The sequence below is a fragment of the Hippoglossus hippoglossus genome, chromosome 8, assembly GCF_009819705.1.
Source record: "Hippoglossus hippoglossus isolate fHipHip1 chromosome 8, fHipHip1.pri, whole genome shotgun sequence".
NCBI lineage: Eukaryota > Metazoa > Chordata > Actinopteri > Pleuronectiformes > Pleuronectidae > Hippoglossus > Hippoglossus hippoglossus.
The window spans coordinates 7,019,645-7,163,823 of NC_047158.1; the positions used below are offsets into that span (position 1 = coordinate 7,019,645).

Below are 144,179 nucleotides of genomic sequence, written 5' to 3' on the forward strand. Positions count from 1 at the left end.
GGTCCACGGGGCCGCTCGCTCCGTGCTGCTCCGGCCAGAGCCTCGCTTTAATGCCTTGGGAGAAGTGAGCCTCGGCAGCTCCGTGGAGGACGTTTTAAGCCGGGACTGACTACCGAAGCACAAGTTGTGGAAAGGGCAAATGGATGTCATCAGCAGAGACACTTCTCCGCTGATAGATCATTAGCGGAAGATGATTTTTTTGGGGGCAGCTCTAAGAGAAACCCATCCCAGACATTGCCCCTTTTGCCTGCGACGCTGCCTCTGATAGAACATTTTCACCACTGATCTAATTGTACCCCGTTATTTGGCTGTGGGCTGACATGTTTAGAGAAAAAGGCACAGCAGGCCAAGTGTTGCATCAGTCTAACATCAACACCCTAAAGATAGAACACTGGCACAAAGGGAGGATGAGTAGAAAGAGAGAGAATTTGATCAAAACGCACGAGTAAACAATACGAGGAAAAAAGGAGAAAAACATCAAATCCTCAGCAAAGTATTTGATTAGACATTAAAAATAAAAAGTCATGAACGCAGTCCTCATCGACAGTATTACTAATATTTACAGTGATATTCAGGGTCACATTTAAATAGATGCAAGAGGCAAAACAAATCAGGTAGAGAGCTTGTGTTCTTTTAGATATTCATGATGTAAAGTACTGCCATAGCATAAGGTGTTATAGTTTGACACTAAGCCAAAATTGGAAAAGAGATTCAGCTCCAAAAGAGATTTTGCTCATTTTGCTTTTGTTGGAAAAAAACTAATTTAGCTTTCTGCCCTCGTGACGACAAAGAATTTTTCTATAAACCTGATTCACACATAAAAAAAATCCAGGCATCTTTGTCATTATTCCGACAGTGAGAAAGTCTGCGTTTAATGTATTCTGCAGTTACCGTGTTATAGGGCGTTCGAGTGGCCTCTCACTGATCCTATGGGGAAAACCTGATCCATGTGCACTCCGAGGCCGCCTTGATTTACACCGTCTTCATTTTCCCTCCAGTAATGGTCGACTGGTCCTCGTGTCCTCATATGATGCTATTGAGCATGTGACCCATTCATGGGGGTTATTGGATTCTCTGGCACTTCAAACTCCAGTCGGTATAATTTGTCCCTTTTCTCGCAGCAAAGCCATTGTGAATTATCCAGGAGCAAATTTGTGAAATCTCATTATGTCAAGTTTTGAAACGAGGATCAATAGGGATTCATGCTTTGTTTTATTCATATAGGTGGAACATGGAAATCCTATTCATCTATCTATCTATCTATCTATCTATCTATCTATCTATCTATCTCTCTCTTTTTAGAGAATCAATGCAACACAGTCCAATCGCTGTATCACAAACATCCCACAAATTGATATAACTGCATCCACGTACAATAAAGTTAGGATCCAAAAGGTCAGCTGGAAATAGGACAAAGCCCAAAGGAGTTCTCTTAAGGGCCGACCGAATTTAATACACATCCATCACTTTTTATCATCTAATTAGTCCGCAGTCTGGCAGCCTGGTCAACATTGTAGGGAAGCAGATTTATTGATCAGGTAAGGGATAGTATCTATCATTTCACCTCAGCATCGACGGCACCGCTTGAAACCAGGCTGGGACGATGCAGTCACAGCCAAGAGCGATGAGAACCATGAATGCCACTCGAATTATAGAGGGCCGCTTGTTTGTTCCCCTCGGTTAGGCCATCGGCTAATAGACTCGTTCTGCTGGGATAATTAACACGACAAGAAGATGGAAAATTGTCTCCTAAAGTGTCGTCTTAGTTTGAAACAACAATCTGCGTTAAAATCTGAACGTGGCCGTAACGGTTGAATTGTCCTGTCGGTACCTGAAGAGAAACACTTCAAGAAATGTGCAAAGAAATGTGGGATCGTGGTCGAATCAGATCACAGTCCTAAACATTAAAAGTCTTTTATAACTACCATCTATAGAGAACTTATAAACATTGTCCTTTGTAGAGCACAAAATAAAGGACATTTCTTTATTTGATCTCATGCAGGTTATTATTTTGGGAAAGATTGAGGAGCATAACTTCAGGACAAAACACCTACATCCAGCATTTTATTATGTACTAGTGCAGTGTCTGTTCTAAACATGCCTGTTTGGATGATGATGGTGGTTACAACCTTCTTTCTGACACTGTAAAAGTGACCTGCAGTAATTTCAGTGACAGCGAGTAAAGACCGGCTGCAGGACTCAGTCCAACAGAAACCTGAAGCTGCACCCCCGCTGCTGCACAAAGAGCTGCTCACCTGGTTATTCAAAGTTCAGTGAAGCTCCGCTCACTGCACATAACCTCAAACTAGAGAGAACTGTCGTTGCTGTTATCAATACGTATATTTTTACTTGCATTGTTTTTCCTTATTCATGTTTGTAGAGCACTTTGGCTTAACCGGTGCAGCTTCCATCGACGAGTCCCACCCAGGTAGGTAGGCTTTATGACAAGTGTAAATCCTGCTTCAACCCAGAGGGACTGCTCAGAAAACTAAAGCCAAGATGCAACAAGGAAACAAATGCGCGAACATGATACCATAAATTTTGTCTTTAAGATAAGGCCAACGATTCAACCAGGAGGATCAAGAGCAAATTCCATACTGCCAAAGAGGATGTGACATGATAAAGTGTTTCCAAAGGTAAGCTTGAAAGACGTTTCCTTCAGAGAGATGAAGGTTGTGGGTTAAATCTGTGTTTCTAGTGTTGGGGACACATCCATGTGCTGTTTCCAGACTTTCCAAGGATTGCATCAACGCAACTGTAAAAAGATTGGCCAGGGTACAATTGATTGATTGATCCTCAAGATGTGTCCTCCACATGCAGCTGGACAAGGCTGCCCCTCTTGGCCACATCTGGAGCAGTGTTTGAAATAAGACAGGGCTTGTCGACCTGTTCTGATGTAGTTGGTTTTGGGAACGCAAATTGTCAAGGTAGCTCCTGAATTGGGACACGGCCCCTATCATCTCTACTGAGATCAGAAAAAAAGATAGAAAATTATACTGTCAATCCCAGCATCAATAAGTCATCCTGACAGTTGACCCTGGCGAGCTGTGCTGGCAACTTCAGAGATTCAAAAACAGCTTTGGAGCAATAATAGGCGAACATGACAGATAACTTATTGGGCTTTAAACAGCCCACTCAGGAAGTTTTTGCATCGACGCAGCAATCACATCAAGAAGAGAGCGGACAGTGTAACTATCCAGTGTGGAACATGTGCATGTTCTGCTTGATAAGCTCCTACACAGTTTTTTTTAATTAAATGCAGGGTTAGTGGAATTTTCATTGCATGAATATTTACATAGAATGTGACCACGGATCAAACTCTAATTTACAAAATGATCTCATCAGTGCAAACGATTGTTGTTACGACTCACAATCACATATAACTGTACATTACATTAGAGCAAGCTTAACACCTAATGAAATAAATATCCCCAACAATTAGCATGACAATGGTATTACTTTTAATGCCCCAGTTTTTACCCAGGTTGGGTTTTAATGTCTCCGAGAGAAAACACGTACAACAGCAACCCCACACCATTCAAATCTCTGTTTACTGTGAAGCAAGTTATTTGTGAAGCAAATTTGGGCCTTTGCACAAAAAACTTGTTCAGTCTTAAAAGTATGTTTGTCAAAGACTGATAATACATTTGAAGAGCAACCACGACCAAAAACCAGTCTAAATTCCACTTTCTTGTCAAACTCTGCAATTTCCCCACAGCTGTCACTGCACCTTGTTGCACATAAATATAAAATTATGACAGTTACTCAGTGAGGGAACAGATATTACGACTTCATTATTGTGGTAAAGCCGTTATTTTGGATAACACGTGTCCAGGGCGTGACTGAATTTTCTTTTCCAGTTTCATTCCACTGGCTTTTTTTCATTTCTGTTGGGATAAAACTCATATCAAGCGACCGCATCCAAATTATTCAGAGCAATATGAGCTCAAGTCAAATGGATGGTGTCACGGTGTCAAAATCCTTTAGATCAGGGGATAATTAAATGTGAAACAGGGTGAGGACCTGAGCATATATGTTTAAATCCGGGGTTGTAGCTCATTGTTATGGGCTCAAAGCGCAGTGTATCCCCAACTCCCTCACTGCCATTACTCATGACTCGCTAAATTATTTACAACAAACATGTTGTATCCCACAATTCAAACACTCCTCCACGTTTGGCAACCAAATTAATAACTGCACAACAAATCACTCCGCAACCTGAGCAGTCCGTTGGAAATCTATTTAGATATGACAAATATTTAGGAATGTGAATAGGAAAAAGTGAAACATGAAATAGATTTTCTCTATTTGTCTCAGAACAATGTTTGTATGCATGTGTGTTGGTTAGGGCATTAACTACTCAGGACATTTCACCTTACTACTTTATGTCTGAAAATGAAGTGGTTACATAGAGTTTTATTGCACAGTAAATATAAAACTTGAAATTCCCTTCATTAGCTGAGGTCTTTTTTGTCATCAGAGGCGTCCGAGCACTCATTAAAATGTAGAGTACACACCCGTGATGTACAGCTGCGGAGCGGCAGACATATTTGCACACTGTGTTTGTGTTTATACATCTCAGGTTTTGTTTATATCCAGGGCCTCGGGCTACAAGTCTCTGGATGCATGGAATTCATGTCTCTGCTGGGCCCATTTTGTTGTTCAGTTTGCCTTCACATATGCATTAACCAGATTTCTGTTTATATTTGGTTTGCTAACAAAAGCCAAATGCCTTCCAAAGACGTCCGTGTGATTCTGATCCAAACGCACTTGCCAGGTCCAGAAATAAAGCATGGGAGTAATTGGGCTGGTGGATGTAAAGGTAGTTTTGCTGCCATGAATATGCAGCTCCTGTTTGGGTTTTTTATAGAAATACTTATTTTTTTTTCTCTCACGAGATCCCTGTGCTCTGTGATCTTGGTTTGCCTTACATATTTAAAAAATAAATCTGTTAGCACTCCTTCTACTTGTGGCCGAATGTAAGAAATATTCTTCCCTTGTCTTCCTGCTGAAATTCTTCAAAGAAATTCATGAGGAAAATGCCTTCAAGTATCACTCGGAGGGATTTTTCTCATGAATTCTGTTATCTTCATTGAATGCAGACAACAAAACTGTAGACTCAACTGAACCCGGTCCAGCCCTATATGATGTTGCCCAGATTCATGGATCCAAACAGTTGCATTATTATCATTTATCTATTACTGTAAATATGACTTGTCTCAGCTGCTTTTTTATGACTAGAGGTTGCAGTATTTAAATTGATGCAATAAAACCACTGAAATACTGATCATTCTTACTTTGTGTGCTGATTGCTGTATTTGCTCCTAAAGGAATCTCCTTCATATATTGCATTTTGTCCCATTTCTAATTGTCCGTGGTCCCTCGACTGATGCAGCGACGGTCGCTTGCATCCATTCTGCCACCTTCTGTTAAATTACAGCCTGATATACAATCTCTGTCGTCTGCCCCAGTGGAGCAGCAGTACTGGCCGCCGCACTGTGACTCAAATTACACTGTTACAGTCCAGACGGCTGTACCTGCCAAAACCTCCCCACAATGTCCGTTCGTCTTAGCTCCGGCAGACAGTTTCAGACTGTGGCAGGGTTCAGAATCAGGTCAGTTCATATTAGAAGACCCAAATCTCAAGGTGATGAAGCGGCTCCAGAGCTGGAACTATTATGAGACACTTCCTGGGGCTTGATGTACAGAATGGAGTATTTTCTTTTTTTTTGCACTGATACCACAGTAGCTTTATGTGCTGTGCATTTTAGAAAATGGAATAAGTATGCAGATATATTTTATATTTCTCAGTGTTTTAGTGTAAAACAGACTTCTGCATCCTTTGTGTTGCATCTTATAATGCCGTTGAAAGAGCTCTGTAATTCTATAGTCACCTCCACTGAGGAGATTATGTTTCTGTCTGTGTTTTTCCAGCAGGATTATGCAAAAACCATTGGTGCAGATCTGGATCAGGGGCCAGATCCAGGAACATTTTCATTGATTTTCCAGAGAATAGCTAATCGATCTCGAAGAAAACAAAAATCAGACATGTTTAGGGCACTGATATTCAGAGTGTGTGACTGTTGTAATTCCGTCTGTTTTAAAGTGTAGAAATTCCTGAAAAACTCACGTTATCTAAGATCCACATAATGGTATACGCATGTTTCTGATGTGATATTGTTTTTGCAAATGTATTAGAATCTGTTGATCGAATTTGACTTATCTTTGTAATAGTCTATTTCTTAAATAGGAACAGGGGAGAAAGTAAATGGCATTTGTGTGCATTGAAACATTGCAGTCCACATATGTCGTGAGAGTATAAAAGACAAACACAATGTCCGGCATCACAATACAGTGGGCTTGATATTTAATACCAGTTAGATGAATAATGTTGCATCAACAGAGAGTGGATTTTGTCAGGATTGAAAATCATAATTGCAGTGGAAGTGCAGACGCATTGGATAGCTGAGACACATTTTTAATTCCAGGTGTAATATGGATAATTCATATCAGAATAGGATCTCGACGCGCGGTGAATGTTAATGCGAGCTGCAAAGAGGGCCGGCTCTGCCGCGTGTGGCTCCGAGTCTCATCCTGATGAACACTGAATATGTGTTGGCAGACTGTGACTGGAGTGGTTAGCTTGCACCATGGTTACGTGAAACAAGTAGATGGGAGACTAATCTTTAACCTCCTGCAGTGAGTGTATTAGTGTTGGCTTACTTGGCCTGAGAGACCTTGTCATTTTGGATTCTTCATCTTGACTTTAATCCTATGAAAACCTGTTGCCCGCAGGTAGGACGGAAAATACCTTTTGATTTTGGCCTCTTTGACACACGCAGCGGATTGTCTGTTTAACGCCGCAGCTGTCTGGACTCACACTAAACCTCAGCAAAGTCAATTTCCCTGAGTGACTTCTCATTTGTAAATGCAAATAGACACATTCTGAGCACTCAGCTTCCAGAGGGACGGACAATATCTGGGCAATTTATGAACGACTCAGATAACACACACAACAAAGGGGAGATAAAAACGGGTCAATACATTTGCTCTGTTGCTGTTATATTAGTTTATCATCAGCTTTGTGCCACAGCAGCCGTCTGAATACCACTTCACTCGCGTTGTTAGCAGAGAAACATTCTGCTGCGACCGCTCCGTGGCTGCAGCGTCTGAGCCTGCACAGGCATCTCTTGCAGGGTGACTCTTAGACAGGCAGGCAGGAAGTCCAGCAACACTGGGAAATTTACAAACGGGGCAGTTTGCGTTGGAGAGCTCTCCGCTTCTCCGAGTGGCAATTTACGAACACAATTTCAACAAAGCCATCGAGCTCTCCTACGCTCTCTTGACTGCCAAACACCCGGCAACCATTGTGCTCCAAGCACTTGTCCACACTCTCCTCCCCCTCACCCAGTCACCTGCGACGCATACGTGGAGGTCTGGATTTCCAATGACTCGATATTTCAGATTGATTGAGAAATAAAGTCGGAACAAAAATCAGGACTAAATACTAAATAAACAAATGCAGGTATGTAAACTGGGTTGTGGATGGAGTTTTTACCGAAGAAGATTTACATGGACATAATGCATACTGTCGATTAGACATATCACTTTTAAAAACACATCTCATATTAGGCTGTAAGATTGACAGGAAGGTTTGATTTGTTTGTGTTGTGAATAAGGCAGTACAAAATAATTTTATATCCACTACGTTACAAAAAAATCTTGATGTAATAAAAATCTGCAGTTGGAAGATGTATATGTTCTCATTGTATTTGTATCTCTCATTGAAAGACAGATTTTCTAAAGTGTTGGCAATGCACTGGTTGAATGCAGAAGAGCCACCTCGCTGTGTTGTTTTCATTTAGTCGCATTCAAACACTCTAAAGATGAGATGTGTTTTAGAAAAGACAGATTTGGTCGAATAGCATCTATTTGGGGTCCAAAAATATAAGACCACTTCTGAGTAGGAAGTAGCCATACATGGGCAGTGAATGGAAGAGTGGTCTCGGGCATTCACACACAAATGTTTGCTATATTTCAAAGACACAACTTGAAATACACAACAGTGGCTCGCTGTTCTGAGAGCGAGCAACGGCAAATTATTTGTGACCCAGTACTTAGTGGGACGCCGGCTCTCTGGCGTGTTGGAGGTGTGTGATGAATGAGATTCTGTAATACGGGGAGACATTTCGATGGCGTGCAATTTCAAATTCCTCATATTGCGGCAACAAAGTGTACAAGTTAAGGTCTAGTGAATATTCTCATCAGTAATTACAGTCTGCACCCATGTATAATAAATTCAGTGTATAATACGCCCCATCCTCAGCATATTGCCGGAACACAGGATTGTTTTCTGGATGTGCTCTCTTGCGTTCCGACCCTTAACCAACATGACCCTTTATTTTAGTTTTCCTTTAAAACCCCCGCTGCTCATTATCCGGTTCAATTATTTTTTAATTTAATCTCGATAAAACTTATTTTTGTGTGTTTTTCATAAAAATGAACTTATGTAATGCTCCACAGAAAACCAGCAGGGTGCAGACATGAGCTTTCTGCAAAAAATATCATCTCCATCAAAATAATCTTGGAGATGGAGTTTTTGTAGTGAACTTTACGCAGTAAGAAACATTCCACAATGAGATCAGCTCTTATACATTCAAGCTGTGTGATCCCCAGTCTGCGTAATAGTCACAGGGATGAGAGGGAGAAGCAGCTTTCTCACTCTCTCATACACACACACACACACACACACACACACACACACACGAGCATCTGAGATTTGGAAATCTGACGTTCATAGCCCTTACTCGTGCACACATAGAGGGGGGAAGTGGGTGTACACACTAGTTGTACTGTGTGGCTCTACAGTGCTTCAGTTGAGATGAGCTCACCCAGCCGATGCGCACGTCGTAGCACCCTGCCAATGTGAGAAAGGCGCAAGGACGGCGAGCAGCAGCCCCGGGAGGCATCGGGAAGAGTGGATGCTTTTGTGCGAAGGCTGCTGTGGGGTTTTTTTTACGCACAAACTCAACAGAGAGACGCGTAAAGGATCGTGCGTATCGTTGGGGAGATTCGGTGGATTTGTAGCCTGTGTGAATGGATGAGAATCACCGACTGGACTGGACTGGACTTCGGAGCTGAGCGGCTAATGAGAGGAAGCCCACTTTGAATAAAACGCTCTTCTTTTCTTCTTTGTTCCTCTTCTTCGTAAAATGTCAGGATTTCGTCCATCACCCTCTGTCCACTTCAAGCCATGGGCTGCTCATTTGGAAGGACGCCAGACCTCCAGCCTCTCAAATCTGCAAGTTCAGTCCAATAAATTGTGACATTGTCTGTCAGCTTTTGGAATAAGAAATCGATACTGGAGAAAAGGAACGCGGCATTCTTCCCGGAATCTTAACGATCTATTTATCCCCCGTCGCCATATCCTTATAAATATGCGATTCGCTTGGATTTGCTTTGGTCCAGCTTCACGCGTTCGTAGCTGGACCGGCGCTGATAGTGACTGATTATTGCCGTTGAATTTTTTGTCAATGCAAGACTCGGGGTGGAAACATGTCTGGCCACTTCTTTGAGAGGATCACTGCTATCAGAGATGGCATTTTGGTCCAGCACTTCGGTTTTCACCTCTAAAGTGCCCCGGAAAATCTTATTCATGTTCACCCTCTCCCTCTCTGTCACCTACTTGTTCTACAGCTTGATGAGCTGCTACAACTCGCTGCAGTTCCCCCTGCAAGAGAACTACGCGTACCAGGGGCGGCTGGTGACGGAGGAGACAACTTTTGTGACATTGAGGGAGAAACTTTACTCCGCTTCCCAGGGCTTGGCCGAGTTCACCGGGGCCGAGGGGACCACCGCGGTCTCCGCCGTGCGGGACCATGCCGAGGCCGAGCAGAGGACGGTGGAGTGGATTAGGACGCAGGCGGCTCCGACTAAATCTGCGGCGGCGGCGGCGGCGGCGGCTGCTGCTGCGTATCACACCACCGCGCTGGAGAGGGAGCACCAGGAATTCAGCACCACGGACAGCGAACTCAGGGTGAACTGCACCTCGGATTACGGGGAGAAGAAACTTCCCCAGGCCATCATCATCGGGGTGAAGAAGGGGGGGACCCGAGCCCTGCTGGAGGCGCTCCGGGTGCACCCGGACGTCAGAGCCGTGGGGAACGAGCCACACTTCTTTGACAGGAACTACGAGAGGGGGCTGGACTGGTACAAGTGAGTTCACCGTTCCTCTCTGATCTCGTTGTTCAAGGACGACTGCTGCTTTTTACGCGCAAGTGTCATGCGCATGTTTTTGTTGTTTGCAAGATTTACCACCAATCACGTGCACTTTACTCTCCTGGTTAAATATTTTCCAAAGTATGCCCTTGTGTTTTTGGATTTTTTACTAGACATAATGAATCTAAAACCAAGGGTAGGAAATCAGCTTCCAAGATGGATTTGAGTCCCCTGTGAGATGAGATAATCAATCAGAGTCAGCATCAGTCCTTCTCTCAAGGTTGTCAAAGTTAATGCGTAATGTTGCCATGCAAACTCTCCAAGTCAGTCTGCAGCTGCATAAGTAAAAAACGAAACCAAGCTGCAACAACAACAACAACATCAAATCTGAATCTCCCTGATGCAAGACATTTTCAGTCTCTGCAAGTTGATTTTCAAACACAAATATGAGGTAATGACAGAATCAAACGGGGGCAACAATAATAATAATAAAAAAGTGTATAATAACAGTGTTAGAAAGTGGTTACAGTTGCAAAAATGCAAACAGAATTGACAGTGACTCTCCAAATCATTATATAACTCTGATCTGACCCTGTGATCGTTTTAATTCTCCTGCAAAACAGTTGAGTAAAATGAGTAGAATTAAAATGTTGTGTCCAACATTTTTTTGTGATTTATTATATAGTTGAGCAGCTTAATTCGAAATCCAACTTTCCAATATTATAAGGTGTATATTTATTATACATTGTACCCCATGTGAAGATGCACTTTTGTGTTAAACAGTATTTCTTCTTTGAGGGAAAATCACACTTTCCTTCAGGAGTGTTTCTCAGGTCGCGTGTACCGGAGAAACACACACAGACGAGAGTAACGAAACTAGTTTTAAGCATTTTGACTCACAATTTGACACTTCAGGCTTGTTCTTGCTTTTAATGGTAAAAATGAAAATAGACGACACATTGTGAGACAATACTTATTGGTCATTGTTGGTCATTTTTAGATGTTTCTTTGGCTTATTATTCAGTTTATTATTCCTCTGTATCTTTTACACATTCATACACACATGCATATCCATATATCACAGGAAAAGCATTCTTACATAAGAATACTGTTTGTGTCCATGTGAAACAGATTGGACTTCATACATTATGTTACACATGTAAGTGCCTAAAGAAGAACTAGTAAAGTCTTTTTTTCCCTGGTGTTAGCTCTTTCTCCTAACAGTGACGTTTTGTACTCTGTTTTCTGAGAAGTTTTATCTAAGCTTTGCAACTGGCTCTCAGGGGAGGTTGAATTGTTGACACTGATTCTCATGTGTGTGACTTGACTTTCACTTTGAGTCCAGGTTTATTAGCCAGAGAAGAACCTGTTTATCATTGCCCTGTTTACGGGAGGAAAAAAAAAATCAATTTGAGGGTTCATTCATGGTCAGTTGGTCATGGCTCAGTTGGGCGTTGTTCTCACATAATGATGTTTGACCAGGGGAATTCAGGATTTTCTAATGGAGTCAATGAGCTGATGAGAATGACTGACTGGCTGATTCAAAGTCCCCTTCTGTTTCTCCGCAGAACCGGGTCTGCTACGCCCCGTGTTTGGGTTGCGGAGCATCTGCTTTCATCTTGCTGCATAGACATGGGAGCTCTCGGCTGTTAATTTAGCCTGTGTTAATGCAAGCTGTTTCATTACGCTCACGGTGAAAGGCTCATTAGACAGGAGTATGACATGCTTACATAAATAATAGTAAGTGTGCTTGTGTGTTTTAGGGCCCCCGAGCCAAACAAATCCCTAAAAGAGCCTTAATTTTACATCTGTCTTTGTCCTGTGTGCAGTGTTCACCTCAGAATGGTGCGTTCAGGGAGGAAACAGAGATACAGGCAACATTTGTCACCAGTGGGGAGGATACACCAGGCTGAGATCTGTGCTTGTTTTCATTGTCGAAAGTGAAAAGTGAAATGGTTAAAACCAAGTTGAATCACCGTTTCTGATGAACTGATATAAAGATTCGCTTATTTGTTTGTGTCTAAATGACGCATTTTACAGTATCACTCCCCTCGGTCTGCGATGCTCTGTCTAATGTGCACTTAATGGATGTGAAAGCGTTCAACCGTTTGACATTGTAGTTGAATGGGACCAGTAATCTAATACAACGTGATTCATGGATTCTTAGTAACACCATGCGAGTGCTGGTGTTATTGCACCGTACAAATCATTTACTATCTATTCCTCACATATTCAGGCCTACTGATCTTTAGGAAGACAGTTTTGAGTTTTGGGAATTGCTATATCATTTTTTTATGATAACTCTGGAAGAAAGGAAACATCATAAAGGAAGCTCCATTTGAGTCTGATGTGATGAAGTGAGAATTTCCAAATACATGTACAGTCTACATGTTTTCCAGCTCGCCCGGAGCCTTCGCTGCTGCAGTGCACTGTGAGGTTCAGTGAAGGTCAGAGGTAGTGGCCTCACTAGCTTTCCCTGGGGAGTTGTACAGTAGATGGCCCTTGCTGACACATATCATAAAGGATCAGGTCCTCCAAGGATGCTGCCATTATCCTGGCAAATGTTTGAAATGGTCAAATGCCGGTGACAGTAAAGAAAATATGTGCTGTTCTAGGTAGGCAACACGCACCCCCACATGTGAGGTAAAGCAGCCACCAGACTGCTGCTGAAGTCTATACAGGTGGGAACTTGTAGGTTTTTCTATATGCAATCCTGAAAGATTAATCCTAATAGCACTTCATCAAGTAAAACATTTAAAAAAAAAAGATAATAATAACTTGAAATGTAATATACATATTACTCGGAGGTTTACATCTCTAATGTGTGATTTTGCTGTTCTACCTACTCTGTTGGTTGGACATAAGTGATACCTTCATAAAATACCTTCATAAAAATGATACACTGCAAATTAAATGCGTTCTTATTAGTAGACTGAAACTAATTACTTTTATTAGCAATTAATCTGCCAATGATTTTTCATTAAGTAAAAGTCAAACAAAAAAGATGTAAAGCAAAAAAAAAACGAAGCCTCATTTTTTCCAAAGATTATTTTCTCCTTGATTATTGTGTAATTATAGTTGTATCTTTTTCCTTTCAAATGACCGATCAATTAAATAATAATTTCATATGTGGTTATTAGAGAAATTCTTCTGATCCACTCTTTTGCAGCTGTCATTCAATACATCACTTTACAACAAAATTTACATATCCTTTCTTGTGACTATTTGCATGTAATTGTGTAAAGAATAGCACGATGCTGTATTTACAGTTACAGTAGGTTGATCTTCATGCTAAAAAATAAGTAAATGCTCATTTTAGCATAGTCCGAGCAAACATAGATCGACCTACTAACATTAAATTAGGAAATCCGTGATTTATGCACAGTGAAGTCCAAGATCTACGACCACTGGGAAAATGGTGCCAGACGTTTGGATCCTACAATTTTCCCATTCCCAAAGAGGAAGGATACTTACAGAGTTTTTGCTTTTTTCTGTAGAGTATGAGCTACGTGTTTCCTTTTTTTAAGGATGTGGCTTGAAGATTTTAGCTTCCTGTATAGACGCAGAAATCCACATCCATAAACATATTTTCCTAAATCCGCCACACATCTAATATTCACATCAGCGCTGCAGGTTGAATGTGGGTCTGGTGTGAGCCCCCAAAGACGGGCCCCAAATGGGTGATTGGTGCTCTCTTCCTGTTTTTAGCACTCTTGGACAGTTTCTCCAGTGTGTTTTGGGCTTACTTGAACAAGCAATTAGCAATGTAGTGCCATCATTACCATGCACAGAGGACTTTCATCAGCCAATTGGCGCTTCTAATGTTGCCTCCATTTCTGAGCAAAGAGGATGAGCCACCACCGCAAGGATTTAACTCATCTGTTCTCTTGAGCCCGTCTCAACCCGGTGCAAATGCCCGTCCTGGAATAGGAAACATTTGATGCATGATGACCAATACAGCAACTCCAGCTCCCTGCCAGTGTTCAGATACTTTCGAGGGAAGATAGCTGGCCCCATTAACTGAGCTAAAGAATGTCATTGATTGTCAGTCATATATGAAGATTTACGCTTTCTGTGGGTGAGCGTTGTCAGCAGGAATTCACGCTAGTTAGGGACTGGCCCTAATGAGGGCTTATTAGTGAGGATGACTACTTGGTATTTTCAGCATCTCTGCAGAATGCCACACAAATGATGTTTACGTTAGCGCTAACAAATAGGGTTTTAACAGAGTGACCTCCAGAGCAAGAATCTAGAAAAAAAGAGACGTCTGAAAACCCTTGTCGGGGTCATGTAGAAAACATGGCGTGATTGATTACAGTTGAATCTTCTTGGCAGAGCTGTTATTTTCGGATTTAGAAACGGTTAAACTATTAATTACAAAATAGGAAAATAAAAAAGGTATTTTCCGAGCACTTTGAAGTTTGAGTTGACTGGAAGATTAACAGTGGCAGTATCTGCCTTCTACCTTGTTAAAAATAACACCATTTTGAAAAGTGTCAGACTGTCCGTTTTAGATTAATTCGAGTTGAAAAGCGTGTGTGACGAGTTCAAATAATACAGCAGGAGGCTTGAGGGTTCTCATCTATTGAGGCTCAATGGAATTCTGCTCTGCATTGATGTGTGAACTGGCCAGTCAGTAAAGTGGGAACAGTTATATCTGTCTTTTCACAAGGAATGAGAATGGGTTCTTTCACACCGAGAGAACCTGGATTTGTAATGAGGAATGTTCTATGTTATAAAGGAATTAGTTAAATACGTCATTAAGTTATTTTAAATATAGTGGATATGTCCTAAAACATCTTAAGATTATATCAGTAAAAGCTACAATTCAAGGTAAAGAACAATGCATTTGGGGTTAGATGTATAAATATTCTAACATTAGGATTTCAGTATCCATATCTGCGAGGGTGCAAAGTTGAGATGATTCAAGAGTTAGAGATACAGTTGCATCAACACAGAACAGAATTTCATCAAGAGCCTATGTGGCAGTGAATCACAGATCTTAAAATTTCTAGCAACTCTTCCTCTGGGTTGTTGTCACTGGGGTGTGTGTAGGGGGGTACACTCAGCTCACTGCCTTGATTTTACAAGCCCTTGTGACACCCTGTGACTACAATATTGCTTAATAATTAAATTATTGGACACACTAACCTATCTGATGCAATGGCTGGAACAGGTTGTCTTTGGCTTGTCTACTGATGTCAGATGATGATGATGATGATGCTACTCACAGCGGATTTTGGCGAAAAAAACACCTCGTGCAATGTCGTGCTTGGCAATAAAACCGAACACAGCAGTGACCCCATGATCAGCTCGTTGTACAGAAAAAAAATGATCTCTCAGTTGCTTTTTTGTATTCATGAATGTTCTCGTAGGCCATGTTGGGCCCAGAAGTGGGATTTTCCCCACCCCTGTTGTAGATGCATATTAAAAACACTGGTAGCTGTCCTGAACAATGTATGGCTCCGTCAGCCTGTTGCTTACACCCAGCAGCTGCCACCTTTCGTAAAACCAAGGTTCATCACAGACTGCATGGATCCGACCCAGTGTAAAAGGATTTGTTGCCAAGCTCACCTGTTTATGAGGTGATACATCATTTACCAAAATCATAGCCCCACAGTCGGTGCTTGGCCAAATTACATTAAAAGCACATTTTGTGAAGAAAAATACAACACAAAAGCAAATCCTGATCCAAACACATTTAGTTTTAGTTGTTTAACTTTCATCAGACAAAATCCTGAACTTGACTTGCCTGATTTACAAATTGCAATAAAAACTAATCCAGCGAGGCTTCCATGTGCATACCGTTTCTTTCTCTATCCCCCCGAAAGGCCATTTGAACATAAATCAGCTAACGGTGAACCAGAACCAAAGTATTCCTGAGGTTTGCAAGCTCTAATATCTCTGTGTTATTAAAATGACACTTTAACCCCCTACGCAATAAAAGCTGAGGAGATGTGCCTATAAATCTTTGGGAACAGGGTTCTTACTCTTTTCAAGGCTGCAGAGAAACGAATCGGCGATAGCTTCCAGCTCCATGGTGATTAGTCCCAGCAGACTTTGTTTTTATCCTAGCATACACGGAAATTCGTTTTGTTTTGTTACTAGCTGCTTTTCTATCATCTGTTCCTGATGCTTCATAAGACGTGGCATTTTCAAAGGATGTCCCGTAATGAGCTTTGCCATTTTCAAGGACTTTTCTCTTTGTGTTAGTCTGATCTCATCAATAGATCCTAAATGGCTTCAGAACTTTTCCCTCCGCCGAGGCCACGCAAGAATGTCAGTTCACAACTCACGTCACCTCATCAAAAAGCTCCTTTTTGTAGTGGCAAAAAAAAAATCTCAGCTCCTTTTTTTCCAACATATTAAAGTCTACTCATGGAGGCAGTGCCAGTGTATCATGTCTGATTTAGCTGCTGTCGGACACTGAAGGAACAGTGTGTGCTGCTGCACAGTCTCCACTAACTGCAACCTCCAGTCGTACGACAGGACCTGGTGACAGGAGGTGGGTGATGTAGACATGGATCCACTGCCGGGCCCAGCAGCAGAAAGTCTAAATCCAGCGCTTATCCCTTGTTTAGCCCTGCTTTCCCACTCTCAGCTGCTCCATGGGCAGCTTAGCCCCTGACTCTTGCCACCTGACTGGGAGCCTGTGACTCCACTCAGTGGGGAGATGGAAAAGACCAAGGTGGGCCAGATCCCTATGTAGGCAGGATGCCATCCCTTCCAGCTGGGCCTGTGTGCTGCTGCAGTGCCTCCCTGTCCTGCACCTTCCCAACATGGCAGAATCTGCCTACGCCTGATAAGAATGTGCCAAGACTCACAAGGACGCACCTCTGAGTGCTCTGATGCCAGTGCCGCAGTTGAGGAATTAAACTTTTTAATTAGCAGCATACCCCTGCGCTGTCAAGAGAGTGGACCGCTTCACTTAGGTCTTTCTCATTGCCCACCCCTCTTTCCACTTGATTAAACTCCCAAGCATCGTGGAGCTCTGAGGTTCCAGTAACCACATGAGCAATCATGTTTATTTCTTGTTTGAGAATCTCTTGTATGCAGCGTCTTCTCTGCAGCATGGCACAGAAAATGTACTTATTATATCCGACAGCTAGATAGGGTTTAGCCTTTTACTCCAGCTCTACCTCTCTCTCTCTCTCTCTCACACACACACACAACAATACACCCTATAAATCAATGTATTGATCAGTAGCGCACTTCCACGTTATTCCTGTCCCCCTTCTTGAATCAACGGAACAATGGAGTCATCTACCCGATGTGTAAGAAGACTTCTTGTAAACATGCCATCGTCTGTACAGCTGATATATACACAGCAGCTCCCCATATTTTCCACTTGATGTAATTTCAGTTACATTGTTTAATAGTAATTATAATATGGAGCCCGGATTATATGGATTCTATGATAAATGTGATAAATATATATTATTATATGGTATTTAATATATTCAGTGGTGAATGGTTCAATAATTGCAGGGCATATCTGGACGTGTTGGTGCCATGGGCCACACATTAATTAGAAACCCAGTGGGGATTGACCTTTTCATTAAAAGTTTTTTAAAAACAGTTTCTTTATAATATAATATAATATTTCTTTCTTTTTTATTCATTTATTTCAGTTTAATTTGAACTTTAATCAGTTTCTGGTCTTTTTGAGATTTGGGGAATGTCGGTTCGGTTTCAGTTTCAAGTTTTACTTTTTATGTGCAAGTTAAGACAGGGTCAACAACTGAGCAGTGCAATAAATAAAATAAAATTAAATCAAGGTACAAAGAGCTTACCATAAAAAACTCAAATACAATTCAACTATATACATTCAAAAGTTGCAGTGTGACATTCGTTGCAAATGTAGTTACAACTTATGGAGTGTGTGTGAATAAGTTATCATCCTGTTTCCTTTAGAGAATAAGTTGTAGATAGAAAATATGTATGTATATGGTCTAGCGCTCATGTCTATAGTGTCAATATGAAGCTACAGCCCGGAGCGACTTATCTTAGCTTCGCATAAAATCTGAGCACTGAGAAAAGCTAGCCCATCTTTGTATTTACTTTTGTATTCAAGTGTTGACAACAATTTTTCATAGCGACTCATTGGATATGCTGGGAGGTGGATACTGTTGACCTGCCTTTGGAGAGCGGTTAGCAGTTTACCCCTAATTCCAGCCTTTGTGCTAAGCTATCTAGCATCTTGCTCCATGTAAATAAGTTACAATATAGACATGAGAATGGTATCAATCTTCACATTTGATTCTTTGTAAGAAAATGAGGAAGCATATCTTCCCAAGGGAAAGGTCATAGTTTGGCCATTTCATGCAGATCAAAGTCTTAAAGGGATAGTTTACCCAAAGATTCACTCATTATCTACTCACCTATGCCGATGGAGGGGTGGATGAAGTGTTGGCTTTTGGGTGAACTATCCCTTTAACTTTTAACCCAGTTATGTGAACCTGTAAATGATGCCGTGTCAGAGTGGATATCAAATGTTTCTATGAACATCTTATTTGTCAGTATGAACATTTTGACATTTATGTTCATTAAAAAAAAATATTTTCCTTATTGTGGCATTAAATATGAACAGCAAAACGCCGGCAGGGCTGCACTGGCAGTACCGTCCCAATTAAAACCACTCCGTTCTACAGATAGCCTGCAGACAGGTTTTTATAGAATATTAACATCGTCCCATTTTGAATTCTTCAAATCTCAGGTGAAAACTCTCTTTGTAGTTCTCTGTAGACTCGGATTTTAACAAGTGCAGCCACGAAGCTGCAACTATCCCAGCACAGTTAATTAGTGTTACTACTACCGTCCTCCCCAGGTTTGATATTTTATGCAGCAAATATCCCAATACGCTGGATCAACACCTACTGTAGAGCTCGGTGTTGAATTACCTTTCAGGAGGTTTTTCCTTTCACTCGTGTTTTGTTTTGCATGAATAGAGACTCGATTTTTTTTTCTCTCTCCATTTCATTTTCAGGATTACAGATTGGTTTGATCTTATTCTTGCGATCTGTATTGTATCGTGAGAGAATTATGGAAGGAGAAATGTGGCTCTATCCTTTTTGCATACGGACAAAAAAAAAAAAACCCTCTTGAGCAGTTAATGGGTGTAACCAATTTCATCCTGCCTTCGGTCCTGCTCAGAATTCATGTGCATTCCTCCTCTCTCACACACATTCATCTCTTTCTCTTGCCCTGCTGTAGCCAGACTCTGATGCTCTCAAGTGGAAGTCTATTTTACTTATGGTAAGAATTTAATTCACTGTTTTTTTACCCCACTTTCATTGCTGTGAAGTGGCCGTGGGTTATGGACCGCCATCAAGGCTCACATCCACTTTATTTTTGTGTCCATCAAAAGAGCCACATAAAATTCAGAGCAGCCCTCTCCTCCACTGTGGCTGGGATAGAAGGGAGGACTTGTGCTTGTGTTTTTGTTCCGCGACATGGACAGATTGTCTGAAAATGAAAGACACTGCTTCATCTGTTAAATAATTTATTTTGGACCCAAAATAAAGTATAAGCTAAAGTCATTTTATGCTCAAAGGGATTCATCTCTCCCAGAAGATCATTTGCATGCAACAGAATTGCCGTGATGTGATTCTAGTCTGGAGGAACAATGATTCTGTTCGGCAGAATGCTGGTTTACACACGTCTTTAAATCTCTGCAAATAAGACTACCTTGGGACAAATACGCATGTCAATCATACTTGTCAAGATTCCAATTCTCCTTCCTCATCTCCTGAAGCAGTTACGCTGCTCATGCTCCTTATTGGCTGCGAGGGATGGGGTCTCATGACACAAGCTGATGCATTTGTTCAGTCAAAGGGAAAACCCTGACAGGAATGGTCACGGAGCCAAGATACAGGGACTGCTGGGAGTTTGTTTCAAATGTGTGTCCATGAGCTGATCGGTGCTTCTATAGTGTGCTATGCCGAGGGATGGGGAGAATAGAAATGTTGGGTTTTCCCACCAGTATAGGCGGCGTTATCACATGAGCATTACAGAGCAGATATATGCAGCAGTATGCAGGATATTGCATATTTTTTTTCCTCTAATGAAGAAAATGCTATTTTGTCAAGGCACAACAAATACGCAAATTAGGCCAATTCTACAGGATTCTCCTTTTTCACCAATTACCTTCTTTTTCAAGAACTTGACACAAACAATAAGTTGGAACCATCCATAGAGTTGATCCTTGGATCCAAACCCGTCTCCAGTTCGGCGACACCCTGACAGCCTGACTTAATTCAATTATGGCTGCGCGATGCGTTGAGACTCCGGAGGTGCGAGCTAATTCCTCTGTTTACACCCATGAGTCACTGTCACAAACAAAGACAAACACACTTATTGGCTTCCAGGATCTTGTCTGCTGTAATTGTCCCATTGCCTTTGAAGTTTCTCATCGCTTTATGTTGTTTACTTATTCATGCTCTTTCTCTCCCTCAAAGCACCATGGGGTATTCCATTGGAATAATTTTAGCACAGTGTGAAACAATGCGTGAGCTCACTATTAGACGTGTAAACTGCACTCAGAAACACTTCGTTCATACGGCGGAGACGCTGCTGTGCTGGACCCGACTGGCGCTCGGGAAGAGCAACTCCTCAATCAGCAAAAGCCGGATTTCAGAACCGTGTTTCAAAAACATGCTGCTGCTGTCTCTGCCACCAGCACTCGGGTTCGTTAAGTTGTAAGTCCTTAACACAAGCTGTGGCATTTGCCAAACTCCCGTGAGATTCGGATTAAGCCAGTGAAATGCAAAAAGGACGTTTTTTAGGGATTATGCTAATTGCTAATTGCTGTATCAGGAAGTGATTGTTTTTCCTGGATAATTTGGATTATGCGTTAGAGATTTAAGAGAGAGTCGACGTGTTCTGCTTTTATAATCAGGATGTTACTTCCTCTCAATTATAAAGCCAACTCGTCCCATGTGGGGCCTTTGAAATGTGTGATACTTCTCTATATTGTATATTGTCTGTATTGTCTGTATTGCACCCAAACACAATTAAATCACTTTCTGTTGAAGTAGTTCTCAAAATACAGCGTTAGTGCTGCCCCAGGGATGATGGGAAAATGTTGTTAAGACCTTCACAGCCTCTTTTTATCATGGTTTTATAAAGCCAACATTCACAGCTCATGTTTACTACAGTCATCCAAAAATATAAAACCCACACTAATGCAATATTCTTTGAAAGGACTTAAATTGTGAACAGATATTTTTAGAAATTAAAAAACAGAGTTGGAATCATATATTAAACACTAATATTATTTTTTTTGTACATCATGGTAAGAGCCCTGCTTGCTGCCAAAGCCCTCCGTTGGCAGCCAAAGGATACTGATGGAATCAGACACTTTCTCTCTTTCCAATTTTATCCGTTTCTTAAATGTTTATTCTGGACATGAACGTCAGAAAGTGCATTTTTCGTGGGTATTATAATTTGATCGGTACAGTCATAGTCCCGGTGGAATCCCGGCGAGCTGCTTGCTCAGCTTGAGCATGGAGAAGGTGATGGAGAGGTTTAGAATATAAAAAAAATTAGATTCTTCTGAAGTTAACATATGACAAACCTTGCATAGCCAACCTTGACACAACCCTGTAAACAAATTAACTGAAAGCTTGAGATAAGAGACTCATTATTGGAATATCGCTGTGGGTTGTTCGTTCAAATTCTTTAAAGAAAGTTTGTATTTTGTGTACCAGGGGTCAAGGTCTGTATCGTAGCTGTAACCTTTGACGATAGCTGAAAAAGCAATACTGCACCATTTTAGCATTGCACTCTCTAACACTCACAAAATTCTCAAGATCAATGTAGAGGAACCAGAGATCTTGTTTTTTTATTCAACACTTTCTTCCTCCTCGCCAAAACCTTGCACTTGCATTGCTTCATTGATTTGTAAAAAAAGTATAAAACCACCTTAAAGCACCAATGTCTACAGTTTTCACAGCATAGTTCTGGTTATGATGATGGTAAAAGTCTGTTTTCTTCAGTCCATTCATTCTCTGCGCCTGTATTTGAACGACCACTAGAAGTTACCAAACTGAGATATTTTTTAGTTAAACACATGTGAAAAGATCAGAAAAAACTCCTTTGAGTCATGAAATAATTTTCCAAAATAACCACCAAAAACATCTTGATTTCTTCTGTCATTTTATAAGAAACTGAATAAGTTAAAAAGCTTATGTCAGCCCGATGAACTACACTGTGGAAACATTACTATTGATTTATGCCTTTAGACCCTTCTGACCCCTTCTGTTGACCTTTACCATTTCTCCACTGTGACTAAGGAACTATGACTTTCAGACAAAAAGGGTTTGCTGAAAATCTAAAAGCAAAATACTTTATTTCTGAATGTCTTCCTCGTGAATACAGGAAGATTAAAAAGATAGGAGACAACTCAATGTGTATACAATTATCTGTGAGGGGGAAAACTGTAAAAACATGCCAGGCTTCTTTCAGACAATTACGATCCTTGACTTATTTTGGGCTCTTTCTTCATACGGTATGTCGACTGCATCTGGTTTTTCATTCACATGCATTTTAAGTATTCACAGGGTGAATCCCCCAATAGCCGCCTTCTTCTCTAATCGACCTCTAGTTTGTTTCATGTCTACACGACGGGAAGAGGGAGAATCTTAAGTATGAATTGATTTTTGAATGAGCATACATTTACTTTTTAACACCTGCAGAACACTGGGGCTGTGCTGTACAGCAAACAGGCCGTCCTAATTGGTTTGAGTAATGGACAAGGACATGCTCTCTGTCTTTGGACTCAAGGTCACTTCGCCATCACAGCCTTAAGCTGTGTCCTCTGGTCTTTATAAAAGGACCAACTTACCATGAAAGTGTATCTGGGCCGAGGTGAGAAGGTAGCTGCTGTGACTAATGGGTTTATTTAATTCAATTTATTGCTCCAGCCGCTGCATCATATGAGACATGCTGGTCACTGTAAGATTGAGGTTTCTTCATGAAAGAAAGAGAGATTAACCCCCGCCACAAAAGGGCAGAATACACTCTCATGTCATGCTGGATTTTCGTGCCGAGATAGCTGGATGTATAAATCTGCAGAACTAAATGAATATAGGTTTGTGGTGAAATGGGGCTCTCAAGCTTATTTCGTACAAGCCTTCTAATCAGCGTCACGCTGGGACTATGCTCGCTGGGCTGGGAATCTGTAATAAATGAGGGCTTTGTCAACATGTCCACTGTGGGATGCAGGGAAAGCAGTGTCAATGTGTCAGCCCAAAAGCACTCCAGCATATTTGTCCAAGTGAAATGTTTAGTATTCAGCGCTATCTTTTTCATCTATTATGCATGTGTATGGATTGAGGATGGCATTCTGTTTTCACCCTCAGCATATTGTATTAATTCCTCCTTAATATCATTATGTCGGCTGCGTGTCAGACCATATCTGCCTCTTAGCACATTGTCCCCCGTTGACGTTTTTCCAAATTTTCCGATAGAATTTGTCCAACACTAAAGAAGGTGCTCGTGTGTCGCAGTTCGGAGCAGATAGCTCTCCTTTTAAATTTGTAAGACGCCTCATTTTTACCGGAATAAACACGTACACTCTGCACATTGGGTAAACTCAACCGAGGCTTCAGGGTTTCGAAGATTAATGTGCCGTGATAATTAGTTAAGCAACAGAGGAATGCCAGAGGACGGAATTTCACACCTTGAGCTTTGGTAATATACGGCATAATTTACTTTGGTTGTAATGTGCATATGTTGCTTCATGTTATTTCATGGTCCTGGAGTTGTACTGTCACGTCTGAACAGATGGATCATCACACAGAGGCACAATGGCTGCCACTTATTACAAAATGACTGTTTGTGGAGTTATTTTCGTCATTGTGTTTGTGGGCACGCGTCGTGTGTAGCACTGACATGATAATTGGAGGCTCTCGTGTCAAAGTAAGTGTTTAACAGGATGTTTCCGACAGATTACTTTCAAATCTATTTTGATTTCAGATTCCTTTCATTATCCTTTACTGATGGAGAAATACACACAGTATCTTCTTCCCGGTCAGAGTCCTGGCATCACATATTTTCAGCATCGGCATCCCAGAGAACGTTCGTGCTCTCCGACAAGCGGATATGACGCTGTAATCCCAAGAACAACAGCAAACCCCAGCCAACAGGACGTTCATCACTCCATTTTCCTTGCTGCATGTTGGACGCCGCTGAATGCGCCGCCGGTCTTCCGGGCCGCCGAGCGGCGCGGTGTCTTTTTATCCCGCCAGCTAGCTGATTGCTGGTAATTGCTTTCACCTGGCTTCCCAGGTGTAAACCACTTCCTGATTACATGTTCAGAGCGAAAAACCAGCGGGCCTTCGGGTCCGGAGGCCTGGAACGAGAACTAACCACTCATCTTAAACACTCATCTACTTCCAATCCCATCTACTCTAATTGCTCTCCAACAATTCAGCAAATGTTCTCTTTTTAAAGCACGGTTTAGGATTACATTACTCCATAATTGCAGCTTAAACACTGAACATCACATACATATTATACATATATATATATATATATATATATATATATATATGTGAGGGAAAGAAGAAAAAATAAATGTTTATATATATATATATATGTGTAAGTCTATTCTTTAGTTCACATGCTTCTGATTTATAATGAGACAGGGGTGTGTGCAGACACATCACTGAGGCTAACCCCCTGCCCTGGATAAGTGCTAACCCACAGAATCAGACATGGCCCTTTTTCCTCCATGACTTCAATGCTATTGTTCCCCGAGTCATTCTTTTCAACTTCATAAAAACCCCCACAACAATGTCCGTTGCTTTTTCTGTCAGTTCTTCTAAAGCACCAGAGATGTTCTGCAGGGAAAATTAATGTCATCATCCAGCCTCCTGTTGCTCACTTAAAGAGAGAGGGGAGGCTTGAGTCCTTCTGCAGCGGCTGCGTGTTCGGTTTCGGCGCGGCCGTTTGCTGAATCTTCCCACATTCTCTCTGCACAATTCTCACTCTTGTTCATGGTGAACCCCATTTTAATTTTGAGAAAATTGAAGGGAAAGTTGGTTACTTTTTCATCATGGAATTTATAACTTTCTCTTTTTAATATTATTAAATAATGTCAAACGATTTTCACCTCACTCTTATTCAGGATGAGCCCCACTGTCTGCATGTCACGTTTCAGAAGATTTTACTGGAGAACATTTTAGAAAATTAAAGGGAAATTCGTCAGGAATTGCTCTTGAAAAATGTCTCTGTTTATCGCAGAGATAAAAAAGATCCGCCCTGCTTACAGTCCTATCAATAAAGCAAAAATGCACATAAAAATATCTTTAAAAAGAGAGGGGGGCGGCTCTCGGAGCAATGAGCATGTCAAACTCTCCCTCTCTTGACTGGAGGAAGTGTAGGGGGACAGTAAAGAGTTTGCAGTGTGGTTGATAGGGAAGATATACAATATAAAAATTATATTATAAAATTATATGTAGCCTGTATGCTCGTGAAAATAATTTACAAAAGGCAACTTCACAATCTCCTGCAATATGCAGATAAATGTGATATCACCACAGAGGAAGAGGCACACTGCATTTGACATGTGGTCATGTACGGCAAAGTGGATAGAATGATGGTTAGTTGGGTTTCCATCTAAATAAATCTCAAATTTTAACCTAATTTCCAGAAATAAAAACCTTAATTCGCCATAACACTGTTCACTGTTATATCAAATAACTGGAGTTATATTATTTATAATACAACCCTAGTTCATGTACTAATTTGAGGAAGGTGACCGTGTCTTTGTCGCTCCACACAGATCAGATGTGCCACTATTGTCTCTTCAGTTGAGCAGAAGCTTCAGTTAACATTCAGCTCCCAATGCTCCGTGTTACATCATGATTTGTTTGCCAGGTCGGTTTCCACTGCAGTTTGTCTCATTTTGCTTCTGTTGATGCATCAACTTTTCCACCTCAGCCAACATTTCCACTCACTCACTTTTTATTCACAAAATTGTGCATAAAAAACAAATATGTGGGAAATCACAAAGAGAAACAGATTTTTATTTCCTCCTTTGTATTTTATTTTACTACAGTGTAAATGATGCCTGTGTATGGTTGACTAAGTGTTCCCACTTCCTGTGGAGTTTGTTTTTCTTTTCTCCGCAACCAACCGACCAATCAAAACTGGGTCCATTAAGAGTCTTCTCATCCAGTAACATCTGGTCGACAATCTTCAGAGGAAAACACACTGTTACAGGAAATTAGACACTAACTTCAGAAGAATATGAACTCAACTGTAAAGGCAATATTCACTGAAATTAAATAGTAACATATCAAACAGGAGGAAGTCATATAATGGCCCGGGCTTGGTCTACATGTGGGCAGCTTGCAAATACATGTTGTACTTTAATTTAATACATTTGACAGTATAATCTTGACATTTTCAACACGTCATCGTTCTGACGAAATTATCTTTCGTTTTATTGTCTTTTTTCAGTCACTTTGGTTGCATGTCTACATCCACTTTGCTTTTGTCATCCTTTCAATCATTAAGAGACTGATTCCCCTAAAAAAACTGTAAAAGAAATCTGTCAACGGTGCGACTGCATGATACACATCTTAATCAAAGTATTTTCCAACAGTAGGTTGCTAGCTAGCTTCTGTTCTTTCCTGCAGCAAAGTAGATTGAAACACGCACCCAATGGCAGGTGCAGTCTGTCTCTGGTGCGTCAGGCTAATAAGACAATACAAGGTTCATGCAAACATTGTGAGTTGACAGACAGGTCAAGCAGATGTGAATAGGAGTCAATAGACTGTTTGGCTAGTTGGGGCGCCGCACCGGCAGCCTTTGTTTGCCTATAGTGACACAGCTCAGGGGAAGTACAGTTGCTGGGTTCACGCACGCCCACGGTGACGACGGAGTCTGTGAGAAGAGAGGTTGTGGAGCAGATGGCGAGTGTGTGACGACTGTAGGCCTTTTTTTTTTCCACAGCAGACATTTTGTCACAGTAGGAGAGGTCCAGGTGTTCCTGATAGCATTACCCCTGCTCGGTTCAATTCAAGAGTCCCTGTAATCAATCGCATTATTTACACCGACAGCAAAATGTCTTCCAGGAAACCAAATCAACACAATGGCGCTGTCGAGTCGACACAACGGGAAATCTCAGCTTTGAGCCATATTTCTTGATCCAGGGAGAATGTTGTTGAGAATTGATAAACATATAAACTGTTGCCAGGTTTTTATCATTCTATGTATATTGTGGTATTTTAAACTATTTTAGGGGAGGATAAAAATTCACCCCCGTGTTAAAGTTACATCTGAGAAACTGCTGCTTCAACAACCAGTAGATGACACAACTTAATCAATAGTTTAACCTGCACAATGCTTCACACAGATTAAATTCTTTTCACATTGGCACTGCTCCATACTCAGTGTCTAATCAGGCAAAGGCTTTCTGCAGTCAGTGTTGGCTCCTTTCTGATTTTGTAGTTTAAATTGCCCCTTTTTTTGGCTTTGGGGTTTTTCCTCTTTCCTTCAGTGTGTCATATATTGTAAGCAGTTGAAACTTCTGCTAAATTATAAAGGCCAAAATTTACTTTACAAGCATCTACACCTTCAAGAAACTTATAATCTGCCTGCTTACCAGCTAGTGGGGCTCAAAGGATACCATTGTTACACTGGCTACATTGCTGTTAGAGCACAGTCACACATACATGAATGCAGGTGAATGTCGCAGGGGGCAAAGTTCACCAGAGTTGAGATTGCCACAGGTTGACCACCTCTACATTTGTGTATGTGTGACCGTCCCCTTAAGATTACATTACATTACAAGATGATCACAAAGCCTCCAACCCAGGTCCCGACAGCTTGCATCAGGTATCCAAACTCTAATGAGTATGGGCCTACACTTTGCATTTGAATTGGTGCTAAATAGCAAATAACAACATGCTAACAAGCAGAACTTAGATAGTAAACTATTCTTTAGTTCCCATGCTTCTGATTTATAATGAGACAGGGGGGTGTGCAGACACATCACTGAGGCTAACCCCCTGCCCTGGATAAGTGCTAACCCACAGAGTCAGACATGGCCCTTTTTCCTCCATGACTTCATTGCTATTGTTCCCTGAGTCATTCTTTTCAACTTCATAAAAACCCCCACAACAATGTCCGTTGCTTTTTCTGTCAGTTTTTCTAAAGCACCAGAGATGTTCTGCAGGGAAAATTAATGTCATCATCCAGCCTCCTGTTGCTCACTTAAAGAGAGAGGGGGGGCTTGAGTCCTTCTGCAGCGGCTGCGTGTTCGGTTTCGACGCAGCCGTTTGCTGAATCTTCCCACATTCTCTCTGCACAATTCTCACACTCTTGTTCATGGTGAACCCCAATTTAAATTTTGAGAAAATTGAAGGGAAAGTTGGCTACTTTTTCATCATGGAATTCATAACTTTCTCTTTTTAATATTATTTTTAAAAAATCATTAAATAGCTGACAAACGATTTTCACCTCACTCTTATTCAGGATGACCCCCACTGTCTGCATGTTAAGTTTCAGGAGATTTGACTGGAGAACATTTTAGAAAATTAGAGGGAAAGTCGTCAGGAACTGCTCTTGAAAAATGTCTCAAATAACAACATGCTAACAAGCAGAGCTTAGATAGTAAACACTGAATGTGCTGAGCAGCAGCATGTTAGCACTTGTGAACAGTTTGACGACAGAAGAGATAATACAATTCAGCTGCTCGAATAAAAACCTTGAGTTGTTGTCGAGGAAGGGAATAAAAGATGTTTTGTGTTACATGATATCAAACCTCACAGCATTTTCAAAGGATTAGCAAACAGCTGCTTCTGTTGTACTGACAAATGATGGCGGACTTCTGTGTTGGCTTCCTCTGCACGAGAGAAGCATCTGGGTGTGATTTCAGCCGCCCCCTGTGCTGGTGTTGTGGTTTGTTTGTTTTGGAGCAGGTTCAGTGCCATAGCTGGCCTCTTTATTACCACATTCCCTAATGCCTTGATTTAATGCACTCTCAGAGGTCAGAAATTGTGCTGGCAGCCACAGACCACTTCCTTCAACGCCGCCTCATTAATAACGGCAAATAAATCAAGGCACACTGTGACTTTCCTCACTTGCATATCGGCGCGTTTGGGAGCGCTATGGGGACATCTTTATTACATCGAGGAAGTATATCACCAAACACTCATCTGTTTACACCTCGATCCCGAGTCCAGAAACATGTGGTCCATGTCCAAATTAATTAAAGTCCCTATTCCCCGTAGGACACTTACATTTGCATACCATTAGAAATCCTCAGAGGGCCTCAAAGTGATTTGTGGGAGATTCATAAGGCCATGTAATGTTGACTCACTGAGCAAACTCCTCAAAAAACTATTATTTGTCAATTTCTAATGAACTCGGGCAAACATACACATATCGGGAATTTAATGTATGGTTTGAACACACACACACCAACATGATAGTAAATCACTACTGTTTGTAGCTGAGTGAGTGATTCAGGTTTGTTACATGTTTGGAATGAAATGTGAAAGGAGTCGCTGAGCGAGTGGCACGGTGCCTCTGCGGCAGCCTGAGTTCTGCACGTATCCGATTTTGTTTCATCGTACAATAATACAGATGTGGTCAAACAGAAAATGTTTTTTTCTTCTTAACAACTCGTGTGTTTATCTTAATTTGACCCTCCATTTTCAATTTAACCCAGCAAGCACTTTCCGTTTTCCTCAAGTGCAAAATGCGCCCGTTCAAAACCTTCATGTGTCTTGTTGAGATAAAACGTTGAATGATTCCAAACATCTTCTCCTGCTGGCTGTAACAGTCGGTTTATTTGTGGCACAGGCGCAAACTATTTTTAAATGATTATATAGAGACGCTGTGTCCTGCTGTTTCTTTTAAATGAGTGAAATGACTAAAAATGGGCCACCAGACGACTTCAGGAGAAGAGTCTCGAGAATGACACAAGATGCTCACTGTTTCCCTAACTGACCCGAATTGGACCAGAAAGCCCGTGTTTGGACTTGTTCTAGCTGTGGCTGCAAAAACCAACATGTCTTCCTGGAAGGGATTTTTTTTTTTTAAACTCGAAATTTATAGCAAACGTTGAATCACCGAGGCGAGTGCGAGATAGGTTGCGTATTTTAGTTCTAGATACTTCGGGGACGTAAACCTCTTGGCAAGGTTTCTCTCAGGGCGTTTGCTTTTACAGAAGCGCCTGAGATTGGATAAATAAATAAATAAGAGCATGAAGATGAAAAAAAAAAAAGAACATGCACAGGACACCGGCTCTATGCTTACACAGTCATCTATATTGTTTATGTGCCATTAATCTCATGCAGCAGTCTCCCTTCACTTTTCACATGAAAGCATAAATTGCTTCAGGCTACTCTCATGCAACAATGATTCATACTGTCTGTACTGTAACAGGGGGGGGGGGAGGAGGCTCTGTATTCATGGAAGACTCCCTGAGACTTTAAGAATCAGTCTGGAAGAGGCAAAAAAGATAAAATAATGCATAGGACACCACTGTTCACGCTTGGAGACATTTTATTATACATAATCATGATGTTGTGGGAATAAATTCAGCCTCGAGTAGAATATTAACTCTTGCTTCTTCTAGAAATTAAGCAGAAGTAATCAAAGACTCTGCATTAATTACATACATGAACAAAGGAATCTAGTTAATGGTGATAAACACCATCAAAGTTCCTGGAGGAACTTATTGCAAATAAGGTCCTTGGAGAATAACAGTGCACACGTGTTTGTGTAGCCATGTGTGTGCTGGCATGAGGTCAATGTCCCCCACGTGGGAAGTCCATGATCGTGTGGTGATTCATGTTAGTCTCAAGGAAAAGCAAACATGTTCCTCTGCCCAGTTGAATAATCAACATCATTAGCCATTCTATATGTTCTTCTCCCCCCCCCTCGCTATTAAAAATGAACACACGCGCTATAGCTGCAAAACTTGGCAACAGTGTCTTTATCTTGATTTGCCAGGCAGCCAATGGGATGTCTCAGCGGGGGCGGGCATTCTCTCAGATGTTAAGAGGTATGAATTATGCAGAAAGCATCCATTTCAATATTTATCACTATGTGTAATATTCTTTATTGCATAGCGTGGAACGAGCGCGATGTCATATTTAAAGAAGCTATTGTTGAGACAAAGATACCAGTTTGTTTTTTAACCTCCAGAAGAGTGTCCAGGTAGCAGCTTTCTCTTGTTCTCATTACAGCCCTGCAGTCAACTTAAGTGGATGCTAAGAATACAGCCGGGAGGGTGGAGAGTGAACTGATCTCATGTTTTCACGTTCCGCGCTCAACTAAATTATGCACCGGAGCATTGTTTATCCATCAAACCAGGCCCCGTTCCAGTGATCCACTCACAAAGAATCCTGAATTAATTGGCAACACCAAAGTGGTTGCACCACGGCAAACGGACAACTTTTTCTTCCTCTGTCCGCGATGCAAATAACATCCTGTGAATGGGGGGGGAAAAAAAGCAGGTTTCAGTCTTCTTTTTAATGTCTCATCCCCCTTGGTTCTTCTGCCAAAACTCAGTTGCTCTGCAGAGTGTTTAACCTCTCCACCCCCAGTTCCCCAAAGGCTCTGGCAGGAATATACTGACTGAAATTAATGCAATGGTGGGCAACAACTGAGGAGGTAAATGAAGGATTGTGAGTGACGGTCAGATAATTGGGGTCCGCTGCAGCTCTCTGTCCTCCCTCTGATCCTTGGACAGGGAGGATGGGAGTCGGGAAGGGGGGGGGGGGGGGGCTGGCAGGGCTTACTCAGCAGAGGAAGCCATTTGAAGTAGGGACACTCTCTCTTCTACCTTCTGCTGTTATAATAGCCTTTTAGTACACTCTTAAGTGACTCGCTCAGATATGTTTCATGTGGCGAACCTGTTTCAAAAGTTGGTGTGCTATCAGCAGCCCTCGTGAAGAGCGCTCCTACTCGTCGAGGGCAGGCAGGGGGGGCTGGGGGCTGGGGGGGGGGGGGGGGCTGCTAAGTGGTGCACCTTGGCGAGAGCCGTGTTTACCCATGAGCACTCAACACAGTGACACATGCTTTCACTTTGACTAATAAATCATTGAAAGTCTGATGTGCATCGATGGGAATGCAGTGTCAGTTTTGATACTTGATTAGCATTTCTGTCACTTCGCCTTACGTTTAACATAACTCCAGCTGTGCAACTCAATCCGCACTGCCCATGGGCATGACTACGACGAGCCATTCGTCAAACTGACAGCCTGTCGTGGCGACACGTCGGCAAATGTGCAATTTCACCGGATATTTGAAAGAAATATGATGCGTTGTAAGAGATATTTGCACACTGCGTGCAACGATTGGAGTCTAAACCGATTCTTCTCATCATTCTTAGTTGCATATACATCTTGGCAATTTTAGCATTTATGTTTCATTCCTTGTTTTATTGTTTTCGCATGTGGGTGTGTATGTTTCCGAACCGCACGCGCGAAGTTACAAATAAATTTGCCGATATGTACATATATATGTGTCGATACTTGACACCAATGGGAGGGAAACAGAAAAGTCTATCCCATCACCCAAAGGGTAGGACATGGTTTAAACCAATAATTCCAGCGGTGCCTGATGCACCTCCATACCCACGGCTGTGCCCAGATGGTTCCGTGCCATCGGAAATAATCTAATCAAATACCAAGAAGATTGATGCATGTTGATGTAGCTTACATCCCTCCTTTATCGTTCGCTGACACACATATAAATCACAGTAATGTGTTGTTTGTATAAATTGCGCTTTTTGATGGTAGCAGTAATTTTTTGGAAAAGGGACCTGCTGGTGCAAACCTATCGAGTTCTTGGCTGAGGGATTGTGGATTTCATGATAGATTATATACGGAGCGGAACTTTGTTAATCTCACACTTCTGCTTTATTGTCGGACACATGATGCTTAGTTGGTTTATGTATGTGTCATAGTGCAAATAGCTTATAGGCTTAACTTATAGGAATGTAGCTGCACGTTGAGTGAGAGAGACCAGGGCAGGTTTGACACTTGTGCCTTAATGTTATTGTGGAAATCAATGCAGCATTAAATGAAGGAATAATGTTGCAGGTCACCTCCACCGACCTTATTTCTAGAAACTATCACATATACTGCTAAGCACAATAAACAACACAAGGTAGCCTTCTATCTGTTTAAATAATAAAGACAACTGATAGTAGGCAAGCAAACATAATACTGTTCTAATGGTTGCTTTAAAAAGGAATAACAACATTAAAATGGTTTATCTGATCAGTTTACTACAGGCACATCTAAATTAGCATTTCTGGCTATGCTACCGTCCTGATGTATGAAGTGCTCGTACAGCAGTTGTGATCCCCTGCTAACATCAGGCAGATGTATTCAGAAATGCATCTTACAAGGTCTTTTTTAATGTACCGACGGGGGACTTGACAGCATTGTGCCGTTCCTGCAGATTTCTAGCAGAGCGTGTTTGATGCAAGCATGTTCCACCACATCTCCAAGGTGTTGTGTTGAGTTTATCTGTGGGCTGCACAGGCAGGCGGTCCGGGGCTGAACTGAAGTCAAGTTCATGTCCCTGTTAGCATTTTAAGACAGTGTGTCATCCCGCTTTATGTAACCATCAGAAAGTTGTACACTTTGGCCTTGAAGGGATGAATATAGTCCACGGCATTGTTTAGGTGAGCTGTGGTGTTTGGATGGTTAATCGATACTACGGAGCCTGACATGTGTTTATCCTGCACCATTGAATTCATCACACAGCCCTGCGTACATGTTTATTTTGGTTTATCACGCCATTTTTTAGTAAAGGACACGGCGCCACAGTCCCTGAAGATCAGCTGTTTCTACTAACGCTCATGACACGTTAAAAGTTGCGATCGCACGCCCTGCGCGCTCTAGCGATTCAGTAGTGGCTGAACCTTTTAACCCTGCACTGCATGTTTTACCCTCATGCTTTATTTATACACACCGTATGACTCACTGATTATAGTGAGCTGTTTGCATACCCAGTAATCGGGAAAATTGTGGAGTGTATGATATTTAGTCGCATGCAGTATGTGGTTCACAACTCCCCTTAGAATATTATGTAAACAGTGTGCCTCCGTACAGATATGGGAATTACCATCCTGCGTTAGGGTGTGTGAACCTACGCTCAGCTCAGGCCTCCCCATCTGTCAAACTCGGCTGTTCCAAAACAGTCGAAAAGGTGACAAATCCGTCTGTGAAGCTTAAACTTTAACGTAGTTGTTGTAACCGTGACATCCCTAATAACCACGGGACATCTCTCTCCAAAGCAGCGTTTAATCACACCGTCATCATTTTAGAATGATTCTGTGTTCGACTTCTGTGAAGAGTCCAGAACAGTTTGAGTCTACAGTGATGATACAAAACGCTCTCACTTCTGACCCTATTTATATTTTTAAAAATCACATGTCGTACTTTTCTTCAGACTTTTTGAGGGATCAGAGTTACTGTAGCTTTGACCTTGGGATTCAGCTGGAGTTTAATTGAGGTAAGTGCTGGGGCCACATTTTCATGCACAATGTTAATATGCTAATGAGACAATATGTTAATATCCACCTTCATTCTTGTCCTCATTCATCCTGGCTGCAGTGATACCTGTCTGCCGTAATGCCCGCTGCATGCCTGATAGAAGCCTGCACACCCGCTCACTGTTAACAGCGACTCTGTCCGTGCAGAGTCAGAGGTGGGACGCACTGAAAACCTGTCTGAGACATCACCGGCTTCTGCTTCCTGTTAAACACAGAGCGGTGCAGAATCTTATTACCTCCCCCAAGGAGGTTGTGTTTTCATCTGCAATTGTTTCTCAGCAGGATTACGCAAAAAACACTCAACTGCTGTGCATGGAATTTTGTGGAGGGGTGTGTCATGACCCAAGGAAAGAACCCTTTAAATTCTGTTGTGAATCCAGATCAGTGGGCGGGAACCATGATTATTTTTTGACATTGCTATAGAACGGATTTTTTAAAAACACTTTCACTCACTCAAAATATTCATGGATCTTGATGGAAAACATCAGGTCTGGTTAGAGGAGTGATATTTATGAGGGTGTGCAATTTGGTGCGGATCCAAATAAAAATCTGGACCCGGTGAATTTAAATGTGGTTCTATAAAGAGAATGTTGGGCTTTGGAGGAGGTACACTCTACATTACATTACATTACACTGAGTACATACCACTTTATTCTTTTTAGTGGAGTCTTGGCGAGATAAAACAAACTAGAAACTGTCCTTAGTTGAAGAAAATACAAAGACAATTGCAATACACACAGTAAATCAGCAGGATTGAAGTTGATTATTATCATTATTAATGTAAGATAAGGACCAATTGCCACACATGAAAAAAGTGTATATTCTAATATTGTACTCTTCGTAAACAGTCGGATGTAAAGTTGAATTATGAGAAGTCTGATTCGTCAAAATTCTACTCTACGTTGTTTAGATCACAGAAAAAGTATTAACTTATACTGAAACCTTATTATTGTTAAGTCTTCATTAACACAGTACAACTATTACCCATTCTTTTATTTTCAGGGCATCTGGTTGATGCTGTAAATGTGTTGATCATCGTGATGACTTTGATTCAGAGTCGTTTGAACTTTCCCGGAGCTAAAAAAAAAGAAAGAATTCCTCTTTGAAATGCTGAGAGGGAAGCGCAGTTTTCCATGGCAACAGTAAACCGACTTTTTCACTCTCACGGCCATCTAATCAAAATCCGCTCTCGACGCTGCACAACAGATTAGCCAAAGAACTACCCTTGAATCAAGGAAAGTAATGACTTTCGCTGCTTGCGACATCACGGTGCTGAAGAATGTTCATGTAATTTGCCACTGTTTGATGGTGGGTAAATGTGTATGAATGCAAATGTGCCGTATTTCCAAGGAATCGCTTCCAATGTACACTCAACCGAGTCGATACAGACACCTGTAAGTTGTTGAGCAGTCGAATTTAATTTTCACGTAATGGTGTGAAGATTGAGGGGATGACATTCATCAGTATTTTGGAATCCTTGGGGAGAGTATTACATTGTATACGTACTTATTACTACTGCCTAAGCCAAATGAATAGTTGGGACTAGACTTGAAACTCTCTAGTAAAAATCTTTAAGCTTCTGTGGGCAAACCAAGGTCTTGTGTTGTTTATATAAACCAGATTTTTCCTTTCAAATGATTATGAATCACCAACAAAATAAAAAAAATAAAAATCTTAAGGCCATCTTTAGTACAAATAATCAACAATCATGCAGAAAACAAAAATGTGGCTCTCAAATAAGACTAAATATTGTCTCTTATCTCACCACAGCAACATTAAATCTGTTTACTGCAGCAATCAATGTTTTCACATAATTCAATTTAATGACGTTGGAACTAAAGGATCGTTGTTTCACAGTCATTTCTAAACAATGAGTCTACAACTGAAGTCTGGTTTCATCCATCTGTTACACGTTTCCACATTGATTTTGTTTCACGCTGCAAGCTCTGGTGAATGTGTGGACACGAGTCTATGTCATAGACGTATTGCAGGCTTCTCAAAAGTGATGATTTACTGAGTTTGCAGGACAAGCGATCTCAAGAAAACGGTCGTATTTGAGTTGGCCACAACGTTCGCGTGTCAGTTTTAACAGGGCCGAGGGGAGATGTTGTTGTCGCTGACTGCTTACGTCAATATGAAGGTCATGCCCGAATTATTTAAGGAGGCTTTCAAGTGTAATTAAGAGCCAGTTTGAAACTGTATTTGTATGTTAGCAATGACTGATAAATTATTCATTAAACATTAATCCTCCTGGGATTAACATGCTATCTTAGACTATACTACAATAAAGTATTGATTAAAACAATATCGCCGCTATGCATGTTTGAATGCATTTGCACACACCGACTGGTTAATGTGACTGAATTAAGATTGCAACATGAGGTTCACTTTTAATTAGTGCAGTTTGTTAATTAGCTTCCCCGTAATCACCAAAGCACCATTCTTTTAAAAAAATATACGAAATGCTCTGTAGAAACCCTGCGTTCCTTCAGCATTATTATCACCATCTAATAACATGATGTATAAGAACATTTCATCTTGGCTTTGATGGTTCAGTCGAGCTTTCACTTACATCTAAGTTCCTCATTCCACACCAGTCTACAGCTACTGGCAAACAAAATACCACAAAAATAAACATAAATATTTCATTTTATTCAGGAAGAATAAAAAAAAAAAAAAAGACTATTAACTCCAGAACAAAGAGGGACTAAAAAGGGGGGTATGTTTCTTACATAACAGCATAAGGCAATTATTTGTGTAAGCTTGTGGTGTTGTTTATTTAACTACTGTTTGTAACAACTTAGTAGACTGTGGACAAGTCTGGGTTTTTCCTCTGTTTCCCTCCCGGAGACAGTCTTATTTCTTATTTGAGTATTATTTCACCAATGCCGGTCCTGATCCTTGCTTTCAGGCTCATGGCCTACATTGTATTGTACAAAGTAAATCTTCTGTCTTCCTCTCTCAGGGGCTCGGAATCAAGAACATAATAGCTACACAAAGAAATGGTTTTGAAGGCGGGGAAAAAAAAAGATGCTCTTGGGTACGGTGTCCTCTTGTGGTAGCCTCTGTCTGCATTGTAATGATATCTTCGTGTGTCCTCGTTTTGGACACTGGGATGGATCTGAACACCAAAACACTCCTTTTATATTGCGGCTGCGTTTGTGGAGACGGAGCCTGTGAAGTGGGTCCGTCTCAGATGAAATCGTGACGCAGAGTGGGGGTCCGCTGGTGGAAAGTGGTGCGAGGCTTCAGGACCCAATTGAAGCTTTCAAATCTTCTGCTTGGAACAAAGATTCACCAGAAGACATCACAGACGTGGATGAATCTTTACATGTAACAGCAGCTTTGTGGGGTCTGAGCTCTGTGCACACGATTGTTGCATCATTATTCTGGAACTCAGGCAAATTTACACAACTAGTTGAAATTGATGTCAAATTTAAGTAAACATTGGCAGAATTCCTCCTTTACTTAGTCAGTTAACAGTCCATGAAATAAAACACAGCAGCTGGTAAACGTTGCTAAAGAGTTTAATGCTAACTGGTTTCTTTTAAACCATTAGGATAATGACGCAGCCTGTATCCGTTGCTTCTCCATATGGCTCTCGACTGTGGCGCCAATAATAGCATTTTAGAGCTAGCAGCTGTACATCTGCCCTGCTGTATCGGGATCTGACAGGTTTAGTGGCACAGCTGTATTAACCCGGGCGCTGAGGGAAAGAGCTGAGTCTGCCAGGCCCCCAGTCCCATTTTTCCAGGCGGAGCTCACACCGGACAAAGCCTCGCGCTTTGATCTGTTGAGTGAGTTGTGCTCCCACGTCTTAACTGCCGCTGACTTCCCTCCTCTGTCTGCTCTGTAGTTCAGATGCAGTGTGCTTACATTGATGGGAACCAGAGGAAAAGCAGAAAAATCTCGGTTGAGGAAATGTTTGACTTGTATTCCCATATCGTTGATTTAAACACAGGTATTTAATGCTTTGGTTATTAACATCTGCTTTAACAGTGAAGGTGAAAAACTAATATTTAGCCTAGTATAAGCTCAGCCAGACGCAAACACATCATGAAGTCATTCGTATTGCTCACTTCATCCGGGGCCAAACGTCACTTTCAAATATTCATAAAACGGCAGTTTTAATGCTTGAACTTTGAAAAAATTGTGCAGCTCGGTTTACATCTCTGCCTTAAGTGGCACATAATGATGTTAATGCCTTTTCAGTGAGAGGACATGCCAAGCATCACGGTGACTCATCTCCATTTCAGTGAGGCCACTTTGCACCAAGAATTCAATAATACTGCATATTTTTTATTCCTGTTTTTGAATTGGTGAAAATTAAAATTTCAAGCTACAAAAACACTCAGTGCTTTCCTCGAGGTCACCGGCTGTTCAAAGTTTTGTTCAATGTCGGTTTCTGCAAATGGAAGCAAAGTCAAAGAGGAACAAATGAAGGAAATGTCCATTCCCCCCCCCGTCTTCTCACTCTTGTCCTTTATCATTTTTAATGGAGTATAATTTCATTATTGAATAATTCCTTTCCGAGGACACCACAGCTATAGAGTTGCAATGCTAATTTGGTTACTGTTAACGGCATTGAAGGTCATATATATTTGGAGTAATTGTTACTCAAAGTCTGTGTAATTATATCTTTGAATAGCCAATTAAAATCCTTGTTAGAGGTTGAGATATTCCTTTATTTACCTTCTCTCTGTGGACTTCCTGGCTCTTGTCATTCCTTACAGCTTTGCAAGAGCGAACCCTGCTGCACGCAACCGCACACGCGCACACACACACACACACACACACCAGCTCCACCGCCTCCACCGTTCCCATGTCTACTCATGCTGTTTTAATAAGAGATAGCACAGATATTAGAGAAAAGACAATACTGTGTGTTTGCACTCCCCCATACCGAGGTAATGGCCTGGGGAAGCTGATTAAATATCACAGGAGCTTCTGTCCATCCAGCTTAATCTGGACGATACAGTAAGTGGGTGATTCTATTCCGTTCCGTTCACACCAGCCTCTACCAGAGAATGGAATTAGCCACACTTCCCACATACTCAACTGTTTTCTTTCTCTGCGATTTCTTTACATTGTCTCTTTTGCACACGGTAATTACACTATTTCAATTGTTGAAGTGTTAACATCGCACTTTGTGTTATTTATAGATGTGCAGCCAATAAACACCCAGGGCTTCGGGAAGAAGCCTCCAAATGCGTCAGTGCCTGCACCTACAGTAGTATCAGCAGTGAGAATCCAGTCCCCAGGTGGAACTGTGAGGAGGTGGGAGGGGGAAGTGTGGATTCCTTTTTTCCTTTTAATCTTGCCGTGTTTCAGAACTGAATTTAGTGATAGGTTGACATTAAAGGCCAGTGAATAGACAGCAATATAACAAGATAGCACATCTATGCTCGATAATACATAATCCTCTGCAGTCAAACAAAGGCCCTGCAGGTAATACTCCTTTGTTTATAATTTTTCTTTTCAAACTGGTTGAAAATGTTGTTTAGAGGGTGATTACCTGTATCAGGAGCCATAACTAGAGGCTGTGAGTGGAAATTAACAGTAATACTTTGCAATATTATGCAACTTCATACAAAAACACCATGAATCATATATTTTTATGGATTGAATTTGACGTCAACACGTGAAATATGTTTCATAGATGATCCACTGTATTGGATTGCTTTATATTTAAAGCTACTTACTGTGTCCAGCTCTGTGTACTTTAATTAAAAGGTGCAGTGTTCTATTTGCCTGGCTTTAGTAACAAAATAACTGCACTGCATATGCACTGACCCATACCACACTGACTATACAGTGACCCAGGGGGTTCTCCAGAGATGCCACACTCTGCACGGCCCTTTGATGCTATAGAAAGAGCGAGAACGCTGCGGATGATCCTCTCTCATTTCAGTGCACTCAGCACGCTGGGCCATAATGCCTTGAGTGGTAGCCTGAGCTACATGACATCACTCAGTGCAGCCACTCTCCACTTCTCGTTTCTCCTCTGTTTTCCAGGGTAAAAAGAAAAAAATAATACTGAAAGAGAAAAAGGTGGAAGAAAGGTTTTGGCATGGGGGGGGGGGGGGGGGGGGGGAGAAAACAGGCAAAAGCTCGCCCTCGGGACAGAGCGCACCAGAGACGACTTTCTGGTACACACTAATCTGGCCACCCACTAGTCGTGACCCGTGTATTCCCAGCGTGTGCTGTGTGCTGGCGGACATGCCCACCCGTCCATCACTGTCGCACGCCGCACTAATGAGTGCCAGAGGGCACGAGGTCAATGACTAAGCTGATTTGCCTGCTGATAAGTGATTGCCAGGAGGTGCAGCGGCGGAGAAACTGAAAAGAAGTCTTCCCCCTGCACTCGACAGGACAGCGCTCTGTTCCCCTTCCCCTAAATAAAAAGGAAAAGATGGTAGAAATGATTGCCAATCCTGGCCTCGTTCCATATTCTCACCAGAAAGACGCCCCGGGAACTAAGTTCGGCATTACACCAAACGACTGCTAATATTAAATTGTCATCGTTTAGATATCAGGGTGTTACAATTGGTGTAATCACACTCCAGAAATTTTTTTTGAACCTTAAGTGTTTTGTGCATTCAAGACCCAACTTGGTAATATCAGCAAGCCATCCACACAGGTAAGAAATAACAGGCACCACAACTGATTTGCATGTGATTATGCAGCTGTTACTGTAGAAAAGAGAACGCAGCTATAATGGTCTAACTTTTAGCATGTAATTACATAGCAATTTACTTTCTGTAATCCGAGATGCTATAGTGAGCGCTGTGTGGCAGAATTAAATAAAGAAAGAGGGCTGTTGACTCGATGCACGCGCCTTGTTCTTTGTTCACATCTCTCCACTGCTCATATTTGTCTTTTTAATGAAGTGTGTTTTTCAGCCTTATATAACACTCAGCGAGTTCTGAAGGTGCTCAGGTATGACTTCTCCCTCTCCTTTCATGATGTATTGGACTCCATACTCTGTCGGAGGCAACATCTAAAACTCCAGTGGATAAAACGGATGAGGAAGAAAAAAAATTAATAAATAAATAAAAAACATGGGGTAATTATCCTATACCTGGTGACGCTGAAAAGCTTTTTTTTTTCCCCATTGCGTTCTATGGATAGCTTCTTATCATCGTGTTTCCAGCTTATCTTGCTCTCTTTTAACTTCACCAGAAGCAGCATCAGGCTTTTGATGGCTTTAATCCTCCTGAAATGAACCCCAAAGTCAAGAGAGAGACGGAGCCTGGAGTATATGAAATTTCACACTTCAGGTGGGATTCAGCCTTCAGTCCACTTATGCAAACAATGTTTGCTTTGTACTTGCAGATACACACTTGAGGCCTTTATTTTGGCAGGAGCCCGGGTATTGGCAGTTCTCAGGGAGACTGGCAGTGGCCCTAATCAATCAGGTCGTTCTGTGTCAGGGTGGAGACGGCCGAGCCCGGAGGCGAGCGCGTCCGTCAGGGAGCAAGGCAGCCGTCCCAAGCCAAAGCACCGTACCTGCGCCACCCCCATAGATGTGCATAAATGAAAAGGTTGTTTTAATTAGTCGGCTCCTCCGTGAAGTTTATTCAATTTTTCAGGGCCGTTTAGCACCATTAGGAGGGGGTTAAATAATGCATCAGGTGCACACATAGAGAAGAGGAGGTTTTTTTGTGCTCCCACTCTGAGGATTCGCAAATATCTCTGAAAGATTTAGCAGCTCGCTCTGAAGCTCTCACATCAGAACGGGCTCAACCCGGTTCAGAGGCCACATCAGTTTTATAAGTTTACATAGTTTATCAAATGTTGGTGGAGTGTAAGTGAATGATACTTGTTCAAATTCAATTTAAATGTAAAATGAAAAGGCAAACTGACAAAAAGTGGTTCATCGTGGAGAGCCGCTAAGCAGCCCTACTTTTAAAATGGACACTTGAACTATGCAGAATATGCAGTAAAGGTTGAGGACTCGTTTTGGACTTGTTTAAGATCATTGAACCGAATGTTATAGAAGTAAATAACAAAATTAGACACATGTAAGAGTATCAATTAAACACTTCTCAGCTATAGCTGTGAAATGAAACACACAAACTACACTTTCACACACACACACACACTCATAAATATCAGTTTCTCAAATACGCCAGATTTCTTTTCATCACGATCCATGAATTATTATCTTGGAAAACAGCGAAAATGTTGGCTCCACCCCTGATCCGGAGCGACACCATGATTTAATGGGTTCCTCCCTGACCCATAACACGTCCTTCCACCAGGTTTCGCTTTGGCGAGATAAAAATACTTTTTTGCTCCAACATATTAAATGTCCTAATCTGACACACTAGATTTCACATGTTTTTTGTAGCTATATAAATCATTAAAGTAGAAGAAGACATTTAAACACACTTGTCACGCACATTAACCAGACTATTACCCACTGACATTATTCAGTTACAGATTCTTCTGCCTTCAATGTAAAATATTATACTGGATTAATGATTTCAGTATGAAACTACCATAGTGTCTATACGATTCACGATTTTAAACATACAGCTATCGCTTCATAAACTGCTGTAATGCCCCTTTTTTTTTCTGGAGATACGTTGTAGTGTGTATGCTGTTGCCAGCCCATGAATGATGCACGTACACATGTAGAGCTGCAGGGGCTCTGGAAGGGTGACCCCGCATCGCCTCGCTCTCAGGACTGGGGAAAAGACAAACGGTGGCAGCCTGCGACCGTGTTGACATTTTAGAGTAAGTGATCCACAACAAACGTCTGGCAACGGGGCGTCACGTTACACGGAAGTCTGTTGCATCAGTGCCGTCCAACAGGAGTCATTTGGACCATGCCAGCGGAGGTGACGCTTCACCAAGACGCACGAGGCGGCTTTCCATTTCTCTCTGCATGAACGAGCCGGTTTAAAAATGGCTTCGGGTTGATAAGTGGCAGCTTCCCAAGATGGAAACACACTCCCATGTCCTGTGCACAACAAACACACACGGCCCATAGTCTCACACTGCCATGATGGTGAATTAATGCTCGACTGGTGCTCAGACTACACTGTGCAGCCCCACCTGCTGAGTGTTTGGTAATCAGTGTTTAGGACTGGAGGATGAGAGCCATTAAATGGAGTATAATAGCTTTGAAACAAGACATCACTGCGCTCCTTCTGCTGCTGAAGAAAAAAGCCGGTTAATGTGGATATGACCTCGAGAATTTGTTCCGGCTGTATAGACTCCTGCAGGATAAACAGCTCCACCGCCTTAAAGGGCAAAGGACGCTCCACAGACTGAAGAGTTAAGGGCGAAACCTTTGGTCTTTACAACACGGTGGTGCTACATCACCACCCTCTCCCATGGCCTATTTATCACTTGGTGAATTTGCATTGGGCACAGTCCTGCTGCATCAGCTATTAGCAGTTGAAATGTAACTAGGGGTGTGTATGTGTTTATTACCTCAGCTGAGGAAGTTCTGTTTTCACCCCTGCCCATTTGTTGTTGGTTTACTTGTTTGTGAACAAGATTATGCAAAAAATACTTTACAGATTGGAACCAAACCTGATGGAAGGATGTGGTATGGGTCACAGAAAGGACCATTTACATTTTGGTGCGGATCCAAATCAGAGGATGGATCCATTTTCACTTTCTTTAAAGGTTCAGTGTTTAAGATTTAGGTGAAACAATCTATTGGAAGAAATTGAATATAAAACAATCTAATAAACTATTGTGTTTCATATAAATTGTATGAATTGTTGTTTTCTTTAACCTATAACCTTATATTTAATACTTTATATGTACATTGGGAGCAGGTCCTCTCTACGGAGGCCACCATGTTTTTTACATCCAGACTGGACAAACTAAACACCTTTTTAGTTTTTACGACAACTGAAGGCTACCACAGGTTTTCTGTCATGCTTGGAAGCGGAGGGTGAAGTGACGGGTATTCAGCTGCAACGTGCAACTTCACCAGTAGATGTCACTAAATTCTATACACTGAGCCTTTAACTTTGCGAGACCGGGTATTTATCAACCTTTGGCTTGAGATTTCAGAGAATAATTAATGAATCCTGATGAAATATCAGCCATGTTTAGGGGAGTCATGTATTATAAGTGTGTTATGAGTGGCTCCATGAAGGAACAGTTGGGCCTTGGCAGAGGTGTGCCCTCTACTAAGTGCCATTCTAGTTGATTATTTTAGTAAAAAATACCATTGAAGACTTTCAAGAAAGGAGCTTTTCTCCGTGACACACAGAGCTAAACTGAATGTCTCTGGGTTTTGGTTCGGTTGGTTGGGCAACAAAGACATTTGATGGTGTCACATTTGGCTCTGGGAAATCTCAATGGGTATTTTCCACTATTTTTCTGACATTTTTACAGAACAGAAGCTTAAAAAAGAAATCATCATAATAAAAATCATCTTTTGTTGCAGTGCTACAAGCGGGAGGTAATTCCTAATCATGATGATAATGGGGCAAGATCTAGAGTTATGAGAGGCGTCTTTTTTTCAAAGCAAGCATATTTATCTTATTTATCTGCAATGATAATGCAATATATGCCTGTAAAAAGCGAGCTGTACCTATTCCAAGACTTTATATGTGTGTCGTGTCTGTGTGTTCAGCTTTGACTGAGTTATGAAAAGAAACAGTGCGAGGGGAGTGGCGAACATTTTTTTTCACCTTCTCCGTGCACCACCCCAGGCAACGGTGCCGTAGGCAGTTGCCTATGTTGATTATAACACAAAGCACCACTGGGTCCTCAAGCTGAGACGCCTCATGAATATGAAAGCCTGACTTCCTAAATTATACTTAGTATGTAGCATTTATCCTCTGGGAGAGGAAGCATTCACATATTGTATTTTCTTGAAAAGCTTCAGGTAGGATCATGATGATAAGACTAATGTGGGCATTTTGGAACAACATGACTTCTCCTTCTCAGGCATTCAAGCCCGATGAAATAGAAGATGTCTTCCACGGAGCACCACTCCCATTACAGTGGAAAACTCTGATTCTTTGCAGATTATTAGACTAACTGGCTTTAATTGAAAACTTGAGTATCTTCTAATTGTAATTTCAAGCTGTTAACACATTTCAATGGGAAGATAAAATGAGGCTTCAGGTAGCAGCTTGTGAGTCGGGTCCCAGCTATCTTGGTGTGTGAAAAGAATTGTTATATTGTCTGCTTCCATGCATACAAATGCAAGCAACACAGGACATTATCCTGCCAGAGGTCCAGAAATACTAATTACCTGCTGTTTACCGGGCTTTGTACACCCCACCTTTCTTGGGACAATCAATAATTACACACAAAGGCGGTGGGAATGAAATCACCCTGATAACCATTAGCATGAAACTGGAGGAAGTTCATTAGCGATTCTGCGGGCATAGTGTGTAATATCCAATATCGGAGACAACTAGCTCTGTTATCCCTTTGTCTTTTGTTCTCATCCTGTGTGGAAGGCTCACGACTTGGTATTCTGTGACAACTCATTACAGCCTCACGCAACATGCAGCCTAATATATTGCCTCATAATAGCACGATAAGCTGTTTTTTATGCATTTGTTTTTATGCTGTTTGCACATGCTCCCTCACAAATTTCCTGTTTTGAATACGCAAACTGATGCAGCAACTCTCTGTGGCCTAAAATGACATGATTTATTTCAGGAGTCACATCCGAACAATTTGCCGAACGTGGGGGTGATTTAATGCCAGGGCAGAGAAATCATGACAAAGTAATCACAGTGTTAAGGTGAGACCGGTTATTTCTATAGCTCACAATTATCCCTGTGCCGTACATGTGTCTATATTATGTTCCCACATCAGAATTATCACCCTTTTACGAGTGCATTCAAATGCATTCGCGGTCGTTTCAATGGATTACTAACTAGACACATTGTGCATTGTGTAAATTATGGAGGGAACTGGGCTTTTAGCCTATTCAAATCAATTCAGTCTTATTTGAATATCGACAACTCACAAACGTACAATTTCTCAAGGCACTTAACATTGTGAGGTGGAGAACTTACAATGATAAAGAGATCAGTTTCCACAGTGAGCAAACAGCTGGTATCAGTGGAGAGAAAAATAGCTCAACTCCGAACAGATAGAAACGTCCAACAGGACCAGACTCAGGGTGAGGGACCAGGGTGAGGGACCAGGGTGAGGGACCAGAGTGAGGGACCAGGGTGAGGGACCAGGGTGAGGGACCAGGATGAGGGACCAGGGTGAGGGACCAGGGTGAGGGACCGGGGTGAGGGACCAGAGTGAGGGACCAGGGTGTGTTGACCGGTGCTGGTGAGAGGAGAAAAAATGGGGGAGAGAGGTGGGTGGAAAGGAGGGGAGAGAGAAGAGAGAACATGAACGGTTGTGTAACTGTTGTATTTATCTTTAAGTCAAATTGTAGCCACATTTGACCCATTGTTGAATCATTGTGGGCATCTGTTGCGAAATGATTTAATTTCTTTAAACCAAGAGTCATTTGTCTCGGCCTGTGCACTGTGCAGACTTCAGTTTCTTATGTCGAAACATCGTGTGCGTCACAAGGGCCGGCTCTTATCTGCTGCATGCTCTGACATTAACACACTGCGTGACTGGCTCTCTGTGCTGGTGCACTGGAGAGCTCCGTTCAAGCAGCAATAGATGACACAAAGGGACCTTGCATGCAGAATATAAATAAATGAAGAGATATGTTAAAAATTAACTATCTCTGCCTCCCCCCCCCCTCCCCCCCGACTGACCAAGTGCCTCAAACTGCAGCTACGGCTTTCGGTATAGGTGAAGTCGACCGGGACCAAGGACTCATTCCTTCTTACCCGACTATAACGACAGCAAACAGATTTGAATTCTGCACATCGGCTGAGGCACACTTTCTTATTCAATTTTTTATTTATTGTTTGGTCAGAAGCAAACCTTTTTATTCTCCACAAAGTGGACCCTCAGATATTCTCTGTAGAACACACTTGTTTATCGGCTGTTTGTGCTGCATTTACAGTCTGGACGGTGAACAACTATTTATATCTCGTATAACCCACTGCCGTCTTTTAATTAGTTTGTGGAGGCACATTTACATTTGCTGAATATTTATTCTGAATTGCATCCTATTAAAGCTTGTCAAAATATCTTATCAGTTAGAGTAATTGTATGCACACGCTGCTTATTAAATCAATAATAGGGCACAAGTGAAACACAGCACACTGCATTTTAAAACGCTGTGAAAAAAGACGTCATGAAATTATTTACCAATATTCATGGTCCTCAGATGATGAATCCAACCGACATTCTATTGTGAAATATATGTCAACAGTTATTTCATGAAATAATGTTAACATGAATAACATTTGTTGCAGAAATGGCCTTATCAATTGCAAACGGTTGAGTTATTTAACGTAGCGCCCCCATCAGGTCAATTTCTGGTGCCTTCAATATTTCGCATCTGACCAAACATTTGATACTTTCATTACATTCTTATTTGTCTCAACTGTATTTTTATTGTGCTGATTAACAATCATAGCTTAATATTGATCATCGTATCTCTTTAACATCGGCGCGTTAAGGTTATTAATCTGAGCATGTTCGCATCCATTAGTGTAAACATGCGGACATGCAAACATTAGTATTTTGCTTAAAGCTCCGCTGAGCCGAAGTTCACGACATGATTGCCCAGCTGAGAAGCTACACCCACACACACACACACTATGAATGTCTTCCAGAAGAAACCTACACATTTTCAAATACAACATTATCCCCATATTTATATGATAACGTGGCTGTACAAAACAATTACACTTTTTGTTCGAAATACATAATCAACTTTTGTCTTTTTGTTCATCCTGTTGATGAGTTGAAGTGCGGAGAGCCAAACTAAAGCATTAAACTGTTACAAAGTAAAAAGTTCCTGCTTTATAGTTGCAGCAAGATTCAGTACCAAACATTAGTGTTATATTCATCAGGCTGTACTGATTAAATTTGAATTCAAACAGGAGCGTGTACAAACTTGTACTTTTATGCTAATCTCCGTATCTACTTTCTAAATGCAGTTCACGTAAAGTGTTAAATGTGTAGAACAGTTGCTACACCACCACAGAGGAATCCTAATTCATCAAAGGAAATGTCTTTTCTTTATCATCCTCCGAAGGGATATTTAAAATAATGTACTTCGTTAAAGAAAGGTTTAGGATAATATAATTATTTAAATTCTCGGTAAATGTAACCACTACGTTCAAACATTTATTGAGCAAGATAAGTCTTCAATAATACTCACTGTGCTTTAGATTTGCAGTGAAACGTTCTTGATAGTCACCAGGGAGTTTTAAGTACCAACATTTGTACACAGGTGGCATCGCTCAGTGCACAATTTAGCGGCAGACCTTTTACACAAGAGTTTATTGCATCTGATCACAAACCTGCGCGTTGTAAAAAAGAGCTTTTAAACAGTTGCCAAATGTCCCAACAAAAAAGCAACAACCCTTGTTAAATGTTGAAATAAATACTGGAGTTAAACATTTGACTTACAGCTCAAGGTACAGTGTCACAGTGGTAAAAAGTAGATATACAAAACATAAGTTCAACAGTAGGAGCTTCTGTTGTATAATCAGTGATGATGGTGGCGACGATGCTCTAGTAGCAGTAATTTCATGTGTTTCTGTGAGGATTAAAATAATTCTTGCAGGAAACATGAAACGTAAAACATACAATTCTTTTCGCTTCTAAGTTTCAAAGTGAAAAAAATAGATAATAATTCACAGTGTGTGCCGGGGGAAGCCTCGCTTCACTCACAGCAAACCTGTGTCTTTCAACTTTCCTTCTTTGCCGTCTCTGCAGTAAATCAAATGAGCCCACTTCTCTTTTTCGCCTCTCCCGAGACATATTTCGTTTCAGTTTTCTGAAAATCACACAGTTTAGTCGGCGGTTTGAGGGTGTTGTTTACTGAGGTAGAAACACTGCTTTGGGAGGAAACCTGCGATGGAACAAATAGAACAGAATTTAAGCCTAAATGCCTTTTTTTCCCTCCGCTTCTATGTCTTTAAATTTTGCTTTCACGTCGCCCAGATAACTTTGTTTGAATTGTGCTGTTATCTTTAATGGCTGTACGCGATGACCACGGATAACCTTTAAACGTGCTTGTCCCCGTCTGGTTGGACACTTGATGGGAGACGAAGAGTGTCTCCAGAACAGAGGCGATGTTAAAGTGCTCGCCGTACCCTTGCGGTGACACTATCTCAAGTGAGACTCGGTGCAAGTGGACACGAGCAGAGAGCAGAAAACAGCGCGGAATAAAAAAAAAAAAGAAAGATAACATTGATCAAGGAGAAAAATAGCGTCCTCCTCCAGCGTCATTCATCATCACCTCGCTGTGCTACTTAAACTCCAGACGGTCCTGGAATATGTAACAGCGGTTATTGTTTAGAATACGACTTTTTTCAAACATTCCGGCTCCATGAAACCAGGGTAATTAAGTGATTATATCTGTTTATTACAAAATCTCCTTTATTTCACCGTCACTGCAGGCCCACTGCAGACATTAGAATAATGGAAACACACACGTGGTGCACATCGTGATGAAGTCTGGCCCTGAAACGCAGTGTAATTTTTTTTTGTAGGGCAATGTAGGGCATCCGAGTGAAGGGTCTGGTGATGCCAGAATAAAATCCAATAATTACCCAGTTCTTCTTCAGAATAGAAAGAGCGAATAATCCTCTGATTGAACTTTTGTATCGCCCTTCTTTCGTGATGAAGTTTGAAGCAAAGCTGTCACAGTGAATGGAAATGCGAACATTGTGTGGATATTTATTAAGATAATTATAATAATAGAGATCATGTTTGTGTTACATTCTTATTATGGGAAATACACTTTATGCATTAGTGCTGCGAGAATAAGAGTTGTTGGCCATTGGCTTTGTATAATCTATAAACCATCTGTAAACATCTTTTTTTTTAAAGATGTTAAAAGTTGTAAAAGACGCATTTTGATGTTAAGCACATATCGATGGGGGATGCTCCACCATTACCAACACAAACGTAAAGAAATACCAGTCCTGACCCGGAGTGTTTCCATCCCATTAAGCATACTGTACATCAGACTGGAGCTCTGAACAAACCTTGGCTTTTAGCGCCTTTTCACCCCCGAGCGTATTGCTTTCAATGGCAAAACACACATTCTCTCTTTAAAAAAAAAAAAACATGTTCTTATTCAGTGGATATTTTGAGCCCTTCTCCGAAGCATCGTCGTCTGTAAAAAGGTTCCCTGTCCTGTTACAACTAAAACAGCGCAATAAATAAGTAAAAGCAAATACTGGTTTGCCCGGTTTATCCACATCGTCTTGAGTGAAACTACTCTGCTACGTCCTGCGTTTCGAGGTGCGACAATTCAGGAAGATCTTTCCTGCTTTGACAGGGCTGTTTACTTCAAGACTAGCTTTAGGCAGAAGCTAAAATTGTTTGCTTGCTCAGTTCTACTCCGTGTTTGTCCATCGAGTCTCCTTCTCCCACCCGGATTAGCTGGAAATCTATGTGCCAGTTTAGAGAGGGGTTAGCCCTACTTGACAGTTTTTCCTATCTCTCTAAAATGACAAACGCCGTCAACGAATCTAGAGGCTATAGTAATAGTGTTTGGCTTGCAGTTTCCCAGGTAATTAAAATGGGAGGGCAGCTCCCTCCCTAATGTCAGAGGGATTTCATTATCAGCTTCGCAAGGTGCTAGGAAAAGAGTCTCGGCGCGCCTCAGTCTTAACCGTTCATATCTGCCTCCTCAGACTCCGGCTTGAGTTGCCGTTTGAGACAAGGTTGCCATCCCGGGGCCCACGGCTGGATCATTAGAAGGTCAGAGGCACACAAAAAAAAAAGAGACAGATTGTGCAGCCACCTCTCAACAGGGCTCATCTCGTCTCGTTTTCAGCACAGTGGGACGCTTTCACAGTGCTGCGCTCGGGAAAGTGACATGGCTAACACTGACAACTTGGAATGTACATAAAACGCAGCGCGAGCCGGTGTTCCATCCCGCCCCGGCAGAAAAAGATTACTTTTGAGATGCAAATTTTTTCATTAAGCGCAATCGGAACCTCATATTCCTGACAGTCTTGTCACATGGCTGAGGACTGCTCCCAAAGCTGCCTGCAGCCTAATGATGCTGCTGTTAATGAGGCACAGTTTGATGACGCGCTACTTAACGTCCACTCAATACGTGCAGGCTACCGTATGTTCAATATGCAGAAAGCTGGCATTGGATAGGGTGATGACAAGCATGGATCAATACACTTTTTCAGAGCTTCTCATCTTTCGCATTTCCATAACTACACCCACAGCTTCAGGTTTACCTTAAGGAGGAAGTCAGTAGTCATGAATGCAACATGTTCTGTCATATAATGCTCAAGTGAGCTTCATGTAAAGGGGCTGTCCTTCCTAATTATTTAAAAAAAGAAATATGCAAAATATCTTTCCTTGTTTTCTGTGTTCTTGTCATTTGTTAAGTTTGATAGCTGTCGAGTGACATTGGAAGTAAATGGAATTTTACTTTATGGTGCTCAGGGCAAAACAATAACATGTATTTTATTACAAATTATAGCAGAAATTACTTTTTGTAGAGACAATGCGTGGACCTACTACTTTCTACCATAGACAGACAGAAATAAAAACTGTACACACCTCACTATGTGTTTTGTTGCAAAAATATCTAAGTCTTGCAAAAATCTAACTAAACCTTCCTCCATGGTTAAAAAACACAATATCTAAAGCTCTTCACACACCAAATCTGTATTTAGGTTGAAAACATTTTTAACCTCATGTTTTGTCAATTGTGTTTAGACGCTGACTATGAAACTTTCGTCCGTCAATTAAAGTTTTTGGAACAGGTTTGATTTACTGTGTGTTTTTGGCATCTGACAAAGGCAGAGAAATGGAACACAGACACTTGTTTTCTTCTTTTTATATGTGGTCAAAAAAAAAAATCAAACGATAAAATGCATCAGACCTTTCATGAGATAATGTTTTGAAATTTGATTTTTGAGTAAAAGGGAATGGAGACCTGACAGAGTGTTCAGTTACTTTGGATAACATGTGTCAGCAGGAAAATGTCCTGTAATGTCACAAAATTGATCGGCTCAAAATCGGAGTGACTGCTTTGTATTCCAATGGATGAAAAAAAAATTGTCAAGTATTTCCTTCTACACTTTCCTCTGAAGGATTGACAGAAGCTGTGATTCAGCCTCAGTCAAATGAAACATACGATGAAATTGATCCCTCTCCTTTTTCTGTCCCAAATCCGGCACACTTATTCACACACATGCTGCTTGCTACCAAGAATACACCTCGCACTTAGTAATGACTTGTAACATACTCGAGTAATACTTTTTCCCACCCGGCCAACTTCTGGCGACGGCTGTGGTCGTTGTAACTTACACCGCGGGTGTCTGGATCGCAGTTAAGCTAAATAGTGACTCTCTGTGTGAGGCGTGCACATCACAATGCACCGTATTACATGGTGACTGGGCCCAACACCAAAGCTGAGAGTCATCCTTAAATCTGCTATATCACAGAAGAAGAAAAAAAAAAAAAGAAGAATCGGAGCTCCCTTCATCTACAGCTTTGGGGAATAATTAAACCTGCTGCATATGTAGGAACTGAGTATTTAATTATATCAATTGTACACTGCAAGGCATTCCTGCTTCTGGGTAACTTGAGGTTTAGACAAAATTAGCCCTTATGGTCCAGTGTTCAGCAGACGCCGCCGTGTGTGTTATTTCCATGTGTGTATCCTGAGTTCAAGGAGCCGGAGATTTAATTGGTATTCAGGAAGTGCTGTCTTTTGTTTCCCATCAATTTTTCATACTCGCTGTCCTCGTCTGCTTTTAACTCAGGACGGGAATTAGCCCCTTTGTTAGATCTGCCTCCCACATACTGTCCAAAATGAGTGACCCACTTTGGGTCTTAGAAAATAAGGGGTTCTGGAGATATATGTGGGAAAGTGGACAAAACACGATCACCTCTGCCTCCTCTCGATCCAGTTTCTATTCCTCTAACCCTGATTTTCTTCCCCCGATCGTCTAATAGTTTTTCTTTCTCCCTCCGTCTTGCTTTTAGTTTTATATGACAAACCCCCCTCTCCACCTCTAACTCTCTCCGCGCTTACAAAGCTTTTAAACATTGATAGCGCCTGCAGAGGGCATTGATGCCCACATGGGAGGAGAGCTGGTGACCTCAGGTGATTTTGAGCACCTGGCTCTCACAGGAGACATGCAAGGAGGCGCTCTGCAGTTTCTCCTTTGCTTTTAGACAGACGTGCGCCGCAGACCCACTTTCCCTGTGACTGCTGATGAATTCTTTTTGTTCTCACCAGTCCCAGATGTGCCTTTGATCACTGCGTCTATTTTTACAGTCACCAAGAAATAAAACTAATAGAACACATAAGAGACTGGTATTTTTTTTGCAGTATGGAAATCTGGAGGAAAAGTGTTTCTTACTCCGTGTACGTCAGGCTCATCTCAGATGTTTGACATCGGCCCTGTAAATTAGTGATGGTATTTTCATCTGTACTTCCTGTGTCTGGTTGCTGTCAGAGGCTGTTTGAAGCTTAACAGACAGCACATCACTGTGTAATGGAAACGACAGGCAAACAGCACACAGCTTATTTAGGATTTCCATCGTAGTCACAGCGCATTTAGAAATCATGGAGTCGTTCCTTGGCACACAGTTTTTTTCTTCTGCCCGTAGCAGATTTGATGTATCAGGCACAAAAATCACAGGCCTCTGCGCGCTGCGGCAGTTCGGTGAAGAATGCGATGACTCTTTGTTTTCCAAAACCTAATGCGGCTTCATATTTCCAAGGATGCATTTAGTCATACCTCATTTGGTTTGAGGACACTTAACATGCTCAATTAGTTTGTCTGTTTTTGCCGCCATTCATTTTAATAATGATTACTGTCGGTTCATTCTCAAATCAAATAATTACGGCATACATGGCACAACCTTTTTTTTGCGAATTGATGATCGTCTTTTATCTTTTTCCTATTCTATTTTCCAATGCACTGTTGTAGCTGCACATTACGGCCGCCTGTCTCCGCGCATGTGCTGATAAACAGTGATTTTAGATGTCAAAACTGCCTGCGCTCGCTGTGCTAAAGCAGCGGAGGCGTATCCGAGTGGTCAAGCTTGGCATTAGTTTCCCAAATTCCCCGATTTTGTTGGGTTTTAAAGGATTACACGGCTCAGCGCTGCACTAAAATGTCCAGATTTTGCATTTATAATGATTGATATTTACAGCCTCTTTTATTAATCTGCTTTTTAATGTCTGTTAATCTATTGAGGTTATGTATCACTGGCAAAAACATCCCCCCCCCCCCCCCAAAAAAAATGCTTAGCAGTGCCCTGAAAAATAAAACCTGCATGCGACTGTCAAACAAATCTTGTTTTAAATGGGAAAGGGAAGCCATTCTTCGTACTACGTCTCCTGCTATCTGTCCAGACAGGAATAATATCTAAGATTAATGAAACCCCGATAGTAACCATAGGTGATTTTGGCTGAAAAGGGTAAGCTATCATTTCATGACTCAGCCACATCGGCACACCCATTCCTTTTACAAAGAGACAAGATTATTCCCATCATAATTCAGCTTTGAGAGAAATGATAGTGTTTTCCTTTTGGCCACTGGAATAAAATCCTACCCGGAGAAAATGTAAATATATATTTCATACGTATCCTTCATCGTCACACTCATAAATAAACTCATGGAGGTTTATAATTCAACTGCGATCCATTAAATGCCTTTTCTGAGCTATTGCTCATTAACGGTTTGTGAAAAATTCATAGTGTTAGCATTTAAGCAGCAGTTAGCAATTAAGGGCAATGTTGAGACAGACGCTGCAAATTAGCTCCAGGCTATCAATGCTATGATATGTGGCTTCTGCTGAATCAATGCATAGTCTTTGCTTATGTCCCTGTTAAAATAAAAAAAAAAAAGGATATTGATCAAAGCTTCTCATTAACATAACTCATTAAATAAATATGTAATTTATTGTTTTTAAAAAGATGATTTATGTATCAAGCTGATACTAAAGCTCTGTTGACTTTAAACAACTTTAAATGCTTTAATAAAATAATTCCTTGCCAGAAGAGGTGTTGTTTAATATTGGATTTTATAGTGCGTAAATTATTAGTGCCTGTTCTTTCTCAGGTCCCGTGGGTCATTACTGCCTTCTTTACCTTTACTGCTGAAAAAGCAGGACTTTTCCCACAACAGCTGTAATATTCTCTCATTCCCGCCGAGCTAATTTGTTGCGGAGTCGTATAAGTAATTAAACCATTGTGTTGTTACCCATTTGCATTTGTTAGCCTGCATTTTGAGTGTATAAGCACTAAACCGTGAATGTAAAAAGTTCATAGTAACAGATGCTTAATTAAAATTTATGGTCGTTGGAAAATCACACCGGGAAGTTTCAGTGGTATATGTGTGGTCAAATGAAACCCACAGCGATGCTTTATTCACAGTTGCAGGTCATGTTGTTTTTCACCATTTTATGATCCCAAAGGAAGTTTTTTTTTTTTTTTTTTATAGTGTACCTCCATATGAGGGTCGGCCTCACTCGGTGACACTAGTTCCATAAAAGTTTATAAAAGTGGACAACTCTTGACTTTTTTTGTTACCTTTATAAAAATGGGGACTCAATGTGTAATGACTGCATTTTTAATATTGATTCATTATATATATATATATATATATATATATATATATACTTACACTGAAGTATCCATCCCTGATTATCATTAATACACATTTGTAAATTGCATTTCCTATTTTCTTTCAGACACGTTATATTTTCCGCTTTCAGCCACGTCCGCTGCATCTTTCATGCCGATCATAATACATCTATCTTTCAATCTGTTTTTGTTTTCTTTCTTTCTCATGCCTTTTTTTCCCCCCTCCAATACACAGATGGCCCCGGTATGATCCTTTCCTATTGTTACCATGGTAACCACACTGTGAAGGTGCAAACTTATCCCTCGCCGTGGTCTTGGTGGATACGAGGCTTAAAATGGTTTATATACTGTTTATACAGGATATGTGCTTACCTTGTTTTAAAAAACAAACAAACATTAGTCACGCTTTTTACAAGCGCGGCCGCATGTGTCAGCAGACATGTCAGCGCTGTGTATTCGAACGCCTGTTATCGTATCCTCAGCTGTCGTTATCATTCCATCACGTTGCTTCATTTCTGTCCAGATGAAGTGATACGAGTTTTAAAGTGTTTCTGGCATGGAGCTCGATGGTGGACGAGTCCAGATGAAGCAGAAAAAAAAAGCCCTGCAGCTTTACGCACTTTAGACAAGGTCTTACAGTAGAGCTGAAACACGCTCACGGAATTAGGGGATGCATACAGAAGAAGCAGTATTGTTTTTCTCGATGAAAGTAAAAGGAGGAATATTTAAACATAATCCAGATGGATGGGTTGTTATTGTGCATTAAATTGCTACGAGGGAGACAAATATCACGCCTCGTAAACAAGAAATATGGTGGCAGTAACCGATAGCGGATGAATCCATATTAATGTCACTGACTTTTGACCTTTGGGCTTGGACTGCTTCACCTTAACTGAACTGCAGTACGTCTCAGTTGTGACTCTGATACAGAAAATCTGCTTTTAGTTATTGGAGGCACAAATTCATTAGGTTTTGTGTTATTCTTCAGCAGCCTGACATGCAGAAGTCGGCAGATCTAACATATGTATTCACACCTTTTCCTGTCATCACCTTGTGGTCTATATATATATTCTCATCCATTAGTGTCAGATTATTCACTTATTGCAATTAGTGGGTTGATGGAAATGGAAGGGAAGCACATTTCAGTTCAAAGGTTGCAAAAGAGGATTTTAAGATGTTTCAATGTTAGAATAAAACATCAAAGAAGCTACAGTTCGCCGCAACTTGAAATTCAACAGCCGTAAACAAACCTCGTCAGTGCTTACAAGCCTTGAGAGTGTGTGTGTGTGCAGTAGGAGCACTTCCGCTCTCCTCCCGCCGCTGTAGTAATAGTAATGCGTAGGAAATACAGTATTTTTCCCTGCAATCATATCCTCTCAAAGGGACGCATTGTTGTGCTTGAATAGCCTTTGTCTTTGTGTCTCAATTGCTATGTGAACAATCCATTACTTGGTCAAATACACTGTTTTAGAGGAGAGGAGAAAACCATCCATATTTAATGATATTGTTTGTTTCCAACTTTTCTTCCCTCCAGAGTCCCATCCCGGCGAGTGTATTGTATGTATGGCATCAGATCATCCAAATTTAAGTGTGTGTTTTTATGCGTCAACCTCCAAAGTCCTTTGCTTTTATGCGGCTGAGTGATTAACCTGTTAAACTCCGGGCGGAGCGGGACGACTGCCTCACAAAGCCGACAAAAGTCATCGGTAATTCAGTTTCTGGTGCGGCTGAATGCTGCAGGCTGCAGATTAATGTTGCATTCTTTGTTTAGCTGTAGAGACTACACTTCATAAACTCTGATATTGCACAGGGAACATCAGGTTTTATAACATACAGTAACAGCCTCCGGAGCATCGGGGACCCTTAAGAATAAAAGACAAATTCCTGCGGGAGCCGACGCAAAGACAATCATGAATAAAATATGCAGACCGACGCAGTCATATATAAAATATTCAAGCCTACATAAAATTATAAATCAGTGACAATGATTTGCGTTTTTTCAACTCAAGAGGGAAGAAGCTGAGAAAATAAGGCAATCAAGTACATTAACAGAGAGAATTGAAAAATAGTGTTGGTTAAAAAACTGGAAAGTGAAGCTTGGTTTAATCAATAAGAACACTTCAGTTAAATATCCACCACTTCCTACCCAATCACTCGAAACATGCCCCGTTTATTTACGACTTTCCTCTAATCTTCAATTGTGACTTATTATCCAATCAGTTCAAATTTCAGAAAGGCGGCGTCCCCTCGGTGTGAACCACCGAGGCGCTTTAGCTTCAGCAGCTTTTTCCCAGCCTTTGGGGAGCTAATACCAAAACTGAAACAAACTGTTTGTCACTGTCACTCCAGCTTTTTTTCACTTTTCCTGTCTTCCACCCCAAAGCAGTCCCTTCAACTGCAACCGATGCCAAAGTTCTGAATAGTTTGATTGAATTAAGCTTTTTCAATTAGTCTCTCCTGATTAAATTACCACAGCAGCGGCGGCATAATGTCACAGAAGCATAAATATGTGATCACCGCTATGGGATTCATTATCTGAGAACTGCGCGGAACAGGAACAGAGGGTCCATGTTACACTGGCCCCGCTGCTCTTTACAAATTGTCTAAATTCCATTCGCTGTTGCTGTGTCTACGTTAGCGATGTTAGCATTACATTTTAAACTTGAGCAAAGGTTAATGGAGTGCACGCAGGAGAACAGGCACAAGGTGAAAGTGAACGTGCTGCCTGGCTTGGATTTTGAGTCCCGATAACAAGGTTCATAGTGTATCATCTTTCTGCTAAAGTCAATGAAATCAAAGCTTTATTGAAAGCAATGTGAGATTATTTATTTATGATTGAATCAACCAGCGTGATGTTGATATATTAGTCCTTCACTCTCGTGTTTTATGTCCTTAAGCTGTTATTTTTGTACTTGGAGACAAGGAAATAACTGGAGCTATGGGTACATTTTAAATGGCAAAGATAGAATATTCAAAGGGCCATGCAAGGTATTTTTTTTTTCTTTCTATAAAGGCCACGTGTTGAGCAGCATGAAGGACATCAACAAGTTAGGGGGTAAAACGTGGCCTGGACATCGGCCCAGAAGTCATGAGATCAACCCTCGCTCTGATATGTACATGCTGCAATCGTAGGAAGCGCTATACAGAGCAGTCGACAATCTTGGAGGCAGCAAAGGTCAGACACTTTGATTCGAGCTAAGTGATGTCATGTGCCAGGTCTGCAGAACTCCACACACTGAAGCTCAGCCTTCACAGCCACTTTAACTCCGCAGCAGACTAATTGCTATGAAATGGAAGTGACCCGCTAACCTAACGTGTCTCGTATCCGTCTGCGGGATATTTGTCTTTAATTGGCTGCGATGAAGTTTTTAGGCCTCGATTTACTCTGTATTTTAGATGACATTTAACCGCGTTGACAGACACTTATTCGCAAAGCTTTCACAAGGCCACCCTATCACGATGGCGATCACAACACTTCTGCCTTTGCGGGTAATAGCCCCACAATCTTTTTCGTGCAACCTTTGAAAGCTCGCCGCTCAAGGTGAATGGCAGCAGTTTTTTTTTTTTACATGGTTTATGCTAATGTTAAAGTACAACAAGTAGTAGATCTAAGTGCAGGGGAGAACAGAAACACAGGGTAACCTACGAGGGAAAAAAGGCAGGAATGTCAGACTGTGGCCCCTCGGATATACAAGACAGGCAGGGTGACAATATGCGGAAACACATGGTTGTAAGTCAGAAGCAGATATCTCGCCTTTTTTCACCAGCTCATGACGGATTTTTAAAAAATACGCTGGGTTCTTAATTGTTATGCGGAGTGAATAGGCTATTTCAGTCCATCTCTTTGTGTGAAGATCGAGTGCTATTCGCTATAGAAATCCTCAGCTTGTTGATTAGTCTCAGTTGGCTCTGGTTCTAATGACTGTGGGACTCTGACAGGTGCAGTCGATGCGGTGAAATAACTAGGTGTAGGGGGGAAACGTAACGTGCACAGCTTGTGCAAAAGCAAACCTCTCTTGCGCTGTGTACGAGAGAAGATGCAGCTCTTAGGCTCTGTGAGAGGCAGTCGGCTGATTAGTAGAGCAGCGGTGGCCTTGGTCTTGTTTTTTTATTTTTTGGGTTATTTTCGTGGGCTGATTTGTTTTTTAATAATTCAAATCCAGACATGAGTCAAATATAATTAGATCGATTTGTTGTATAACTCAATATTTACTGCATCTCAGCACCTGTCTGTGTCACTGCCTGTGATGTGTCTATTTTATATTTGAACAACCGTCTTTGTTATAGAATCTGTTTTGATGTGATGCTATATAAAGTATAAAGTGTGTAGTGCATAACACACTTCACTAAGATGTTATTGTGTGTGTGTGTATGTGCGTGTGTGTGTGAGGTGTGGTTATTGCTCATGGGAGTCAGTCGTTTCGGTCTTTGGCAGTGTGGGGTAAACAGAGCTCAGTGGTCAATTTGTCTTTATCATATGAGGTCTTCTGTCATCGCCTTAGTTTTGAGGTCCAGGTTGTTATGGCGACACCCATAGACTGTGTATAAAGACAGACGACACGACAGCTCAACAAAAGTGAGGCCAAATCATCTCAATTGCCCCTTAGTGTCTGGTTGCAGTTATCGTTTATCGATGTAGTCATTTGATATGCGAACTGATATTAATCCTGATCAAGCAGGGACGGCAGCCTTGATGTGAGACAGAATGTCTCTGTAAAGGTTGAAGATGTTGGTGAATACCTCTGTACTCGTCTGGAGACTGAATCTGGTCCCGCCGCTCTGCTGATGTCTATTCTGAGCAGGGTGGATCTGACCTGGTATTGATGTAGGTTTACGGACTGGCTCGTCCCTGGTAGTGAATGATGGTTGCTGACCTCTCCGTTTTAAAAGCGGAGGAGAGCAAAGGCACTGGTTTAGTGTGTCTGGAAGAGTGTCGCTACCTGGAGGTTGTCCTTGTGGCCAACCATTGTTCCCTTTCACATGCGGCAGGAGTTGTTGTCATTGAAGTGCTCGTCTTTGTGATGTTCAGACCTGTGCTGAGCCCCTCCTCGGTCGCCCTTGTGCTTCTTCGTGAACCAGAGTGTCTCCAGAGTCTGTACCTTCCTGTTCAGCCATAGTTTCAACTTGGGAAACCCACATTTGGAACAAGCTAATGAAGGCACTCCCTCGGTAGGTAAAAAAAGGTCCATGGTTCAACATCAAATACTCTACAGCGGGTGAGTTGTTTGCCAGTGACACTGGTGTCAGTACACCAGCTGTTCTCCTCTGCCACTGCTCTTACAGACTTCGGTCCAACCTGTCGACAGGGGCTTGCCAGCTCTCATGCAATGTCTCAAATCCATGTCTCTATTGTAATGATCTGAGTGCAGTTCAGGCTGGGAAAAGTTACCACTTGATAAGTTACTAAGTGTAACAAGACAGGCCTGTAGGAGCTAGCCTTAAGCTTAGCTTGTACTCCTGAACTCTTGTCCCCCCCTTCTGTCCCCTGAACCTAAATGGACTGCATCGTCTGCCCTGGGTGGTTTGTTGGATGAGTTTGGGAAAGTGTTGGATCTCTGGTGGGAGGCAGATCTTGTAGACTTAAGATGTATGGTGACAAATGTCGCAAAACCATGTCAGTCAGTCTAACTGAGGATATAAAACTCTGCGTCCAATCCTACATTCATGTTGTGATACTCTTATTGAATTCTGATCAAATGTATGAGGTCAAAATCCATATCTTCAAACTACATATGTCTTTTCAAAATGGTTAAATGTTTACATTGTTGTCTTTCAGTAGAGAAGACACCGCTAAATTACTTTGATGCAGATATGAAAAGAGTGAAACACCACAGATTTAAGTGTCAGCACAGCTGTTAATTATTTTGCCCTCAAAGGCATTGCCCACGTGGTGGTGTTGAAGCCGCGTGTTCAGCAAATTCGGGAAAAGCTCATGGCAATTAAAACAAAACAGTCACAAGTAGCTTAGTAGTAGTTACAAGCTCGCCAACAACTGCGTGTGTCCTGGCAAATGATGAATTGAATTCAAATCAAATTTAGAGGTCACTGGAACAATATTTAATTATTTATTTTGACAAAGTCTGGTTTTAAAACACTAAAGGATGTGCCATGTACATGATGAAGTGTTATGAAAGACTACTGCATTGGAGGTTGTTTGTTATTATGCTCTTATTGCTATTATGCTCCTGAAGCTGAATGCTCAGGGACATGGATATATTAGCGTGAGGGGAACTGATGTTTCTTTATGAAAAATACACCAAAACAGCAGCTGATGAGTCTGTCAGCTGTGGGGCGAGGGGGTCTTCCTGGGCTGAAAGAGCTCCTATTGTTTTTCTTGTCTTGCTGCTTTCGATAAAATTGCCAAAAAAGAACAACAATGATGTGTCCTGACAGGTATTCAGAAGCACCTCAAAACTACTTCTATTACAGAAAGCATTGTTGGCTTTCAGGGTCTGAACACCGCTCATTTCGGCTGAGATGGAGTGTCAGTGTCGCAAGGAGATCTCGGCGCAGGGTAATGTGTATGCAGCCCACAGCCACGGGCTTCTCTGTCGTGGTCAGGCCAAGTGACAGCCAGACGGGATTCTTTGACAGTCAGAGGTGGAAGAATGTCTGGGGCCAAGAAACATGCACAACGGCAAACACTGCAATAGAGCGTCGTGTCACCAAAACAACACAAAACGCAAAGTGAAAGTGACGTCTGTGCAAAGTGCCTTGACGAGAACTTAAAACAGCAACTGTTTTTGTAATATTTATTGTATTTTTTTCTTTTACAAATGAGTTGAAGTTATTAGGGTTTAGACAGAAAGTAATCCATCTGAACACTGGCTAAACCTTGTCCCCAAATGTGATTGTCCAGTAATAGCTTGAAAATACAACGAAGCACAGTAAGCCTGTCACGCTAAGGATTTTTCAGCATGGGGAGGGGGGGGTGATTTTTGTGTCAGTTGTATCCATAGATATAAGGTAATAGATTTGTTGCATAGGGCAGTATGCAAAGAAACCCTCATCCAAAATTCTACACACCGAACCTTCGTTTCACGGATCAAAAATGACAGCTCCAGCCGGGGACAGCTAAGCCACCCAAACTGGGGATGTCTGCTCAGCCTTTGTGAACATCCCCAAACATGACAAAAAGTCACCCAGCGATAGAATTATGATTGCCTGCTTATGACGGCTAAAACTGATCTGCGAGCATCGATCATCGTTTCAGTCATCTAAGGCCTTGGTTGTTAGAGCCTGCTTAGTTTTACTAATATGAATTGTTGGACGGCTGGTTGGCACCGTTGCCCTGCGGTAAGGAAGCTGCCGGTCTGGTCGGGGTCTTCTCTGTGTGGAGTTTGCATGGTTGCCTGACAAGGGTGTAGCTCACCTCTTGCCCACTCTCAGCTGGGATTGGCTCTAGCTGCCTCTGCGACCTTCAAAAAAGATAAGTGTTATTGATAATGGATGAATGGATTAAAAAGGCCAATTATTTTCATTTTATGCAGTAAATCAAATTATATTTGTAGAATCCAGCTGTGGTGTGGAAACGAAAAAGCCTGACAGGTGTTTCAAATGTAACAGCTACTTATCTTTTAAATGAATGTGGACTTGTTTGTATTTAATTTTCCCCAACATATCTCAATATTAAATCAAATATGCAGACCGTAGCTGCTTAATAGTTCTATCAGCTTCTTTTAGATGCCTGTGGTGCTCCATCAGATTGCACTGAACATCTGTTGTGAGAATTACAAGGAAATATCATGGGTACACTCTAAACGCTAAATACTTATCAAATCAACATAATAACTGTCTGTTTGATTACTAGCATGTCAGGGACATCAACAAAAATCACAGTCTATGCTGACACAATTAACCTTGGAGGTATAGAAACACACACGTTACAAATTCTAATTACCTGGGAGCAGTTAGAATGTGTCATAAACTGAGAAGTATTTAACTCACGTCAACACTTCGACAATTTAAAGACTTCCTGGTTTTGCTAGTGCCCTTTGGTTTTGGTCCCAGGAAACCGTTTGGAAATTTATATGGATTTCAACTGTGCTGGGAAGAAAAACAAGCTCAGTTTCTGTCTAGCAAGCTATGTCCCTCAGTAGAGTAAATCAAACCCAATACTTTTTTCTCTGCTTTGGTGCAACATTAATAATTACAGGCTTTATTGGGAATGCCTGACAACTTGGTCATGAGAGGGGCTGTGCTTGTCACACGCCGGGCATTAAGTCATCGTGATTACAGAGCTGTCCAACAGGGAGTTGCACCACATCTTTATCAATAATATAAGTCTTTCTCTCAGACTTCATCATCCTGTCCCAGAAATGTCTGAAGCAGCTGCGTCTGTTTCCTCTTCTGGGCTTCCAGGTTAGACAAAAATAAATAAATACGCCTCTTGGCAAAAATGACATTATCATGAAGGTACCCCATCATTCTTGGTCATTTGAGCCAAATACAAACAGGGTGAATGCATATGCAGGCTTATCTCCACTCCCACTGACAGGCATGAGGCTGGTCACTTCAGGGTTTTTTTGTTCGAGACGTCAACACCCGTAACTGTGAGAAATAATGGAACATCCAGCAAGAGAATAAAGCATCTTTTAATAGCCCACTGTCTCACTGAGGTAAAAGCCAATGTGGAGACCATTTATAATGAGGCAATCATCAGGTGGACCCCGTGATATTATTGTCTCTCATAATATGCCCTGAAAATCTCCAGGCTCAGAAAAACCTCCCCCCCCAGCAGCAAAACACTGCTTGTGCTTGTTACAACCGGGGGGAAAAAAAAAAATACGACAACGCATTACATGCTTCTGCAGTGTCTGAATATTAACTAGAGTCATGCAAATTGCCAAAGGTTTTGCACACAACGTTCAGCCGGGTTTGTAAAGATTAGTGGTGCCTGTTGACTTAAAAACGCACATTTGAAACTTGATCATGTGAACAACTGAGCGGAGGATTAATTGAGGGGAAAATTCTCTCCGACAGGCTTTTAACTGCCATGCTCTGATATAAAAACTGTCCATTAAGAACATTAATAACTCCACGCCCGTTTCAGTTCATCTGAGATTATCCCTGTGGAAGTCACTCTCAGTTTCATCATTTCTCAAAGAAACAAGTAGTGTGAGAGGCCAAGAGTTTGTCATTTCCACTTTAAAGCATGTTGTGTGAAAGATGAGTGTGGTGTGTAATATTAATTATGTCAACATCTGCTCAGAGATACTGCAGGAAGTGACAAGAATGAATGCACTGGGAATGCAATTATACAAAAAAGGGTAAAAAAAACAAGACAAACCCAAAGCATATAATGTGCATTGTGTCAAGATGAGGAACATTGTGGAATATAAATTAAAGTATTGCCTGTATTTCAATTTTTCAAGTTCAGGATACATTTTATTCTCAAACTATTGCCGTTCATCTACCGCTGAAACAGCCTCCGCTCTCCTGTGAAGGGGTTTCCATGAGATTTAAGAACCTGGCTGAAAGGATTTGCTCCGATTCCAACATGAGAGCGTTGGTGAGGTCTGACAGTGTTGAGTGATAAGACAGTCGGCAAAAACCAGTTCATCCCAAATGTGTTTGAAGAGGTTGAAGCTTGAGATCTTTGCATCGGCCGGTCAAGTTCCTCGGCACCAAACCTGCGAACCCGTTTCTTCAAGGATCAGTCTTTTGCAACCTCATCTTCAAGAAAATGACTTCGGTACATTTGTGCTTCCTGTTCCACTGAGTAGAGTACTTGCTTTGTGAAAGTTTTTTTTGATAATTGAGGAGCCGGAGCTGTACTGTCCTCTGGTCATATGGGAGGTGATCGGGGGGGGGGGGGAAGGATGGTGGATACCTGATTCTGCATTGTGAGAGGAGGAGGTTGCCTAAACCACAAACCATTAAAAATCCTACCCAGATCATAATTAACCACACTGATGTTTGCTGAATGAATGTTATAAATCAATTAGGATTAAAGCAGGGAGAAATTCACACCCGGAATATAAAACATGTGTAATCTATTGGAAGGTATCAATGTCATATTCTGCAATTTAGGGAATACAAACATACACTATAGCTATATGAATAACACAATCAACACAATCAACCGTTCTCCCAGTAATGGTTTATTCAAAAACAAAACGAAAGGTGCAACACCCGATTCATGTGAAGTGAAATAGCAGCCCGATGTCCCTGCCCTCATTTTCACACTTCACACCAAAGCCACGTTTACACTAAATTTTACTGGAGCATATAATCATGTGTCACTTCCAGAAACAAACTGTTTCCCTCACTGACACTTGAATGAGCTGATGGAGTCACTGGAGACGGCCTCTGGCTTAGTTATTTCGAGCTTTCTTCACATGTTTATTGCTTTAACATCTTGAAGAAAAGAAAAAAAAAAATCACATGTGTAATAACTGATATCTGAATTTTACGTGTAAGATCACAGGTTGTGTTCGTCATCGATGTTTGCAGATTTTGTGAGACCTCAACCTTTCAGATTCCCACCATCCCATCACTGCTATCACGAGTATATATCGCCTGTATGTACAAGAGTCATTGGGTGATTAATTTATTGTATACCTTTACACACCCCGGTGTCCGATTCGATTAATGAGAGGAGATTAATAGTGGAATTATATTCTTCAAATGAGCGGAGCTGTCTTTCATATAAGGGGAGGGTCCACGTCAACGGGAGCGTTACAAGTTCGAGGATTGGCTGGTGTGCACAACAAAGACAGTTTGGTGCGTCGGGGAGGATAAATCAGTGACGAGCTCATCGATGCTGACTTCCTTTTTTCAGTGTTAAAAACAAAAAATGGATTTAAATGACGATATTGAATATGACATGTGTTAACCGAAATGTTTTTCATAAAAAAAAAAAAATGTTTTACATATTGGGTACAAGCTAAATTTAATAAATGCAGTAATATTACCTTCGGTGTTTGGTTTTTTGCTTGCATTACCCTGGGAGAAGCAATAAAAAGCTGCAATGCAGTTTGCTCGGCCAAATCATCTGATCACAGCGCTTAATTGAATACTGATGTGAAATGCACACAGCTAGAGATATAGCAGAGCAGCATTTACACATAATTAAAACATGCTACTCAGCCCATATGGACAGTTTGCTTTAACTCATTTATCCCCTGTGGGGGGAGCGTGCCTCCTTTAAGTCCTGGTTGTAGATCAGGGATTTTTATCTTCAGCACTAGGTTAGAATCAGCATCTGAAAATAAGCAGAACTATGTGTTCGAGCAGTTTTTATAATTAGGCAGGTTTTAACGAAGTGGACTTCTAAGATATATTCCATCAGAAAATGAAATCAGGGCCATTCCCCTCTGGCTATGAGGAATATTCAGATACGATCAATGTACAGACATTTGCTCAGTAGCAGAGGTTCAGAAACACACGGTTAATTTACATTTTAACACACAAAATATTGACAAACATGGTACAAGGACAACAGGAACTTTGATTCAACAGACCATGGAGTCTGCACGGTGCTTTGCATGCATTTATCAGTTAATAAGCATGCGCATTGGGGACAGTGGTGTGCGCAGTATGTCTCCCAGTGCATTATCCAGTCAGCAGATTTACTTTGGCAGACATGTGGGCCAAGTGAACAGCCAAGCTTTAGCACGGAGGCCAAATTGGAACCATAACACTGACCCAACATTACCAAAACTAAACCTGTTGGGAATATCTGCTGTAGCTAAAACATGGACTTCCTGCAGAAATTTAAATTCCATCCCTCATCCAGTGGAAACTAGTAAAATATACAGTGTAGCTGTGTGAGCACAGACGCTATAAAGGCACTGTTGAGCCTGTTGAGGTACAGTATGGATTACCACAGTCTTACCCCCCCTCAGGTGCAGGAGGTGCAGCTGCGGCAGGCTTGCTAGGTGGCTTCCTGAGCATCAACCATATGTTGCCTGAAAGCATAATGGTTTCCCCGGTGCCACAGTGACACCACATACTACATGGCCCCCTCAGCTGTTTGCTCTTATCTGGGCTGTATTGCGAAACATATGTGCCGATTGCCCAAATGTATCAGCGAAGCTGTTCCTCAGCCAACTCTGCCAGTAAATTGTCTCATGTGGCCAACCATACTATCATTTAGACCCGAGATGGTGCGGCTGCTCTCAGCTGTGGCTGCGGCCTTTGGACGCAACATTACAGAAAAACACACCACTTGTTTCAGTTTCCTCTCCTCAGACTCGCTGTCAGCGGAAATGCGACCTCACGATGCTCACAGCACTTTGTGCGAGCGATCGAGTGTGACTGCTTCAGCTAAGAAGTTAATCATCGCCTATATTTTGAAATTCATTCCATTTCCCCCCCATGGCCTCTCCTAAGCCATCTACACTGAATACCAAAGCAGTTTGATTCATATTCACAAAACCATGTTAATATGTCAGTAATGCACATAAACATTCGAAACAATGGACATAGTTTTTTTTTCTTTCTATTTAAAAATGGCTCAGAAATGAAACCTACATCAAATGACAGCAGTGAAGTGACTGCACATTTTATACTCCCACAAGAATACGGTCTGTTTTCTGTTTAGGGCAGCGGACATCTCTGTGTCTCTAACACCCTTGTCTTCTAAATGAATTGCAAATAGCTGTGAGACACTGAAGCACTCTGTCATTTCATTAAATTACTTGAAAAACCATGTGCACGAAGACGACTTCACTTCCAGCACTGGATTTTGTCTTTAGTACCTGGTTGTTTTATACAGGGCAGCTATCCAAAGTATTTTGTCTTTTGAGTTAATTTAAATTCAAATCTATTTGCGTGACAATTTGGATTTAGGAACATTAACTTCTTCTGCAGCAGTAAGATGGATGAAAGTAGTTTAAGTTAAATGTGTCATTTCATTCTTTTTTTTCAGGAGTTCATAAAAACGTTTTTTATTGACGTTACTTACACCATTACTTTTTTAATTGAAATTTAATTCATCTCTCTAACATTCCCGGAATAGAACAGAACATATGATGATGACAAAAGAAAAAGAGCCTTTGGAGATTAAGGTTTATCATTTGGTTTTATTCTATCTATAAACATTTGACACATTTCTCTTTAAGCTCTCCCTTTGGCAGCCAGGATTACACAAGTTAATCTGTATATCTCTAAAACATTATCCTGCATTTGTCATGTGTGTTTATGGCGTGTTCACTTGCTGCGTGAAACCACCTCTGTCGGGGAGATTAAGCGTGTGAGCAGGGGTTTACTGGAAGTGCTCAAACAGGCTGCTCGTGGCTGAGGGCTATACCATGATCCATTCAAGGATTACAGCCTCGTATCTTCTCCCATCTTGAGTATTGAAAAGCGGCGAGATGTTCAATGACTTGCAACAGCCATTTCACAGCTGAGGTGTTGTCTGTCCATTTCCTCGACGATAAAGAATATCTTCCTGTAGGTTTTGGGGCTGTAACCGGCGTAAGTACTGCGGAATACTGCCACGGTAAAGAGGTCGGAGGTTCCCCGCCGAGGCTCTCTGTGCATTACGTTGAGATCTTTGCCCGGGTGTCTTTGAGTTAGAGAGAGCAGGACGGCACTTGCCACACTCTGATCCTGAAAACATTAAATATACATGACAGAAAACAACAAAACTCAGATGCCATCGTTCCTCTATAAAGAGTGATTTAATGGAGTGGCTGTGTTTTCCCTGACAGCAGGTTCAACCCACTCGCTGAGTCGGGTCCTTTTCATGTTGGACTCTGTCTCTAATGCCTTCAGTCTATTCCGGTTATGAATCCGAACGAGAAGAAACCCTCTGGGATTAGGGTGTTAGATTAAATCTAACAGTGATTAAATAACTAACCATTATATGGTTGTAGCAAATTAATTTCCCCTGTGTCGTGTCATGCCTGGCTAACACAGTGGCACCTGTGGAGCCGACTGTGAGCCGCTGATATTAGCTGCAGCGTTAGAACGAAACAGCTAACCTGACCTAGTCTGGCCTCTGCAAAAATGTCACAGTAAAAATGGAAGACCCCCTGAGACCAAAGAAAGACAGGATGGTGAGTTATGTACCTTTTTGCATTCCCAACAGTGACACCATCAAAACAGAAGCAACCTAGAAAGGCTTTTTGTCCGATATAAGGGAAAACACACAGAAATTCTTCCATGAAAAAACATTTCCTTTGCTTTGCGCTGTCTGCAGTAGTAAATATAACTGTCACTCAGCTCATTTAAGCATGATGTAAGTATGGCAGCTGTGGCTATTAAGCTCGTGTCGAATGAAAACATGCTTAAGGCACTCTGAACTGGTCAGAGCTGACGTTTATATGGTGAGCAAATGGAATATCTGCCATGAAAATGAGCTTTTCTAGCTGGAAAAAAAAAAAGAGGAGGAAAAAAAGCTCAGCTTTTGTGCACACACGATGCTCGGAGATAAATATATTATAAATGATAGCTCATATGGCAGGTGAACTATTTTAGCTTTTAGCTGTTTTCCCCTCCCAGCAGACTGTCTGAATTGAGCAATCTCTGCCGGCTAAAGCACAATTTGGATTAGCAAAAGCCCCGCTGATAGGTCAGCTTAGCCCGTAATGGAGCAGCTTAGACCTTGTCTGCATGATTATAACATTCTCAGCAGCCTATTTCCTTGCATCCAGATGTTACAGTGCAAACATCGATGCCTCGCTGTAAGCTCCAAACAAATTTGGAACACAGGGACACAAAGTGATGCACGGTTTTCAAAACGTATCTGTGTATAGGACATATTTTGACAAGGAATTTAATTGCAATTGTAACTTTGACTAAATGTCCAAATTTGTTTGTTAATGTAAAACATTTCAAGCAGTGCCAATCTCTCAGTCGATTGATTGTAAAGGTTGTTATCGTCGCTGTTTCATCTCTTTGCTGATTCAAAGCAGCATAATGTCAACTTTAACAAAACTTCTTTAACAAGACATTTCCGCTGCGACACTTCATTTAGAAAATGCTATCAAATTTAGAATGCCTTTTCAGTTTATTGATATTTAGCAGCTCAGTCTTGTTGCACACTCTGCATTTAAATATCCGTGGTCTCTTGTTCCCAGAACTTCTCAAACCTGTCAGCTGTCATTTATTTTACAGTTTGGTTTGTTGCTGCACATTAAATAAGATATCCATCTTTACAGTTGAATCACAGTACCCCCTTCCCCCTTGTAGAAACAACCGGCGTATGTGTGTAGACTTGACTGCACTCACCTGCGTCAATTGAATCCAAGGGTGTATTGTTAATAATTGTACAATGTGATTCCCAGCAGCTTTTGCAGCAAAATCAATAAACTGGTTCAAGACGTGGTTGAAGGTTTTTAAAGGTCCATAAGTGGCGTTCTCATTGATGGAAATCAGTTGAAAAGAAGATTACTCGAAAAATCAATAGTTTTCTTCTTTTTTTTTCTTCTTGCAAATGACAGTCCAAGTGTTTGTGTGAACTGTTGTGTTCAGCCATTTTAAAACACGAGGTCTAGCTGAAGAAGAAACCATTCTTATTGCAGGTTTAACTCTCACTCTTTAAAAGGAAGAGCCCTCACTTCACTTCATCACCAACTCATAATACGTTCCCAGCACATCGCTACAGGACATCCTGCAGCTCTATGAATTACAGAACATCCAGGAACAATGGATGGATGCTTAGTATAATTGGTTGACGCTGCAGAAGCTCATCGGAGTAATCTGTCGCAACCAATTAAGCTCCTGATTAAGATGGCAGGTCCTTTTTTCATAGGCCAAGTTACTTTTTCTTCTTAAACCATGTAAATTAATTTGGGATCAGACTGAACTTGTATGTCACTATGAGCGTACCACCAGCAGGGCCCAACAGTCCACTTATGAAACAACATTTAACTTTTTTTATCTGCACCAAATTGCCCACACTCCTAAACATCAGTCCCATAAATATGGCTTCTGTGTAATCCTGTGAACAAATATACAAACAAACATATTTTCATCAAGATTGTCCACAACAAACTGGGTAAACGACTTCTGTCTTCTGTGCTTTTCTTTGTTAACAATGACACTGACACAATGAAGGAAGAAAGAAAACTGTCTAAAATATTCTCGTGTGCTTTAGCTTTGGATTTCCCCTTTTTTGGAACTGCTGGGTCTCTCCCCAACCAGGAAAACAGCCCAAAACTACAAGTAATCAAGGGTGTCCACTTACTTTTGGCCACATAGTGTCTTTACATGCATCACAACAAAACTTATAACTTCACCTTTAAATACAAAGAAATGTAAACATTAACCTCCATGGCGGAGGTAATAACAACATATAAAAGAATGAGGGGACACAAACTGTATAATTTTGATAAAAGTGGTACAAATGTATGGTAGTCACTTCTTACTTAATATTAGAGCTAATATGTTCCACCAGTGAGAGATAACCTGACACTTAAATGCTTGAATCATTAATCCTGTCACGGATGCCTTATATTTTTTAGATAATCTGCATGATATAATATATTAGTTAACCTTGATCCATTCAGAAATAAGCGGAATTTAAAAAGCTGCCGTTGGTACTAAAATCAGCACCGATAGGTTTCATCCCAGTGTCAGTTTTAGCCGTTTCCTAATTTCTACCGATGACACATTCCCAGCCCCTTTCTCTTCTAACGCCTTAGCCGACATTAATATTTCACAGTGAGTGTAGTGGGACGGGCCGACCTGCCCAGACGACCTGCCACGGCTGCTGGAAAGAATTTCACTTGTGCCACAGTGTTTGACTGGTTGGCTTTCTATGGTGCCTTTACTCCAGAATGCCCATTTTTATCCACTTTAAATCATATGTGAGGGATTTTTGTGCAAAGAAACAGAGACAGGGAAATGGGTAAAATTCACATACAGAGGTAATAGATGCACTCTTTCATGCCTCCTCTTTTCCCTCTCTATTCTTTCTCTCTTATCGCCTGTCATGGGGGATGTGGGAAATATTCCAGAAAATACCCAGAGCCTAGATGACATTTAAAAGTATTAACCTGCAGTGCTCCGCGAGGATGACAGTAGCGAGAATAACAGCCTGACAATTTACTGACAGCATCATAATATTATATAGTAACTTATCGCAAAGGCTGTACACCATTGTAAAAATGTATTACACAGTTTACAAAGGGCTTTCGGTGCCGTATCGTAAAGATGATTGTGGATCGCCTGAAATCATCTAAAAGAAATCAGGCGGCTGGTCACCCCAACAGAATACACTCTCACCCCTCCCCATGGGGAAAGTAAAATAATTTCCGTTTGTCGAGGCAAACTGCTGACCAAACACTGCTTTTTTTCCCCAACTCATTTTAAAGTCCTTGAAGTTGCACCGCCATTCTAATAACGGGATCAATACACTTTCCGCTGGTATTCCGTGTCGGTGTGCTGCTGTTGCACATCTGCCCCATTATAACGAGGGGGTCAAACGTGAGTCACGACGCACCGGTGGCACTTCTGCTGACGGACACGCTCCTGCAGTGGGACGGCACGAGAATTATGATTCAATAATCTTTTTTATTCAGTTATTAGTCCACTGCTGTCCTTCATTAAATCACCCTAATAATTAGATTTAGAAAGAAATTAAGCAGGGAAGAGCAGGGACAGTGTAGTTAAAGGCCTATAGTGGTAATGATCCTAATGGATGCATAACAACGAGGTGACGTACAGACCATTAGTAAATCTTCCTTTTTTGCCAGACATGCAAGCAGCTAGAAATGATCAAGATCTTACCTCGTGTTCACTGGCTCAGGAATAAAGAGAGTTACATGCTGGAGGCAGCTCATTGTTGGATGTAAAACATTTAACTGCAGCCTGCAGACCGTATAGATAAATGACTCTTAAATCATAACATATCCCGCAGCCTATTTATATGAATTCAAAGTTATGGCTTGACAAGTCCACTCAGCAAGGCAACACTTGTAGTTTGATCATTTTATGAATATTTATGGCTGCGGTTTATCTTTGTCAACTAATTCCTGACAATAAAATACCTGCCGAGCTTCGAGCCGGAGCCACCGTGAGCTCTCATCTGTGAGAAATGCTCTTAAACTATGCATTTTTATTTTTTATTTTACTTTCTTGCATTGAGCTTTTGATATTGTAATCCGTCTGAGTCGAGCAACAAAATGGCTTTTGTAACTCAAACATGTTCCTCTTGAGGTTGGTGTTATAACAAATTAATTTAAATGTAAGTTTACATAAACCCCATAATAACTACATAGTCAGAATAAGTCAAAACTCCTAAAATCTGTAAAGAGCAGTGATAGTTTTACTGCTCCACGGACAGTAAAAGACATTTCCCAACAGTTTTAAGACATTACCTTTTTCTGCAATATGAGAAATGCCAGAAATAACAAGTTTGCCTGCCATAACTTCTCCCCGATATTCATCCTGACATTTTGTGAATCACCTTAAATTTCTCTAAAAGGAGAAAGCTGCCAAGCTTCAGCTGATTCACTGTAGTGTAGTTCCGGCTCTATTACTGTGTGTATGCACTAATGTGTCGCACAGGAAAAGGGAGAGAGTTTGTGCAGCCTCCTCCTTTGTGGTGTCACACTGACCTACAGCTCCGTAATGAAGTGTACTAAAAAATGGAGGAAAGAAGTGGCTGTGATAGGTAATTTCTAGGAAGGTTCACGTTTAGGTGTTTAACAGATTGGGCTGCCAAAATATAACTGCATGCATTCACATATTCATATATATATATATATATATGAGTTAAAAAGAGTCAGACAGCCTCACCTTGCTGAACACTACATAGTACACCAACACAGGACTGTATAAGATAACACGCCACCTTCTCACTCAGAATGCGGTGCAGGTTCTGGTCCAGGCCCTGGTCATCTCACGCCTAGACTATTGTAACTCCCTCCTGGCAGGTCTACCTGCTAGTGCCATCCGACCTCTGCAGCTCATCCAGAATGCAGCAGCACGACTGGTTTTTAACCTACCTAAATTCACTCACACTACTCCCCTCCTCCGCTCCCTTCACTGGTTACCGGTGGCTGCCCGCATCCGTTTCAAAACATTAGTACTTGCGTACCGTGCAGCGAACGGATCGGGTCCAGTCTACATCCAGGACGTGGTCAAACGTTACACCCCAGCCCGTTCACTCCGCTCTGCCTCGGCCAATCGGCTTGTTGCTCCCTCACTGCGAGCTAAACACTCATCAAAATCACGACTGTTTGCTGTCCTGGCTCCTAAATGGTGGAATGAGCTCCCCATTGACATCCGGACATCAGAAAGTTTACACAACTTCCGCCGGCAAACTAAAAACACACCTCTTCCGACTATACCTTGAATAACATTTTTAAAAATAACAATTTAGTAGCACTTAAAATGGCACTACTTATAGCACTTTGTAGTTTTGGTTTTTTGAAGAAATTGTACTTTCTCTATTCTTGTTGTTCTGGGTTTGTACCCTCATGGTTGAATGCACTTATTGTAAGTCGCTTTGGATAAAAGCGTCAGCTAAATGAAGTGTAATGTAATGTAATAATAACATTATACTACATTTTCATTTTATTTATTTCTTTTTGTTGCAGAGAATGAAACATTCTCTCTACTTTGCTGTGACCTGTTTTATCCCAGCAGCTTCTGATTTCATCTTCTGCACCCACACGATTATTGATTCATTGTCAGATACTCTATGACTGCAGGCTTGGTGCATGGAGCGTAATTGGAAATTAAAAACACCAGGAATGCTCTTATTAAAAAATGACAATTTTGAATTTTACACACACTTTGTTCTGGGCTTGTTACCTCAGATGAACCTCAGTACAAGTATGCTTCGCAAAATCACACAAATATGTCACGTGATCATCAGTGAGCCGGGCATTTGCGTAAAATGCTGCTTCGCACAATGCAGTCAGAGACATGCTTTTTTATACATAGGTTTTATATGAGGTCAGCTTCGGTGAGGTGATTGGATTCTGCAAGAAACCGAACATTTTTCTGAGGCTAGGAAATCTATCATGTTCAAACTGTCATATTAATTGGTTCTGCTTAACTGAGCCGGATCTGCAACATTTTCCGGATGTAAATTTTAGCCTTTGACTCTGACGTATTCAGGTGTGACTTCCAATTATGGAAGATGCAGAGATGGATGGAAAAACTCTGAACAAAGCTTTGTATGTTTAAACTAATATCATATTTCATTAGTCGACACAGCACAGTAAACAATACGCAGTTTCCATGTTGTATTTTCACGTGAAAGTTGTTTTCGGTGAAAGTGGCGAGGTCTCGTTTTTTTTTTCTGAAAGAGCTGCTTGCGGCGGACCAGCACATCACCACCGCTTGTTTTTGTAGTGGCAACATCAATAACAGAATATCGAGGGCAATTGTGATCAAATTGAATGAGTGTTGCCTGAAGTGCACTCATCAGCACATCCAAAGGCAACTAAACACACAAGCAAATAACAATAAAAGAAGCAAATCATCTTCCGGAGCGCTGGCAGACTACTGCTGTTTTGTCCCAGCACAGACGAGCCACTATGAAAGATTATTATTTTTGTATGTCGGGTCTGTACTGTATATTTAGGTCTGTGAGGAGGAACCAGTGCCTCTTGATAGTCACACTAACGCTAGAACTAGATACACTAGAGTGGAACACAGCGATGTCCTTTGAGTCTTTGATTTGAGATAAGATTGCATCGATTCCTCCATGGACTTGAAAACAGTTAAAAATAGACTAACTTTCAGGCCTCGTATATATACAGTGTTGCAGACTAATGATGGGAGGGTGATGCAGCATTCCAAAACATCCTCGCGGTTTCCCCCCCTCGTCGCCACGTTTTATGTCCAAAGGGGCATCCGAACACAGGCTCAGATCTCGGCACTGCAGTCTGGTGATGCGGGGAGAGCGGTACCTGGCTATGCCCACGGTTGGAAGCGGGACAGTCTTCAGGGGATCCCAAGAAGAGAGCTGGGAACGAGGTTTTGATCAGGACCAGCTGTCATTTCTGTCCTCAGCTACTCTGCGAGAAGCCTACAGTCCTGCAGCAGTGCACGTATAATGGGCTTATTTAGAGTGGGGAGGCTGTGTTGTGATTTTAATTAATCCCACCATTTTATTCTTCTTGTCATGCAGACATGGTTTGCTTGTCAGTAGAACTAACTGAATTTAGGAGACACCGATGGTAATAAAGTTGATTAATGACTTTTTTTTAGAGGATAATTTGGCATATACCCAACCACCAGGCCCAACGTGTTATATTTAATTAGTGAGGAGTTTCAAGGTGAGCCTGTGTAGATGAGACGACGGTGGAGCTCGGTGGCCGTTTGATAAGATGCTACCAAGTTGTTTTTGTGCCAATCAAAGCTAAATCCACAACCCTAACTGCGTGATATCATTGTATCCAACCGATTTACACCGAAAGCCGAGCGAGGAACAGGAATATGCTGTGGAGATATCTCTCATGAGAAGAAATCTAAACTTGGGCAGAAAATGTTGTGTTCACGTCGGATCAGACGGCTCAAAGAGTCGAGAACTAGAAAATGGGTTATTTTAAAAAGGTCCTGAAGACTTCATGTTCATTTTTACCTGAAAGGTTGTTCTCGGGAAAAAATGCAAATGTTATGTGGTGGTCTCACTGGAGCAAAGGCAGAAGTAGCTCGAGGTTTTCGTATTCGTCAGTGTGAAGCAGTTTAACAGCAAGACAACCCTGTCTCATGTAAATCGCATCAATATTCATCTGAAAGGCAACAGCAAATACGTGGTGAAGGAAACTAAATTGTAACTGGACCATGTTTTATATGAATGTAATGGGGATGTGTTGTTAAGTCACATATTTTATATCAGAACAGGACAGCATCCGGACCAATTTCTATTTACCACCTGAAAAAGGTCGGGCCAATCACAGCCATGTATTTAAAGAAAGGGGGTGGGCTGGATACGATGATTGACGCCAAATTATTTTCGACAACAACCAACATAAGGGCTGTTCTGTGACCCTTGAGAACTGCTCTTGGAAATCTAAAACAAACTGATGCCAGACTAAAGCATTGCAGGACTGTTGAATTGCACCGATCATATTATTACTATATTATATAGCATTATATTACACACATTATTTTTAGCTACACCTGTAATCAAGCTTGTGTCATAAATTAGTTTAACGGAGAGTATATGTTTGAGTGAGCAGTGTCACAGCGAGTTGGTTTTAATATTTGAATTTCCAACAGAGCTTTGCGATCTTTTATTCAGTTACTGGATGTTTAATAAAGGCAGAATTGAATCAGTAAGTTATAATGAAACATAATATAACGCTCCTGTTTCCCGTTCGAGATTAAATTAGAAATGACGGAAATCATTATAATGAGCACCTACGTGGAGCCTCTCTGACTGACAACGGAAATAAAGGGTTCATCTGAAGAAAAAAATATACAACACAGGATTTAACCTACAGCAGGTGTATGTATATTACAGAACTCGGGCCACTGGTTTGCTCCGGGGCGAGACCAATTATAGGATCCTTTCACTCCACTCGGGTGAAAAGGTCAGATTGAGATCGGGGAAAAACAAAAACAAACGTAACCCTCCACCATTACTGGAGCCTGATCTGATCACTGAGAAGGGCAAGCTACTCTGTATTTGTTTTTCCTCCTAAGAGTTGCACCTTAACTGTGACAAAAACAATGCCTCCCACTCCACAACAGACCCGCGAGGACCCTTTGCTCTGCCCTGTAGGCTTGTTTTCGTGTGTGCCAAACAAGAACGCATCCACTTGTTGTGAGCAGACTGAGGAATGACTCATTTGACCTCCCATTTTTTTCTTTCTCTTTTACTGCATTTATTTATTTCTCCGCTGCTCAGTAAACCCATGTTTTTTGTTCTTTGTGCTGCTGCTGCAATCACAGACTTGTCACTCAGGGTGGAATAATGGGATTATTCATTGCGAAACTGACCACAGATCTCTCACTTCAAATGTCCTGACTGACTATTGTTGACGAATAGCCGCTCACACCATCAACTGATGTTTGCATTTGCATTCGGACTCAGAGTACCACTGAAATACAATTACCATTTGTTTTCCTCTTTGTCGGCCGCCCGCACTGAGATTTACGGCCTTGTTCTGTTGAGGAAATCTTTTCTGAGGGCGTTTTCACACCTGAAAGTCTGGACCAAGGTTCATGTCTTTGTTCAGTTGTGAACATTTGATCTTGTCAGTTTTGGATTCAAGTTGCAATTTAGGGAGCAGATCCGAGACTTTTTAATGACATGGATACGTCCTGTTGCATCACCTGAATGGGCTGCATCCACCTTTACTTGACATTGATTGGTTGGTAGACAGGCGTTTTGTCAATTCTGCTATTAAATTCAATACGTTTTTTTGAATAAAAGCAGTTGAAAGATTAATGAGCCGGTTCACTTTGTTAATTCCGTTGCCACTGCAATATCATTTTTTTTAATACTACCAGTAAAATGAAAATCCCCACAGTTCAAACTTTATATCGTCCGAGGTAAAGACTTTGAACAGTCCTGTGTGCAGCTTCCGCCTCTTTTTCTTCTGTTCTTTAAAGCTGTCTCAGTCTCAATTGGTCCGAAAAGTCCAAACTATCCAAAAAAAGTGTTATCACACTGCAAACGATTCCAACCATAGGTCAGTTTGGTCCGGACTGAGATCACCTTCTTTGTTGGACCCAATGTTTGATCTCACGCCCGTTATATGGTTTGGACTGAACTCAAAGTCCAAGGTCGGTGAGAAAGTGCACTAAAGTTCTGAAACAGTTTTTTTGGGGGGGGGGGTTAGGGTTACACCATTATTTTTTTGCAAAGAATAGTCTTCATAAAATTGATGATGGTTTCATCTTTAAACATCTCCTTCATTTAATTAAAATAAGAGATTTTTTCCACAAAAGCAGAGAGATTCTTGCACCTTCGTGACAGAAGCATTACTCTGTGTTACTGACTCATTGATGACAGGACACAAAAGATGAGACATTTCATTTTTTTCACACTTCCGAATCATCGTATAATTTTTTTAAGGGAACTACTTAGAGGATGAGAGCTGTTTTAGTCACGCCCACATCTCTGGCACTGTCTTCAGAACGTGCTCTCCGAGGACTCGGAAGCTTATTATGAGTGGACTCCTTTAGAATAATTGATTGTATTTGACATGACATGGAGGGAGCCTGGCGGATTGATACTCTGCAGTCGGGCCGTGATCAATCCAAGTGAGAGACCGGGGGAGCTTTTATTTCTCTGCCAGAGTTTATTAGAAACAACTAAGCTCCTCTGGAGAAACTCGATTCCTCCAGAAACAGCTTGGACCTATTAGTATCCGAGAATGTAAATTAGTGTGATCCCTCACCTCATCATGCCTCAAAATATTCCCCCTGCACTAGTTTGACAGAGCATAATGAAACATTGAGTTAAATGCCTGGGCATGTTCCAGCACACTTGGCATGAAGAGTTATGATTATCTGCGAAGATTGGTTTCCGTCTTAACAAACACAAAAAATTTGCTGCGATTTGGTACACCGCGTGTTCGGAATGACAAATCAACCCTTAGAGACGACTGGGCTTCTCTGGATCGGAAGTTTTGCGTGGCTGGGTGTGAAATGGACGTCGATACAACCGGTTTTAAAGATCGATTTTCTCTATTATTTCATATTTGACGGATTTGGGTAAATGTTGTGGCTATATTTAATGGAGCTGACTTTTATCGGTATTTTTGCAAATTATAGACGCTAATGAAAATGCATTCTGATATTTAAAAGGAAGGATTTTTTCTGAGCAGTGAAGAATCCCAGTCATATTCCGCATGAGATGATATGAATAGTTGTGTATAATTCCCTATATCCCTCAATGCTGCAATCCTCTTGTAGGCATACTGCCGCAGGTTTCCCATGGTGGAGATCATTAAAAGTTACTCCAGGCTCGGAGCGCCTGTGGCTTCACACTTCCGTTTGCTATGTAAATAAAGCTTTGGACATGTGTGGAAATGCCAGAGTGTAGGGTAGTAAACAGCAGATGGTTTGCCAGGGCTCTTTAGCGCTTCCGATTTTATTTACCTACCCACCTGAATGACCTGTGTTCAGCTGAGCAGCTGATGCGAAGAAAAACAAAAGCGAGAGTTAACTTGTTTTCCCGGCTCCGCAAGACTACAAGGCCAGAGGAGTCATTTGCCACGCACGGAGAAATCTGCTTGTTTATCAGCATTTTGATTTTTTTTTTTTTTATCCCGCCTCGCCCTCCCACAGAGATTTTAGATGCAGATGATCCATGACTGATTCCCAATCAAAACCACCAGAAGTATTTGGCTTGTGCGGTTCCCATTGTTTTATAATTAAACGTGTGATGATTAGCATCGAGCTCAACGAGGGCATTAGCTTGTTATGTGCGCATCTTCAAAAAGGTAACCTTGAACATTGTACATCTGTCCTGTCAATTGGATATGCTCCAAAGATGCACAACACATTACCAGTGAGATGCCGCCGCTCATGTCCATAAAGTAGGATAGTGGTTGTTTCAAGGTGATTCGCGGTGGTATATTTGAGCGTCTTTTTTATTACCGTACATGGTGATGCTGCGCCCTCGGACCACCAACCGCACTCCGTTGTTAAGTGGCAGACGGAGGTGAAGTCCTTGAAAGGTTACAAAAATCTTTATCCATTCATTATTGTAAGGGAGGAAGTGTAGAATAAGATGGAATATAATGAAAACTAATACTCTTTCAAGTCGCCATCCTATCTGTAGATATGTTTAATATCCCATTACAGGCCCACAAGTAACCACAGTTCTAAACCGTCGAGGGACAAACATAATCCAGAGGGAAATTACCCATCAGGAAGGCAATACTGTTACTGAGATGCAATTACCAGGCCACTTGTGAGACTTTCAGCCCAGAATCCATGGGTGCATGCGTGTGAGGGTGGTCGATATGTGCAGAACAGCTCTTATGTTTTGCAGGGTAAATTGGATTCTTTGCTGGAGAACAGTTAATTTAGAATATGTCCAAGATGCAAATGATTGATGTGACTATATCGTTACGACCACAGGTCTGTGTTGCAGGGCAGCCAAATGGGGAAAAAAATATATATTGCAGGGAGAGGGAAATAGGTTTTATTCAAAAATTATGGAGAATTTTCTGCAACTAACTCTGCGAGTCTCCGGGCTGGAATAGGGGAGATTTTCGGTTGGCTGTTTCCCTTTTTAATACGTTCATTTCAAAGCAAAAATTACTTAATTTGGGAGGAAATAAACCGTCTGAGTGCTTTGATTCTAACTCCCTTTACATTATATTGTGGAGCTCCTGCGCTCGTATTTGTTAGTGGTTAAATAAATGACGTGTCTCGCAGAGGATTTAATGTACCAATTTGGCACGGAATCGCATAGCCTACAAACAAAGAACACAGCACGGATTGCAATGAACATCAGTGTAAACATTTGATAAGGATTTGCTTGAGGCAAATGCTATGCTTTATTACTGATACAAAAATAGAGACTGTAGAAACACGACGTGCCTCTGTGCATATAATGTACTTGCCTCCGCACCGTCGTTCCCCTACAACTCATTCTCAGAGGCCGAGCTGAACATAATATTTGTGGCGATGGCAAATGACTTCCCCGTTATCCCCAAGATAAATTTCTCAAAGCGGGGACATTTCTATTGTGCCGCAAATTATCACCTTGAATCTGATAATTAATCACTCCTGCCTTAAATGAACTGCCCCGAACCATAAATGTAGTGCAGAAAAGGAGAAGAAAAGGAGCTGCGTGCACCCATTGCAGGGGAAGCTGCCTGCACAGAGTGTGAGCCTAGCATGCATAATAAATGTATGACAAAACAATACCCCAGGCACCCCGGTATTAATGATATGCAGTGAACTCATTATTAAAGTTCCAAAACAGCTCCTGGAGTAACACAGATGGAGTCAATTAAGCAATGAGCACACTTGCTTGCCTGCCGTTTCATCTTCTTTCTTTTATCTCTCGCATATTACTCCACGGATGTAATTAGCTGTATGTTTCTCCCCGCAACATAATGTCCGGTGATAATAACCGTTATTTTCACTTGTAATTTCAAATAATGCACTGCTTAATAAATGTACCAGATTTGCTTGCACCGTGTCTTTGGGTATTCCGCTTGCACTGCGAGAGGTGCTCCGGATAACACTGTGCTAAGCTGCTCTTTTTTTCTTCTGCTGTCTGTGTTCCCAGAGACCTGATGCCTTCGACGCTGGAGGGGCAGATCACCATGGAGAAGACACCCAGCTACTTTGTGACTAACCATGCCCCGAAGCGCATCCACACTATGGCCAGGGACATCAAGCTTATTATAGTGGTGCGTAATCCGGTCACCAGAGCCATTTCAGACTACACGCAGACGTTGTCCAAGAAACCTGAGATTCCGACCTTCGAGGTTCTGGCTTTTAAGAACCGGACGCTGGGTCTCATAGACGCCTCGTGGAGCGCGTTGCGTATAGGAATATATGCGCTCCACCTGGAGAGCTGGATGCAGTATTTCCCGCTCTCCCAGATGCACTTTGTCAGCGGGGAGCGGCTGATCGTGGATCCCGCGGGTGAGATGGCCAAAGTCCAGGACTTCTTGGGACTGAAGCGGATTGTCACGGACAAACACTTTTACTTCAATAAAACGAAAGGATTTCCCTGTCTGAAGAAGCCCGAGGACAGCAGCACTCCCAGGTGCCTTGGCAAGTCCAAAGGGAGAACTCACCCTAAAATTGACGCCGACGTGATTCGCCGGCTGCACAAGTTCTACAAACCCTTTAACATGATGTTCTACCAAATGACCGGACAGAACTTTGAATGGGAGCTGGGGGACGACAGTGAATCCCGCAGCTCTCAGGACTAGCAGACTGCAGGATGGCCCGGCGCAGCCACACCACCAGCCTTCTCACTGAAACTTCTGTTGTCCCGCTTCGTCTACAGAGAGAGTGCTTGAGCACGCCAATCAGTCATGGCTGTCTTTGCAGTGTCTGTACCCATTAGCAAGAGTTTACTGACATGCTTTTTTTCTCTCCCTCCAATACTAATGGTCATGATGGAAAAAAAATCATTATTGTACATACTAAACATAAAATATATTTATATTTGTGAAAAGGAGATGATTTATTCCTTTTGTTTTCAAAGCATAGAGCTGATATAAAAATCATGTTGACTATGGCAATGCATGCGATGAGTTAAGTGTCCTTACCTCATGAGACCTAAGGGTAAACTCTGCCCGTTTCTTTTCCCTTTACTTTTCCTGCGGTTTCTTGCCCTCACACCCACTCACCAGCATTCAGTACAGAAAATGTTCTATTTCAGTGTCTAAGGCCAATAAGAGCTTTGTACTATTTCTTTCAACACTGTCCAGCTGCTTTAGAAGAGAGAAAAACAAGACACATAGTAGAATAATCCTTTGACATGTGCTCATCTTTTCAGCCATCCATATTCTGAGTGACAATCCTTATTTCCTTTTGTCAGTCTAAGTTTACCAAAGTGTTAATTTACTCAGTTTCAGCGTTCCAGTTCCTCTGCACTCATTAATTGCACACATATTCAATAAGAGAGCTGATGTACAGTGGCCGTCATCCAATAATTGGATTGTTTCACTGCATAGTCGAACATTAGCATACTGATGACCACGCGCTCAGTTGTGGTGCAGTATCAGTGGTTCTGGCATAATTTGACAAGTGAATCCATGTACGACAAATACCAAAGGGTTCACTGTGCATCCTGACAAAAAAAGCAAAACTATTTCCCGTTCCCAAAATGCACCTAAAACATCAGCTAACTCTCTCGCTCGAGTTTTTGCCTCGTGACCCCCCCACCCCCGCTTGTCGAAGTAATACATGTCAATGAGGGTGAAGAGCATCGGCAGAGGACCGAGCAGAGGTTTGTTCACAAACATCTGCTGCGACGTGGTCTTCTGTCATTAGAGATTAATGGCGTGTTAAATAAAAAGCGCCGCTGCTGGAACAATGTCAATGTCAGAGAGAATTTGCTGTTGCGGAAAAAAACCTACATACATACATACATGCCCAGGTAAATTACCAAGTAATTACTGTATGTGCTTAACTTGAGTGAGCTGATGTCTGCCAGGGAAACGTGCTGTAACTAGAGGTTTACTACCAAACACTTGTGATCGGCAGGACTATCTGGGCAGATGCTTGTGCTGAAGATAACAGGGTTTTGCTGTGAAATGCTCTTTTACTTTTACATGCAATGAAATATCAACATGACCCCATTATCTCTGCTTTACTTTTTTTTGTTTCAATTTTTTTTTGCATAACTCGCTGTGCGTCTGTGTGTTGTCTCTGGACTTTTCATCAATTGAGACAATCAATACAGTCAATGAGTCAATAAATACAGTCTGCTACACATCACTGGTTGCTACAGCTATGATGCATTGCTCTGTTAATCCTCCCTGTTCTCTGGTCATGGGCGGCTGGATTGGTTCACTCTCTGCAGACCTCTCTTTCACCCTGGGGAGGCCGGCACCAGCAGCTACTTACACAGAGCAATTGATTCAATCAAAGTAAGCACTATACTGCCCTTTGTAGCGCCAAGCCCGAACACTTACCTTGGAGTCTTACTATCCCAGAGTCACAACTTCCACTTTAAGACCCTTTTTTTTTCCGGAGAAGCCATCCCTTGGTGTTTCCTTGACAATCTCAGTGTCTCTGCGCTTTTTCCTCCTCTCGCTCTCTCTCGTTCCCTCTCTCCACACACGTCATCCTCCGAGTCGATATGGGATATGTGGGAAGCTGCAGCTCTCTGTATGAAGACAATCAAACTGCAAGCAATACTCGCTAATACTCAAATGAAAATATTCCTTTATATGTACTCAGTGTCAGTTAGGTCACTGTCTACTGCCAAATGAGGAAACACAATGGGGATTGAGCCTATGGTTCACTGATGAAAGCGTTGTAATATTTATAAATATGCAATATTTTCATCTGGTTGACTGATTATAAGCTAATATTTCCTACAGCTGCAGTGATGCATTGAAAGCATTTATCTGGTGAAAAACCTGACTTTTCCTATGCAGAGTCACAGCAAATGCAATGTGTTTATCAGTGGAGCTTGGCACTTACCGCTATCGTTCAACAGTCATTTTTTGGGCATTTTCCGTCAGTAGGTCAGTTTGAAATATTGCAGGCAGTAATGGAACAAGAAGGAGCAGCCACAGTGAGCTGTTAGATGAAGAGCTGCAGGCGACAGGCTGCACACCTCCAGCTTCTCAGCGAGAAGCAGACCAACTCCTTTCACTTCGCCCTGCGTGCTCACAGCCTCGTGCTGTGTGCAGCACAGAATCAGATCATGGTTGCTCACAGAAACAGTGAAAAAAAAGGCCTTTCTACTTTATTAAAATGACAGGGGTTTGTTTTGCTTCCCACAGAATTCTGGGACCTGTAGTATTAAACCACCGGCAACTACAGGTATCGCCAAATCAACCATGTCTGAAATCTTCGAGATTGCCACAAAAAGCCTTTATCGTCACTTATTTATTCACAATTTTCCCCAAGCTTTAGTACATGAATAATCAACCCCTCCAAACCAGAGATTCACTCTTCAGTGTCGAGATGCTCAAAGAAACCGCACAAGGCCCCCCTGCAGTGTTATTTGGACAGCTGAGGAATATGTTCATCTATGAATATGCACTTGTACCGTCATTTGCAATTCCAGGACCACATGCATGAGGGAATTCCTCTCTAAAGTTAAAACTTGGCTCCCACCACTCATTAAAAGAGACACACACACACACACACACACCTTCTTGTGTACCTCTTGCTTGTTTTAGGTTAAGGCAAAGCACTGTGATATTATCCTGCGAGAGCTACGACACATGAAAGACATGCTAAGCCGTCCTTCATGTGTTCCTCCCCGTGGGGGTCACACTGTGTTTTGTGGTTCACCGGTGCTTGCAGCATCAAGCGAAGGAGACTGTGATGATAAACGAGCATCGCCCGCTCATCAAACTCTCACGTAAGTGCCGTTGAAAAAAACAGTTACAAATTCACATTTATAATTCATTAGAGACAATGTGGCAAAGAGCTGAAACAGTTTTCACGGTATGAAAAGGTCACCCGTGTGTGCTTGGGACCAATTTGCACTAGTAGAGCGTATGTGTTTTTTAGTTGATGGGTATAATCTGTGTGTGAGAGTTGCTTTAAAGTGTTTTATTTCACTTTGCACTTATATGATCTATAATTATATACTGCTGAAAGGAATAATGAAAGGGTTCAGCGAAAAAAAGGTCAGTTTGAAGCAAAACAAGTTTGGCTATGGAGGCATATTTGCAAAAAAAACGTTGGAAGTAATGAACTCTCCATTATGACCAACTAATTGTTTTTTCACTTCATTTGAGTGAATGATTACCGGCAGTGCAAAGAGGCACGATGGTGTCAACTCCCGCAACTAACTTTTCTCTACTCCACTGTGAATTAGTCTCTAAATGTTCTCTTTTTGAATGCCCGCTGGAAAAAAAACAGGTGCCCACTGCGGAGGCTTTAAATCCTGCAAAAGAACAATGCGTGTTTGTTCACCGTTAACATACAGTAAGAGTTTATCAGCAGCTGTGAATCGCTGCAAAACAAATATCCATAAAATGGAATAAGCGCAAAATGAGATGCGACTGTGCGCCCTCCCTGCACGCTCGTCTTTTTCATCTCGTAATAAATTCATCCGTTTATCCAAACAGCAATTGCATCTGCATGGAAATGTATCCGATGGCGGCTTTACCTGTGACCGATCGCCAAATTAAGGATGAAGCACAATCCCCTCCTCGCTTAGCGCAGTCACCTTTTTCCTCTAATTCTGCTATTGTCCTCATGTGTGGAGACGGGTCGGAGAACGAGGACAATGCATGCACCGGTTGCCAAGGACAACTCGCACGCCGATCACCGAACATATTGAGATTCACAACCCAGACATAAACGTTTATCTCTGCTTCTTCGACTCGACTCCTCATTTCCACATCCGTATGTATTTCCCATGAATCTTAAACTTGGGTCAAGTGTTGACCTGCTTTGTGGAGCGGAGACGATGCTCCATCCAAATTCAGAGCAAAGTAAATGTCTTCACTTACACATCAAATTTCCAGATGAACCTAGCCCCTTGCATTGCTTGCAGACCAGAGTCACGTACAGGAGTCATCATTTCACCCGATGCTCTTTCCCCCGAATCAGGAACTTCCCCTCCAACCACCTCAGGAGAGGAAAAGCAGCCTCTCATAAATTGTGACTCAGAAGCCAATCTTCTGCTCTGTGCTGTTAGGTCGATTTCACATCCGTCGCCACTCTCCGAGACCATCCTCGTCTCGCACGAAATCCCGTGTGAGGTTTTTACTACGCCGGAAGATTTGATTCATGCAGTGTGTGTCTTCGCAAATCCTCGAGTGCTCCCTCTGATCAGCATAATTGCTGCTTCTGATATTCATGATGAAAAGAAAGCCGTCCAAGATGACCAACACAGTTCGATACCCAGCGGTTTAGCAGAAATACAGGTTCTGCGCATTGAAACATTGTTAGTACGCCATTCACGCCCTCCTCGTGTTGTCTTCTGTGAATTCAGTTTTCTGTGTTCTGTTAATTAATGAGATGCCGTGTGATCAAAACAGCAAAAACGGAGGGGGGAAAAAAATGACACTGAGCATCACTGCACACAGTTATCATCTAATCACCAATTAAACAGTAATCACTGAAAGATAAACAAGTTGATAATGTAGACCAATAAATTAAGCATACGTAATTAATGTATGTTTAATGAAATCGGCAGAAAATCGCATTGGTTCCTCAAACTGTGCTGCTATGATAATGTGCAGTAATCCAGTGGTAACAGAATTATATTAACCCAGTAGCTGTCCACGTAACATCCTCCTCCTGAAGCGATACAATACAAAACAACTCTCTCTCTCTCTCTCTCTCCGTGACACACACGCACGCACACACGCACACACACACAATAGTGCTTGAAATCCACTTTTTTTGTTAGAAGCTAAAAGACAGTTATCATGCATGGCTGGTGTGTTTATTTCTAAGAGCACAACTGGTCTTCGGGTTAATCAGAGAGCAAATGACTGCAATTAACTAGCTGATAGGTTGGGACACCATCAGTGTATCACACTGGTCAGAGGCAAGGGATTCAAACACAGACACTGAGGCAGGATCAGGCTCAGAATCTGATCTTTAATGTAAAAGCTTGGTGCGCACAAGTCCATAAGATTGCAGAGGTATCAAAAAACATCAGACTGGAGGTTAGAATGCTACATGATGACAAGTCATTGACAGAGCAACGGTACAAATGAAGTAATAGAACACTGAACTCTAAACAAAAACTGGTGAGTACAAAACCAAACTAATACTAAAAAGTAATAAAAACGTAATTATTATGATGCAAATGAAGGCTCATTGACACTGAAGGTGGCCTCCTCAATAAAATACGAGGTTGAAATAGAAAAAAAATGTTAAACTAAATATAGATCTCACTCTATTGAGAAAAAAAAAACTACCTCTCTATCCTCCTGGTACTTTATTCAGGTCCTCCAGGGCCGGTGCGTCCTGCAGGTGTGTGATCCTCCCTGACAGTTAACAAGCCACACCTCGCTCTGTATCTGCCCGGCGCCGAGCGCTGCACGCCAACTATCAAGGAGGAGGATCAAAAGGATGATCAAAAACCTAGAGGACACCGGCACTCGGGGAGCAGGATCGAGTTTCTAGGCTTCAGGCCAAAACAGGGGCTCGTCGTGACGCCCCGGCGCTCGACTGGCAGAAGAGCTCCTCCAAGGTGGTCCTCTGTCACCTTGAATCCGGGACCTTTGTACAGCCGAGTGGAAGCACCAGGCAAAGCAGCCTCGCTTTTCAAGGTCTCCGGGAAACACAAGAGCACGGCTGAAATGGAAACTAGAGCGAACTCAAAGGCTTGGTGTGAGGACATTTTGTTGTGTACAGGTTTTTCTTTTCATGTTCGCTGTAAACATCTGCTCGAAAAGGATTCGGATCCCTTAATGTAGGACATTCAACATTCTGCTAAAGATTAAGAATCATGCAAAATGCACATATATATATATATATATTTTTGTATTCTTTTTTTAATCATCTAGCATTTTTTTGAAAAGTCTGATAATGATGAGCCCTCAGCAGGCAGGATGAGTAGGCCCGAGGCAAATATGGAATAGCTGCTGCCAGTCTGATCCTTTTAATTAACGTGAGACTTCGGAGTTGGCTGACGGAGAGTGATACATTCATGAGCCGTGGTGTTAACAGCTAGAAGAGAAACAACCAGACATCAATGCCATAGAAAAGTACATTTTAAGGCTGCTTGTGTTAAAAAACGAGCCCAGATACAGAATTAATGTTGTCATGCGAGTCATTTTAATCAGGCTGAGGAATATCAGGGGTTATTTCTGATGAACCCATTCTCAAAGGATGAGGAAGTGTTGTTTGAGTGATTGTTAAAATCACTGGACACGTTTACTTGAAAACCAACACTCCGATATTAACCTAATAAAGACAACACTCATTAGCATTTTCTGATGACCTTACCCCGAATGAGGTCACACTTGGAATGAACGATAATTAAAACAGTTGGATAACCAACTTAGTCATATAATGAAGACATGTCTCACTATAATGTCCTATTGGAGTTTTCACACTATTTTCACATCATTTCCTTTCATAACATACAACAATTACCAACTGCTTTATGACTCATGGGTTTGAATGTAAACAGTAAAAGTATGTCGACATGAGTCATACTCAGACAATGTTCTCCTTTTAGCAGCTGTACAATGTAAACATCATGATCAAAATAATGTCTTATTGTTGTTGTCCACGTAAACATAGTCACTGATGTTACAAATATCAGAAGTTCCAGTCACTGATGAGGCAATTGACATGTTTCTAGTGTCAAATGTAACCATTTTTAAATGGATTTTGAAGTCGAAAATATTCTTTGAATAGAAGCATAATGGAAACAGAAATCACATTTTTATTATTAATGTTTGCCACGGAAATAATACAAAATAAAACACTTTAAAGGTGTCAAAGTACAGGCTTAATAGCTTCTACAAAAGCAGTAAAAAAGGAGTTATTGTTTTTATTTTTTTCATGGAGATGTTATGATTACAGTCAAGGTTTCAGATAATTTTGACATAACAAATACGGGGAGTATCTTCGGGAGACCTGTGATCTTCAATTAACAAAGAAAAACTAAACTGAAAAAATAACTCAGTGGCACTTCACCCTTTAAAATTGTCCAAACAAAGTCACTTTTTTCTTGAAAGAATTAATTTGTCTTTCTTTAAAATCTTTTTTATTATGATCACTCACAAAGTTTTCCTCCTCTTCTGTCTGTTCCCGTCTCACGGAATCGCCACCGCTCAGCTGCTGCTCGGCCTTAGTGTCTGAATCATTTGCATAAACATGCACGCACACACACACACATGCACACACACACGCACACAAGCTGAGATGCAACAGATGTGGACGACACCACATCATAAAACTGAAATAAAAAGGATGCAAAACAGGATGAAATTATGAAAAACAGGAGCCATACACCTACTAGAGGCTCACCAAGATGTCAACTTGGAAAGACAATGACATTTGAAAGCTTTTTGAAGAGAAGAGGCATTTTCAGTGTGCTGGAAACAAACATGTGATGTTAGCAGCAGTATTTATACGTCTTATTCTGCCTCCTCTGTCCAGAAGTCACCTGAATGTTCCCAATCCGTCTGACTCGGACAATCTTCCGCTGCGTTCTTCATATGTGAAACTCTGGAAAATGTCCAGATCAAATTTTTTTGGGACATTTTCTGGCGATGTCTGAATACTGCTTTAGGTACCTGGTATTATCATATGTCCTGTGGGGGGTTACCACTATTGGACTGCTCTAAGTGCAGGTGTGAACGCATTCAACCCAAAGGACACGTTTAAGATCTGATCACTAAGACGACATTTTTACCTGAATTATTGTGCTTATTTGCTCGTGGAGCAGGGAAGTGGGATCTGATCACGTGGATGATACTGATACTCGAGACACGTGGATGGATTCTATTACCTTTTGATCGAACCACCCGAGATAGATTAATTAATACCAGATATGGACAGGGCCTTAGTTTGGCAACACTATGATCATCTATCCCCAGTGAATTCTTGTCTGTGTCTCAGCTTCAGCTACCTGCCTCCATCCTCCTCCTGGTTCAGCCTCCTCCTTTGCTCTGATCTGATCTGGGACCAAGAAAATCCAAATCCTGTCTGACCCGCTCTCTCACAGAGGCTTTCTAAAATCTCTGGTACCCTGTTCCGCTCACCTGACTTCCTCGTCAGAAACTTCATATCAGATCTGCAGCCCGCACGATCCAAACATTCAACTTTGTTGCAATAAATCTTTAAAACCTCCGGCTGACTGTTTTGTGTGAGGTCTGTGTTCGGCACTTTAACAATTATTCAGAGAAATTTCCATTTTTATGTGTTGCATTAATATTTAAAACAATTACATTCACTTAAAGAGGTCACACCACACTGCAGGGATCTTTTTTTTTATTTTCTCATGCAGCATGAAGGTCTTCTGGGTCTTCTCAGCAATACCAGACATTAAATTTAGAGGGAGATATTTTAAATTAATTTTATCTTTTTGACCTAATAAATAATCAATTGCATGCAGTCATAAATAAAGTTGTAAAACCCCCAAGATCCTAACAAGACGTTGGAGATTTGAGAGGTCCTCAAGATTTGGAGGAGCAATCGATTGGTCTCATTAAAGGGAAAACAAGAAAAGGTAACAATCTGCATCTTTGGTAACGTTCAGGTTTCTTGTGAAAACTGTAAAGCACACGCCGGCTACCGCCTGACACTAATATGAATTTTCGTTTCAGTTTGACTTTGAAGTGCTGTTCAAATGAAGAATTGATACATAAATCAACCCATAGAGTCTTCTCTAAGTACTGCCTGACTCCCTGCCAATTAATAACCCAGTACAATTTTCTGCAGAGACATATTTCATGGGCATGAATCACGCCTGAAAATACTGCAGGGACCCCGCTGATAGTTTAGCTCTTCAAGACGGCGAGAAAACAGGCCGCCGCCGCAGCAGCAGGAGGAACCTCGAGTCAGCTATCAAAGATGCAAGAAAAACCTCGAAATATGGAACGAGAAACTGTGATTTCCGTCAATTTCTGACATTTAGACTCAAAACACACACTTTTTCTTTCTCTACTGGGGTCGGTTTAACACTTAAAAATTCAAGGCGATAAAGGTTATTCAATTCAAATCCTAACGGCTCCTTTCATTGGCTGTGACCTCCAGCAGTGGAGGATCGGCCCGGCGCAGGCCATCTGGTCAAGGGCTTCACCAACAGATGCATTCTTTTTCAAATCAATACCTCCGCATCCCAGAAAGTCCTGCCATGAAGGAAGACTAATTCCGTTATCAATCCATGCAGGTAATGATCTCATTAATTCACTGTTGATTCATTTTCAGCTGAGTGGATATTAACCTTTTGCCAGTAGTCATTAATTTTCCGTGGGAGAGGTGTGGTGTGTTGTGATTGGGGCGACGTAAACAAAACAATTAACATCAGAGGTCTTTCATGATGTCCAGCTGACTTCTTACACCCGGATGATCGATTTATTGATCACGCTCCGCCACCAGAACGGCCCTAATCTCCCGCCCCACACAGGGTGTGTTTGGGGCCCCGGACGTGACGAGGGGGATTATTTGTGTTGTTCTGTGAAGCCATGCGTGTGTTTCGAGGACAATTTTCATGCTCTGAATAACTTTGCTAGCAGCCAATTAGGGATCACTGTGCAGCACCTGGCCACCGCTCGCACTTTGCCTCGGACGACATTAAAAGGACTCGAACGGCCGGAATTATTGATCATTTTAAAGTTTTAATCCACCTATTGACGACCTATTCTTATATCAGTCATGGGCTACTGGCCAAATCAGTTTTGATTTGAGTTTTCCATTATTTTTCCTACATTGTGCGTTATTCAAAATCATATTTATCATACCATTTAAATGTACCATGCCGATTCATATTATTTATGATACTTTGATACTTATATTTATCAGTCTTGTTATCTCAATTTATGTTTTACGTATATTTTATTGAAGAACCTCATTTTACACTTATTTTCCTTGAATTTATATTTTATCATATGGTTGCTTAATTAATTCTATGTCTTCCGCTTATCCAGGCTCTGGTTCTCTAGGGTATCCCAGACCTCCCTCCCCCGAGCCGCGTCTTCCAGCTCTTCCTGGGGGATCCGCAGGCGCTTCCAGGCCAGATGGGATATGTAGTCCGTCCGGCGAGTTCTGGGTCTACCCCGGGGTCTCCTACCGGTTGGTTGTGCGTAAACCCCTAAAGAAAGGCGCCCAGGAGGCACCGAACCGAACCACCTCTACATTCCCCTTCGGTCAAGAAGGAGCAGCGGTTCTACCCTGAACTCTTCACCCCATCAAGACTGAGCCCTGCCGCCCGACGGAGGAAACTAATTTTCGCCGCTTGTAGTGACCACCTCGTCCTTTCAGTCACTACCCAGAGCTTCTGACTGCAGGTGAGAGGTTGGAACGTAGATTGACGGGTAAATCGAAAGCTTTCCCTCGCGGCTCAGCTCCTTCTTTACCACTACTGTCTAGTACAAGACCCAGAGATACTTGAGGACAGCAGCCCCCCCCCCCTCAAACCCGGAGAGAGGATGGTTCTTGAATCTTGAAATTATCCTTTTTTTTTTTTACACCTCCTGAGAATAACATCCTTCTGTAAAATGAAACTATCAGAGGGTAACATATCAATCACTAAGCTTCCTCTTTAAGTTCCACAACAACAGTTTGTGTTTATCTGAGACGTTGACACCAGCTCTCCTCTTTTTTTTGTATGTTAAGCTTTTGCAACTCAGTCCAGTAATCCAGTAAAGGCTCCTTTAATCCAAAAAAGAAAATTGCGTTCAAGTTCTGCCAAACTGATGTTCACCGTCGCTGCATCTGTGCCAGCGACGTGTGGCTTGTACATGCAAGTGATTTTTTTTTTTTTAAACAGATCACAGTGGACAAAGTTATTAAAAGTTCCTTTTGAGCCCGTCGAGTCGATTCAACTCCAATGTTTACGATCCAATGACTACACGCTCGCGCTGTGCATCTCTGCTCGTAACTCAACCTGAATTTGATTATTGCATAATATGCCGCGGAACGAGGTGAATTACATTTACTGTGTTTTGCGTTGATGGGCCTCCACAGCAGAGTATCACACTCGTTAATTTTTACTGACTGCTGTGAAAGGCGGCTACGACAGGAGTCCAGTAAATCCTCCACCAAACAAGGAGTTTTACAGAAACAAGACAAGTGGAGAGGAGAGGTGTATAAAAAAGGGAATGTGCTCAGAATGGTAAGACCTGATGTGGCGCAGTGACGGTTGGGAGAGGGAAACACACCGGTCGTGTGTGGAAGATGAGATTTTTCCATTGAAACGGTTTATTGAACAAAAAAAGGGATGAAGCAAATAAAAAGGTATCATTCGTGTCACTCTGGAGCGTAGATTGTCAAAAATTCCGCAAAAACACCGGGGAGATGAAGAGCACTGTGTCTCAGTTTACAACGAAATGGAAAAGAATGAGATGACAGTGTTTGGTTGAAAGGAGAAATACTTCTTTGCGTAGGCAGAAGAAAGGAGTGAGTGTGTTTCTTTACAGCGAGACTAAAAGGGAGCCAGAAACGTTCACACTTCAGGGACTCAGCACGCACTGGTCCATTGTCTGGCACTAATAAGGGGATTTTGTGTGTAGGGGGGAGAAAGTGTCAAAAGTGCATGCATTCATTTTAGTAGGTTTTTTTTCCTGCTGTCTTAAAAAGAGGAAGGAAATATTTCAGAAAATCAATGGACAATGCAAAACATACATATAGTGTGGATTCATGAAAATACACCATAATTGTGTCAAACATATGTGTTATATCAGTGTATAATAAACCCTGGGATCAGATATAGGATGTGCACAGAAAGATAACAATAGTGAAGTGTAAAATATTGATTAAAAATAAGAGACTGGTGATAGTTAATTGAGGTATACGGATCCATTTATAGGGGATCAGGAAATATATAATATACGTTGTTCTCGTGTTCAATCTAAACTTATTCATGCAGCACAAGGGAGCTGACAGCTGCATCCTTTCATCGTGTTTGATTGCTCGTCCTTCCATCTGGTCATGACAACAGTTTACATTTCCCATCAACATAAATTCCCCCCCCCCCTAAATGTTACTAAATGATATACTATCCACTCCCGCACCCCGCGCTACCTCTGTCAGCCCGAAGATAAAGTTTGAAGGAGTACATTTGACCCGACATGTGGCGAGCGTAAATCTTCCGCCGGCGAGGAAAAGCATCACGGGCCTGAATGCAAATAAGAGCAGAAACATGATTTTAGGCCCCGAGAGGCGCAGAGACGTCAGGTCTGACGGGCAGTATTTCTCGCACCAGGCGGCTGCAGCGATGATCTTAAAGTGAATTTATTCTCCCACTTTAAACTAGGACTTGTTACGTCTTTCATTATTTAGGATGTTCGAGCCTTTGTTCAGTCAAGACTTATTATCCTGCTCTCTGGTCTCAAAAATTAAGTTTTAACGTTCACTCATCCTGACGAGCTTGTTCGACTGCATTGACTCTCTGCTGAGACCATAATTACAAATGCATGTTGCATGGCCGAAGATGATGAAAACCATCGGAGCATTATTTTATTTAAGATATCGCATATAATAAATATTTAAAGCTGATCTGCTGAAGTGAAATTTTGTACAACACTTAATCCGTTTTGTATTTGGTGTAATGGCGTAGCCAAAAATATACTGCTTCTAATAAATCACCCAGGTTACTGCCGTTTCATTATGTGCTTTGGTGTAATTTAAGAGGACATTACATTTCAGTCACAATGAGCATCCTTATTCCAAGCCCTTTGAAGTGGAAACAGAAAGAGAGAAAGAAACAACTTGAAGAAAGCTGAACAGAAAAGTCTTTAACACCAAAGAGCTCAGTTGTAAGTCACATATCCGGCTCCTTCCCACAATGAGCCGATCATGTGATGCACACTGATCAAGTTCATGACAGTGATCAGACTCTGCTCCCAGTCAACACAGAATCACCTGCAGGTATGAGTAGATACCATTTGTGTTGGGTTAGTGTATCTAGAATGTGAAGCCGGATGGATTTGTTCCAAGGGCTCTGGCAGGATCAGCTGACTCTTATGCGATGTATAACTTAACACATTTGTGTAATAGGAGTAGTATAGAAGAACAATATATGCACACACGTATATAAGCATATCTTAATAGAAGCAGTAGAATAAACACAATTTAGAAAAAAGTCACCAATCCTTTTTAAAGTTGGAATTATGGCTCTTTCTCATTTTATTTGAGGGTTGGTTCTATATGGATATTTAAATAACTGAGTTAACAAGATGGTCGGAAAGTGGAGAGACCTGCACTATTAACCTTTACTGTGCTTTTACAGTTAAATACCACAAGTGGGTGAAGTGCAGGGGGCAAACTGTCATTTACAGTAAGTGGGGGTGTTTTTGAAAATTACGGTAACACACTAGCTGAGGCATTTGCGGTAGTGCTGTAAGAACTGTGGTAATACGAGCCCAACAAGATTCCATCTTGCAAAGGGAAAAATGTTTCTGAAAATCTGCTCTCGCCAGTTTTTTTTCTTGCTCTTTCCCCATCAGCTCTGTTAACAACAGCATCATTTGCTTAATTTCTTTGTTTTTGGCCTCTGCTCGTGTTGTTGTTGTTGTTGTTGATGTGTGTGTGTGAAATGCACTTGAAATGAAAATTTAATTTGTTTTCATTTGGAACGATACGGCGCAAACAATGCCTCCGATTTAATCTTTTAGTGGGTGGCAACATGTCAATATGTTTGTTCACTGGACTGAGTCTGCTGCAACCGCCGCATCCTGATGCTGACAATGCATAAATGATGGAGGACTCAAAGTCATGTCAGGTTCTCGCCTCGAGCAAATCCAGCTCGGAAGCAAAACAGTGCAGACCAATGTTGGAGTGAAAAAAAATACGGTCAGTGCATGAAAACATCATTAGTCTCTGAGAGATAACGGGACTGTGACGTCTCAGAAACACATACTGAGTTATATTGAGACGATTGTCACTGTGTTAAGTGAATGATGATGTGAGATAACAAAGGAAGGAGAAATGGGGAAGAAAGGAAAAACTATAAATGCAGGATATACAGTATAAAGACAACTTCAAATATCGAGCGGTTGTATGTGTGTGTGTGTGTGTGTGTGTCTTGGATACGTCCTGTCGGGAATAAGGTTTAGTGTAATGAGCCTTCTTGGGATTACACAGCAGCATGGAGGTATTCCCAGCCTGCTGTCCGTGCTGCAAAACAACAAGCGATATGTAAAAGTCTTCCAACAAATAAGACCTTCTGCTGTCTGCCGGAAACGCCAATTTGTGTATCACAGAGCGGAAACCAGCTCTCAAAGACCGTGTTTACAATCAAGAAAGAGGATTTAAGTCACGGGAGGTGCACACAGATTCTGCAAACACACTGATTAGACTTTTTTTCTTAAGAGAGCCGAAATGGTACGAAGCATTAAGAGCAACTGAGACAGTTTCGAGGGGCTTAAAGATAAATCGTTTTTTTGAATAAAGAACCTTAAATTCTATTAGAATAACCTTTGTTCCTGAAAATTGTTTGGACCCTCTACCTTCATTTGACTAGCGGAAAAAATAAGGGCTTATCATTTAATTGAATAGGGAATTGACGGCAGCAGAAATCACTGCTTAGAATAAGATGAGGGACGCAAAAATAACTGCATCCCATACAGATCGAACAGGAACAGGGAGCAGGTGGGGATTCACTGTGGAGGAATGAAGCCAAGTTCACGTGGTCCACAGCTGGTGGAGACTCCACCGAGGCAGATTCATTTGTTGCTGAAATATGTGGATGAGTGGCCAGAGGGTTTTCTCAGTATCACTAGTGTGTGTACCTCCCTGATTCTAATTTAGATGCATGGCTTTCTGTTGTCACAGTCATTGATCTGAGGAGATCTGCAAAGCACAGGCCAGTGAGCTAAAAATCTTAATTCTGAGCATAAATGCTCTTTGGTGTTTCATCTATACAGTTTATCCTTTAAGGGCTGCAGGGGGGTGGGGGGGCTGGAGCCAATCCCAGGTGACATTGGGCCAGGGGCGGGTATACCCTTTCACAAAGCCGAACAACCATTTAAATATTCCCACCTTTACCAATAATTTAAAGTCGAGAAAAATAAAAAACACACAGGCTTTGGGAAAACACTCAAACCCATAACAAAGAAAGACCCCGGCCGAATTGGGATTTGAACCTTACCTCTGTGAGGCGACAGTGCCGTGCCGACATGCAAACAAGACACACATCTCTGCATCTAAATTGAGACCAAATTCATTTTGAGAGCATCTGTCTGTAGTGAACTGAATATAGCTCACCGCTAAGAGCGAATGTCCAAAGGCATTTACAGTGTTGTGACTTGATTCAAATGGAAGCCCGAGGCCATGCACGAACAAAACTAAAACATTTTGAAACCATTTCAGCTCCCTAAAAAAATAAAGACCCCTTCAACACCACACATTCAGATGTCCTTTATTTTTCTGACCTATTTAATTTTTTTCCAACGGCAAAACAAAACAACTTGACGGCTGATGCTATGTTGTGTACAGGTAAAACAAATATATTGTGGGCAAATATATATAAATATATGTTATTACACATACACCTAAACACAACAGCAGAACAGCATGCAGCCTCTCACCTTTCTATTTAAACCCTGACTCCCTGACTGGAGCGTCTAATTTTAAAAAGTGTTTCATTTGGCTCAGACTCAAACCCCGTGAATCCTCCGTCAGACACGTGCAACACATCCACATCCTGCAGTTTGCTGCCTATTTTTGTCAGAGTCGTCATTATATAGCAACAACTGAAATGAACTCATGTTACAGCAAGTGATAAAAGAAGTTATGTTTCCCCCCCCCCATCACAGCATGAAACATTTCCCTTTGTTAAGAAGAAGAAGTCCACTAGATGGATAGCGTTTAAATATTAATATGCATAACATAAAGACAGAGCCCCATCTGGTTTCATTCATACTAAATGCTAAATTATTTGACCACACCAACTGGCTTAGATTGCAATTTATTCTACTGAATTATGGATGAGGAATAAAAAAAAAAAAACACTGAAGAAATAATGCAGACATTGGTGCATTAGGTTGAGGAATAAAACAGATTATGTATTTTTAGCATGAGTAACAGTGATGTTCGCGGTGGAAGTGTGAATCAGAGTACATGGATGTCTGAATGTTTAATTTGTCCCGGAGCATAAATCAAATGTTTGCGAAGGAAGCCCAAACAGTCCCTCTGTGGTTTATGAGGCTTAGAGATGCGAGTGCCGAGCTTCTCCAGACACGGAGAATAAAGTGTCCCGCGGATCCAAGAATTGGTTTGTACTGTTACAAAATATTACATTTGATTTCCAGGCGGGGGTTTATCTGCCTCGCAAATCAAGGCTACGCTGAGCGACAGAGGATAACTCATCCAATTTCAGTGGGAGAAGAGTTCGCTCTTTGGATGACAAAAAAAAAAAGAAAAAAAAAGAATTAATAAATCAACTTTCATCGGCTGCAAGATGACGGGGTCAAAAGATTACAGGGAAGTCTTAATTAAAAGTCACTGGTGATACGACCAAAAATTCAGTCTGTCCGGTCATTTCTTTAGTGACAAAGAATCATTACATTGGATGTCAGAGTGGATCAATACCCTGACAGGGTGTGGTGCTCTCGTTCCCATCCTCCTCGCCCCAACCTGTGCATCGACTGCAAACCTTAAGCAACAAGAAGGATGAGGTCAAAGATTTGTTCAAATCAGCACCTCCATCCCCGCAGCTAGGACAGGAGGAATCCCTCTTCGTTTGTCGAGGCAGACTGTACCAGCGAGGCATCATTAAATTCCTTCGCACTGCTTATTGTGCATAATTCATGTTCAGCCGTTGAAATATAAATGTTGCTGTGTTGCAGAAACTCTTGCAAGAGCGAGGCGCAAGACGAGGGGCCGGAATCAGGCCCCGAGTGGGACTGCAGGTTCAAGGAAGAGCGCACGGGTGAGGACCCCTTTGGATGGCTGCGGATCGCCTGCAGCCAAATCAATTTTGAGAGACACACAGGGAACAGATAAACATTTAATTGCTCATTATGCAAAACATTTTCTGATTTGGATTACACCAGTAAAGTAAGATGTTAAATTCACAGCAGTGCTTCATGGAAATGCATTGAAAAGAGAAACGTGTTACAGTCCTTTTCCTCGTTTGCTGAGACCTGCCGATGATGAGCAGCCTGAAAACACACGTTGTCAATATACATTCCGTGTCTGCTTTTTGTTCGTCTCTTCATTTTAAGTAAAACAGATATCACTGGCAGAAATTCAAGTAAAAGGTAAAAAATGATTTTGCCAAACCAAAGAGCAGCACACTAAATATTGCACAACCTGACCATGAACGATGTTCTGACCCGAGGAGAGACAATATCCAAATACTAAACTCTGGGAAAAACACTGGTTGCAAATTCACTTCAGAACAATGAGGGACTGCAGTGAAAGGACAAATACTAAACCTCTTGACACACGTAGCACACGTCACATAAATGTTCTGCAAAACCTTGGGTTGTGTTCAATTACGGTGCACTTTAATATTCAGCTCCAATTGATTTGTAGCTGCAGTACACGGTGGTGCCACTTTCTATGTTTGCAGTTAGTGCAGTGTTGAACTGGACTGCATTATACTAGAAGGACTTAAATATTCTGCCTGGTATTCAGTGGTCTGTAAAAAAGAAGTGAACTTGAGCCTCCTGCACATTACATATTAAAGTCGGGCACTCTACGTACCCACACATCACCCTGCTTCCTAATACTGGGCTGAGAAATAAAACATGAGTCGCACATTCGTGTTATTCTCTCTTTATTTTGACGTTTTCCAATTAGTTCTGTTCCAAGTGTTACTTCACCCCCAAGTTTAGCCTCTCCCAGCAAATTCAAAGAATGCCATTAGAACACAGTGCTGGGAGGCATGGCTCAGACTCGCCTACCTACCCCGACACTACACCACACACAGACACACATGTAGACATCATAAACACACACACGCGACATAAACAATTAGCTTGATAAAGTTAACTAGTTTATCTAAGCTAACTTCTTGCTCAGTTGTTGCATGAAATAGAGGCGCTTTGAATCCACAATTTCTGAGCATGGCTTTCCAGATGCATGCTGGGTGGTGTTTTCAAATATATCTAAACATCATGATGTAGAGACGTCCAAAATGGTTGCCTCTACATAAGCATTGGGAATTCCAAGTTGCAGAACGGCCATGTTCAATCCATATTTATTTTTTTTCTATATAAATTTGGTAATGATTTTAAAATTAAAACTAACAATGTAAATTAAATATAATTTTGTTTTCATCTAAAAAAAGACATTTAAGGAGGCAGTGTTCCTATGTGTCATATTTCCATGAGACTGTTTTGGGTGCATTGTGCGCCACAGAGATCACAAGTGGATCAATGTATTCCTGCCTTTGTCACACGGATCCGTCTCCTCCGGCTCTTCCTTATGTTTGGCTTCTCCTCTTGTGCACTGATCCCTGCAGAATGATTCACTGGCCCTTCTCTCTCCCACCTCCGCCCCAAATCCTTCTTCTAAGTTGGCCTGTTTTCAACCCTCCCAAACATTATAAGTCAGGGAGCGCTGGTGTTCGCCATCCAGCGCAGACACATCATTTATAGAAGCGTTACATTTACCAGCTGTTGACGCTTTCCTGCACTAAATGAAAAAGTGCCCCCCCCCCATAGTACCCACAGTAATGGACTGGGGGTTTATCTTCACAGCGAGATGTGAACGAAAAGATTTTAGAGATGTGTTTTGATCACAGACCTTGGACAAGCTCTTGTGTGCTTTCAGTAGATATGTATGTGTGTGTGTGTGTGTGTGTGTGTGTGCGCGGTCACTTGGCCGCGGCCTTGAGAGCAGGTTACTTCCTATGCAACAGTATTAATGAGGGGAGTGCAGGTTGGTGTAGTTGATCCTATCCACGGCTCTCGTTCATTTTACCTTTCCTGTCACAGCGCTGTGTGGAGAATGCATGTAATGAATAATATACCAGAAGACTAACAGCAGGGTAATTACAGGATAATGAATGCACCTGCATTTTGCCCACAACGTCAAGGGGGGGGGGGAGAACGAGTCACAATGAGCTCGAAATCACCGCTGCTCATCCCAGGAGTGCACTCACTCACGCTGTAGGAAGCAGACACAGGGAGGCTTTAGACAGCACTGGCCGGTTTGTGTTGTAACTGATTCAGCCGGGCAGTTGTCAGTCAAAACAGCATTTTTTCAGTGTGTTGCCTCAGCACCGTGATTTGCACCGACGTGTTGGTCCAGTGAACATTTTTCGGCTCCAAAAAAAATCCATTCGTCTATTGCAGCATTTAAGTATTGATGAATAGATTGCCAAAGGGTGACCAAACCCCCATTCGCTGCACAGCAGAAACACAGTGCAATATTAGCAGAGAACAATGCAATAAAACCATATCGACAAAGATATTTGGTTTAATTTAAAGCGCTGCGTCCTGTTGGTGTCCAGCTTGCTGACTTAAGAGGTGTGCTAAATCTTTACATCACCACTATAAATATACAGCTCTACCAGGCTTTCCGATATTAAACCCACCTCTTATGAAAACATTTATTTTGTAATCATCTGACATTAACACACTAGTAGAACTATAACTATAACACATGTATCTTGGCTTGTACTATGATGCGATATTAAAACACATAAAAAATAACATGTCGTTTGGTAAATAATACCAGATCCAATTTATTTTTGTAAGTATATAGAGATTTTTCTTGTAACCACTTTTCTGTACAAGAAGGAAACAATATTTGTTTTTCAATTATAAACCTTTGAAAAGTGAACAGTATATTATGTGAAGTCACTCTTGTAAAATGAACGAATGAAGCTTTTTTCTGGAGACTGAAAGGCAGAAGTATTTACTGTCAATACTGAATGCATCAGGGAGACTGAAGAATAAGGGTGTACCGATGTTAATACGTTACAGTTGTGTTGCCTTGACCAAAAATTCATTAGAAGCTAGAGTCTGTGGAGCAGCGTTCGGAGGATGGAGCAGCGGTAATGAGGTCCCATCAATACAAGCACACAGCCAATTTAATAACTACCTAGAAAAACTCAAATGAGCACTTGAACAAACATCGGAGTGATAAGAAATACCTTTAATGACAGAAACCATCTTTGTAAAAAATTATTGTTTTGATTTATTTTTGCTCCATGTCCAATTCACTGACATGGATGAGGAAGAATTTAGGACCTATTCTGCATCCAGCCACCAGGTGGTGATCAAGGTGCTTTAGCTTCACTTAAGGAGAGCAGTCGTGACGTCAATCGTTATATATTGTCGATGATTAAATACCTACAAAATGTTTGCATATCGTTAGATTATACGTGAATATTCCAATATGTGTTATCCTTGGCTCATCTCAGCAAACCATTGACTGTCATCAAACATCAGAGTGCACACTTGTAGAGATATTTCATACCTTCTTCCAGTTGCTACTTATTTATTTTACAGAAACTGTAAAAGAGAAAAGGGAATTCTGTACACTGTAAGATGAACGTACTGTGGATTTTGGATAATCTTCCCCTCACCTGACACTGGTGTCATTCTGGGTAAAAAATAAAAGACAATACATAGCTAAAAATGTCAAAGAACAGAGCAGGAGGACCCAAAGGTTCAGGTGAAAAGAAAGTGCCCTTAAATGCAGACTGATTTCAATACATATAAAAAATAAGTGCAGAAGAAAGAAAAGCAGGATCCATGAATCATAATCTAAACATAGAGAAACATGAGGAAAACCAAAAGAGCTGGAACACACAACCGATAAGGAACCAGACGAACAAGACAAAGTGACAAAGACCAAGGGAAGCACAGACACTTATATACACAGGGAAGGCAGGGATAATTGAACACAGGTGAAACACATATGGAAGAGATGCAGACCATCACAAGGGCAGGAAAACAAGACAAAGGCAGGAAATAAAGTCAGAGATACACTAGGGGCGAAATTTCTAAATAAAACAGGAAACAGAGACCTCAGAGTAAACAACCAAACGGAACACAAATCCCAACACAAGGAAAACAAGGTAAACGACCACAACAGTAAAAAAGCCACAGAGCAGAAAATCTGGTCCAAAAAAACATTCCAGCGGCAGAATCATGACAAAAAGAATTACGTTATGAAATAGAACTAAGCCGTAAAAATCCCCATGGCAAATTACTCCTTAAGAACAAACATGGGTATAGTGTATTTAGGATGTGTGTGCGTTATTATCCCTTCATTATCTTTCACGTCGATTTGATTTTAGAAAAGAAACTTAAATGAATTTTAATGTTACACTACCACCCAAATCCCAAACATTAAACTTACCGTCGGCGGTACTGTCTGCACGCTAATCTTGTGGTTGCAGCATGAAAACTGTTAATAATTCGATAGTAATTATTCAACCACCAGCACATAGGCTGGAGAAAGAGCCAAATCACTGTGGCTTTTTAAATCGATGCATATTTCTCTGAGCGCAGGCGAAGCGGCGGCAGCGTCCTTCATAATGGGATGTGAGATATGGGCAGGTTTTTGTGGCCTACTGTGCACATTCGGCAGCTTAATTTGCAGCAAACATATAGATCATGCAGAAGCAAATTACAACCTATGCCCCTATGGATCTGTCTAATAGAGTGAGAGGCAGCATCATTACCCTTGAGAGCTGTCACAGCTACATACCAGCCACACCAAGCCACTGCTGAGAAATTGAGTGTTTGGCTTTGTACAGGAGGCATAGTGCGCTATTCATGTTTAATGTCCCATTGATTTAATCTCTGTCACTGAAGTGTTTCTTTATTTTTTTTCTTTCGATCTAAGCAGTTCCCACTTAGTCCTGCTATATTTCCTGATATATACTGTGGCTAATCCATTTTTTTTCTAACCAAAGTGGACTGACAGCCCTGTTTTGTGTTTCGCTGCACGACTCTAAGAAAAAAAAGAACTTTCCATAATGGAGTCATAATTGCTCAACACTTTGCTATTCTTTCAGGCTGTAGCCTAGTATTCTTCTTGCACCATGACACAATGATGGTTGAGAGAGTGAATGACTTTAATAAGGTTGGTCTTTTAAGAAATGGCAGGAGAGTGTTGCGAGTGAAACCAAACCTGAGTTGCCATGGGCACGTATTGCACATGAGGCGTTTGTGGCACAGCAGAGATTGTTTTTGTAGCAGTGTGATGGACATTTTCACAATCTGTCAAAATGAGGAAAAGAACAAAACATTTCAGCGGATCTTTTCCGAACATGGAAATACAAATATGACAAAAAATATCAAATGCAAAAAAATAAATAATTAGTGACTGTTTCTTCTCTGGTTCAGAAGTATATTTGGTCGTGAACACAGCATGGATTGCCTCAAGGTTTTGCAAAAAACATCACCAAATACCCCTTTGTCGTGCTATACCTCTTTGTCTTTGTCGTGATGATATTTTGTACGTATTTCATTCTATGCAGTGTTTTGTATTTTCTCTGCATTTTATCTGAGTCTGACTAAATGTCCTCATTTGTGGTTCTCAGTGAAACGCACCAGCAACAGCAACGTTGAACCTCTCAGGGTGAACTGTAACTATAGCAAGATGCTTCCAGACAGCATATCTCCCCCAAGGCTAACACCCTATCTTGCCATATGTTATCAAAGAAAGTGAAAGAAAAATCCTGAATCCACAGTTTTATTCAGATCTGCTCTGAAACTTTAACGGATCCTTCCTTGGGTCATGCCTCATCCACGACTCCCTGGGGAATTGGAAATAAACGTCAAAAAACACAATATCTCACAATGTGAAGGAAAGGTCCTGGATCCGCCACCTTATGTGTAACAACACCAACATTTTGTGGGTTCTTCATTGACTCGTATCACATCCTTCTATTTTGTGGTGACCTGCTCAATAGTTTTTTGTGTAATGCTGCTAAATAACACAATAAGTGCTAAAATCTGTTTTGTTGATAGTACGTTTTGTTAATAAAATCTCTGCAAAAACAACTACATTCATATTAGCCCCTCATGCTGATGTTAGCATTCAGCTCAAATCCCTGATGTGTCTATATACAGCCTCAGCGCCACTAGCCAGGCTTTAGACGGATGCAACCACTAGGATTTGGCGAAGACCTACACTTTGGTGCTTTAAAGGGAAAACATACATGTTTAAATAAGGGAGGAGACTCATTTTAAATCACGATTTGGATTGAAATATATATAAATCACAGCAGCAAAGATTTGTAAGGTTGTCGATAGAGCATCTTAAGTTCTGTTGTACTCTCCTTTATGCTGCGCTGTTACACTCCACTGCTCTCCGTAGAGACGCCTGCTTTCAGGAGGCTTCAATGACAAACATCCCTGTCTCGACAGAAGCATCTGACGGAAGAAAGTTGGGTCTTGCTTTTCATTCCCAGAAAAAGGGAGAAAAAACCGAACTGAATGTTTATCAAACCAAATTGCAGCATGGGGAGTAAAGAAATACAGTACAGTCCCAAGTCTGAGCAGAACTGGTGTCTCCTGAATAAATTACTCTTTCCAGATGGAATTTATCAGGACACTTATTTAAGGCCACATCCCATTTCAGGAGCTCTGATGGCAGGTTCCTGTCAGGTCATACAAACAAAGCTTTCAAAAGATAAGAATGATTTTCTTTCAGGGAGAAGGGAAATTAAAATACAGTCTCCGAACCACAATAATGTTGTCATCATCTATGTCACATCAAAATACAATGCTCCGATTTCAATTATATGTTTTAAAGGTTCGAGGTCTAACTATATATTTAGCTTATTAATTCCCCCTTCGTCCCTTCACATGCTGCAGGAAACAGCTCTGTTTAACCGGCTCACGTTTTCCTGCTTTAACATTAAGAATGCATTAGATCATTTCATTTTCCCGGTTCCCTGCGATCGCAATGAGATCGCCTGGGAAAGTACTGGGACACGGTGAATTAGGACTGACCTTGTCCTGGACAATCTTTCAAAGTTATTGAGCCGGGGTGGTGATGACAGTTGAGAAATGCTGGCCTACTCCAGTGAGGATATATCATTGGCTAAAATTGTCTTCATATTGACCTCCTTGAAAGGAATGAGCTCATTCTCGCAGTGGCCGGGGCGGAGTTCCCAGAGAAGTGGGGAGGGATGAGAGAGCACCCAGAAACAGCTGGAGGGGCGTGTATGAGTGTGTGTGTGTGCAAAAGTACATTGAGTATGTGGATGTTTAGGTCATAAAATCAAGAAAAAACATTGCACTACTGTAGCCCCTCACACATTTGTACCATCCTTATATTTAGCCTTTTATCCACAGCAAAATAAATCTTCAGAAGAAGTCAATCAGAAACAAGAGACATGGAATATATAGTGTATGTTTTTTTTTTGCTTATGTTGTTGAAATGTGTGTTAGAGGGATCATTCACCAAAAAATGAAAATTCCCTCATTATCTACTCAAAGCTAAATGTGTGCTGTGATCTATTCGCCAACGCGGTTCCGAAGGAGGACAACAGTGGACGTTTAGGCTAAAAACATGGTGTAAATGATGTTGTTTTTAGTCAAACCTGAATGTCGGGGCTTACGGACACTTAGATGATACCACAAGAGCAGGATGGAGGCATTTTATGTTTTTTTCTGTTTGAAGATCAGTCACCATTTACTTCAATTGGATTGGATTTGGCTGCAACGCTGTTTACCCCTGAAACTCCAAAAGTGTTTTGTGGACTCAAACACTTCCACCCACCCCTCTGTCGGCATAGGGGTGATATTTGGGTGAACTATCCCTTTTAGTAAAGACCTTCGATGTTTTGTCGGCACTTGTTGGTAATTGCAGTTTACAGCAGGACACACAAGGTTTGTCATCAGTCGACAGTTGGCCTTTGAAGCTCATTGTTTTTAGCGCTGAGACAATTTCCCCTTCTTTTGAGACCCCTTTCATCAACAGTGTGGCATTTGCAAGTGGGGGAACACAGGAGGAGGAATCCTGCGCTTTGCTGGGCATCACACGGTCCTTTCACCTGAGAAACAAAAATAATTGCGGCGCAGTAGCTAAAGAAGCCTTACAGTTCATCAACGGCCCCCCTGCTCTCTCCTCGCCACGCTGTGAGAGGAGCTATATGACCCCGGCTTAAAGCCAACTCAGCACATTAAAAGTCCTGCTACTCAACATTTGCACTTATATTTTGTTCATCTAGTATTTCCAAATAAGAAAAATAGCTTTTTATCTTTTGAAAAGTTGCCCCCATTTCTAAAGCAGTTATCTCAATATGTTGTCCAAATTAAGGATAGAGAGAACATCTGTACTTCAACGCCTGGATTATTTTTGTTACACGTGACGTAAAAAAATCAACATTTCGAGAGGATCCTATACAATGTGGAGCCAAAGTCATGCAAGCTAAGGGACCCCATAAGAAAATAACAAGCTCTCTCCCCTGTCAGCTCAGACAATATGATATTCTTCATGAACAAACCAACTATGGGAACCCCCGGCTCAGATCTGAATTCATCACACAAGCATGTTGTGCAGTCAGTGTGGAGCCATACTACATTGTTTTTTATCCTTGACAGAGAAGGTAATTGTCATAGTTCTCTCCCCTGTTCCCTGTGTTCTCCTCCGTTCTTTCCTCCCTCCCTTTTTCTTCCAGTCTTGTCTGTGGATTCCAGATCCTCCTCTACTGCTGCTGCTGCTTCTCCTGTGATCCAGGTCTCTATCCACACTAATCACCTGCAATCAACTACACAGTGCAGTGTAAATACCTGGTCCTGACTTCCACTCTTTGCCAGTGTGTTCGGTGTATAAAACATCACAGGCGCTTGGCCGATTTTCTTGTCTTTACTATTTTTGAAAGCAACCATTGCCAGAGTTCTTTGATCCTCAAGCGATCCTACGTTTTCTTTGCCATAAGCCTCAGCCAAAAAGTCAAACCCTCCACCTTAGCTCTCCCCAGCGCCCTAAGATTCCCTACAGCTGGATTACTGCATCCAGTCTTTGTTGCAAGTTCAAATAAACACATCCTGTGCTTCATCTTGAGCTGTTGTTGTCCTGCACTCGGTTGTCCTGTTCATTTAAAGAGCATAACAGTAATATTTACACAATTGTATAATTAAATATTAGTTTGCAAATGCTTCCATGTCCTTTAAAAAAAAAGATCTAAATGTCTAAATGTAGAATTTTGTAATGAATGGAGAGATGCATCATGTTGTCACTTCCCAACTTTTGAGCTTTTACTTGTATAATTAATTATATAATTAAGTTAGTAATTATATTTAGTGCAGTGCCCGTCTTGATTGCTGTGTGATAATTCTGGGTGCAGCTTTTCTTTCTAAAGCTGTGAAAGTGACTTGCTGTAATTGAGAATTTAAGACCGGCTGCAGGACTCAGTCCACAGAACCCTGGTGCTGCGTCACCTCTGCTGCACAAACAGCTGTTCACCTGTTTATTCAAAGTTCAGTGAAGCTCGACTCTGTACGCAGAACCTCAAACTGGAGAATAAGCTGCTGTTGCTGTTGTCATGACGGTCAACGTCATTTACGTCGATGGATCTCGATGTGTGTTTAATTCAAATTTAATTTATATTGAACAAATTGCTTGTCAAAATCACAGAGATTTCAACACTTAACCTCTTTGGGCCCCTTAACAATACTCACGCCAAGTGTGAAGCTGATAAGATGAATGTTCTCGAAACCGACTGTGCTGAGAAAGAAAAAGGAGAAAAAGGAGATTTCCTTGCTCATAGGATTTTATACTCGGTTGAATATTCTACTACTTTGATCGCTAATTTAGTATTACTGAAGCCAGCTCAGTTCTGCCTTTTCTCGTGGCCTGCGGCTCTGCTCCACTGCCCTGCTGATGCGAGGGGGTGAAGACTTTCTGTCCTGATTCTCTGCAGTACAGCAGGGATGTTGTTTCTCCTCATTGCTCCGCACTACTGATCTTTATTAAATACAACTTCAAGACATCAGGCAGAGGGACTGCAGCTCCAGATAAAAGCTCTTCCGTCATGGGGGGATAAGGGAGATTTAGATTTTACTTATTTAAACGTCAACACGCAAATAAACAAAAAATCAGAGGTTAAATAAAAACGAGGAAGGTTTGCAGAAGCACTAAAAGAGCAAAACAAAATGTTTGATGGGCACTTTTTTTCTGTCGAGGATTATTGTTTCCCTCGATTTTCGGTCTATAGCTTTAGGTAGTAAATAATAATGAGGATCAGTGGTTTAGTGCAGGATTAGGATTTGTACGCAAAAACACAGTATTGCTGTGTCTTTTTTTTCCAGTGGACACTGAGTTCACTTCTCAAGTGATACTGATGCAGATATAAATGTCCAATTACCCTGTAATTAAGAGGAATTACACACAAAGGAGATTTTCATTTGTTGAGCTGAGTGCTGCACCAATGACAAGAGTGGAAACAAAAAGCAGTTAACCCATAATGTGTTAATGAGTGACATAATGGTAATGTGCACGTTTTTTCCTCTGATGGATAATAATGCTTGAACATTATATTCACCCAGAACTCCAAGTCATTCCGTCACACTATTAGCAAGACAGGAAAAACACACGAATATGATTTTCATATTCGTCAAAACATGCAATGAGCAATTGTTCCCTGAATCCTCTCCATCATTAGAGTTCTCCACTCATTTATATCAGTTTTTCTTTTGATGTGCATAGAATGATAGATCTCAACTCTGACTGACAATGGGGAGCACTCCATGGGGTGTATGAAATGACAATAGACACGTAGAATCATGTATATTATGACATGAGCTATGCTAGAAAATGTAAAAATATGTGACGGCATTCCTGTACTCTGACTTTGCATGTGTGTGTGTGTGCGTGTGTGGATAAAATCTTGGAACCTTCCAAGTAATATTTCCACCAAGTTTGGTGAAAAGGTGTCCATGTGTTGTTGAGTTATTTTGCGCATACACACAGACACCTTTTCACCAAACTTGGTGGAAATATTACTTGGAAAGTTCCAAGATTTTATCTCATATAATAAGGCTTGAGATGCATAATTCATATTAAGATATAAGCTTATACAAATTGTAATGGCGTCATTATGAAACGGCGTGCATGCACGGTATGCATCTCCCTTCTATGATTTTCATACGGCTTCGTATATTTGAAAATAGATTGGTTTTGCGTATGTCTAAAGCTCTGCATGCTATACAACGATGTTGCTAAACCAAGTTCCCATAGCACTTAAAAATAAAACACCTGTTGCTCTACATGTTGCTTATCTCTTAAAAGATAAATATTTCACTGAGTCCAGTAGAGGCTGCATTACTTTCAGCAGAATTATCCGACAGCGTGTAACTTTTAGAAGGTCAACCATATGTTGTATTTTGTGAAATGTGTCCGTCATGTGCTGTACACCCACACAGCGCCTACTGCAGTTGAGAGCCTCGTCTATTCCTGCAAACATCCTGATGATTTTTGCTTTAAATTCAAAACTGAGTTTGTTCAGCTGCTTGTGTCAATACTGAGCCTAAAGTCTGTGATGTACAGGGGCTGTCATGCAAAATCCACAGTAAATCCATGAGTCCAATTAAGATGCACCAAAGACACCGCTTGTCCAGGATTTGTTCTTGATGAGAGAGAATTTGGAAGGAAAGTGCCGAACCAAACCCTGAATCCTAATCTAAAGATAAAGCCGGAGTTGTTACTGTTTAACAACATTTTGTGGCATCTGCACAAAATTTAAATAAACACACACAACCTCAGACATAAAGACACACAATTTACTGTTCTCCCATAACACAGGATGTAACATGCACAAAATTAAAATGACTCTGCACGACTTCAGACATGAAGGCAGGCAATTTACTGTTCCATCGTTTTTCACACTCTTGATCTTGAAAGCATGTTTGTGCTGGCTGGGAGGTAGTTCACCTTACAGCTGTCGACGTACTTTCAGTAGGCAGCCTCCAGCTTGATTGCAAACGACATCTCCATTTCTGTCAAAACTTTTTTTTGTTTGCAGCTATTGGATCCTTGACTGGGTGCTTCTGCTGGGTGCCTGTTCCACCTCCTCTTACGGCTGCTCCTTCAGTTCTTCCTCCTCCGGCTGTCTGTTAGGATTCGGGATTGCTGCTGCCCTTCTCGGTGCAACCGTCAGCCAGTTCAGGGAATCCTTTCGGCCTCCATACATGATCAGAATGAATTTGGATTGGATTTGTTGAAGCAAACCCAAGCCCTATCCAATTCTAAAGAGGGTCAATGGTACGTTTTGGAAGACACCACATTATCTAGCTTGCATACTAATATCCCTTCCTTCTCAAATTGTGTCTTGTAGGATATAAATGACGTGGACTTCTACAGTCAAACTCCAGTTTGTGTTCCTCGGCATGAATCAGGACAATCCTCGGCTCAACCCATCCTCAGTTTGGATTGTTGTGGAAGGGAGTGTGGGCATGGATCAACTGGCAAACCTACCTCAGGCCTTCGGTCTCCTTTTCAGACTCATTTCTGCTCGGCACCTGAACTACCCACAGTACATGAAAAAGACACTCTTTGCAGTGTATGCTTTATGCCATTGGGACTTTGTCCAGCCGTCCCATTCTCGTGGACGCTATGACCCTGTTCAGTACTGCCCAAAATAAACAGCAGGCTTATGCATGTATTCTGCTTACCTGAGGAACAAACAAGTAAAACATTTTTTTTTTCTTTTTTCCCTGAAGTGGTTTTCAATTCAAGGCCAGACTCTCTCAGGAGATAAATGAGTGGGAAACTCTGCAAAACCTTAAATATGAGGATGATAGAAACTTTAGGAACAGTAATTCAAAGGGTGAAGGATGCTACAGCAGTAGCCTTAAGTAATGGCCTGACTCAAGGCGATGGCTTTGTATTTTACTGGTATCACTGCAAAGACTCATTGTAACTTGTTATTATACTGTTAATAATAGGGTGGGTCTGTCTTGATTAGCTCAATGTCCAAGATCCACAAAGTAAAGTAAAAACCCACTAGAAGAATTTACTTTTTGGGGAATTACTGGGTGTAGCCTTTATATTTGGAAACTAGCAAACTGTACCTAACTTTATTTAACTTTAACACATGCATTGGGGCATGTCAGTCAATTTAGCTATTTAAAAAAAACAAAAATGATCCCAAGCTCTATGACAAGTTAGCTTGAATGATATATCAAACATATTTAACGTTGCAAATGTCTAACTTGTATTTGGTTATAATTGTTATAACCATATTGTTATTATTTTCCATTAATACCTATGGAGGTAAGATATCTGCTCATCACTCCCTTTTATATCTATGTAATCTGATCCGAGGAACCAGACCTAAGACGCCAAACTGTCAACATGCTCTGCTGCTGCAATAAACATTTGAAATGGGAGTTGTCGACTGAAAGAGTAAGTCCATTGCAATAAGTGACTTTACTTGATTTGAAGAGCAGTATTTCAGCACATAGGGTGACATATTAACATTTACCACCAGTCAAATAAAATAATACGGAATTATTGGCAGTGACAGAGAAGCCTGTCAACGCTGCCCTGACAGACTGACAGCGTGCCAGCCATTATTTCTTTATTATAGGTATTTTTGCCTTTTGGAAAAAAGAGATTGAAAGATGGAATATCATATGATTATAAAATAAAGCATAAAATACAGTATGTGTTATGTGACTAACAGTGTTGAGCCAGCGCAGTCACAGTAAGCTCGTGAGCAATGTGGCTTTGAAGGACCTAGGAAATAATGAATGTCCCAATGTCATCAACATAGAGCGTAGATATACAACCTCTGTTTGGAGCCTGCCCGTGTAGCTCATTCAAACGTGTGCTGATATTGAATTTGATCGAACTGACGAACGCAATTCAACTATTTACCTTCTGTCAATGGCTTCAATCTTATTTCTGCTAACAGAAAACTCAGGCCCCTCCTGATTACTGATGCAGAGCCGCGTGGCCATGAAGCCTCGTAGTTTTCCACCGACGCATCTGATTTGCAGTTACAACACATAACGGCACATTATCCTGCTGTGTCTGTGGTAAGAATGTTGCTTTATTTTTATTATGTTCAATTCCAACAAAATTGCAGTGTGTTGGCACATTTCAGGAAATCATAACCTTTATGGGTCCTCCTGTTTTCTCCGTTAAGGTTGCAAAGTGCTTTGTGTTAATCACCTGAGATTAAGGATGGAGCATATATATGTTAACAGATAAATTTAGAAATGGGAGGGAAAAAATGGTTGTGTTTTTCAATCTGTCTATCAAGGGAGAGGCTGTTCCAAAGTTTGTGAGCACAGATGGCAAACACAGTCCCGTTTGAATTATAACGTTGTCCTCGGAACAACCCGACCCTGTTGAAAGGACCGCAGAGACATTTTTCTTTAAAAGGATAGAAATTCAGGAGCTCACGCAGGACCTCCCGTTGCTGTCAGGTATCCAAAGGTTTGACAAATAACTTCATACATTATTGGCAGTAAACTGCTAATCAGAAGGTGCGATGGAAAGTTTGACAAGTTCTGTAAAGCCTCTCTGTTCCAGTTCTTTCTCCGATTTTTTCTTTGGCTCAGTAAAAATGAATGATATCACCTGTTCAGTTTGTTGCCTTTAAAGCTCTAAATGCCTGGAGACAGGGGATTTGCAGGTAGAGGGGATGTTCAAATATGAGGGTGTACGTAGTATGAGTAGTATAGAATTTATTATACTCTCAATATGTACTGTATATATATATTTTTTTTTTTATCCAGGACATCATGGTCACGTACATCACAAATATGTAAGTCTTGATAAATCCCAAATTTGACTTAATTGGTTATTTCCGTATACGTTCGAAAAATATTGACTTTTTTATTGTTAGTCAAGGTTTAGATATTTTCCATACTTATGTAAAAAATCTAGTTGTGCAGATTTGTTGACTATTGTGTTATGTAAAGCCTAATGCTCTTTACATGTCTGGCTTATCTGAGTTCAACCCAACACACTGTTAAACATCATGATATTTTGCCATTATCCTGAATTATGAAAATGAATTTGCAAAAGTCAAGAGTTTCTGCAATAGTTCAAATATCTATTGGTACTGAGACAACTCTTGCTGATCCCTGCGTTACCGCTCGACAAAAGTTTGAAGGAGTTTAAGCTTTTAAATCCCAGGTCTCACGAGATGTCAGATTGTTCTGTGTGGCAAGAGAGAGCCCCCAATCAGGATAAGTTAAATTTGATTTGTTGCAGTGATCGGTGAAGCAAGAGGGTGTGTTCAATTAAATATTTGACTTGTATCTTTGAAACGGAGTCCCAGGGCTGCAGGCCGTCATCCACCCCCCTCTGCAGGACAAAAAAATCTTATAATGAGAAGAAAGAAAAGACGTTTTTCTTATTGTTTCTATGCTTCACATGGCAGCAGAATGTACCGTCTCACTTCCACTTTTATCAGAGAAGTGAGTTATTTAGGCTGCAGACCAGAGGATTTTGGGGGGGATGACTGAAGACCTTGAACATGAAGTGAATTTCATAGCACGGCTAGAAAAAAGATCACATCCTGTGTGTGCATCATGGTTAAATGGCTTTGGCTGGTACAGCAACAAAAAAAAGAAGTGAAACATTTTGAGTATTCAGATGAACTCTTATCAAACATGTTAGATGTTTGCTGCGAGTTCAATGTTTTTTTTGGGGGATGCAATTGCAGATGCAAAACCACCCGCGCTGTAAATAATACAACTACGCCACTTGAATACCATATAGAATAACACTGCGCAAACACAATGCCAGATGGCTTAAGATATTTTAATGTGCATGACAGCAATATTAAAACCCTAAAGAACAGCGTCTGAATGGATGATGACCCAAAAGGCATTTTTATGCATCCCAAAGATAATTCTAAAAACACTTTGGAATCTTGCGGTTAAATGAGCTGTGATTTTTCATATTAAAATACTTTGCTGAGGAAAGTAAACTCGTGAAAACGGAGCAGCAGCTGTGCCAGGTCAGAATAGAGGCGAGGAAGCAAAAGTCACTGAGAGTCAGTGAATTTCTACACCTGCTGTAGAAGAAACTTCAGCCTGCAGTCGCTTGTTGAAATGGTTATTATCATTTTTTTGCATTGCTGCTAACAGGTGGGATAAATGGACAGCACTTACTGTGGGTGGCGCTTCTCTACTCTTGACGGACGATCTACTCTACGGGTCACAATCCTGCACCCGTGGACAAAAGTGTTCATACCGGGCATATGCATTTACATAGAGCGCTCCTTTGACACGCGCTTGTAGACGGTACCTCGGTCATGTGAACGACACACTGAGATTGCAGTGCAAATAGAAAAAAGAGGATGATTTCAGACACAGCTTTACTTGTGCTTTCAAGTGATTTTATAACCTCCTTGAATTTGCTCTTATTCCAAAGCCTTCAATAGCATGTCTTCAGTATTTTGACGTTCAACAGGCTTATGTCAATAACACAACTTTCCAATGGTCTCAGCTCACACATCCCACTACATCTTGAATTGCATGTATAGTTCTGCAAGGGTTATATGTTGACTTCAGGATATTTTTTATGTATGCAGACATTTACAATCGATCACTGTGTCAATTTACGGCCAATTTGAGAAACAGTACGAAACACCTTTCATTTGAACAGGGAAGAAATTATTTGTCACCTTAAAAAAGGGGAAAATAAATAAATTGTGTCAAGTAAAATAAGCTCTCGTTCCTCATATGAGATGTCCCAGTGTCAACTGAAAGAGTAATGACTACAGTATAATGAGGACAAATTGATGGATTGTGGCGGAATGCAGCTTTTTGAATAGTTCAACTTTAATGCCCTATTGAGGGGAGAGAACGGAAACAGATTTGGGGGGAATTGACACATTATTTATATTATCTGCGTGTGGTGTCAGTATAAATGAGAATTATGCTATTAAATAAATGACACTTTAAAGCTCTGAGATCTTGGCATTAGTATCTCATACTGCTCCATAATTGCTGCACTTAATAGAAGTATTGATTTCACTTCCACTTGCTTTTATTTCACAGACCTGTCGTCAAATCACAAAATTATATCCCCGCTATGAGTTTGTCTTAGAAAATGTTGAACTCTTGATGGTGCAGAACCAAATTTCAGGTTTTCTCTAGCAAAATCCATTTTCTTTTTTTTCATGTACGCATGGACAGTGCACAGTTTTATTCTAACCATTGGTCTTTGAGTCAAAAATATTTGATCATAACAGTGACACGAATGCTTCTTTGTCTTAAGTGCGCGAGTCTGTTCATCAACATGTCATACTGCAACCAGTGCTGCCCCTTGAGGCTCTTCAGGTGGTGCAGTACACACACTCATATTATTTGCTCTTTATCATTTCAGGCTTCATTAAAAAAAAAACTAATTACAAATTTTAATTAGGATCCTTGGGTTATAGTTTTTTATTATCAATATATTAATCATGTCCACTTATAAACAATTATAACTCTGTATCAAACAATTGTCATTTTCTGTCTTTACTGGAATGTCTGTGATTTCATTTTTTTTTATGTACTAGCCAACCAATTCCTAATGCAGATATTTAAAATTAAATCTAAGTAAATCTAAGTTTTTGGATTCCAGCAAAAATGGAAACAGTGGCATTATTTGTAATGTAAGATTAAAAGGCTGAGGGGAAAAACCTGTGCACATTCCAGCTGTTTGTTTAACTGAGCTGAACCCTATCCTGCAGCTGTAAGGAACAGCACGCTGACTGGTTCGCTGCATTGCTTTATTGAAGGGAATAAACTAATCTACAAAGTCCACGGGTACAATTTGTTGTGGGAGTGGTTGAAGTTTACAGAGAGTCACATTGAGCGGCATTGTGTCCACTGCTAAAATGAATGCAATCTCCTGTGAGACAGTCAGTGCCTGGCTGGAACCACTAATTTCCCCCTATCGTGCCACGAGTGTGTCGGCCTCTAATGTGATGAAACCAGCCGAGTGCAGAGCACTGTATCACTCTGGCAGCGTGCCAGAGATAACACTGTGAGGCCGGCTGAGACACTTACCCCTGCTGCAGAATCTCTCGAGAAAAGTCAAACACACACTGCATTTCTGCACGGAGACAGTGGGCTACGCTGATAACCCCTGAGAGTTCAGCACGGCTGCATATTTTGAAGACAAATTTGAAAACAAAGCAGCTGAAGCAGTAGATGTGTTGGAAGTTCCCTGCCAGTGGTCCTTCCAGGCCCAGGGAGCTTCACCCCGAGGGCCGAAGTTCATCCAGCCCAGACGTATGACTTGCTGATTTGTGCAAACATGGACTACACTGATGAGGTGCCTCTGACCTACAGCGGTTTTCAAAAACTGAAGATCATAAACATAACAGGAGCTGGGGAATAGACATTTTCCGTTGTTTAATGAGTATGAACTGATCTCCTGCACAGAGGAGCCAAACCATTTTCTCTAATAGGGCAATTTGGAACCTTTAAAAGGCTCTAACTTACCTGGAGTGGAAATTTAACTATGACAGTTGCTTTGGAATAGTGTAGGGAGATTTAGGGCACTTTCACACATATCTTGTTTAATCCAGGCCTTCGCACTTTTCAGTTTCGTCCAAACCGAAATAACGGATCTGAAAGGTGTTTCAGACCAGGGTTGTTAGGGGGTCGAGGTCCAGATCAAACTGAACCATAGTTTGGTTTGTTACAGTGTGAAAACACTTTTTCACAGGAAGACGAGACCGCAGATGCAGCACAGCTTTCATGTCACACACTATTTGTGGTTGGCTCTATTACATAGTTAATTTCTGTACATTGTATACCCTGCAGGATTATGTAATGCTTAACAGTACAACATAATCACAACACTCTTAATGCTGAATATTTAATTAAATGTAGTTTTCTACCGAAAGCAGTGCGACACTAAAAAGGAAAGATTTATTTGCTCATTAAATTTAGAAACCACACATTCAAAATGACTCTATTTACAGATAATTAATTCCAACACAAGCTACAGACCTATTAGCATTATTATCAAATGTCTCCAGAATACACAACCAGGCATTACATTGTCTTATGAATGTAAATAGAGCGTTATTTGTTGTTGCGTATAACTTGCAGCTCAATAATTCTGATTACACCAATTAGATGTGGGAGGAGATGTCAGTTGACAGACCCGGACCACATAGAGAGAAGTAGGACAAAAGTGTGCCTCAACAAAATGATGTGCGTCATTTGTGTCAACCCCCAATTATACGTGTCAAGATGCCTTTTGATGTGCGAGAAACAATGGGAAATAACACCTGTGAGTCACAGTATGTGATGTAATGATGTATTGCTTCATATTACATAGAAAAATGATAATAAACTTGTAAGATATAATCCCCTAGATTTTCATGAAATCAAAGCCCATTTTTTTCAAGAAGCCATTCTATTTCAATTATGCAAATACCGTTGTTTAAAATATTTTTTCATAGAACTATTTGTTCTATTTGTACTATTTGTTGTACTATTTCTACAACTATAGATGCAAATTTCCTTCTTACTCCCACAGCGTTATTATGTTTGGCTGCAGAATTTAAACACTTACACCAGTTTATCTTTAGTTTTACTTCTGACAAAGTAACTGTTCAACCACTGCAGGTAATAAAAACACACTTTCACATATTATCACAATTGTTGCCAAGTCAACTAGAACGGAAATCTTAAAATATTACAACTCTGGGTGCTTTCACACCTTTCTATTTAACAATTTTGTCATTTTTTTAACAACTGTCTTCTTTTTATGGTTTATTTAACGTACGAATAAATACAATGTTGTCAACCCACACAAGAATGTTTAATAGTTCAGCTCATATAAACAATAAAATAGTCATAATTTGATATTTTTCTCACTGATCTAACCGTTGCTGCATAATATGCAAACACTCATCTACAATATACCTGCGCAGCTCTTGATTAAGACCTTCAGCTCTCTCTCTCTCTGCAGCTCCTCTGGAATGGATGCTTTGCTATTTTCTAATCCAAAAGAATATGATTATGCAAGTGTGGTTTGTTCCCTTTGCTTGGCTGCTAGTTAATTTGTATGCAGCCACTTTCATTGCTTGCCCCTAGGAGAGCAGAGGTCCACATAATGGTTATTCCAAGAGCTCGGCTTTGAATATTTCAAAGAGACGCAACACAACTCAAAGAAAATTCAGATCAGTACAGATGGATTAATCAATGCTTTGGTATTTCACAAGTTCAAAGAGGGAAACTTGTTCGCCAAACACACATGGGGGGAGCTGTATTATCTCCGGCTTCTCCGCAGCTACAGTCTATGCATCAGGTATTGACATTTTTATAGACTCCTCTGTATTGATCTGCTCAAAATGTGGGGAGTTTAATTGAAGAAAGGAATCATAATAAAAAAGGAAAGGCAGTTTGCCCTAAAGCTTCTCTCTCCATCCACAACTCAAACATGGACATGTGTCTCCTCTTGTACGTGTCATCCTCGGAGACTCACCTCTTCTGATTAACTGGGATCATGTGCTTAATTATGCATGTAATATGTCGTCAGTGGAATTGTGGTCTAAAGTGTGTGATCCAGCTTTTCCCCCTGTCATCAGTACATGATAAGATTTATTAATGGCTTTAATAGGAACTCTTTCTCATGTTTTCCTGGGAATTCTTTGGGAACCTTTATAGGATTCAACCAGGACGCACAGACCCAGACCATCACGAGAACAGATGCATTCAGGAAAACGGCAACAGCAGCTGATTCTCCAGTTCGTGGTTCTGCGTAGGGTCGAGCTTCACTGAACTTGGAATAACCAGGCGAACAGCTCTATGTGCAGCAGCGGTGGTGCAGCTTCCCGGTTCTGTGGACTGAGTCCTGCAGCCAAAGAAAAGCTGCAACCAGCATCACCACGGGCCAAGCAAACAGACCATTGTAAACAAGCATAGAAAAAGGCACTGAGCTTGTTTTTGGAAATTACGGTGATTTAGAATTATAAATATCCACCACATTTGGTTATTTGTGTTTTAAATCTCCTGATAGGAGATTTGATTGGACTAAACCTTTCCTGTTGCTCTCTGATTAACTTGACCTTTAAACTAGTCATATTCCGGAAGCATGACAATTTTTTTCCCCCTCAACATCTACTGAATCATTATGTGACAAACCTGGGCCTCTAATTGGATATGGCTCCCACACAATAACCCAACAACAGTGTTTCTGTAGAAAAAAGGGTGCATTTATTTCTTAATAAAGTTCTCATGTGCGGTATCATGTGCATTGAAGCCATTTCAAAGTATATGACATCCTCAGAACTTACGAATCTCCAAAACAAGACTGTGGTGCACTGAGGGGAGGAGACAGATTTGGTACTCTGAACACGTCATACTGGAGCACAACAAGGCTGCCGAGCCTGAATGCTTAATTTGCGGCCAGTGGGCTGCTTTATCCAGAGATATAAACAAGTGCAGGCCCTATTGCATGCACCGTCACGTGGGCCGAGCATGAGCTGAATTATTAAACGGTATATGGAGCCTCCTAGTTAACCCCCAGAGCCAGATTCCAAGCATTCATTCAAGAAAGACTCCAGACCTTGAAAATCAAGTTGTGCATAACAATTGAAATCATAACTCCAAGGATCTGGGGCCGAGCAACGCATCAACTTTTTCATTATCTTTTGAGTCTTAGCATCACAGCAACAATGCCCCGTGAATTCCAATGACCTGCACTAAAAAACTGAAAAGCCACTGTTAATAAGACAAGATGTTCATATCAGCACCCGTTTAAATGATCTCATGCAACTAGAAATATAACAAGTTCATTAGATGCTCCAACCAAAGCTTTTCTTATCAGTGCATTGTGTGCTTATTGTAGGAGGGGGGGCTGACAGGGTCTTTGCATAATGATACACAAGCCTTTTGGCTTCTTAACAAGCTGTCTCTCACTAAAACAAGGTTTGAAACCATACGCGTATTTTTGAGACCATAATTAATACAGTTCATTAAACCAGGTGAATAAGTATTTAGAGTTTATAAAATATAAATACACAAGGGTAGAAACTTGGGGCATTTATTCTAATTGATTTAAATTCATACGCCTCAATAACATGTTGCAAATGTTTCTGTGGAAAGGTATTCTTAGTCTGACTGGGAGCATTATCTAGTGCCAATATGAAGCGTGCCTTAACCTTTCATCACTTTGTTTTACACTGGCATGGTCTGCAGCATAACGCTGAACACCAGTGGTTAAAGATAACAGGAGGATAGGGGTGCATAACAATGCAGCTGTGGGAGACTAAGATGTTGAGCGTCCACTGCAAGACTGTAACCAAGCAGAAACACAAAGATGTTGTGTAGCTGGAGTCTGAAGTCTCTGCCGTGGCGCCAATGAGCAGACCGGTAGAACAAACGCTGATCAGGTAGGCGACAGGCTGACTGGATACAGGCAGGACGGACAGGCAGGGAAACTAACCAGCAGACAGCTGGTTCCCTAAGGAAGGCAAAAACACAGGAAACAGCAAGAACAGGATTCAAAATACAGAAGCCTATACTGAATGATACTACTGTGTAGTAGAACTGTATAACCTGGCGACGGGTGGAGGGAAGACCAGGGTTCTTACACTGCTACAGATGAATAGTGAAATTTAGCTGCAGGCATGCCAAGGACCTGCAGAGGGACGACATGAAACCCAGACCTGCCAAGCTAATCTCACACAGGCTGAGTCAGAAATCACCCACCCACTCACTCACTAACCCCTACTTTACCATATATAGAGCACTTTCTATTTCAACCTTTCACTCTTTAACTTGGCATCATTAAAAGTTTAAAAAAGACACAAAAAGAAATGTCCAAATGAGGATTTACAAAAAGGCGTCCTATAGGTCCCCCTATACACACACACACACACCAGTGACTGTCCCAACATTGTGCACAGCATTCATACAAGTTTTTAATATTGGCAACTTAAATAAAATGACCCCAAAAAAACTCTAAACCTGAAAGTTAGAAGTTATCTCCTTGTGAAGCACTTTGTCACTAGTGTCTAGGTGCTCTTTAATTAACTGCCTGCTTATGCAGTCTCCAAACATTTTATCACTTGGCACAGGTGTCAGAGAGGGAACTTTCCTCCAAAAGTATTGGAGGAAAGAAACACAACCAAAGTCGTTTTTACAGAAATGTTTCTGGTAGATAGAGACGAAACCAGTTGTCATTTCTGGGTCATTTTGTTGAGCCAACGAGGAAACCGATAAAGTCTTGATTAGAGAGAGCATCCATCATACTCTGTCAGTCCTTAAACGTTATTACATCACAGGCTCAGCCTATCTCTGAAGAACAAGGTATTCAGTCCATAATACAATAAATTATACAGCCTGCGGATCACATGGAAGGAGTTTGTGTCGTGTCTGTCTCGCAAAACGAGTTGTGTTTCAAATGAAAGTGCAAATTGGTTCAATTTTCACCAGATTTTAACTGGATCAAAACAGTGACATCTACACAGGAAAATTAAACACCAGACTGGACTCTCCTTATTGTGTGCTCCATCAGCTCACTGTGCTTAAAGTGATGGACATGATAATAATGAGTACGACATTACTGGATAGGGGTCGACCGATAAGGTTGTTGTCAGGGCTGATACCGATTATTATTAATCAGGGAGACTGATTACCGATATTTTAAAACTGATATACATTTGCAGTAAAAATGAAAATCTGGGTATTATTTTGTATTATTGTTAACAATAACACACTGGCCCCTGGTAAGTGACGTGACGTGCAAGAAATAACGTCATAGCCTGTGATTTTGTTCTGCTAGTTAGCTAGCTAAATTATAGATCAACAAATGAACTTGTTGACGTTCACACTATCACATTCAATTCAGCTCTATTGTCTTGTTATAGTCAGGCTGTATTGCAGGCGCATATTTTGGGCATTTTCAGTTTAACTGGGAAACTCTGGCATGTTTGTCATCATAGAAATAGAGCATAAGATTGTGTCGGGTTTTGCGACTTCATGGTAGAGTATTGTGATGTTTTTTGCAACTTCTTCAGCAGTATTTGCTGCCTACAGTTCTGCTCCTCTGTGACCAAAGTTGTTCCAGTCTGAAATGCATTCCTCTGTGTTGGTCTGTGGTTCTTCATTGGTGATAGGTGTGAGGTCTAATAACTCAGTGGGCGGGACATTGCTTGAGACCACAGCGTGGTGAATATAGACAGAGAAGAGGTGGCTGCATCGGAGCAAAAGCTGCACATTTTGAAATCAATTGGTATTTCTGTCAATCGGATAAAAAAAATGACAGATACAGATCATTTAACAAATGCCAAATATCGGCCCTGATAAGCAGTCGACCCTTATTCCTGGACGGGTTGGCTGATGGGAGGGTGGTCTGCTCTGCAATCTGGCTCCGCAGGACACTGTTCAGAACAATGTCCCCTGCCAGCGGTGGAGTGCGCTGGATTTCCATCCAATCAAACCTCACCCACCAATTTTAATAATTGGCATTTCTTCAACCAGACAAAGAGGAACAAATCAGCTCTGGTTGAATTTGGATTACATTTAAACCTGCATATCTTGCAGGGCACAGCGCTGGACACCACTGGCTCGGAGGAAACATGGCAGCACACCTCAGTGATCTTAGTCCTATCCATGTACTGCGGATGCACTGAATGTTACATTTGGAACGTTAAAATCTTTTTTTTGGTGCGCACCGTGAGCCTAGATAATGCTGTTTGTTTGTTTAGTGTGTAACAATGTAACCAAGCTCTGTGTGTGACAGAGCTGTGTGGATTCACATGCGGGAAACTTTATTGTCCGTCACCAAATGTGAAGTACAAGACAAGAGAAGAACACAAGAGAGACACTATTACAAATTCAAAACATGTTCCAAAAATCCAAAGCAAAAATTATTTCATTATGTTCTATGAGCTGTCCACAATTGGAAATAACAACAGGGGAAATCTGATATTACAGAGGCTTGGGTGCATTAAAAAGGGTAAAATGGTCCAAATTTAATTCTGGGTCCACAAAGTTGAATGTGGCTTTGATTTCCATATTTATGACCTACAGTGTGTATATTGGAGGAAACTGCACATTCCCCTGTGTGACTGCAAGGTTGAAACCAGCGCAGTGGGGGGGGGCAGACTCAAAGTGGCTCTCAAGTATAGAACCAGAGGAAGTGGAGACGGTGTTGTTGTAGTGACTGTTTAGTATAAAGGCTTTGTAGATTCAACTTGTACGGTACAGATGAAAAGATATGTTTGCAAAAAGCATTTTATTTGATGTTGGTCTACTTTGGAAATGATATAATCTCATAAAATAAAAGCACCTGATCCGTAAAGGAAAATAAAAACACAGGATGCATAAGCGATGACAAATTAAGGATATATATGTTGGCTGGATGTGTAAATTGGCACTTATCTGGTAAAACTTCAGCTATTACAAGTTTATAAACTGTTATATGTCAGTGTTTTTGATTCACTGCCCTCTATGTAGCCAAAGGTAAATTTATTTTATATCTATATCATAACATTTAATAAATTACATATTCTAATAAATTATCATTGGTTTGGAGTTTGGAGCTGGAGTATTTTGCCGTATCAAACACTGAAACTGTTATTTATTCACGAATTATAATACCTGTATTAATATGGCACCTTTCAAAACCAAAGTCACAAAGTGCTTTACAATAACAAAAGATGGAAGAATCACAAATTATAAAAATATCAAACAATATCCCAACAAAAAAAGGCGATTTGATGAAGGTGAGTCTTGAGAAGAGATGTAAAAGAAGATAGTGAGTTAGCCCGCCTGAGCTCTGCAGGCACGGAGTTCCAGGGTTGAGGAGCTCAGACAGCGAAGGCCCGGTCACCTCTAGAGAACAGCTGAGATTATGGAAACCAAAAGTCGGGCCCTGCTGGAGAATCTCAGCATTCAGGCTCGGGGCCGGGGGGGTAAACAAATCACATATATAGGCTGGAGCCTGATGATTCAAAGCTTCAAAAATCAAGCAGTAAAATCTTAGGATGCGTTCAAATTATTGTAGTTGGGTTTGGTTCTATTTATCATGTGTTTTCGTTTTGCATGACAAATATGTTATATTGGTATATTTCAGCCAAGTATACTTTGAACTGATAACAGTCAAGTGTAACATTTTAACTTCCTATTTGCCTCAGCAATAAAAAAGCCGTTCTTATTGCTATGTCGTTTCATGCTTTATTGTATTTTAAGGGGAAAACTATTGGTTTCGGCACCGTTAAGGCTCTGTGACCATATTAAAAGTATCGATTCAGCACCTGTATTGGAAAAAAACTTCATTGCCCTTACTCGTGATGTCACAGCGAAACATTCCACCGAGAAAACATCCATCTAGTAATTATCTTTGGTCACAATCACAGAGGTGTTAGACGTAACCTATGGCTGTTGTTAATCAGCGGGAGACTGTTGGTGCCACGGTGATGTGAAAGTGCACATCTTAAAAGAGAATAACATGGAGAGAAAACCATCACTTATCTGGGTCCCCTGCTGTCCATAAAGAGCAAGTAATTCATTACTGTCATCCTGAAAGTACACAGCCCTGATTGCTAATGTGTGCGGACGCCATCACCGTACGTGCACACAGAGCAAATATTGTCCAGCAGCTGCACGTACGCTTGACAATAGAGGGTTATTGTTCCTGTAATTTATGTCCCAGTATTTTTGTCCTGACTTAAACCCAGAAATTGCCTCTATCGACTGTTATGTATTGCTGTAATATTGTTTTCCAGGTTCTCGTTTTTGTGTGCGGCGCTCACGTATTTGTTGGAAATCTAATATTAGTGATGGGATCCTGAGGCATCTGCTGGCGGTCTCCTGACGTCAGGCACCGCTCTGACAGGCATGTAAAATATCTGTTTACATTATAGCTTTGACAACAGTGCGCTGACATCTCCATTCCCCCCTGTGACCACATGAAATAACCCTGTCAAAAATATATTACAATCCATGCTTATGACATTTTGCGCTCTTCAGTCACACAAGGTCATCGGGGTTGGCGCCGCAGGCGCGCTCGGTGGCGAGGAGCCCCCCCCCCCCGTGCAACTTTAATGACATGTGCGATCATGACGGTGAGTACAGTTTTTCAAGGTGGGGTGGATGGAATATAGAAATCTGTTTCTGCTGGAGACAGAGTGAGAATGCATGCACTTATTCAACCAACGCGAAAAGAAAAAAAAGGAAAAAAAAACAAAACCTTAACAGCATCTGACTCTGTGAGCTTTCAGTCGGCGTGTATTAGATTTATCACTCTCTTGTCCCTACACCTTGTTGATGCCTCCAGAGTATGACTACATTGGTATGGGAGCGGAGGCCTAAGCTCTGACTATGACATCTTTCTTGGTGCATTATCTTCACACTCAATCTCCTTGGGGTGGATGGAGTGCACGGAGGAAGTGCTTCCACCGCTTACGTCCTCACATGTAACCAGACATTGCTTTTAGGGGTCGGCTGTTAACAGGGTTGACAATGCTCTTTTATAGCCTTCAGATTGAATATTCCCAGAGTCTCCCGCTGCAGAGGCCATGTCATTACAGCTGATAGCTCCATTATTGTTCGAAAGAGTTGGCTGGACTTTTTTTATGTTTTGTCTTCCCCTGCACTTAATGGCCGTCAGTGTTCCTTACCTTTTGTCTACATACTTTCACAAGGACATTTTGGGTTATGGCTCTTTGTCCTCAGATCTCCATGTTCAATTTCTTCATGCATTCCTTATTACTGCACACATAAAATGCATGACTTTAGGAACAAGCTTTAGTTTCAATTTTGAGCAGGCAATAACTTAAGGAGGATTAAAAAAGATATAAAGTAGAGCTTGATCTTTTTCAGCTTTATTTTTAGGATTTTTTACAATTTTAAACTAAATTAAACCAACATCATGATGCCACAACTGTTTAGATGTTACAATACTGATACGATACAATTTGAAAACATTTAATATAGAGTTCCAAAGTGCACAATATTAAATGTACTAGTTGAGTGGATAATCAGCTTTTTGTAATGTTATTGATTTGAAATTTGTTCTTGATCTATTTATTTTTTCAAAATGCCCCTCTTTCATTGTATCATATAGGGATTTTTCACACTGACACTTTAATTTCATTCCAGATTTGATTTAATAATTGTCATGACAGCGCCATTGTTACTAGCACCTTTCAGCCAATCACATCCCCCCGTGGCTTCTTATAGCAAGGGCAACAACAGCATAATTCTCTACCAACCACCTGGAGGTTTCTGTGGTGAACATAGTTTATGAAAGCAGGTGTTCTAATAAGGATGTACATAACTGATGTACACGTTTAATGATGGAGTAGAAAATATGCCAAGGTGCCTTGACTTTCCCTATCTCGTCTGCAGCCTCATTCCCCTCTTTCCCTGCTCAAAATTACTTCCTGAAGGAGGAGAGGAAAAGCTGCAGAATCCATCCCTGGTTATCATGACTCTGCTGGTTTTGTCTCTAACCACCATCAGGGAATTCAGCCCAGTTGGTAGGACTGAAGGCAGAAAGCACCTGGGGCTCAGGGATAGTAGGAAAATAAACTAAATTTGACGAAGCACGTCATACAACACAGACTCATCAGCCAAGAGAAAATTACTTTTGTGAGGTAAAAAAAACTCGGATAGTATGTGTAGAGGAATTCAAAGAGATATAAAAATAAATAAATGTTTCTTATTTGTTGTCGATATTGTTTAAAGCTACGACATACAAACCAGTTTGGATCTCTGCATATTGCTTAAAAGAAATATGGGAAATAATATGGGTAAATTTGCATTCCCATTCATGCTGCACCAGACGACATGACCACTTCATCTGTCCAAGTGAGAAAAGAACATACTATTCCCAATTTGCATAATTCAGTTAGAATCCATATGCATGTTTTGAAGATCCAATTATCGATTAAGTATATTCTCTGAAAGGATGTTTCGAATGTGGCTTCATTTGTAAAAACCATCATTTAAAAACACAAACTCTTGCCCCACATTGTTTAATGTCATGCTAAGTCAATTAATGAAATCAGTTACTATTACTGAACTGGCCGACTGACTCACATTATTCTCACATTTTAACAATTAGCAAAGTTATATTTAACGAATGTTTGTACACTGTATGAATTTATAACCTATATATATTGTGTCACTCCGGTACAGTCAAATAGCACTGCACCTTTTACCTTATCATACAGTTTTGCTGAATTGATGAATTAAAATTACATTTCCCTGAGAATAAATGACAATGTATTGTTAGATAGAAGGAAAACTCTATTCCGAGTATAATTACAGTTAATATGAAGAACTCTCTTACACACTTCACAGAAGGATCTTTTATGAGCAGCTACAAGTACAATTACATGTATTAATTGGTTCCTTGTAAGAACAAATGACAATGACAGGGTAATTAAAATGTGTGGTCTCAGTTTCTATAAAGATAATATATTATACGACACATTTGAAATAATTGAATAAATACCCTCATAGCCTATAAATTAGAAACTATCATAGTATAATCACTAAAGGACATGAGGCCATTTGTATATACATTTGTGGATACAAATCATGCAATGAAATGTCTGTGTAAGAAACAGTGAAACTATTTGATACTGAGGAAATAGGAAGAATTCATCCATATTTGGAAATCTGCCTGTTCACCGGAGATGCACCTGGGTTTATATATGGAATAAAAATCTTATCTTTTATTGATTTATTGATGCCTCAATACTGAATGTTGCAGTAGCTCCTGAATTGTTAAGATGAACATTAAAAAAATATCACCAACCACAGACAGTTTCATTGACAGGTGCTCCAACAAGAGTTGAATCTGTGTACCAGGCTGTTGGAACATGCTGGGCTACTCCTCATAATAGTCATATGGATTTCATCAACTCACCTGTTTGTGTATCTGCTGACAAAAAGGGACGGCATACATTATTTTCCCAGCATTTCCCAGAATCTCCTTGAAAAGGTCCCATTTAGTAAAAAAGTGAGATTTCCATGTCTATTGTAATTACATGTATGTGGCAAGTCTAAGTACAAAATGAATTTTCCATTAAAGTGTCAAAATGTTCAATTCAGAGAAATGCACAAAAACTGTGCCTTACAATGAGCTGTACAGCTTGTGACGTCTCCACTATACAGTCACGTTTATATATCACTGCACCGGATACAACTATTACAGACCAGTGGCTGTGTTGTAATTACACCTGGGAAGCACTATTTATGTTGCTTCAAGGTTATTGACTTCATTTGGTGCAGTTGCAACCTATTTTCAAGCAGATGTAATTGTGTGAATGCTACTTGAATTGAGTTGTACACCTACACCATTTTGATTACAATTACAACAACATTCAATATTCAGTTGCATTACTCTCTTTTGATAACATGTTAAAAATGTGAATAATATGAGAAATATATAAAACCGTATTGAGATTTTTTGGTCCCTAAAACCACTGATCAGAACATATAGGGACTTTGAAATGACATTATAGGCATGTGAAAATAGTGAGTGTCATATCTTATATTCACTGTACATACACAGTACATAATGTTTGTGTGGATATATGGATGTAAGATTTCCACAGTCCTATTCTGCTAGAGTTGGGACTTTTGTGTGTGTGTTAGTTGTGAGCAGAACTCAGTGGAGAACTAGATAATTAAGTTTGCTCATATGATCTGCTGCTGCACCAGTTTGAGGGAAGTTTCAAACCAATTTACATAATTCTTAATGTTGTGCCCACACTGTCACTGTTTATTACACAATAATAAGTAATGAATATTAATTTATTGTTACACTATTTCTCCAAAATCACTGAAACTAGTAATTACAGTGGTCTTTACATGTCCACTTATAACCATTGTCATTATTATGTATTCTTTCATTTTTGCTGTAAATCCATTGCATTTTTCACGTATATAGTTTATATTTCTTTACAAACCACATTTCATTTCGCTACACGACAGATTGTAATTTTCTATTCCAGCATTTGTGACTCTGATTAACTCGGATCCAGGCATCGAAAAGAGTTCCGAGGTCCTACCCTGAATTAAACAGATATAAAATACCTAGCACAAACACTTTGCCATGAAATTACTGTAAAACAATTACCATTTCCTGTGAGAGTAACAACTGAAAGGCCACGTGTCATCTGAACGCAGTGGTCGCATTTTTCCCCATTGTATGACCTCGGCTTTGAAAGCGGCGAGCAGGCGGGCTCCTCTTTTCATACATGTACATGCACTTACCTTTTGAATTCACTGAAATGAAAAGCACCATTAAATTGACAGAGTGGGTCACTGAATACTATGCACACAAAATAGATGTTTAATGTCTGTATGACAAAAAACACTTTAATTGCTGCAATAATCATTTGAAAAATTATTTTCTTTTATAAATAGGAAATATTATACAAGACCTGGAACTATATATGTTGCTAAGCATCTTATGACGTCTATAATATGAAAAAGATCACTGATTTCAAAATGGATGTTGATAACCTGCTGCCCTTTGCTAGACCAGACTTTGTATTTATATCTTCATAGCTACGATTTGTGGATTTTTTTAGATTTTATTTTTTTATTTCTAACTGATGTATGCCAAGAGGGTTTTCAAATGGCATTCAAATAAAGCCTCGATGTTGTTTGGTTGTCGCTTGTCTTTCTACTATGTTTACAACAGTAATAACGTTTTGTTGAACCAAAACCTGGTTTCAAAACCTTTTGACTTATATCTTTATACAACTAATCATAGTAATATAAAGGTTAATAACAGTTCGTGGCTTTAAACTTACATTCAAAGCAATCTCTTAGCAGCGTTGGACCAACTTTAAAGTTTACAACCACTGGCAGCACACAAATGAATTGAGTTTGTTCAACTTGCATTTGAATGTTTAATTGATTTGTGTGTTTCCAATTGAAGTTAATACATTTTCTTTATTTCAGTGTACATTTATTGGGAACCATTTTCACCTGCAGATTAATACACATTTTTCTTACATGTATTATTTTCAGTTATATTGAGAGAAAGCGTTTTTTGGAGAATTGAGATTTGTGGCACAGAAGAAGAAGTTTTGTGAGACTTTAACCACACATATGGTGCTTGTTAGTTGGTTTTGGTCAATAGCAACAACAGCAATTTCTCTCATTTGACAATAATAGAAATTAAGACTATGAATGGCCTCATCCTTAGAGTGTACAACCAGCCTGTTGCTAATAGAAACTGCCAGGTTCTCGAGTACGAGAACACAGCATGTATTCTAACACCAGGCAAACACGGCTACATGCTTGTGTGGGTAAGAGAAACAGAGCTGGTGCAAGAGGGAGTCACTGAAAACCTCAGTTTGTTGTGGAGCCACTTCCAAATCATGTGGCACATCTACAGTAAGACCCCTGCCCCGCGCCTGGTCAGACCAATATGTTGATGTCAGATATGCCAGGGGTTTTTCTGTGTGTTATTTAAAGTATGCCAAGGGGAACACAGAGGGGAGTGTGTGTGTGTGTGTGTGTGTGTGTGTGTGTGTGTGTGTGTGTGTGTGTGTGTGCCATCACTGCTGAATCCAAAACCACTTGTTTCACACCGTAGAACAAACCTGCCACCCCCTGCAGTGTCAGCTGATCCAGCTACAAAGCACCTTCTTCCCCGGCTGCTGCACGGAGCACTTCAGGCTGCTTCCTGTGCCGACAGCCATTAGACTTCAGACTCTACAGAGCTTCTTGCCCACTGGCCACCGCCTCAGCCTGCCAAAACATGCAGCGCTGAAGAAAGATGGCTGCACATGCTGACCATGGAGCCTTTACGCTTTAGGCGACTCCATAAAGCTCTGGCTACACGTCATCAATGTGTATATGTCTGTGAATACTAAATGTACCGGCACCTTTCTACATTAGTTTCTGCCCATTCTGTCTATGTAAGCAGAATTAAGCCACTCTATGAGTAAAGTGTATTTTATGATGACACCTCCTGACACATTAACACTTCAGTATTTGTGTAGCGTCTTGCAAAGTGATAATGAGAACACAAACACTATTTTAGCAGATTCTATACAGTTTTCTCACATTTGTTATATCACCTGTTGTTCAATTTGCCTGCATCAGTATATGTTTTTACCTGTTGTAATAATAATAATATTATATTGATACATGGGTTGCTGAACTCAATACAGCATATTTTTATTGGTGCATCTGAATTACCTGTCTGAAGGAGTTTCCATCTGCATTTGTTCGTTTAATTATTAGCAGGATTACACAAAAATGACACAACAGATTTGAATGTACTTTCGTGAAGGGGTGGGGGTTTACCTAAGGAAGGGCCCGTTACATTTCGGTGTGTCCACAGATCAGGGCAGATCCCGTTGTTGTTGTTTTTTTTTATTTCATTGATTTCTCAAACAAAGGATGCTAATCAAAAATAAAGCATATTTAGGGAATTGATATTTATGAGTGTTTGTTATTGCTGCAGATCCAATTGAAAATCTGGAGCTAATGAATTTAAATGTGCTTTCAAAAGGGAACTATTCAGCCTTGGAGGTGTGTGCGCACTACAGTGTCGTTCCAGTTACTCCTGCAAAATATATAGAAATACAATATAAACATGCCTAACAATATAATGTCACCGTTCCATTATCCTATAATCTATAAGAACACATTTTTGACAAAGAGCCGCACCGACTGAAGCTTTATTTAAACTGCAGTGCTCTTGAAAACAGATGACAATGTAATGGCAAAGAAAATAGGTAATGACTCCGGGGCCCAAAAGCTGGCATCCGTCAGCCATAACAGAGAAACAACGTGAATCGATATGAAAAGTGTATTGGCATATCAGTCATATTTACTTTACTGCTCCCACATGGCTCTGAGGGACATTTTGCATATGCAACTGTGTGCTTGTGCAGATTACTTCAGCAAGTGGCACGCGGAACGTTTTCTCATCGCCGTCCCATTGGCTCCGAGAATTCCCCCTTGTTTACTTAAAGCACAATTCTTCGAGTAAATATTTACAGTCGGTTAATAACTGGAGGCTGTAATTGACGTGCATCATTTAACACTGCTCATTTGATGCTTCCATGGTTCATTGCAGGTATATCATGAGTAAAATGTCAATGGCACTCGGGACACCACTACACTCAGTGATCTTATCAGGTTTTTAACACTTCCCCTTGGTTTCAGACACAGCTAGAAGTCCAGCTGCACTGCTACTGAACTGGTGTTCTCTGGTCAAATATCGGAAAAATGCTTGTGCTAGTGTTTATTGAGTGTTTGGTGAGAGGGCAAAATAAATGTGCATTCAGACGTAGGAGAGGTACAAATATGTCTCATGTGTGAGCATGTTTGTACATGGATGGTATATGCACTGACATAGTGGACATTGACCGAGGGAAAGTCAATTAGCCAAGTTAATTGGTACAGATCGTTATAGCCTCCAATGTGTCAAAGGGCTTAACAGATCCACGTTCAATGAATTAGCAATTTTGATTGATAAATAAATTAAACTAGAACGCTACTCAGTAGTTTTGGGAATTGGCACCAAATGGCACATGAATATAAGTCGGCAGTTCATCAAATTTATGAATCATTGTCTGAGAAATCAATCAAATGTTCCACAATATCACACGATGTAAAAAAATAAATCATGAATCCGCCCCCTGATCCAGATCTGCACCAAATGATAATGGTACTTCTTTCGGGTTATACCACGCCCCTCCCACAATTTGAATAGTTTTTGCGTAATGGTACTAGCTTAAGGTTACAGTTCAACCATCAAAATCACACCAATTTACAATATTAAAAAAAACACGCACACATACACAAGGCCACGATACAGGCATTGGGCTGCAATTAAAAAAACCTTAGCATCAAACGCACCCGCAGCCTCCGGAGACGTGATGCACAACATGTGTAGGTTTGGGCCGGATTTAGCAGTGCATCAATTATGCAGTTCTCTACCTTCAATCAACATGTATAATTATACATAAGGTTGCCTATCACTGCCTTACACGTGGGATCATCTATGGTGACTAACACCATGAAGTCTTGGCACAGAAGATGCCTCCCTCGTGGCCTTGGTGTAAATGTAAAGCACTTTTTTTATACCGACACAATGGGAGCAGTGTATAGTGAGCACAAACAGATAGATCTTAGAGGAGGACCTTGCGTACACTTAACCTAGAGAATCATTATTATCAGCTCGCTATGAAACTTCTTCTTGCTGCACTGACAGCAAAAAACCCAATTTGTTCAAATTAATTTCTCTACAAATGAAAATGTTAACAGCTGCTTTAGCCTCTTTGTAGACATATATTCAGCCCACTTAGTCAAACCTGACGTGACCGTGACAAGTGGAAATAGTTTTACTTTTTGTTCAGGGTCCTTTTGAAAAAACTTGTCTGAGCTGATATTTTTGTCAATGAAATATTTATCCTAACAGAGAATGTACATGACAAGTACATAAGGTGAAAGTATGCTGAGTGCTTCAGAGTATTTAAGGTAAAATATATTGTATAGAAGGATAAAGACACAGATGTTTCTAGGTATCAAAACGGAAGAATAAAAAAACTATTTCTGTAAAAAATGTCTGCGGTAAAGTTGAAACAGTGGCAGAGTTCTGGTTAAGTTTAGGTAACTAAAATAAAATATTTAAACACCGTCCATCCATCTGTAATGTCAGACTTCATGTGGAAGCAAATGTCAGCGTACTTCCGCTTTTTGATAGTGAATAAGAGTCGTTATTTGCACAACTGCAAGAGGTTACTCCTTTGGAAAATAGCAGTCATTGTAAGCACTCAGACAAATGGCCAACGCAGTCATTTCTTCTGCCGAGCACTCCTCTCCTCTCTGGTCACGTCAGAAAAAGGAAAAGAAAAATGTCCCCAGGAACCCCGTCCACAATCCCTCATGTTAAAGTAAAACATCGTTAGCATCCCCGGGAACTGGCTCAGGGACCACCGGCAGATGTAGTGCCTGACCTTGACAAGAAGGGACCATATGGCCCACCACAAACAGCCACACAGCAGTCAGACATATGTTTGTGTCATGGTCTTATCTGGAGACCGTCCAAAAAGAAGGGACTTATGCAACAACTCTGTAAAAAAAATAAGAGGCAGCCACGGAAATCGTACAATATTAAAGCAAAAGATCAAGACAATAGGCACTCACATAAAAAAAAGGCCTGTATGTGTGATTTTAATGAAACAAAAACAAAAAAGCTATTTAGATTTTCCAGAAATGCACGTCATCTGGATGTTTTGAATGTTGTATTTACTCTTATTTTAGGTTAGGTCACTTTTTCGGGAAAACAGATCAAGTTGTTTTTACAGCTAATTAAGTTAATTTCATAAATTAAGCTCAATTCAACTTTTACTTGTAAAATAGGGTTTTAAACCATTTTGAAATATTGTTTTTGCAATGGTTTACCTTTATGATGTATATTTATATATTTGTGTGTGTGTGTTTGTGTAATCAATTACACTGATGTTTAGATGTTTCCATTGCGTGAATGCAGCTCCCGTTAATTCCACTTATTTAAACAGTGCAGCACTTCATGTGAACTCAACCTCGCTTTTCAGACACACTTGACTAGATGGCGAAGGAAACCTACTGATAATGTCAATAAGTTGCAACACCTGTAATTAATAAACTAGGCTTGGTATTGTTCTGAATTGACGTGCTGTTAATTTCCTGCCCTGAACCTGAATCAGACTGAACTGTATCACTCATCAAGGGGAGTTAATTATGCAGTGAGTGTAACTAGGGATGCACATATCATTATAGAGAAGTGGGAGGGGCTTTACTAGCAATGATTAATTTGTGTGCTTTGCAAGAAACGTGAGAAATCTGTATAGCGGGCACAGTCAGCACAAAGACATATCGCAGGGCAGGTGCCACAAGGGTGAGGGGGCTTGGGCCTGCAGGGCCACATTGAAGAGGAAGGTGGTAGCATCATCCGGTGATAGATCAAACACATCCACAAGAGGCGGCCAGGTGTGCTAAGGCAAGGAAAGCAGGGTCAGTGTGTGAAAGGGGAGAATATGGAGAGGAGGAAACTCAGCTGGGGAGAGCCATGAAAGAAAGAAAAAAAAAAGAAGCCACTGCGTTAAATTAATCATAGGTGCCACTTTCTGTGTGATGTGTTACCTTGTCCCCAAAATCTGAGCTGGCTCCTCGATATTGTTTCTCACACCTTACTGAAGGAGATAGAGCTGAGTCTTTGCCGTACTCTCTTGGCATCGTATTGTGTATTTAAGGTATGGAGGGCATATTCAAAATCCCTTTACAAGATTTTTATTTAAAGATGAGTCAGCTTGAAACTACGGTGGCCCAGATGTCTCACACAAGCGCATTAATGGAAAACACAAAGGCAAACGCTACATACACAGCAGCAACAGCCACAACAAAAATGCAAAGGTCACAACACAAACAAGTAATTTCACGGTTATCATCCGTTGTCACCCACTTCAGTTGTGGTTGTGTTTTTGTCGTGAGGCTTTTGCATTCGTGTTTTTCAGCTAATGCCCATGTGTGAGACGTCTCCCCCACCACTGGGGTCCATGTTTTTAACCATTTCATGAAACTATCCTGATCTCATCTCAGTCATCTGAAAACTACAGGTAAGGCTGCATATAACCGATATGATCTATTATGTGTGGCATGAAAAGTCCAATAGCTGGAAAATATGGACCATTAAATAAAGAATAACAATCACGTTCTGTATTTCTGTCCATACTTATATCAGAAATAATGTAAGGCTCCAGAAACGAAGGTAATATGTACATGAATGTGTGGAAACATTGTTGTGAAATGTCAATTACTGACAACTGCTGCACAGTCGGATCACCTGTCAGATCGCCTTGTTTTCTCCATTTGTCTTGACGAATAATGTTATCTGCTTTTCACAGCTTCCCCCTATTTATGCCAAGATTGTATTCATCAGCAGGCAAACTGACCTTTTTAGGGTTACCCACAGATCAACAGAAATAAAATACATTTTCGACTATAGTCAATTTGTGTGTTTTATATGCAATGAATCTAAATTAGTTTATATTTATAGTATCAGAGGGTTGGGTTTTTTATGATTTATACCACCAATTTTTGCTGTCGGTAGAGTTCACTGCTGTTAAACTGTAATTTTTGCTTAATCACGTCCACTGCAGACATTCATGGTAATAACACAAAAAGTGACACTGAATTCCCGTTGTTTCTAAACAATTAGGCTATCTCGGGTTAGTTGCCTAAAATAAGATGGTCATTGAACTCAATTTTTTTTGTTAATCCTCTAATGAACGTAACATATTCTTGCTTAAGTGAGATGACGGAGAACATCATCTTTAACGTTATAGCTGAAAGACAATGTGTTGACACTGTGTGAACATTCTCAGACACAAAGTCTGTATTGAGTCGAGTTTGTGTCGACCTTGACATCCTCATTATCGTGATTTTGATTTAGTTTTTCAATAACCCAGAGTAGGCCGAGTACATCTCTGTCTCAAAAATAATCAAGTGATTGATTAATGAAAAGATGGACCCTGTGAAGAATGGAAATTAAACAGCACAACTGAGGTGTTTCTGTCTGACACAGTGATTGATTACCGCTGCTTACACAAGTTGCCTTCAGGCCGATCAAGAAACTCCAGTGTTGTGAGAAGGTGTTCTAAAATTGATACATACGATGAAGCCTAAATAACAATTTACATTTTTTTATTTTTTTTTATTCTATGTTGGATAAAAAATAAAAATAAATGTAAAGAACTATTAAAAAAAGCATCCTCGATTTCATTCTAGCCTGCTACTCATTGCTTGTTAGAGCACAATGACACTACTGATGGTTCATGCTTCTAAGGAAATACAGACTAAAATGGCACTCAGGAGATCGAGTGCTTACCTCCGCCAAGGTCAAACAATCCTGATTGTCTCCTTCTTATTGTGGAAATATAGAAAGAAAAAGGGAGGTTATCTAATGAGATAAATTATTTTATATGCTGTAAAAAAAAAAAAATAATGAAAGTGAATGTATAACCTGTATTAGCCCATTAATTCACATTCATAACCAAAATGTAATGATTTATTTCCAGGCCCAGGTCCCATCTCTCCACTCAGTATAGTGCAAATGTCCACCAAGGCCCAACTGTTCCCTATGAAACCACATTTAAATCTACTTGATTCAGATATTTATTTTTCATCTGCACCAAATTGCACACACTCATAAATATCAGTCCCCTAAACACGTCTAATTTATTCTCTGAGAAATCAAGGAAAAATTGAAAATCTCTCAAAATTAAAGAAAAGGGAAAACAAATATCCCTAGACCCCCCCCCCCCCCCCCCCCCCGATCAGCAGTGTTTGCATAATGAATAAGTGACAGACAAAAACCTTGGTCCAGGTAATTATATGGATTCAGACATAGCTGCTGTTCAGCCTACAAGTTGTTTATTGCCAATTTAAATCTTTTGAAACGTGCACTTAAATTTTAATATCCGTCCTTCTTATTACAGTGACCTCGAGCATTAGATATTCATTACATGCAAACACTGAGTCACAGAGTAATTAGCTGTAGCTGTATCCACATAGGTAAACACTTGCCGGGGCTAGCCTGTGGCACAGTGAGCTAGCTCAACACATTTCCCTGGAGCCTTTACCTGCAAAGCATTTTCTCTCATTATTCATAAACGATGTGGTTGAGAGGTTGAGGAAGTTGCCGCTCACCTTATTTCACAGTGGAGCCACTTCACTGACCTCTCGCAGGACGCAACACATGGAATTGATAGGGCTGTGATTCCAGGTTAGTTACACATATCATACATGGGTCGCCTTAAAGCGAGAGGGAGGTCTGAACATCTCACTCTGCTTGTCGACCCGCCAACTGAGACCCGACTCCACAACGGAACAGAGTAACTATTGTGGGGATGCATATTTTTAACCCATGACTTTCTGAAACCAAGAAGATGGTCAGGCCCCTGCATACATCACTGATCTACTCCAGCCGTACAGCCCGAGTCACTTAGGTCCACTGACCACTGCCTATTAGTCGTCCCATGTAACCTTAAGGTGACAGTGCTTTCAAAGTTGTGGCTCCGACATTATGGAAAACTATTCATATAGAAATAGGTTCTACAAAATCTATTAAAGCCTTTAAAACTCAACTAAAAACATTTATTCACTCTGGCTTTTATCTCACAGTGTGCAGTGTAGCATTTGAATACATGTGTTTCTATTGACTTTTTTCGTTTGCATGTTTTTCAGTTTTTTATTGCATATATTTATTGTGCACTACTTTCTGGTGTTATTTGAGTGATGTGAAGCCTTTTGTCACTTTGCTCTGTGAAAGGTGCTGTTTCAAATAAACTTTGCTCACTCACAAACTTTTCAGAGCACGTAAACGTGTAGTGAACATGAAGTTCTATTTTAATGTTTTAAATCCATATACACTATGTAATTGTGGTATTAGTATTTTCTCTTTTCATAAAGGTGGACGAATAATTTGTGGTTAAGACATTAAAAACTGTTAAATGTGCAAATAATAAACTAAATATGGGTTTTACTCCTATTCCAGTAATTGTCATCGTTTCAAAGGTTTTGTTCCTCAATCAGAAAATAACAAAACAAAGAAAAGGAGAAGTACATGAGCTTTAAAGTGCTGTCTGGTTCATTGAGGTATAGAAATATATATATAAACCATCCGGAGAACAGAGGTGCAGGCAGCTGTCACTGATGTGGTGACGCGATCTAAAATGAGGTTCAATAAAAGTCACAAAATCATTAGAACCAGCGGAGTATTGCAATTTATATGCTTAATCTCACTGACTCTTATCTGCAACAGTGTGGAACAAGACGGTGGAAATTTGTCTTGATTTAAATAATCAACTCAGGAATCAAACTTTTCATGTTTAATGAATGCACCATGCTGACAGAAGGTCAGAAATGAAACTGAAGAAATCACTTTTCCTGCCATATCATCCTCGCTGCCTGCTTATGGAATACATCTGTAATATTTATTTCTTGTGTCCATTACAGATGCAGCTTTATTGATCTTCTGCTTCTTTTCACCAGTAAATTGAACCAGACTTTCTGTGAGCAGCTCACATAGGCAGCGAGCTACAGCATCGACTGACTGGTTTTTTCCCCCCTCTAATCTTTCCTCTAATGTTAACCAGATGACAATTCTAAACTCAACCAAGTGCTTTAATTTGCATTAAATTAGCACAAATTAAATTAACACACATTAAATTAAATTACCTTCAGGTGCACGTTGGTTCTGAACCTAACAGATCTACGGTTCGACACACTGTCAGCAAGGGAATCGTTTTTTCTCCTCATTCTCCACCATCACACACTTACACACACTTACACACACACACAGGTAACAACTATTAGTCTGACTGAGGCTGCCGGCCCACAGTACTGTATTTGCTGTGAGCTCGGTCTGTCATTCATGTTCTGTGTGGCCTGAGGGAGGAGAGAGTTCTCCAAACTGCAGCAGAACAATACATCTCGCTGAAGGAAGGGAGCTGCTGTCCTGAACTTTTTTTACTTTATGAACGTCAACCTTGTCAAAGTTGACACTGACAGATGCTAACGGCATATATGCGTACTTTAAGGGTATACGTATTCTTTTTGCAGTTTGCATATAAGGCAAGAGACAGACATGCATTAATTATGTAAAATGTTTTCCCTGAATAAGAGTCTGTGGTATGAAACCTGAAACACAAAGTTGGTGTGACAGCTATTGTTTGAACTGTTCTACTTATCAGCGTCACACTTGGCATGTTTATTGTTAACGTAAGTGACCTTGTCAATCACGAGAACAGCACATTCACAACAACGGCACCGACAACTAATTCGCCTGTGCAGTATTCTCTGTGGTGATTATGTCTTTAAAGGTTCAGTGTTAAGGATTTAGTGACTTCTAGTGGTGAAGTTGCTTATTGCAGCTGAATACCCCTCACCTCACCCTCCCCTTCCGCACGTGTGGTAGCCGTCAGTTTTCATAAAAACTCAAAAGGTGTTTGTCCACTTTAGACTACTGTAAAAAACATGGCGGCCTCCGTAAAGAGAACCAGCTCCTTAAGTAAATATAAAGTATTTAAATAAAAAGGGCCCCTTCTATGGTCAAAAAACAGCAATTCGTACAATGTAGGTGAACCACACTAGTGAAAACATCACAAGGGTTATTTTAAATTCAGTTTCTGCCAATAGATCCCTTTCACCTAAATCTTACACTCTGGACCTTTAAATAAACAGGTGAACAGCTCTTTGTGCAGCAGAGGTGGTGCAGCCTCAGCGTTCTGTGGATTGAGTCAAGCTGCAGCTCTTTACTTGCTGCGGCTAAATTACTGCAGGTCACTGTCTTTTCAACAAGAGAGCTGCATCCAGCATTACAGCCACTCTGAACAGGCATGTCGGGAACAGGCACTGCACTAGTACAATTAATTATAGAAACAGGACTGAATTGTCTAAGTGAGGAGGAAAGTCTTGAACTTGTTCTGAGAGTTGCACAATGTCAGCTTCATTTTATATCATGCTATCATAAAAGCTGTGTTAATGAATAAAGCAATAATTAAGCCAGACTTTGTATGTAAGGCTCGTGTACATACATTACTCATTAACAACAAGTGCGTTTGGCCATCTGAGACCTGGAAAAGCCAAATATTTACATTATTAATGTGACCTATCCTCAAATTTTCTGTAAATTATCCATGAGTTTTAATGCATGAAGATTTTCATCTGATGACTAACTTGAAACAAACAATACTAAACACAACTCCAG

At 41.0% G+C, this 144,179-nt stretch overlaps 1 protein-coding gene across 1 annotated transcript; it reads left to right on the top strand.

The window, feature by feature from the left end:
• Positions 1 to 8,733: 8,733 nt before the first annotated feature.
• On the top strand, positions 8,734 to 85,570 carry hs3st4 (heparan sulfate (glucosamine) 3-O-sulfotransferase 4). Its single transcript, XM_034593924.1, has 2 exons — positions 8,734 to 10,215; positions 83,539 to 85,570. Exons 1-2 carry the CDS (start codon positions 9,596 to 9,598, stop codon positions 84,191 to 84,193), a joined length of 1,275 nt encoding a protein of 424 aa, XP_034449815.1. The 5' UTR covers positions 8,734 to 9,595; the 3' UTR covers positions 84,194 to 85,570.
• Positions 85,571 to 144,179: the final 58,609 nt, after the last annotated feature.

Bases quoted from the DNA above. Each gene is read 5' to 3' on its own strand.
- hs3st4 (XM_034593924.1), top strand. From the start codon at position 9,596: ATGGCATTTTGGTCCAGCACTTCGGTTTTCACCTCTAAAGTGCCCCGG. The intron at 10,216-83,538 runs GTGAGTTCACCG...CTGTGTTCCCAG, and splicing joins AGGGGGCTGGACTGGTACAA to AGACCTGATGCCTTCGACGC.